At 49.6% G+C, this 138,790-nt stretch overlaps 2 protein-coding genes across 3 annotated transcripts; both read right to left on the reverse strand.

Moving 5' to 3' along the window:
• Window positions 1–10,232: 10,232 nt before the first annotated feature.
• Window positions 10,233–11,753, reverse strand: LOC116746708 (the record flags this gene model as incomplete). The annotated part of the gene is given in 1 exon segment (XM_032618306.1): window positions 10,233–11,753. A coding segment is annotated over 1 exon segment (1,521 nt), but the record flags the coding sequence as incomplete, so codon positions are not given.
• A 15,478-nt stretch (window positions 11,754–27,231) lies between these two features.
• On the reverse strand, window positions 27,232–111,811 carry MYOM2 (myomesin 2). 2 transcript variants are annotated; one of them, XM_032618617.1, is made up of 37 exons: window positions 111,674–111,811; window positions 102,334–102,452; window positions 101,124–101,282; window positions 97,359–97,521; window positions 97,091–97,248; window positions 95,858–95,950; window positions 89,036–89,124; window positions 88,900–88,950; window positions 87,986–88,150; window positions 85,006–85,167; window positions 82,620–82,761; window positions 81,336–81,535; window positions 80,462–80,515; window positions 71,072–71,199; window positions 67,515–67,698; window positions 66,571–66,745; window positions 65,014–65,135; window positions 63,239–63,426; window positions 61,241–61,367; window positions 59,891–60,069; window positions 58,353–58,467; window positions 57,116–57,272; window positions 56,920–57,026; window positions 54,697–54,741; window positions 54,004–54,140; window positions 49,806–49,950; window positions 49,627–49,686; window positions 48,204–48,271; window positions 41,592–41,705; window positions 41,314–41,401; window positions 40,753–40,791; window positions 36,207–36,312; window positions 31,589–31,752; window positions 31,322–31,358; window positions 30,197–30,219; window positions 29,024–29,079; window positions 27,232–27,889 (listed from the first exon to the last, which is right to left on the reverse strand). In XM_032618617.1, exons 1-37 carry the CDS (start codon window positions 111,731–111,733, stop codon window positions 27,572–27,574), a joined length of 4,497 nt encoding a protein of 1,498 aa, XP_032474508.1. In that variant the 5' UTR covers window positions 111,734–111,811; the 3' UTR covers window positions 27,232–27,571. The 2 variants fall into 2 exon arrangements, with proteins under 2 accessions (XP_032474508.1, XP_032474510.1); XM_032618619.1 differs by lacking the exon at window positions 54,697–54,741.
• Window positions 111,812–138,790: the final 26,979 nt, after the last annotated feature.

Consider the following 138,790-nt stretch of genomic DNA (forward strand, 5'->3'; position numbering starts at 1 on the left):
TGGCAGGGAGGGGGCACCCCTCCCGCAGGTGGCTCAGCGGGGCTCGGCTCAGGGACACCGGCTTTTCCAGGTCGGCAGCACTGGTCCTTGGACTGTAAACTCCACCACCGAGCGCACCTAGGAAATAGGGACTGCGGACTGGCCTGATCTCAGGGTCCCCTCCCCACCAGGGCGGAGGTCAGAACAGCTTCCTAGACCCTGGACGGCATGAGCTGGCAGGTATCGGAACAATTCGGGGCCGGGAGAAGTCCTGAGTGGGCTGTGCTGGGTGCACACGGGATAATGTACTCACATATTCATACAGCACCGGCTTGTAAACCCTCGGGGAAGCAGCCGTTCCTGCACAGATACACACTTTTCGTTCTTTGGGTGTGTTTCATCAGAGGCCTCAAAGTCAGATAAATTACACCTGACCTTGGGAATGTATGCACTGCGCGTGGGTCTCGCTGAGCTGCATGCTTTTTGGAAGCTTGGGGGTTTTTCCTTTTCTTTTCTTTTCTGATACTTGACCTCTCACACAGAGGGCAGGCATCCTCTCACTCAGTGCCCGGTAGCATCACCAGCTGTGAAGCCCCGGGGAGAACCCTCCAGGACCACTGCCCAGCCACCTGCCTGTCACCTGCGATTTTGCACGGAAGCCCCTGGTGGACGACTTACTCAGGCTGAGTGCCAGGCCTCCTGATGCCACCTGAAAAGATGCTTTTCAAGAACCAAGAAGAAATGAACGCATGTTTATAAACAGATAAAAAGAACTGCTTGGCGCACCAAGGGAGCTGGGAAAACCGGAGCTTTCACTGTTATTTTATGTTTCTGTTGCCATTTCACTCAGGACATACTTTTGGGCACTTAGCACATGTTTCAGGGGAATCACAGCCTGATGGTTTTATTCTTTTTTAATTTAATTAAACATATATGAAAACTTTTAAGATTGAAGCTATTTTCCCTTTTGTTACCTTTCCCAGTACATCAAAGAACTCGGCACCCAGAGAATCACTTCAGTGTTTTCTGAAGTCTTACTCAGGTTTCCTCATTGTCTTTGGACACTACTGAACTCAGAGATAAATTATTTCCATATTCAATCGTCTGGTAAGTTCTCACCTCCGCATGAATTTCTGTGTGTTAATTTTTTAATCTTAATACTCCCTTTTAATTTTCTCTTTGACTTAACTTCCCCTCACTTTGTGTCACTGTGCTGTACATATTGAGAATTATTTCTAAACACTTTTGAAATGAGGGGCAGGATGGGTTGACTGACCAGATGAATGGATGAATAGACAGAAGGTAGATAAATAGGGTAGATGGATACAGAGGTGATAGACACCTAGACAGATGATAGATAAGTACATACATACATAGATGATAGATAGGATAATTTAAGATGTTATTAATCCTCTACACCCACGTGGAAGAACAGAAATAAAATTCTTAGCACTGATGACGTGGTTTGAGAGGTAAGGAAAGGAGCACAAAAGAGGAAACTGGAATAAAAATGAGCAAGGATTTATTTTCATTTTACCACTTTCCAGTATTTTTTTTTTACGATGAGCACTTATTACTTTCAATAGTTTAAAAAAGCAGAACATTAGACATATACATACTCTATAAAAATAAATGCTACATAGATAAAATATTAGAAATATAAAACAAATATAGGGTTGAAATGTAATATATCTTTGGGTTGAAATGTAATATATCTTTAAATTCTACATGTAAAATGCCACAAAGGCTGCACCAATTTACATCCCCACCAACAGTGCACAAGTGTTCCCTTTTCTCCACACCTTCACCAGCACTTGTTGATAATCTAATTTCTGATCTATTCTAAATTACCTCAGAAGACACCTTCACTATATACTCACTCATGTATATGTATATATATATTTCCCGCCCCCCCCCCCCCCCCCGCTTTGGCCATGCCACCAGGTATGTGGGATCTTAGTTCCCTGACCAGGGTTCAAACCTGTGCCTCTTGCAGTGGAAGCGTGGAGTCCTAACCACTGGACCACCTGGGAAGTCGCTACTCACTTTATATTTGGAAGATAGAAGCACAAATGGATTATCTAAGATTGGAGACAGAGCAAACAGAGACCTACACTGATGTTTAATTCACTCTCCACAAAAGAGTTGAGAGACATGTATTTTCCAGCGAATTTATAGCAGAATATTAACAGTGTAATCATGGACTGTTTTCATTAAATGATTTTATTTGTGTTTGCTTAGTAGATAAGATTTATTGTAAATTAAATAAGGCCCATGAGATTTTTAAAATTAAATATATTAATCATTTAGAAATAGACATGTTTATGTATTTGGTGGGTACTTTTCTTTTTAAATAATGAAAAATAATGAAATCCAGAGGAAAATTTTGATCCACACAACAAAACATTAACCTAAAAATGGTACACACGCACATATATACGCACACATACACACACATACACACACATATACACACACATATATACACACACAAACACACACTTCTCATTTGCTTATTTTTTCCTAATTTCTCCACTTTCCCCTACTTTGACACAAATTTCATGGATAAAATTTATTTTTAAATATTATTTTAATTTTAATAATATTAATGATACTAAATGCTATTTTAAAGATTTTTTTTTTTTTTTTACAGCAGCTAAACAACCTGTCAACACCATACTTTAAGGAACAGGAATTATACTGCGTTGCAAAGGGCAACACAGGAGAAAGAGGCATTTGACTTTTAAAGGATGATTTTCCTGAAGTTCTGAGGCCAGAGGCCACGTCCAGACATGCTGGCTGAGATGACCTTGAACTTGGGAGTATTTATAGCCTGTTGAGTTACATAAGCCACACAAGCCTGCACTTCATCAGGCAAGAGCGCTGACGGGCACATTCCTTCAGGAGAACAAGCACGACAGCTGGTGTGTGTGGATCGTCTGTTGCTTAAGTTCCTGCTAAAACTGTCAGCCACACCCTCACCCTCTCCGCCGCCGCCGGCAGAAAGTTGGCACAAATTGTTCCATAGACAGCAGTCTCTTCATTATCCTTTAGAGCAGCCCAGGACGGTGGCTGCTCTAAAAATAAAGCTTTTCCCCTCCTCGTTCTGAAATATGCAACGACAACACTGGATAAAAATGGCTAACGTTTTCAAAAAGACAGAAATCATGCTCCCTTTCAAAAGGATGGATGTCTGCTCCATCCTTTTTCCATGTCTGACTTGGAAAATTGGATTAAGAAGATGTCAGCTCACTGCTAAGTCTCAATTTCTTAGAAATGCAGGTAGCAGAGCTCAGGGAGAGGAAGTTAAATCACTGTTAAATCTGAAGTTGACAAAGTTTGAATATTCGCACGTGGTGACGTCTCTGTGAACCAAAGACTGAGGGGAGAAGCCATCAGTTTCAAGATCACGAGGCCCCGTATCTGCTCTGTTCACAGGGCAAGTTGTTTTTCAATCTCATAATAACCCTGCAAAGAGTTACTGTCTTGATTTTACAAATGGAGAGAGGACTCCAGAGAGAACAGAGGTGATTTTCTTCAAGACCCTGGCACCTCGATGAGGCAACGATGGTCATTTTTATTATCAACACATATTGTGATGAAAACAAACAAGGGATTAGTGATTCCCACTGAACTCTAAACATCTGGCACTTGAAACAGTAAACAGCAGATGAGAGCAGCAATTAGTCAACTGGGATCACGTTCCCTCCACCAGCCAACAAGATGTTGACAAGGTGAAGACAGACCACAGTGTTTTAGAAGGTTCTAGAAACAGTCCACCCCAACTGGAGACAAATAGCTCCTGCACACCGAGTAGAACAATTGAGGAGAGCCACCTCCTTACAGCATCACTACATAACCTTTCCTACCATCCCCCAAAGATGAGATACAGGAGAGTTCGATGGTCGGGGACCCCTTCCAAAGGGCGTCAGCACATCATTATTAATAATCATTGCTTTATGTTAAAAAGGAAGTAAATAAAAGAGCATTTCCTGAATTTTCAACCTGTGCCAAAATTTCTCCTTTTTCAGCTACACTTGCCACCTCTCCGGTGTTCCATCCACCTCCTACCTGACAAACCTCTCGTCGCTCAGGGGCTGCGTCCCTCGTAGACGCCCGAGGAGGCTCCCTGCCACCTGCACCTACGCTCCTAGGGCGCTGATTTTGCAGCCGGCTTTGCACACCTTACCTGCCTCCCCTGCTGGATAGAAAGGCTCTGCTGTCCTGAATAAATGACAAGAACTTCAAACCACAACAAAGGACCACGGATAAGGTAGAATGCACCGTAGCACTGATGCTCTAAAAGCTACAGCCCACTGTAGGACACAGGTGTGCCTGGGCTGGAGGAAGGCTAGAGGCTGTGAGCCCAGGAGGTGAAGGTGAAGTGGCCTCTATTCTCCCTGCTCCCTGAGTACCACTGGGAGGAGAGGCAGCGGGAAGGGATGGGAGATCCAGGGTCCTGGGAGCTTGGCAAGTGTCTTGTTCCTGCAACTTGCGATGTGGCCAGCAGCCTGTGAGCTCAAGAGGTCCCCTTTCCCTGGACTTGGGGGGCTGGCAGTGGGCACTGCACTGGACTTGTTCTACAACATTCTGTACACACCCCTGGGGAAATCCGTGCACTCTGAGGAAGTAGGACCTCCAGGGGCGTCGGCCAGTTTGGGCACAAGTACCCACAAGACCTTGAAGCTGCTGTGTTTGTGGACCTACACACTGGACATTCCTCGGCTTGTGACCAGCGTCGTCAGTGGCCATGCGTGGTGGACATGCTGACCTCTGTGTTCAGCCTGTACTTTATGGTTTGAGTTTATGTTTCTCTTCAGAAAAGTGTTTCCCCTGTTGGTACCTGCTTGCCCAATTTAGCCTTTGCTAATTGGGTCTCCACCATTTAGTGTTAAAGAAATAGGATAAATCGGCTTGTTAGAAAGAAGATTATAAACAGGAGAGAGATAATTATAAGGTATCCATTGTTAGCTGACAAGGTTAACTGTTCCTAATGGTTTTTCATCGAGTTTTAATTACACACAATCGGAAGGTGGTCTGCCTGGTGGTGGGTGAAGTAACCACAGGGAAAGATTCTGCAAGCCCCTTAAAATCAGGAACAGAAAACTTCAAGAAGCCAAATTTACGTGGCAAAGCCACGCATCAGATGTTTGAAAGGAGAGGTGGTGGGTCCAGGAAGAGGGAGCCTGCCTGGGGCCACCTGGAGGCCTGTGGCTGCAGGACGGGGCTGCATCCTGGGGAGACAGACTCGGAATTCCCTCAGGACACTCCCAAGGCGTCATCATCCTGCATCTTCCAGCTTGAGGGCACATTCCCAGGGGCCAAGGTACCACATAGTCTCACAGTTTTTCAGTGAGTTGTAGATTCAGCAAACAAAACCTTTTTTTATTTACTCACTGTTCTCAAAGGGTTTACAAATGTTTATTAAATTGAAATCTCACAAACTTGAACAGGTGAGCAGTTCCATGGAACTGGAAATTAAATTGTTGAAATTGACAGGTAACGAAGCTCCTGCCTGAGTATTCTTCTCATTGGAGATACAGAGCGTGTCAAGGGGAGATGACGAGCTAGCTGAGACTCAAAGCTCTGCTGGGCTAGTGAGGGTTTCCTGTCTCTGAATAGATGTGGTGCATTTCATGTCCTCCTTCATCCTTCTGCCTCTGAGAGGATGTGAGGTGGCAGCTACGTCTTCATCGTGCTTCCACAATCCTGCTTGTGGACCTGCTGGTTCGTAAATCAGAGAAACTGAGTGTGAGTCTGTTAGACCCAAACGGTCTACGAGGGATTCCAACTCGCCCAAGAACCGCCAAGAGTCGAGAGCCGCTGCAACACGCAAGAGGTTTATTAGGAGCCGATGCACCGGGGTTCCCTGAACCTCACGCAGGAGGCCGATGGGGAACCCCTAAAAGCGGAATCACATACTTTTTATAGGTTTATTTACTCATAGGGCGGGTATATTCTCACAATGATTGGGTAAATGTGGTGACTTTTGAATTCATTGGCTTAGGAACTTTTGTCCCACCTTCTGGCCGTTATAGTTGTCTGTTCATTGTGGCGGTTAGGGCGTATACCTGTTACGGGCAACTGGAAAATTACCCGCTGTCTGGCAAGTCCCCGTCAACTGAAAAACTCCAAGAATTGGTTTCGATAGGGAGAAGGAGTGGCGCACGATAGGGAGAAGAATTGGTTTCGATAGGGAGAAGGAGTGGCGCACGATAGGGAGAAGAATTGGTTTACGGGAACAAGTGAGGGGGTGGAAAGTCCCTAAAGGCCCCACATTCCCCCCCTTTTTTTTTTGTAACTAATTTCAATCATGGAATTTCAGTTTCTTTTTGCGAGTTTTGGTATTGTTGCCTTAGCATTAAAACTTGTACCGTACTAATGCGTTCTCTAATAAAGGCTATCAGGCGATTCAGAATGCATGGTCCAAAAGTTAAGAGCAACAATAAAATAATGAGGGGCCCTAACAAGGTGGAAACTAAAGTAGTAAGCCAGGGAGATTTATCAAACCACGATTGAAACCATCCTTTTTGATTTTTCCTTTCCTGTTGTCTTTTGTCCAGGCGCTCCCTAAGTTTGTCCATAGTTTTGGTAATAGCCCCAGAATGATCAATATAAAAACAGCATTTTTCTTTTAGTGCAGCACATAGTTCGCCCTCCTTAAGGAACAGCAGATCTAATCCCCTCCTGTTTTGCATTACCACCTCTGAAAGCGAGGTGAGGGATTCTTTTAACTGAGTTATGGAACTTTCTAACGCCCGGAGGTCAACATCTACAGCTTGTCTTAAGGCATCATAATAGTGGGGTTGTTGAATGAGGGCTGTTGCACCTGTTCTTACCCCGGCTGCCATTCCTAGTCCTAGGAGTACAGCCAGGGTGAGTGTTATGGGTTTCCTCTTAAACCTTCTTCTGCCCTCATATTCATCTAGAAAGGATGAATCTGAATGATAAATGAGTCTGGGGACTAGCTGAACTAACACACAAAAATCGGTTGAAGCTTTAAGGACCTCTAAAGAAATGCAGGGGGTCAATCCTGTGTTACATGCCCACCATCCATCCGGAGGAGGGAGGAGATACCCTGAGCCCTGTGGGAGGCTTAAATTGGCACAAAGATGTCGGTGGGACGAGGGGGGCGTTCCTACACATGTACCGTTTCCTAATACTGAGGCCAGGGTCAATTTACTATTTTCCTCTTGTTTCCATCGACATTGATCTGGAGTGTTAACATTATTATAATTAGAATTATATCCTATAGCATCATAATAAGGGGGAGGAGCAGCATAGCAAAGCCAACATGATTTGGTAGCCTTCGGGTTTGTGGCATTTAAAACCTCAAAAGCCGCCTGGACCAATGAGAGCATTCGGTCCCGGGGGGTCTTGGGCTTGATTGTCATTTCTTTTGGCTCAAAAGTTTGGTTTTTTATCTCTGGTAACGCTGTGGGAGGGGCCAAAGGTAGCAAAGAGTGCCCTATCTCAGGGTTGGGGCCTATAGGAACTGGAGTAGGGGTTTCAATTTTTAGTTTGATGGTCATTAGTAATCCATCATCATATCCTTCTTTATAAAACCTGATTCCCCATGAATGGCCATTTATCCAGTTTTTTATCTTTTTTTCCTGGTTCACTAAAAGAAATCTTAAGGGGATGGCACCATTTAGTACATTCAGGCCTATAAGTTAAGGGGTTGGTTGGGTGTGTATAATTGGCTGTCACCTTAATAAAGTCCCAGCCAGAGGTGGGCTTCCAATAGGTGTCTCCTGTGGTTTCATATCCCCAGCTTTTGCAATAAAAGTTTTCAGTTCCTCCATATTTATAATTAAGGGACCTGTGGCGATGGAACCCGGGGCATATGTAGAAAGCAGGAGCTCTGAGCCCAGTCCTCCGAATCCCGTTTTTGCAACCCTTTCCGGAGGAATCAGCTCTAGTTGATAAAATTTTTGGAACATTATGTTGATCATAATAGTCTTCTAAATCCCAACCGGGAGCCCCTATGGCCAGTTTACAAACATCAGGAAAAAGGTTTGGCCACCAGGTCCAAGGAGCAGCAGTATGGCTAATAGACCATATTACATCTCCAGTTTGGGAAATTACCTGCCAGGTTAAATGTTGGGGCAGGTGAGGACTAAAATTACTCACAGTCAGTAGGGGTAACAAAGTTAAAGTTATGAATCTGATGATCGCAGAAGCTTGAGCTTGAGCGGGTTGCTGGTCTTTTGGGCTCGCCATTCCGATGTTGCAGATGCTGGTGCGGCCTTCACGTGTGAAGCGTGGATCCACGCAGCGATGCCGTCTACCTTTATAGCCGTGGGGGTGGTGAGCAGGACGATGTATGGTCCTTTCCACCGAGGCTCTAGAGTCTGGGTTCGGTGCCGACGGACGTACACGGAATCTCCGACTTGGAAGGGATGAGCCTCTGCTGGTGTTCCTGGTCGGTAAGCCTCTGCCAGCTGGGACCACACCTCCTTTTGGACCAACTGGAGTCCCAACAGCCTAGCATATAAGTCAGTGTTATTCTGGCAGTCAGGACTTAATTTCTCCCTTAGCGTAAAAAGAGGAGGTGGGGCCCCGTATAGTATTTCAAATGGAGTAAGATAATAGCGGGAGGGGGTATTTCTAGCCCGGAACAGGGCTAAGGGAAGGAGCACCGTCCAATCTGTACCGCCAGTCTCTATGGACAATTTAGTTAGGGTCTCTTTTAGAGTTCTATTCATTCTCTCTACCTGTCCTGAACTCTGGGGTCTATAGGCACAATGTAATTTCCAATCAGTCCCCAGGTATTTGGCCACACCCTGACTTACCTGGGCGACGAAGGCGGGACCATTATCTGATCCTATTACCTTTGGTGCCCCGAACCGGGGGAAAATTTCTTCTAAGATCTTTTTGGCCACCACAGTAGCTGTCTCCTTCTTCGTCGGGAAAGCTTCTACCCATCCTGAGAAGGTATCTATAAAAACTAGAAGATACCTGTTACCGTACCTTCCAGGGCGTATTTCAGTGAAGTCGACCTCCCAATAGGCTCCTGGGCGGTCTCCTCTGAGCCTTTTTCCGACCTCAAGTTTTCCTTTATGGGAGTTTACCTGTTGGCATGGAATGCACTCTCGTGCAATCTGCTCAGCTAATTTAGTTAGTCCAGGGGTATCATAACCTGTCTTGTGTAGTAGGGACATCATCTTTTTGGTTCCCAAGTGTGTCCATCTGTGAATCTGTTGTAGCATGGATTTTGCTTGTTGAGGAGATAATGTTCCTTTAGTTATGGCTGGGGTACTTGTTCCCCTATCATTTGGTTTCCCAGGACTCTCATCTGATAGTTCTAGTATGATTTCCCATAGAGCCACTTCTCGTGCCACCCTATCTGCCATGTTGTTGCCTCTTGTCACCGGGGTATTGTCCTTCTGGTGTCCGGGGCAATGAATGATGCTGACTTTAGTGGGGAGCATGAGGGCAGCTAGCAGTGCCACTATTTCTTCTTTGTTTTTAATTTCTTTGCCCGCCGAGGTGAGCAACCCTCTTTGTTGGTAAATGGCCCCATGGACCTGGGCGGTAGCAAATGCGTATCTACTGTCCGTATAGATGTTTACCTTTTTGTTTTCTGCTAGTTCCAATGCTCTAGTCATGGCGATTAGTTCAGCCCGTTGGGCCGATGTCCCTTGCGGTAATGTGGCTGCCCAGATGACCTCTTTCCCGTCTACCACGGCTGCTCCCGCCCGACGCTTACCTTCCTCTAGGAAACTGCTTCTGTCAGTAAACCAGGTAACGTCGGCGTTGGGGAGGGGCTGATCCATCAAGTCTGGTCTGCTACGGTGTGCTGCAGCCAGTACTTCCTGACAATCATGGATGACGGTAGTGCTTTCCAGGTCAGGGTCGGGTAGCAAGGTGGCCGGGTTGAGTCCTGTGGCTGAGGTAAACTTAACACGATCTGAGTTTAACAGCAGGGCTTGGTAATGAGTCATCCTGGCATTTGTTAGCCATCTGTCGGGTGGCTGGCGAATTACACTTTCTAATGCATGGGGGGCTGTTATCGTTAGGTTCTGCCCCAAAGTCAGTTTGTCAGCATCTTTGACCAAAGCGGCCACCGCGGCGATTATTTTTAAACAGGCGGGCCATCCTGCTGCCACAGGATCCAATTTCTTTGATAGGTACGCAACCGGGCGATTCCAGGGGCCCAGTTTCTGAGTTAGTACTCCCTTTGCAATACCTTTATTCTCGGCCACGTACAGATGAAAAGGCTTAGTGATCCTTCCCCCGTTCCTTTTTTTAGGGCATTCTCTTGCCCAATGACCTTTTTCTTTACAGTAGGCACATTGGTCCTTGTCTAATGGCCGCCTTCTATCCGTTGTTCGCCCTTCCTGTCTATTTCTGTCTCTACTGTTTCCTCCTCTGACTACAGTGGCCAGTATCTTACTCAAATGTCTTTCTTGCCTCTTATCTCATCTTACCTCACGAGCCTCTTGTTCCTTCTGCTTTCTTTCTTCTCTTTCTTCTTCTGTCTCCCTCTTATTATATACCTTATCTGCCTCTTTTACTAAGTCCTGAAGGGAGAAACCTTGTAGGCCATCCAGCCTTTGTAACTTCTTTCTAATATCAGGGGCCGCCTGGTCAATAAAGGCCATTGCTATGGTGGCCTTATGTTCCTCAGAGGTTGGATCATAAGGAGTGAATCGTCTAAAAGCCTCCATTAAGCGTTCTAGGAACACGGTTGGTGATTCCTGGGGCCCCTGAGTTACCTCTCTTACCTTAGCCAAATTCGTGGGGCGCCTGGCCGCTCCATGGAGACCCGCCACCAGAGCCTGGCGATACATTTTCAGGTGCTCCTTACCTTCCAGGGTATTAAAGTCCCAATTCGGCCTGACGAGTGGAAAACCGGCATCAATCTCATTAGGCAACTGGGTAGGTTGTCCATTGGCGCCTAACACATTCTTTCTAGCCTCCAGGAGAACCCGTTGCCTCTCCTCAGTTGTGAGGAGAGTCTGGAGGAGCTGTTGACAATCATCCCAGGTGGGTTGGTGGGAGAAGACAAGAGACTCTATTAGAGCAGTAAGAGCCTGTGGGTTTTCAGAGAAAGTAGGGTTATGCATCTTCCAATTATAAAGATCTGCAGAGGAAAAGGGCCAGTATTGAAGGGGCCTATTCCCGTGGTTATCGGGGGGGCCATATTCTCTAAGGGGTAAAGCAGTAGGATCCGGGGAAACAGCCCTCCGGCTTCTGGTGCCCGCCGAGGGACCCCCCCTTTCCGCCATAACAGGTGGCCCTACTGGTGCGGAGGGTTGTGAAGCTGGGGGTCCTAGGGGCGACATGGGATTTAGGGCCGGAGGATAAGGAGGTGGGGAATCTAGAAGAAGCAAATCAGACTGCAGGTCAGGATATATCGCCTTTGGCGGGTCCGGGGCAGCAGATGACTTTTCCGTGTCTGGGGTTTTCTTCAGGGCCAATATCTCCGATTGTGCTGGAGCGCATGCAGACGTGCCTGTTGAGGAAACAAAGGGCCGGACCCACGGAGGCGGGGAGAGAACTAGATCTTCCCAGACCAAGATATATGGTATCTGGTCTGGGTGTCCGTGGGGTCCTGTGTTAAAGACCCTAGACTTGACTAGCCCAACCTTATCTAACAAAAAAGATCCTTCGGGTGGCCACCCTGTCTGAAATGTAGGCCACTCAGAGGTACACAGCGTTTGCCATTTTCCTTTCCTTACTTCTACCGAAAGGTTGTGGGCCCTAGCCCTAACTTCGGTCCAGTGGCTTAGGGTAAGAGAAAGAAGAGTCGTCATAGTTTGTCCCATTGTCGTCCGTCAAAAGAAAGATAATAGTACAGAAAAACAATAAAATTTCAAAAGACACACATTGATATTGCCGCCGCGAACTTAAACCCGAAGCCAACTCAAATTCAGATGGCAGCTTATATAACCTGCCAGAACCAGCCGCCGCGAACTTAAACCCGAAACCAACTCAAATTCAGATGGCAGCTTATATAACCTGCCAGAACCAGATGAAGGGGAGACAAAATTTGTTTCTCCTTCCAGATGGACCACCAGGGCGTCCCCCGGGGCCCGTGGACACCAGCTTTCGGCACGTCTGCCTAGCCAGGAGTCCAATACAGATTCCACAGCAAGCCGGTTCGCACGGCTTTTTCCTAATGGCGGCTAGCAACAAACAAACGACAAACAAACAGACAATTGGGCTCGAGCCTACCTGATACCTCCGACTCCCGATGTTCTTGTGACCCGGGGGCGAGAGGGGATCCCGGACGAGCCCCCAAATGTTAGACCCAAACGGTCTACGAGGGATTCCAACTCGCCCAAGAACCGCCAAGAGTCGAGAGCCGCTGCAACACGCAAGAGGTTTATTAGGAGCCGATGCACCGGGGTTCCCTGAACCTCACGCAGGAGGCCGATGGGGAACCCCTAAAAGCGGAATCACATACTTTTTATAGGTTTATTTACTCATAGGGCGGGTATATTCTCACAATGATTGGGTAAATGTGGTGACTTTTGAATTCATTGGCTTAGGAACTTTTGTCCCACCTTCTGGCCGTTATAGTTGTCTGTTCATTGTGGCGGTTAGGGCGTATACCTGTTACGGGCAACTGGAAAATTACCCGCTGTCTGGCAAGTCCCCGTCAACTGAAAAACTCCAAGAATTGGTTTCGATAGGGAGAAGGAGTGGCGCACGATAGGGAGAAGAATTGGTTTCGATAGGGAGAAGGAGTGGCGCACGATAGGGAGAAGAATTGGTTTACGGGAACAAGTGAGGGGGTGGAAAGTCCCTAAAGGCCCCACAAGTCCATCCCCTTTCCTGGGCAGCCTCCATTTCACATGATTATTCAAGTTACCATCAGGTTCCTGGTTCCCACACGGCACTGGACCACCACTTGGGAGCACCCATCTCTCCGTCCCACAGGTGAGGTCTCCAAGGTCCCCAGCACATAGCTCACGTGCTGCCCACATTGGACTCAAGACCTCAGACCCCAAAGCCTCTGCACTGCGTCCCTGCCTTCACGGAGGACGGAACCTCAACAACGAAAACACGAACGTGGGAAATGCTCACTTATACCATCTCACTCAAACACTTTGGGGCCGCTTTCCTGTTTTGATGTGAAGAACAGCGTCTTTCGAAAGAAGAAAAAGAAGATAAAACTTATTTTATCCTTTGTTTCTCAGTGAGTGGCACCTCCACTGACGATGATAAAATCATTAAGTGATCAAGTTTTCTCATTTAGTCAAAAAACCATATCCAAACAAGGGGCAATACGTAGGTTATGGTATTTGGTTGAAGTAATCAGAGGAAATACCGCAAAGGCTGTATTTTTCCGTCCATGGAATGGGGAGATTCTAAGCGGCTTTCTTGTGCCTGTAGATATGGTGTTTTGTTGCTGGTGGTGGTTGTATTTTGCTTTCTTTCTGTTAACCCAGGTGATTCAACCCCGGCAAAGGCACCTGCAGCACCCGCCTTGGGCCCAAGACCCTGCTCATCACCTTCACATGATTTTACTATAAGAAAAGGCGAGATTCATCTGCTCTTTTTTCCCTTGATGGACAAAAAAAAAAAAGGTAAGGTTTTATTTTCAACTTAGTTACAGCAGGGAACAGCATTACCTCACCTGTTTCTTTTCCCCTGGTAAAAACTACAAGAAAACAAACCTTTTTTTTCTTTAACCCTTAGGGCAAATCTGTGTCCAGGTTAGTAATAGCTGTCTGGGGGAGATCCCCTTCCTACAATCGAAAAGGGAAACGTGATTCACTATTTCTCTTATGCGACAAATCGATGTTAAGAATAACATACCAGGGAACATATTTTATTTACATTAGTTTAAGAAATCTGTCCCAGATCAGCTCAAATGCCTGCAATGATCCATTTCCATGAGGCAGCGGCAGACAGTTTTACTCCGAGGGCAGGGGTCTGACTTCACAGCCCTCATACACCTGCCGCCCATGAGTGCCTGTTTATAATCAGGAGCCCAAGGCCAAAGAAGGGGTCACTGACCCTCATCTAGCTAAGAAGTGGGGTCCAAACTAAAGCGGATACCTGCCCTCATTCCCGGAGAATGGCTGTTTTCGGTAGGTTCCACCTCCTTGATTTATTTGATTGTTTTGTGGTCTGTACACGATTCATATCTTTTAAGCCAAGTTAAGAGGGAATTTCCGCTGCAAATAAACACAAGCTGAATTGAGGGTGATGGAGAATCGGGCTAAGGGGACCAGGGACCCCGTCCGCCCCTCCCAGCCCAGCAAGGACCAGCCAGCGGCTGCTTGCCTTTCTGGAAACCTGTCCAGAGAATGCGTGCTGTGTGTCTGTAGCTGAAACGTGAGGCAGAATAGCAAAGAACAGCAAAGAGGTCTGTCTCCTGAGGCTCCAGAGTAAGTGGTAAACTCACAAGTTAAAGACGCCTTGTGAGTCTGAGTTGAGGGCAGATGGCACATCGATGGAGCAGCAGAGACACAACGATGCTCAATGCTGATAGCAGAACAACTAATTAATCCCGGAGGACGATGCTCTCCAGCTCCCCCAGGGAGTACAATTTAGCTCCAAGCTGCCGTTTTCCATTACTCCGCAGTATCACTGAGAAACATTAAGGTACATTTTCTGTTTGTTACACCAGACGTTATACAAGTAATTTTCTCAATGTTGCCATACGTGTTAAGATTGAGTCTGGTTCGTGTAACCACACTGATCACGTAGAAGCTTTGGACCAGCAGACCTGGTTGATCTGTCAGACTGTTTATCATTTGATTTTTATTTCTTGTCCTCACAAACTATAACGACTTCATCAAACTTAAAATATATTTATTCCTTCAAAGAAGAGTCCCAATTTAACCATTATTACCAAAAAATTGTGTAAACAAATAAACAACAAAATTGAGGTAAATTTTGGAAAAGAGGGCAGAAGAAAAATAAACGCTATCAAGAGAAGAGCTCCTATTCAGCGTGTCTGTCTTAAAGATCATGTGAACTTGATCTGGGTGGAAAGGTCAACACTGAGGTTCTAGCGCCTAATTCTTCTTCTTTTTCCAGGTACAACTGACGAAAAGTATACATATGAAAGATGTACAACGTGATGATTTGATACTACATATGCAGGGTGAAATCATCACCACAGTCAAGCTAATTAACACATCCATCCCCCATGCAGTTACCTCTTTTTTCCTTTCTTTCTTTGTAATTCTTGAGGTTCAAATGGTTGTTTATGTATAAAGAAATCAATGTCTGTGTTACCACACTGATAGGCCTCAAGGGAACCCTTAGCTGCAATTTTGGAAAAAAACCCCATTTTCTTGACTAGATTCAATTGAGACCACATCATTGTAAAAATGATGCTGATTGGCTGAACACAGAAATAGAAAAAGTCAATTCTCAAAAAATTATTTGTAACAGTGTATAGAAGGAAGTGGGAGTGAAACCTCAGGAAAATAGATCAGAAAACGTAATAAGCCACAGATCCGGAAAGAACGGTGTCCGCCACACCACCAGCTGGGAGCCAATAGGGAGTGAAGTAATGGGCACAGATAGAATCGACATGAATTCTAAGATTCTGGAAGGGCTGGGGTGGCCCTCTAACTGGGGATCTTTTTCAGGTGGGAATTCCAGCAACATTATGTAGATGCCCCTGCGAGGAAGTATGACCCAGCCAAAGCCGTTCAGGTGAGGGGCCAAAAGAGTGGGCTTGCGGGAGGGGTCCCTGTGGGGCTTACATCTTCCAGAATGAGAAAAGCGCGGAGGCTCCGACAGGTTCCCAGCAGCTATGGGCCCAGATAGAATTGAATAAGAATAAGAATGTGGGATGAAACAGAATGTTCAGGAAAGGGAACACAAACAGTATTAGAGGGATGAGAATATGCGCTTCCTTCCGGGGATCAAGAATCCATTAACATGGGAAATAAGGTACACGACCAGCGCTGTACCATCAGACTCAACACACCTCATAGAAAATACGAGCAAACACTGGTTCCAGGAAGAGGTGATGGTATAAAGTGGCTTCCAGCTCTTAGAAGAATCGAAAAACGGCTCCATGGACAAGGCATGATGTGAGGGCTCCTCTGATAAATGGAAGAAGGGAGAAATAGAGGAGAGGGGCATTTGGGAGACAGAGCAGCTGGAGGGAGCTCCAGCAGAGAAGAGGGTTAGGACCGACGAAGGGCAGACGCTCTTCTCCAGAACAGAGGTGGAGTGTCAGGGCAGCCCTGACAGACGGGCAGGGCTCCTCTAGACCACGTGTGTGCAGAACGACACAGTGTGTTATATCAAATGAAAGGCAGGCTGAGGATCTGCAGAAACAGGGAGTCATGTAAAGAGATTTGAACAGTTGCTTTCTTTCTTTTGTTGGGTATGATTCCATTTTTTTAAATTGAAGTCTAGTTGATGTACAATAGTATATAAATTACAGGTGTAGAGCATAGTGAATCACAGTTTTTAAAGATTATACTCCATTTATAGCTATAAAATATTTGCTATACTCCCTGTGCTGTACAGTATAACTGTGTAGCTTACTTTATACATAGTAGTTTGGACCTCTTACTTCCCTTCCCCTGTCGTGCCCCTCCCCCTTCACTCCCCCCACCCCCACTGGTAACCACTAGTTTGTTCTCTACATCTGTGAATCTGTTTCCTTTTTGTTATAGTCACTAGTTTGTTGCATTTTTTTTAGATTCCACATATAAGTGAGATCAGACAATATTTGTCTTTCTCTGTCTGGCTTATTTAACGTGGCATAATGCCCTCCAGGCCCATCAACGTTGCCGCAAATGGCAACATTTCCTTCTTGTTTATGGCCGAGTAGAACAGAAACTTTCTTTATCAATGCTTTGCTTCCGGTGATTAATTGTGCAACAGGAGGTTTTGGGAGGAGTCGGAGGATGAGGGCCCAGGGAGGAAGCCAGGGAGAGTCTTGGTCAGAGGGATGAAAGGCTTGAACTGTAAGGGCACAAAAAGATGGGAAAAGGGAGTGTCAATTATAAATGATGAGATGTTCACATTGCTCCTGCTCTCTCACCTGCCCCTCAGCCAAGGCCACTCTCCATTCCGGAATCCGTCACAGCCTCAAGGAAGAGAAGAGCCTCTCAAGGATGGTCTACATCAACATTCAAGTAAATACCAAGATGTAGGCTGACTATCAAGTGAAATCATTTAGTTACAGAACATGACATTTGGTAAGTTAAGAGATCATCTCTCTGGGGTATCCCCGGTGGCACAGTGGTTAAGAATCCGCCTGCCAATGCAGGGGACATGGGTTCGAGCCCTGGTCCGGGAAGATCCCACATGCCGCGGAGCAACAAAGCCCGTGCACCACAACTACTGAGCCCGCATGCCACAACTACTGAAGCCCACATGCCTAGAGCCCGTGCTCCACAACAAGAGAAACCACCGCAGTGAGAAGCCCGCGCGCCACAACGAAGAGTGGCCCCCGCTCGCCGCAACTTGAGAAAGCCCGTGCACAGCAACAAACACCCAACGCAGCCAAAAATAAATAAATAAAATTTAAAAAAAAAGAAAAGAAATCATCTCTCTGCAGAAACTCCCACTCATCTTTAAGTAGTGTCCCAGACAGAAAGCTCGTAGCAGACAGCACTACGAGAAATCACGTCTGTGGCCTAGAACATAATCTAAGATGGACTGGACGGCCAGAAACGCTGCGACCCACATGAAGGGATCCGCATGTGTGAGAGCCCATGTCCCCTGCGTTACCCTTTAAGGCTGGGACTTAATTAAAACACGTCCTCACCTGCCATCTTTATACTCACACTCCCTAAGAGTGCCCTTCCGAGAAACATGGCAGACAAGGGTAATGCAGAAAAACTCCTCCTACAGATACCCAGAAGTGCTGTTACTACAATTTTTTTTCATATGTAAAGGACTGTGAAGCCCCTGGTGGCAGGAGCAGAGGGCCTGGAAACGTGGCCTAGGCCGGGGTCCCCAGGCCTCAGATGGCGGCTAAGACGCACTGCCAGCTGAACACGGGAACTTCAGGCCTAAGGAGTGAATTCTTGCTGGAAAAATGCAACGTTCGCCGCCTCCATTGCTTCATGCAAAGCCGTAATGAGCAGCGATCACATGAACTGACCGCTGCGCGGTGGGGGGCGCGGGGCTGGGTGGTCCCAGCGCTCCCGGGGTGAGGGGCGAATGAGCGGGTGACGAGCGAGCACATGGCTGGAGCCCGACAGATCATTTTCTCAAAAGACCATAAGGCAGGTAGCAGTGGCGTAGGAGTGGGAAATACTTAAGCATCCCTTTACTTAGGTAGCCTAGTTGATAAACAGGAGCACTTGCTTTTTTTTTCTTCTTTTAATCTTTAGAAGGGAAAACAAGGAGACATATTGCCCGGGCGTTTTCTTCCAGTGGTCAAAAGAACTGGGGCATCTAAAGTCACTCTAACCACCAGATGACAGCCTTGAGCGGGGTCTTGAAGGGGTGGGGGCCCCAAGGCCCCGGCCACCAGGTATAGCAAGCACCACGCCCACCCACCGGCTGGAGCAAGCGCCGCCCACTTGTAGGAAAGGCCCCACCCACCTTCTGGAGAAGCCCCACCCACCGGCTGGAGCAGGCTCCCCCACAGCAGCCCTTCCTTTCCCAGCATGGGCCGCCCTGGGGCTCCCGCCTCCGTTCACCCAGAGCGCTGAGCTGTCTGGGGCCTGAATGCTCAGAAGCTTTGTCCCTGGATTCCAGGTCCCTTCTAGCCCCTTTGCTGTCCCCAGGGTCCTGACTCCCTGCCTGGTTAATGAACGCCCTGCTGAACTTAAGGCGTCCTCCATCCCTTCAGAGCCGGCTTCCTGCAGGTGGCAGGTGGTCTCAAAGGCGACCTGCTTCTCTGTTTCTCACCTGGTGGTCTCCGGGAGTCAGCCATCCTTTACCACGTTGTGATCTGGTTCTTTAAACGCTCTCCGTGGTTCAACTAGGACATGGGAACAAAGCCAAAAGCATGGACATCCTGGACGAAGGAGCCGTCCCTGAAACCAGAGAACTTGCTGGAGCCCAGATTCCACCACGCCTCCGGCAGCACTGCAGGTGTGTTTGCCCAGCCCACCTGTGCCTGCACTGCATCCGCCCTCCGCGCGCCCACTGGCTGGCAGCTGAGGTCTTGAACTGACTCCTCGTCAAAACGACAGACAGAGAAGCTGCTGTCCTAAAATTCAGATCTGAGAAGTACTTTAGGCAACTTTTGAACTGCCTGAAAAATCCCAAGAACCTGTTGAAAAGGAGTCTTCTGGAGAGTCCCGCATACGAGACGAAAGCTGAGCGTCATGCTGGCGGGGCCCGAAGTGTGCTGGGGAGCTGGTGATGCAGTGACACCCCTGTGGTACGTGGATGGAGCTCAGCTGGAGAACTGCTGGCCCCACGTTTACAGATTAGGAAACTGAGGCACAGAAAGATAAAGAAGATTTGCCCAAGGTTGCTGTGCAGCTGGGTTCCGACAGAGCCAGGACTAAATACTGAGCTCTCCCTGCGATGCTGTGTTCACCGCTTTTCTACGGCAATGTATTAAAAACAACGAAAGAAACGACGTTTGCATTACCGGAGAAGCGGAGGAACATCTTTAATAAAATAAAAGCAGATACATTAGTGTGGCTGGGGAGTGAGAGCTGGAGTAGGGAGCGGAGTGATGAACAGGAAGCAGAGGAGCAGACATGGTGTGGCCTTGGCGTCATAAAGCTGCTTTGAGTGGGGACTGTTTATCTTCATTTTCGTTTTTAATATACCCCTTTTATATGCCCCCTTTGTTTAAAATATACCATCATAATTCTATGCAAAAATGAGGTTTAAATGGATTTTCAACTATCTTAAGCCAGAAAAAAATAAAAAAAGAGATTGTTATGTGTAATCTTTTGTTCCATTTCTTATTTAACTATACGTCCAAGGGGCAATAAAAATTAAAAGGGATCCCTCAAACTAACCATGCTTGTTCACCATGAGACAAAAGGTGATAGGGATTGCTAATGCCCCCTGGCAGCCTCCTCTCCCAAAGATGCATTGTGAAAAAGTCCTTTGAAAAATCGAGAAGCAGGGCAACCATTGAGAAAGTACTCAAGGACAAACAAGGGCACCTGGGAGATCACAGCTCCCCGAAGATCCAGAAACTCCTCTGGTTCAGATCCCACCCCCTCACCCGATAGCTCCGCAGCATCATTTGCTTCCCATCATCTTGGGAAAAATTCCAATGCTGTAATTTACTGCTTTGAAAAATGAGGGCGCCTGCTGCGTTTGACGTGCCTCTTTGAAACACGGAATATTTAAAATTCATACCCCAAACTTAATGTATAGATAGATCACATCTTTTTATGACTTCACTGATGTAATGAGAGCCTTGTAATATCTCACAAGGTATGTTTCATTCCTTCTAATGTGTCTCACGTGAAGATTAAGAGGCTGTATTATTGCCTTCACAATGCCCTGCTATTTCCTGGACACAGTAATTGACCGGACCTGTCCATGTCACTGGGATAAGCATAATGCCTTTAATAATTTTCCATTCACTAAGCGATGTGTTTGCATCAAAAAGATGGATCTGGTTTGCCCGTGCAGGCAGGCGTTCGGTACCTGTTCTCCGAGTGCCATCTAGAGGTTTCAGGGCCCCGAGCACAGGAACTGACTGGGAGAGCTTTCTCCACGTTCATTAATTTAGCACTGAGAGCTTGTTCCCGAGGCTGAGAACTAGTATCTCTAAGAGCTGGGTTGTCTCATCACTTCACTCCAAGCGGGCACTGTGGGAATGCAGCCGAGAGAATGCCGGCAGAAAGGGGCTGAACCTGGGTCTGGGGCAGATTCGCACTGAGGACAAAGAAACCCTTTGAAGCCGCCAGTACTCATCTGAGCTTAAAACCCAGCGCCGCGGAGAAGCGGGCCTTGGAAAGGCTGTTATATTGAGTTCTTTTTCCAGCAAACAAGATGCACATCAAAGGTGATGCGAGGAAAGCAAAGGCTTTTATGAAAACCCTGCCGGTCGTGCATCCTTTCAGCCCACCTGCCTTCTGAGTGACCGGCCACCATCCTGTCCCCCTGCCCGCGGGCGGCCGTGCTGCGTCTCTGAGCTGCAGCCCGAGGGGTCACAGGTCACGGGAGCTCCCGTGCCATCGGCTGCCACTGCCCGGAGGGACCACGGTCGCCAGGCTGGTGTGTGAGGCTGATCCTGCCGTGTGTTTGCGTGTGACGTGGCACCAAGTGGAGAGAAGTGTGAGGCCAGGCGTGGCGCACTGCTTCACACCAGAGCCACAGTGTGACCTGCAGTGGCCTGCGAACGTCCGTGATGGAGAGGTAAGCGTGACCCATGTCGCTATGGAACTATTGCCACGAACTACCCACAATCCCCTCTTCTACTGCTGAGGCAGCAAACCCACCATTTTGAAGGAAAGGAGGTACGAGCCCAGCATCCCCAAGCAACGCCTTAGTTTGAAACGAACGCTTAGGGATCGTGGGGACAGAGAGGCAGACACCCTCCTGCGGCTCCGCAGCTGCACGCAAGCAGCCGTGAGGGCGGGGACGGGCCCCGACTCGTGGGAAACTTCCCTGAAGAGAAATGGTGAAGAGCGGCCTCAGATTTGACATAAAATCACAGAAAAGATGGTTGAGAAAAAGCAACAAAGTGTGGATGAGGAAAAAGAGGAAAAAAAGCCAAGAGGAAAGTAATCTGGCTTAAATACTAAACGTTACTATTAAATAGTCACACAGTGATGGTCGTAATGAGAGCAAGCACGTTTGCAGCACTTGCTGTGCACCGGGCACCGGCCCCAGCGCCTTCTCTGTGCTCGTCACGTGACCACCAAGCTTCATCCGGAGCCTGGGGGTCAGGTTCACCACTGTCCCCGCTTTACAGCAGACGGAGGAGGACCTGAGTCGGTGACTGTGCCCAGCGCCCAGAGCGAGGGTGGCAGAGGCAGTGTCCTCAGAGCTCAGGCGTCTGGGCCCTCTGGCCCCTCGGTGCAGAGGCGCTGGGAGCTTAAACAGGGACATGGTGGGGGGATGGGGAAGGGAGGGCGGAAGAGTTGGGGCGGGGAAAGAGGGATGCTTATCTCTAAAGAATAAACTAACCGGCGGCAAATCTGACCTGAACTCCCCGGGCTGTGGTTGCCACTGGGAGACGCCTGACGCCTGGAGTGACGCTCTGGCGCCCACAGAGACTGGGAGACGGGGCCCTGTCCTCCTGATGGTCGCATCACAGAGGGGCTCCAGGGCCCAGGCTGTGAAACCGGCAGAGGGGAAGGCTTCCCTGCATCTCTGAGGGAGTCACAGGTTCAAGTCGAGTCGGCGGGGTGGGGGTGGGGGGGAAGCCTGCCTAAGGTCACCAAACGGAGGGCAGCCGTAGGGCCGTCTGGGTCAGAGTCTGGAAATTTCCAGACGGTTTAAAGAGAAGACGCTTTGGAACTGGTGGGCCGTCGGCTGGCCACGGTGGACGGGATCAGTCCAGCGGTGAGACCACAAAGTGGCTTCATGAAATTACTGTGACTTCTGCCATCTTCCCACTGGTTTCTCATAACTGTCCAACAATCACATGATAGCCAGTAAGTCAGTTAAAAAATAACCAAAACACAGAACACAAAGTGGGACCTTCCTCTCTTGACACTGCCTGACCATCTGCTGAGGACCTCCTTTCCCAACATCCAGCTTGGAAAGGTGAGCTGAGGTCAGGCCCCGCCAGGCCTAGGCTCCCCCGTTCCTGAAGAAAATAAGGAGAACCGCGCTGGTCTGACCTCCATAGACGGCCCCCCTTACCTCTCCCCCCTGAGAATGCGAAGGCATCCCAACTTCCCAGTGTCCTTGATCACATTCCTAATGCAGCTCTCACCCTTGCTGGGAGCCCACCTTAACAGAACCCCAACTTCTCTCAAGCACTAGCCCAGAACCCCAAACGTGAGAAACAACTTTCTGTGAAGTAGAAACAAAGCCTTCACTCTCCGGTTACCGACTTTTTCCCCCCGTCGACAGACACACAAACGGACCTTCACTTAGTTAAAAAATTGTTTGAATCCATTTTTTAAAAAACACTTTCATAAGTATCCAACCACTAACGAGACACTCTCAGATATGTCACAAATGTACGTCTGCTCATTTGTTTCATGCCATCGTTAATGCGAGTGTACTTTTTATGAAATTTCTCAATCTATTTATGGTTTTTAATTTTCTAAGTCATTGACGTTCGCATGTGGATTCCCACTGCACTTCTGGGTGAAAACGTTTCATGGGAAAAAAACCACACGTTGTACTGAAAGCAGCACGTTTGTCACGGGCTGAATGAGGCAGACGTATGAAATACAAGCCCTAGTAATGGCGTCATTCACACTGTCCACCATAGGGGTAACTATCCAGCACGGCCTCCTTTTCTGAAAACGGAAATGCAGGTGGGATCAGCATAAGGAATGGGCTTCATTTTCATGTTTATTGACTAAAGAAAGTGGCAGATCCTTTTAGGAAGGGCGCTGGTGTCCAGGATTCACCTGACAGAAGGTGAGGGGGACGGAATCCTATGCATTCAGGACCCGCCCTGGTCCTGGGCGCTCTGACTGCAGGAAGCTCTGCTTTGGCCCAAAAGCCCTTCCAAAGCTTGAAAAGCGAGCCACGCAGCTTCCTTCTGGCCAGGCCCGAGGGCAGAGAGGTGAACGTGAATGAGGTAACTTCAAAATTATTGCTTAAAAATAGGATATGGGCAATCTCAATGCCCAGTTTGAGAAGATGCAAAATCTCTGTATTTCCCACGTGAGTTGAACAAGATAACACAGACGTTTCCCCTGGGTGTATTGAAATATGACTGACGTATAACATTGCATGAGTTTCAGATGTAGGATGATTTGACACGTGTGTCTGCTGTAAAACGGTGACCCCGCCATAGCCTCAAATCACATAGTTACTCTTTCTTTTTCGTGGTGAGGACATTTGAGATTTGATCTATTAGCAACTTTCCAGTATGCAATGGAGTATGATTAACTATAGTTGCCATGCCGTGCGTTAGACCCCCAGAACTTACTCATCTTGTAACTGGAGGCTTGTGCCCTTTGACCAACATCTCCCCATTCACCCCCCAGCCCCTGGTAACCACCATCCTGCTCTCTGTTGCTGAGTTCAGCTTCTTTAAATTTCATGTGGGAGATCATTGAGTGTGTGTCTTTATCTGCCTGGCTCTTTCATTGAGCATAACGCCCTAGACATCCATCCATGTCGTTGCAAATGGCAACATGTTATTCTCTTTTATGGCTGAGCAGTATTCCACTGTGTGTGTGTGTGTGTGTGTGTGTGTGTGTGTGTGTGTGTGTGTGTGTGTTCACAAATATGCATCACATCTTCCTTCTCCACTCACCCTTGGTGGGCACCCAGGTTGTTGCCATGTCTTGTCTATTGTGAATAACGCTGCAGGGAGCATGGAGGTGCAGGTATCTCTTCAAGACAGTGATTTCACTCCCTTTGAACATACACCCAGAAGCAGTGACATATTCTTTGGGCGATAAGCAGCTAGTAGGAATGTTTAAGCTACAAAACAATGTTTCGGTCTGTGGTCCCCTTAGTAGGTCCTGTCTCAGCTCTGGAAGCTGACGTCTGGTAACATCATCAGTTTGGTAAAGCGTCATTTTTACAAATGCCGAGTCACACTTCAATCCTTTACGTTCCCACCTGCTCAACCTGTTCTCCTCCCAGATGAAGTCTTCTTCCATGGTTGATTCATATGCATTTATACCTAACAATTCTCATGAGGTGGCCAGAGAACTAGACATTTTTAACTGATGGTTGATTTCTTTAAAAGCCCCCATTCCACCCTCACCTACCACATTTCATAATCATGAATCTGAAATTCACTCTTTCTATAACTGAGCTATCGGAATGCATATCACACTCGCTCGTAAAAGGCATCATTTCCCTCCATTTTTGTAGATACAAGAAAACAAGACTTAAAATAATCCAAGTGTGTGGGGGGGTGGTGGGACGAACTGGGAGATTGGGATTGACATGTATACACCAATATGTATAAAATAGGTAACTAATAAGAAGCTGGTGTATAAAAAAATGTACACCATTTATGATAGGATTGCAAAAAAAAAGAAAAGGTACATGGGAGGGTATTTTCATCTGTCTGTATCTGATTGTGTTTTATGTTTTTATTAAACCTTTACTCTACCTTAAAAAAAAAAAAAGAGTACCTTATGCTATGATAATTAAATATTATGTTTTCCAAAAAAAAAGAATCCAAATGACTTGCCCGTAGTAAAAAGCCGGCCGCTCACTGAGCTGGAACTCGGTGCTGGACCTGGGCTCCAAGCACTGCGTTTCTGCAAGGAGTCGTCCTTACCAAGGCCTGAGGTCGTGAAACAGAGGCAGATGTGTCCCATCACGAGCTCTCATACCGAGGCAGGAGTGAACATGAAGCCACATGTGAACCTGACACCTGCGGTATTAGGGGACAAAGGTCACCGCAAACTTCAAATGACCAGGAGGAAAGTCCTCACAAGATTCCAGCCTGCGGATGCTGAGAGGTCGGAGGTACGGGTGACACCCAGACAAAACCCCCAGAAAGGGGACTCCCCACACCAGGTGCCAAACACAGAACATGGTATTCAAGCTGAATTTGGACAATTTGGGAATAAGAAAAAATAAGGACAGTAAAATATTACAATCCACTGAATAAAACAGGAACCCGTAGGTCCAATCTGAGGATGATAGATAAATACAGACATTCACATAGACATAAACACAACACATAAACCCACGCCTGATGGGGAGGGGACCCTTGCTCAGAGCCGGATGCTGAGTAAGAAGCCTGGAGGGTGCAGCTGTCGGAAGCATCACCCTCCTCAACCATCGGAACGAAGATGGATTCAGACGAGACTTATCAGTGGGCGCTAAAATCCGGGTGGGGAAGCGCCGAGGAGCGGGGTGTTTACATGGTCCTAAAGGGCCCCCGCAGATGGTGGCCTGTGAGCCGCACGGGGACACAGAGCGGCTGCCCCGGGTCGCACGATGGAATTCAACTTCCAGTGAAGGACGGTGGGATACTGTGCTTCTGGACGTGCCCCCCGGGAGGCCACCGCACCCTGTGGTAGCGGGCTGGCTGATTTTGTGTGTCACCTGGGCAGGGCTGAGGGATACCCAGAGAGCTGGGAAAACTGTTTCTGGGCCTGTCTGTGAGGTCGTGTGTCTGGACGAGATCAGCGTCTGAACCTGCAGACTGAGTGAAGGCCATCCTCAGTGTGTGTGGCCTCATCCAATCCACTGAGAGCCCGGACAGAACAAAGAAGCCGGGAAAGGGAATTCGATGTCGGTCTGCGCCCGCCCTCGACTTCGGGGCGCCTTTTTCTCAGGTTCTGAACTCAGACCAGGAACCCCATCCACCCCAGATTCTCAGGGCTTGGGACCCAGAGGGAATTTTACCACGGCTAAACAGAAATGACTACTTAAACTAAAAAATAAGCAAGTTCTTTCTAACTCAATAAAGGTCAAATATAGAGAAATCTGCCTGGGTCTACCCTTGCCAACGATGTTCTCGGAAACACTGGTGGGCTTTGCAGTAATAAGAAACTCAGCTAAAGATCACCCGTACAACAGGAGAGGTCAAAATGATTTTAAAAATTCGTATCGAGACTCACAGAAGCCTGCTCAGCTGGCTGGCATTATGAGGGACGTACTTACATTTCAGGATTTCTTTGATTACCTTAGAAAAATATAATCCAATGTCATAGAGCTTGGATTGGCCTTAATGACACAGAGAGAGAATATTCTGGACTCTCAAAGCTTTCTCTGTTACGGAGCAGTATGTTTAATACAAAACTAAAATACGGAGATAGGATTTTTACGCCAGAGGAATTTCAGCCTCTTTCCAAAAAAGGGAAAAAGTTCAAAGAAAGGATATGTTCATCCCACACATTTTTAAATCTTCACCAAGAGATCTTCTGTAAACAGCCAAGTTTCACTTTTCCCCCCATGACCACTACTGTGGTTGTTTCAAATGAGTTTTCTTCCCTTCGAAATGCCTTAATGAACACACTCAAAAAGGATGCGGCCCTCTATGTATTGTGTTTTCCTGACAGTGATTTTACATCCAGTGGACATTTCTAAGCCCGCATGAGATGTAACCTTCCCAGTCCAGTAGCCTCGGGCCCAAGTCCTGACGGGGAAGCTGCTGAGGGTAGTGGGCTGTGCTGGGAGTCTGGTCCCCGCCCCAGGCTCCCGGCTTGGGGTGCATCACCTGCTTGCTGTGAAGCTGCACCTTGACCCGTAATTAAACAAGCCAGAGGGGAGCAGGCAGATGTGCCGGGGACGCGATGGTACAGGAGAGACACCGCAAGTTGCCTTTTAAAGTTTTATTCACCTGAAGCAAGAGAGAGCTGAGAGTATGGAGGCACACACGCTATCCCACCAGCATTTCAGAGCCCCTAGGCCTGAGGGCACTAGAGGGCACGACCCCAGCACAACGTCAGCTCACCTCCAACCCACCCCGTCCAGCGCCTGCAGACACAGTGGTGCAGCCTCCCGGAAAACATCCACGTTTCAGCTTAGAAGGACAGAAACCCCTAATCGCCAAACATGAAGACTAAAACCGTAACGCACGATTGACTATCAAGCCACGCTGGACGCCGCGGGCCCTTGTCACCTGCTGGGAACAAGCACCCGTGCCGTCTGTCTCCTGGGCCGCCCCTCACTGGGTGGGCGAGGACGCGGACGCGGGGATGAGCTTGGGCTTGGCCTGCTGGGGCAGCACCACCTCAGGGATCTTCTCCCCATGCTTGTATACGCTGACCGTCACGTCGATCTTCTCGCCCCCGTACTTGTTCTTGACATGGATGCTGTACTTGCCCGAGTCCTCGGAGGTCACGCCCTTGATGGTCATGCTGACATACTTGGCCTGCTCCACCTTGACCAAGAAGTGGTCGCTCAGCTCGATGTCCCTGTCGTTCTTGAACCACATCACGTCCGGGTCCGGGTTCCCGAACACCGTGCAGGTCAGGTTCAAGGTCTTGGGGGGAAGGTGGGCAGAGAAGGGAGAGTTAGAAAAAGAAAAGCCTGGCGGCCTCCGAGCAGCCTGGGCCCTCCACCCACTCAGCTATTGATCTGCCCTTCAGGACATTTATTTAGTCAACACGCTCTTTATGTATGTAGGCACCACACTAGACACCAGGGATCCAAAAAGAGCAGGAAGTTCACAGCTTCCTGGGGCAGCTGGAGAGAAAACTCAAAGGTAACCTTTTCTATTTATTCCCAAATCTAATCCATGTGTAAGTTGAATAAAGAATTTGAAGGCAATCAAGCTCTGGGTTTTTCAGTAGATATTTTTAGCCTGGTTCTAAATTTCCTTTATATTCAGACACATGGGTTCCCTTTACCAGTTCTTCTGGCAAATCCAGAAACTGCGTTGTCTTATGATAAACTGCATTGTGGACACTTAGCAAAGCATGCTTTCGGTCCAGGATAAAGTAAAAACTAGTGCTAAATCCTCAATCCATGACCTGCAGGTACAGCTCGCCAGGTTTCCCTCAGCTGCTAACGAAAAGGGCTCTACATTTTCGTGTTTTGGCCTAATAAAAATTCTCTCAAGTAGCTATGTCCCCATGACACTGAGATGGAATCACTCAAGCACCCAGAGAAGTACCAATTAGATATCAGTAATTCCAGTGACAGGTGACCGACGGTAACTCCAATAAATGGTTTCCCTTATACACCCCAAATGACCTTGACAACTGGAGCGGAGATTGCTCTTTTTATTTCACACTTGACAAGGCGGCTCCCGCCTTCACACGAGGCGGGTGGGTCGCGTGGGCGAGGGTGTGGGTGGGGCCCACCTGCCCCTTCATTCACGCCCTCGGCCGGCCCCCGGGGACCCGTGGCGTCAGAGCCAGGTGGACACCGGGGCTGGAAACACCGGGTGTCACAAACACACCATGTAATGTATCTCCCCATGGTGGGAAAGGTGCTCTGTGTGCATTCGGAGGGTTACACTATTCCCTCCTTTGAGGACACAAGTTTCCCAGAGGCAGCCTGGGCCCAGCAGGACCCAGGACGCCCCCCTCCACACCGGCTGCTGGCACTGGGCCTGCCGTGGGGACCCCCCACTTCGGCCGCCCTCCCTGGGCACCCCGTTGCCTGCCCTCACCTTTCCCTCCATTATGGTCACCACGTCGGGTAAGCCGCCGAGCACCTTGCCGCGATCTACAAGAGCAAAGCGACTCTGCTGAGAAAACCGTCCACGGGGACGATCCTGGGGGTCGGGCCCTGGGCTGAGCACCGAGGCGCACAACAGGAGCTGGGAGGAGAGCGCTGGCCCGGGAGAGGACACGGGGCAAGGCACACCGTAGCGGGGACCCGTGCTAAGGTGCAGGGTGGGAGCAGGGGGTAAGTGACTCCGAGCACGGGGGTCGTGAAACGGTCGAGAGGAAACGCGGCCGTGAGCCAGGCATGAGGAGGAAAGTCTCACCAGGGGCTCAACACAGGGCAAGCCCCGTCCTTCTGTAATTTAGTCGGGAACTGGGGGCCTGGCCTCTAGAGAGGGGATTTTGCAGGGGGATGTATTGCAGGTATATTTTCATTTTCTGTCTACTGTGATGCTCTGACATCGTAAGTCCCGCCTGGCTGGGCAGAGACAACCCCCCCCCCAGCCAAGGGCCCAGCCAGGAGCCCGCCTGGAACCTATGCCGACAGCCCGGCCAGGCCCGGCCTCCTCCGCCTGCCCCGCCCCCGGGGAGGTGGCCCACCTCTGCCCGAAACACCCGGGCCGGGTGCCCGGAGGCTCGGGGCAGCCCTGTCGCCCAAAGCCCGGCAAAATCACTAAAAGCAGCCAATCGTACGTGTTCCCTCCGCCCCGCCTGCCTTTCCTCTGGAAACCCCAGTAAAGGCAGTGGCCTCAGTCTTCCCTCCGTCCTGTCCTCTGCCCGCTGACCCCCTGGCCATCCTCCCACGTGCCCGGAGTGGCCCTGCCTCTAGGACCCGAGAGCCCAACAAACCGTCCTTCCTGGGCCTGTCCTGAGCCTCCTCCGGCGGCCGCTCCTGACTGACCAGCTCGTGAAAGGACACAGAACAGGTGGTGGAAGGTGAAGGCAGAAAGGAGGCCGGGGGGGGAGGGGGTGGCAGAGCTGGAAGGTGGGCTGTGGGGAAGCTGGGGATGAGCAGCTGAGAGCAGCAGGGGCTGTGGACAGTCCTGAGGGTTTCCAAGCGGGCAACAGGGTTTGCTGTCTATTATTTAATGCATAAAATGAACACCCTTAAGTACAGACCCTCTGCCCCACCCAAAATAATGTTTTGTGCTTGTTATAATCTAACATGTACTTACTTTTCTCTGCAAAAGCAGCTGCCCTGAAAATTAAAGGGGGGCAGAGAACAGAGAATAAAAGAGTCATGAGCAAATGCTATCAACCAAAAGCATCACACATTTCAGAGGTTTCTTAGAGATGAAAGCAAAATGAACAAGGAAACGTGTTTGCTTCTCCTAGAAGAACACATTCGGGTCACAGGGTCTGAGGACCCGTATGGATGTACTTTTCCTGCCATTTCCCACTGCCCTGTCTTCCAGCTGATAAAACTCACAGAAAAGTTTCTTTTTTCACCAGATTACATTGGAGATTTTTAGATATTTTTGAAAATGTTGGTATTTGATTTACCTAAATCGTCCATTCATCCATTCAACAAATATTTACTGAATAACTTAGTATGAGACAAAGACTGTTCTCCGTGTCGGATGCTCTAAACTTTACACACATGTTTAGAAATCCCCAGTTATTCTTTAAAAAGTTGCTCTAAACACTGGGATATTGTTCAGCTAAAAAGAAATGAGAATTTTCTGTACCTTCCTCTCAATTTTGCTGTGAACCTAAAACTGCCCTAGAAATATAAAGTCTTAAAAAAGAACCTAAATATATAACATTAAAAAATTGCTCTGTGTGATGTGTTGCTATAATTATACCTATTTCAGAAATTCAGCATTTAAATTCATTTAAATTAACCCAGGGTTGGGCTTCCCTGGTGGTGCAGTGGTTGAGAGTCAGCCTGCCGATGCAGGGGACGCGGGTTTGTGCCCCGGTCCGGGAGGATCCCACATGCTGCGGAGCGGCTGGGCCCGTGAGCCATGGCCGCTGTGCCTGCGCATCCGGAGCCTGTGCTCCGCAACGGGAGAGGCCACAACAGTGAGAGGCCCGCGTACCGCAAAAAACAAACAAACAAAAAAAACCCCAGGGTTATTATAACTCTAAAATTAATTGATAGATGCATTTACAGTTTAGAAGAATGCCTTCTTCTAAACACGGAATGGCTTAAATTGTTATTTTTAATCCCAGTTCCTAGGAAGATCACATTCCTTGGGTCAGCTAGGCGTCCACAGATGTTCCCACACTCAGCCAAGATGACACCACGTCATCTGGACCCCAGACGGAAACATAATAGCCAAGCATGCAAATCTTACTTGAGCTGCTGGAATTCGGCAAACGCTTCATCAAAAGCTGCAAGGAAATATTTTGTACATTAGTAACCGTTTGAACGTGCTCGGCTTTTACTCATTCCCTTAGCTGCTCTGCTCGTGACTTGTTTGCTTAATGACACAGCCAAATGAATAAAGTAATGTTCTCTGAATGAAAGTGGTAAAATCAGATAGCTTCCCTCTCAGCATCCTTGATCACTAAGCTAATCCCTAAGTACAAAATTACCAGGTGCTAAAGAATAATGATCTTACCTTGACCGGACAGGTCAAGTGACCGTTGATGGGTATCTTGGCCGTCAAAAATCTCGAAGGTGTATTTCCCTTTATCCTTCTCGGTGGGCTCGCAGATCTTCAGCCAGGCCATCTCCTCACTCCCACCAACTCTCATGTGCTCACCTGATGCAATCTTAGCATCCCTTTGAAAAAGTCACGGGGACATACTCAATTTAGAATCCCATATTATATGTACAATACCTGTGGGGCAATATTACACATCTTTCAGGGAGAGCCTCCTCTAACTGGCTGGAGCTGGTGTCATCATAGATTTTTCTGGATATTATACATTTACTAACTACATCAGCAGCTCAGCTCTGAAAACCTTCTGAAATTAAATCTGATACTTAGTTTTTAAAGATACTTTCTGGTTTAACATATGTTTATTGGTAATAGGTAATAGACTCAAATACTCTAGACTGTATGGCATTTTTCTGCTCAAAAAGTTAAAAATAGAGTCACCATGTGATCCAGTGGACGCACACCCAAAAGAATTGACGGCAGGGGCTCGAACAAATATTCGTACACTCATGTTCATAACAGCACGACTCACAGTAGCCAAAAGGTAGAAACAACCCAAGTGTCCATCGACAGATGATGGATAAACCAACTGTGGTCCATCCATATAATAGAATATTATTCAGCCTTAAAAAGGGAGGAAATTCTGACACCTGCTACAACACGGATGGGCCTGGAGGACATTATGCTGAGTGAAAGAATCCAGTCACAGAAGGAGAATGACCGCGGCATGGGCTCAGCCAGGACGAGGGGTGAACGCTGCACTAGAGGGGGAGTCCACCAAACGCCAAACCACACGCAACCCGCTGGGCGCCCTTCTCAGAGCCCTAACCCCACCTGGGCTCTAGCGCAGAAGCCCACGGCCCCCTGGGCCGGCATGTGCACCGCCTGGCGCGTGACCCTGAGCTCAGCTCCAGAAAGGAGCCACCCGCCTTCCATCCTAAGCCCTGACCTGAGTTCTGACCCTGCCTCTGTCACAGCCCCGACGCCTTGCTGGACTGGGCACAAATGCTGTTCCCAGACACCATGTGAAGCCACCCGCCAGCAGAGGGCCGGCAGCAGACCCACCCCCGCCCACCTGGCTCCCCCTCCCAGCTCAGAGCCCCCAGCCTGGCTCCACCCCTGGGGTGAATTCCAGAACCCTCTCTGATCAGCAGTCCCACCCTCACCCTACACCCGCTAAGGCTGGCTTCTGCTGAATTAGCCAACTTATAAGAAGGCAAACAAGTCCTGGTAGCAAAGCACAGCTGCTGGCTGCACTGAATTTGTTATCACTGTTACCCCCTAGACAGTGACTTTGGCTCGAAGGACTGTTTGTTATTGTTTTGGGACTTAAATGGGCCAAGTTGGATAAAACCTCTTCCTTGGTTTTATTATTGGATCACAAAACATGCCCAAATCCCTTCACTCCCAACTAAATTTAAAACATCTTACGTTAAGGTAAGAAAGAGGAGGATGGAAGAAAGCCTAGGTGTGTCTGCTCGTTTGTGCGAAAGAAACCCAGGAGATGGGTCCCTGCAGGGTGTGGGGAGGGGCTGGAGGAGAGGGTGGGGAGGGGTGGTGGACGCACCTGCGCGGCAGCCCCGCATCTCCCCTCCTGCAGGGAGCTCCAGGCTTCACTGAGATTTCAGGGGCCTCTGCATGTGAAATTTCCTGGTTGAATTAAAATCCAAAGCGTTTTCTTCTATAAAGAGGCCACGCGGCATCTTCAGTGGCTATGATGCTTCTAAGTCTTCAGCGGTCCATACTTAGCAATTGGAGGTCTAGCCTTTTCTCGATGACAGAGTAATTTCACCTTCGAGCAAGAGAACAAAATCCTTTTGCGAAGGGATCTGCTGAGTTCCCCTTCGTGTGCTTCTAACTCGTTTGAGATAGGTTTCAGCATTTCTTCTAAGTGGCCCTCGATGTCTTACTCAGCATTTCGTCAAAGAACAATCGGCCTTGCTGACGCCCACATTTCCCCAAATCCTCACCATTCTCTACTGATTTCTCGCCACCCACTGGCACAGAATGTTCAGGTCCACAGCTTGAGTCTCCCTTGGGCGTCCCTGACTCTGTTAGGTGGGCCATTTAGCATCCAGCAGCACATTGTATTTCTTTCTTTTTTAAAAAATAAATTCCATTATTTATTTTTGGCTGTGTTGGGTCCTCGTTGCTGCACGCGGGCTTTCTCTAGCTGCAGTGAGCGGGGGCTACTCTTCGTTGTGGTGCACAGGCTTCTCCTTGTGGTGGCTTCTCTTGTTGTGGAGCACGGGTTCTAGGCACGTGGGCTTCAGTAGTTGTGGCACGCGGGCTTCAGTAGTTGTGGCATACAGGCTCAGTAGTTGTGGCTCCTGGGCTCTAGAGCGCAGGCTCAGTAGCTGTGGCGCACGGGCTCAGCTGCTCCATGGCATGTGGGATCTTCCCGGACCAGGGCTCGAACCTGTGTCCCCTGCATTGGCAGGCGGATTCTTAACCGCTGTGCTACCAGGGAGTTCCCGCAGATTGTTATTTCAACAAATGTGTTATATTATTCTCTATTTTTCCAAGTATTGCCTCACAAGAACTTACTTAATAGTCAAATAGTGAAAAGTAACCAAGGTTATATTTCGGTGATAGAATATAACTATAAAATAAAGTTTAACATAGCATTGAATACTATGTAATAGTCAAGTAGTAAAAAATAACTAAAGGTTATATTTTAGTTATTAAAGAACTGAAGAAATACTTGTGTTGATTCTGCTTGGAGAAGAGAAGGCATGGCAACAACCACGCTCAGGAGTCCGTGGAAATCTGCAACACGACCGCGAGCTCTGTTGGTCTCTAGGGATGGTTTCTTCTGATACAACTTTTTTGATGAGGCAGACGTGTGATCCGAGCCCTTATCTCTCAGTCTGTCTGTCGGCCTGCAGTCAGTCCCCTCCTTTCAGCTGGATGGCCCTCAGCACCGTAGTGGCCAGAATCAGACCAACTAGTGTTCGATCCCTGCTCTTTCACTTACTAGTTGTGTGACTTTGAACAAATGATTTATCTTCCGCTTGCAAAACCTCAGTTTTCACATCTATAAAATGTGAGTATTAACACCAAGCTCATGGGGCTTTTGTGAGGGTTAAATGAAATCATGGGTGTGAAGTGTATAACACACGGTAACACAACATACATGTACCCGCGTGCCCGGGGACGTGTTCCCGCGGGATGTGGCATGTATTTAAACTCTGCACGCCCGGCACCCAGCACAGAGCGAGCCGTGCCCTGGGAGGCAAAGCTGGAGAAGCAGTAGCCTCCTGCAGGGGACAGACGCGTTTACCAGGGAAGATAAGACCCTTATCACAGCTGCACACAACTTACTGAAAGATGATAGGCTGTAAATAACAAAGAAGCCCAGAGAAGGAAGTGATTCATTCTCCATTTCCAGGAGAAGGTCTGATTCAGCTAGAAATAGACATTTACTCATTGGTTTTAAAAAATATATCCTTATCAACAATTACATCACAAAACTACACCAGAGTTTCAATCTTCAAAGCTCCTGTTATTGGAATCCTCTAGAAAAAGCCACTTCCCCACAAACCCCTTAGTATGGGACCTGCAGTGACTGCACCCGATACAGATTTCCATACTAACGACCAAAAACAGAGATGCAGGATTCCAAACACAGATGCGCTAAGATGTCAGCACATCTTCTTAGTTTATGCTTCTGATCATAACTAACAGCTAAGACAAAAGCATAGCACGTCAAAATGTAAATAGGGAAAAGATATCCCAAGGCATTTATCCATTCAGCACTTCGGTTTACTCACGAATAGATTGACCTCAATAATGCTTTTACAAGTAAAGTAGTCATAAGCATGAAGTTTGCCTTTTGAAATGTTAATTAGGGAAAATAACATCTAAAGGCACGATGTGGACGCTCTGAGGTCCCAGTCCACGGAGGAGCAGATGACTTTGGTATATGGACATCACTGAAAACTTGGCCTGCAAGTGTTGCCCATGTCCTCAGGTTAGAGACAGACACCACGGTCCCCGTTCCATCCGCCCCCTCTGACGGGGTGCATTAGAGATAACCCTGGGGGGATGGTCGGAAGGGCAGACCCCCGGGGGCTGGGGGCAGGCACTCGTCCACACGCTGTGACCATAATGAGAGTCTCCAGTGTTTTAGTAGCGAACATGCCCACCTGGACAGGTAACCAGCAGCAGACATGAAATACAGAGAAAACCTGCTGTTTGTATAGGGTTTCATCCCTCTCGCTTTCTTCTTTTACGTACAATTAAGTTTGTTTTGGTCCTTTTCTCTTTAATCAATCTAGTGAGAAACCAACAGACTGGAAATCTGGAGCACCTTTTCCAAATATTATTTTTCTATTAGCTCTGCTGGATTCCAGACAAAATGTGTGTCACCAGTAATTATCTTTCTCCTTCTCCACCCCCCACCCCCTGCCCCCCCAGTTTCTGTGATGGTCCCGCCCCGAGCCCAAGGCTGTCATCATCTCTCAAAACTACAGAGTCTTGAGCAGACTTGGCTATGAACACGTGTCCCAGCCGTGAGCCCTGGGCACCGCCCCATGGATGGCATGGCCACAGTCCACGGCACATGGACACTTACTTGTGGTACCAGTTCACTTTCATTTCTTCGGTGAAATATTTCATGAAACACTGAAGTCTTATTTCTTCTGCGGTGCAGAGTATCTTCAGTGGAGAAGCAGAGGCTCCTGCAGAAAATAAAACATACTCAGCTCTGAGGAAAGCAGTCTGTGCTATGTGAGGATGGACAAGCCCTGTGGCCAGGTTACATCCTGCTGTAAATGCATCCTCACGCATATATTCTAACATCCGTCAGCCACAAATCCTTACAATTTGCCCAGGCCATGTTCATTCATTAAATAAGCTTTTGCCACACCAAAATTATCTGAAAATCTCTTTGACGACAGCATCAAGGAACTCAAATGGCCCCAAGAAAATATTCCCTAAGGCACTTCTCACATCCCTGACCACTTCCATCCAGTCATTACCACAGGAATCAACTTATAAATTAGACCACACACAAGCTTCCCACATAGATGAGATTCCAAACTGACGGGGTCTGCCCTGTCTGCAAGATTGCACCCACCTTCTTGCATCTCCCCACTCCTTCTTCCTGGCATTTGCTAAAATAACCTTTCCCCTGAAGGGAATGGAGCCTCTAGGCACTCAATCCCTTATAGAACTTTCTGGAAAATCCATGTAAATGATGCAGGGATGGGAATCCCCTCATGGAGCTCCGTGGCTGGAGCCTGTCTAGCTGAATGCCCCACCTCCGTGGCCTCTGGCGTCCTCTTTCTCTCTACTCCTGCCCAGAGAGAAAGGCAGAAAATGATTTTTCCAAACCCATTCCTCCGCTTTGCTTCTCCCTACATGGGGGAGGGCAGTGGGCTGACCAGATGCAGACGGTAACAAGCTGCACATCCCTGAGCACAAAAATACGGAAATGTTGCAGTCTTAAAGAGGCCAAATAGCTTCAAGTCGAGGGTCATTTTTCAGACTACACTCGCAGTCGATAAATGATCACGAGCCCACAAGGTTTTCCAATCAAGTGGGGAGGAGGGAAAGGTACCATCCATGAAACAGACAGACAGAAGGAGAGCAGTTCTCAGCTCAAATGCAAGGATGGTGTCTGGCACTTTCCCTAAATACTGAGAATCAAGCCCTGCACACAGAATTAAACGCTACCCCACAGAACCAGATGGGTTTCATTTCAGCTAGAAAATCAACAGATAATTAACTTCGCCCACCACAGGGAGGAAAGGATGGCAGGATGCATGTTCCAAGTAATCAGATTACAGGAGCCTGATTTCCAAGAATGATGCTGACCAGGGCAACGTGACCTAGGAAGCTGTATCCCTATTTTCTGATTTTATATCCGCTGCTTCCTTACTGAGCCTTGATTTTGAAGGCTTAAGGGGCATTTGTATCTTATCAGACAAAATTTAACCAGATAGGTATTTAATCTACACAGTCGCCACACCAAAAGTAAGTTCTGCCATTGGTGTTTTCTGTTTCACAACTGATTCTTAAAGTTATTTGATTAGACATTTCAGAGTTCTATAAATATTAAAAATGAAGGTATACAGTTTAAGCTTGGCCCCTTTTAGGCAAAATACACCTTAGACATTTTTGTAAAATTGAAGGATTGCCAACGTTAAAGAGCTGGGTGGGTAATGTCTTAGAATACACATCTCGTGATGGGGGGGAGTTCCGAAGTGCCATAGAAGGAAGGCTGGACTCCTAATCTAGGGACACGAGAATACTCTGCTAGTGGTTAACTGAGTGACCCAGGACAAATCACACAACTTCTCGGTAACCAGAGTCCTCATCTAGATAATGTGGGTCTCTTCCAAGGTTCTGCAAAAATACAAAGAGTCCCTCAGCACGTCTTGTCAGATACAGTTAATGGAGATGCCGAAAACCTAACCAAGGACTTTGAGTCTCCAATTGTGCCTTCTCCATCTCAAAAGTCAGCATGGAAATGAAGAGAAATGTCAAAGGCATGCACACACATACACATAAAGCATCATCCATGCAGAGAACTGTAACTTTGGCATCGACTTTTATAACGGGTTTGTTTGCAGCCAGAGAATTACAGAACTTTACATCTGGATGAGAACTTGGATGTCACCTTGTCCAAATTCCTTATTATAAGGATGAAGAGGTTGAGGAACCCTAACTCTCTCTATAACAGCAGGTTTGCTTCGCAGCCAAGCACAGCCTTTAACCTTCGGGACACGAAGAACAAACAGTTCTGTTCTGTGGGCTGCTAGCTGACCCGGCAGGAAAGCCTCCTACACTCTGCCACCCACAAGTCACTGCAGGATCCTCTCTGTGGGATCAGGGTCGGGAAGGAGGAAGCCCGGGAGGCTGACGTGAGGATCCCATATTTATCCAAAGCCTCTAGTTGGCCCTGAAATTCGAACAAAATTTGGGGGGGGTCCCCAAGAAGAGCCACTGATTGCTTCCCAACATGCAAACCCCAGAGGCTGTTTGGTCTTAGAAGCTCCGGGAACACTATCTCCCCACACCCCGCCCCCACAAGCTGTGAAGGGAAATTTGGTTTAAAAGCCAAGAAAACGAATAGGGAAATGTTTCTGTGCTCCAGGAAACAGGATCACTGTTTTGACAGCTCTCTACTTGAAAATTCAGAAGTACTCCTTACATCAGCCCAGTATTACACCTGGTGGAGCTATAGAATTTGACCCAAAATGCCTCTCCCGGGTGGAGCTGGACCCTCGTTCAACAGGCAGAGGCCACCAGGCACCCAACACGCATGGCGAGACCGTGACTCACGTCACAGCGTCCAAGTGACTGTCAGCAGAGCACGGGGGACGCGTACCCATCTTCACTCCGGCTGTTTCAGGAGCGGCGCGCTCAGTGCTGTCTGCTATCGGTTAGACCAACTCGGGGCTGCATTAGGTCTAAAAAGCCACTGATTGCAGGTGACAAGAGCCAACTTGGAACCCGCGCAGGAATCATGGCGTCTTCGAGGATTAAGAATATTCCTGGGCGGCGGGGGGCAGGTGGAGGAGAAGTGAGGGTGTGTGTACGTGTGAGCATGTCTGAGTATGTGCCTGGGCTTCAGCACCTCCAAGGGCTCTCAGAAGACACAGAAGAGGCAGAGGCACAGCTTCCCTGAGGTCAGAGGTCAGAGGACAGAGGACGGAGGTGACCGAGGTCCCTGATGGATGCAGCAAGGGGACGTGGGAACCACAGACGTCACACCCGGACCGACACCCCAGGCGGCCACGACACCTCAGGGCTGCGGGGAAAGCCCACTGCAGCCTGAGCGGGACGGCTGGGAAGACGGGGCAGCTCTGGGATAATGGGCCACGTGCGTGGGCTGCTGCGGAGAAGCCCCCGCTTGCTACTAACACATCCACCTCGTAGATCGAGTAACGCTTGCTCTGCTCCTTTCCGGCTGCAACAGCACTGAACATGCAGCGTCCAGCAGACCCAGGGCCTGGCTCCTCGGGAGGACAGAGGCTGAAACGTGATGCCGTGTGTCCCGTGCCTTCTCTCTGCCCACCACACTCACTCTCAGTAAGACGCACGTGGTCCTTCCAGGCTCGGGCATCTGGGACCCAAGATCACGAGAATACAATAGGAAACTACCTTCTGTGTCGCTCTGTGCCCTTCACTGGTCCCTTCACTTTTTCAAGACACCACGACCATGCGCACCACCAATGTTACAGGTCACGTGACGCTTTAATGCAAGGTCATCCCATGGAGCATAAGCGTGAAGCCGCCTTTCAAGCGGCTTAATGTACCTTCGCAAAGTGGCGTGTACACCATGGAGCGGCATTCGGCCCATTAATAGTATCAGCAGTAAAACTCATTCAAAATGTGGTCACCTACGCGACAAGCAAAAGCAAAGAGCGACAGTCTACCTTACGGGGACGTTTCGAGAGAGTGATGAAAAAATAAACGTTAGAAGTTTTCCAGAAGAATGACCAAAAACCCTTACGGGGCAGCAGCTGAGCTCAGACCTGGGAGAGATGTGAGCTTCTGGTCCTGACTCTAGCTGCCAGAGCCCCGTGGTTAAGCCACCTAACTGCTCCGGGCCTTAGGTGCCTGATCTGATGACATCAATTAGGTCACCTCTAGAAAGCCCACAGCCATAAAGTTTTATAATCAGCAGAAAGCCCTCTACAAATATAAGCTATTATTATCAAATTAATAACCAACATCTTTGTTCTCACAGTTTCCATGGAAGGGTAAATAGAGAGGAAGAATTTATCTGCAAAGCTAAGAAGTGGTTTAGTATGTATTAAACCAGACACAAAACCAGAGGCTTCAAAATTCATCATCGCTATTCAGCATTTGTAACGCAGACGCTGAGAGCAATTATGGACAAAGCATCACAAAGTGGCTAATTAGGGAGTCCAAACTGAGTTTGTTTTGTCTCTCTTCATATTTTTTTTAAGAAAAACATATTCTGCATATAATGCCGAAAACTCCTTTAAAAAGCATCACCGAGGTGGTCAGATAACTGTTCTGCCGTTGAATCTGGGGCCTGTTCACAGGAGATGCACTGTGGTTCCATTAGCTGTGGAAAATGCCCTTCTCGGGAAATAGCAATTTTAGCACCAAAATGACTTGAAAGTTAGAAGGCATTTACTTACCACAGACTCTACTCATGGCCAAAATCATATCCTCGTACACTGAAAGGAAGAAGGAAACGTATCATTACGATGTCTAATTTTATCAGCAGCATTTTCATGTTTAATTAAATTGGTACGGGAAATCAGGATGTTCATTTGAAAAATGAAACATTAAAATGGCGATAGTTATCCATAAAAGGCTCATGTGTGGCGATAAATCCTTCTAATCTATTCACTTTTTAAACAAGGAACATTTTGCTCGACATAAATCCGACCATACATTTAATTGAACCTCTTCATCACTGTTTCGATCACTTTAATACATTTGTCACAAGATAGAACTTGGCTCCTGAAGGTGAACTAAGACAGCATTTCATTGAAGCCCAGAGTAATATCATACCTTGTTCTAAAACACTCAAACAGCTTTGAATGCAACTCAAGTACAAATCTATTTTCTCTTCCTGTGTCCCCGCTTAAGAAACAATATGTACTAAGGATACAGATGCTGTGCCTTTATCACACAGTTCATCCTGCTGGCGAAGTGGATTTCCTTTTAGTAGAAGGAAGAAGGTTTTATTCTACCTTTGCCAGCTATCTCAAGGACAGACACATCTTGACCTCTCTCGTCTTTCAAGGTTGCCTTATATTCACCATGGTCCTTCTTTGACAACTGCAAATAAAACACATCCCATATGTACATAAAACTGACGCCATGATACAAAATGTAATACAGGCTGATACATTCTCTTTGCAAACCATGTTAATTTAGGAGGCAAACTGGGAGATAAATGCAGAATTCACAGGTTGTTTGAGAGAACTTTCTTATCTTGTTTCTATCTCTTTTCTTTAACACAATGTACCTTTGGTAGTAACAGCTCACAGACCCCCTTCTCCAGATCAGGCAACTTTTCCATTTCATACAGAGCATCATCCTTTAGCCATTTGAAAACGGTTTCCTTCTTGGTGTTCGCAACCTACAAGACAGGAATCTTACGTTGAGTATGTGAATCGCTGTGGCTCATGAGAAAAAAGTCTACTCTGATTGGAAATCACAGACCTAAAAAAAACCAATTTTTATTATGGACAGTCTCAGACAAATGCACATGGGAAAGCTGTCGGTTCTAATAATAGCAAATACATTTCTAAATTTCAGCTTCTCAAATAATTAAGCCCTGACAGTTCCATTCGGAAGAACAAATGATTCCTCTTTGTGCTAACCCATGAAATTAGATGGTGCAAGGTTTTTTGGTTCATGTGAGATGTCAATAATAAAGACAAGATGTAAGCAGTGTATTTTAAATTCATAAATAATATAAAATATCATTACTGGTCTATAAAACTGTTGAGTGACTGCTTTTTTGGCAACATGACATTGTGGACACACAGACGCAGGGGAAAGAAAGTTTAACACAAAACGAGCCCACTGGGCACGAGGACTTTCCTGCTACTAAAATCCCTCGAAATTCAATCTCTGTCATAAGCCTGAACTCGAAACTCAGCTTTGCAGAATTCCAAAGATGAGTAAGCGTCTCAAGTCGCATGCTCTGACCTACACGTCCCACGAAGAAGAATTATTCTGGCTCTGTTGGAGCGGAACGTACTGATCACATCGAATTGTGTGACACGGACCATTCTGCATTCACATCCCATACAGACTCAACAACAGAGATGTCAGCGACAAAAAACAAATTAAAAACATTGAGAGCACGTGATTAGTTCCGAGAGTGTAGCAGTGCAACGTATTTTAGACTTCCCGTAGCAGCTACGTCAGCTGCTGTCGTTGGTGACAGCCCTGGGGGACAATCCCCAGACGGCAGGGCTCCGCACTGGCACACGGGGCACAGCAGCATGCCCGATATGGAGAATAATTCCATAAATGTTTCAGAGTAAGTGCAGGGCTGTCTCCCGCTGGTCTGGGAACTAGGCTCTTCCTCCTGAAGCCAGGACCACGTGGTGACAGTCAGGATGGAGCGAAGCTAAACAATCCCAGCAGACGATGTCCTTTGTCCTAACACCTCAAAATCTCCCTTGTGTCCGTTTCCACGCCAAGCCAATCCCCGACTCTCCCCCACCTTAATTCAGCACTGCTGCCTCTTACTCTCATTTTCCAAGATACTTACACTGTCGGTCCTTGGGTGCTAAATAAAAACCTTTCCAATGACCTTCAGCCTCTGTTCTCTAAAACCTATATCCTCAGTTACTTTATTTGTCCTGTAGCTCGGGGTGCGGGTGGCGGGGAGGAGGGGGGGTGTCTTCTGTCTCCAAATAACTCATTTGTCGCTTCTCTGAACTCTCTGCAATGTCTCTACCACTTTTTCTTTTTCTTTTCTTCCCTCCTTCCTTCCTTCCTCCCTCCCTCCCTCCCTCCCTCTCTTTCTTTTCGGCTGCATTGGGTCTTCGTTGCTGCGCGAGGGCTTTCTCTAGTTGCGGCGAGCGGGGGCTACTCTTCGTTGCAGTGCGTGGGCTTTTCATTGTGGTGGCTTCTCTTGTTGCGGAGCACGGGCTCTAGGCACGCACGCTCAGTAGTTGTGGTTCACGGGCTCAGTAGTTGTGGCACGCAGGCTTCAGTAGTTGTGGCGCACAGGCTTAGTTGCCCCGCGGCATGTAGGATCTTCTCGGACCAGGGCTCAAACCTGTGTCCCCTGCGTTGGCAGGCAGATTCCTAATCGCTGCACCACCAGGGAAGTCCTCTACCACTTTTTCAATACGCGCACCTCACATGCATGTAAGTATCTAGGAAAAGGTCACAACAGTATCACTCCTGAGACCCGGGGCCCTGCCCGACTCTCACGGTGTCTGAGTGTGCCCTCCCCAAAGTTTTACTGGAGGTGTGTGAGAAATCTCTCTCCCAGATTTCCTTCCGTTCATGACTGAGGTTTCTCTTGCCTTAAACTTTTCTTTTAAAAGATGGTTTTCTGTAAAGTTATAATATGAATACGTCCACACATTGATTTTTCTCCATGTGTTTTGTTATGTAAGTAAATAGAACAATAACCACCTGCCAAAGTATTATTAGGCAGAAACCTATGTGGAAGAAGGGTTCACGGAACCCCAGGAGTGGTGGGACATGAGTGTGCAGGCTAGGTGGGTTAAATTGCAAAAGGCTCACCTCTCAAGCAATAGTTATTCAGTTTCTCCAATGTCTGTGTTCAAAGACATATGACTCACTTTGATCAGGGAACTTAAAATATTATCAAATATTCACAGGAGGGCCTACACCGTGTCAGAGCACATGGGGAGCCTATTTGTCCCACCGCCCTTGTGAGCATGTACTCAGGACACCCTTGTCAGAAAAAAGGCCAACTGACCACAACATAGCCGCTGCCTTAGCTGACATTTACCACCGTGTATGTTTAAGGTGTACAATGTACACAACTTGATACACGTATACGTTGCAAAAATGGTTCCCACAATGAGGTTAACACATCCTTCACCTCACATGGTTACCACTGTGCGTGTGTGAGCGGTGAGAACACGCAAGGTCACTCTCTCAGCAACCTTCAAGTATATAATACAGTGTTATTAGCGCCAGTCACCACGCTGGGCATTAGACCCCAGAACTTACTCATTTCATAACTGGTAGCTTGTACCCTTTCACCAACATCTCCCCCACCCCTTAGCAACCACCGCTTGTTTCTATGAGTTTGGCTGTTTTTAGATTCCACCTATAAGTGAAATCATGTCGTGTCTGTCTTTCTCTGCCTGACTTACTTCACTGAGCTTATTTCCCTCAAGATCCATCCATATTGTTACAAATGGCAGAATGTCCATCTTTTTTATGAGTGAATAATATTCCTCTCTCTGTGTGTGTGTGTGTGTGTGTGTGTGTGTGTGTGTGTGTGTGTCACATCTTCTTTAGCCATTCATTCGTCAGCAGACCCTTGGTTGTGTCTTCGTCTTGGCCATTGTGAGCAATGCTGCTACGAACACATGGTGCAGGTGTCTCTCCACAACAGTGACATCACTTCCTTGAGATGGACTCCCAGAGCTGGGATCGCTGGATCGTATGGTAGCTCTATTTTTTTTTTTTTTTTTTTTTTTTTGCGGTACGCGGGCCTCTCACTGTTGTGGCCTCTCCCGTTGCGGAGCACAGGCTCTGGATGTGCAGGCTCAGCAGCCATGGCTCATGGGCCCAGCCGCTCCGCGGCATGTGGGATCTTCCCGGACCGGGGCACGAACCCGTGTCCCCTGCATCGGCAGGCGGACTCTCAACCACTGCGCCACCAGGGAAGCCCTGGTAGCTCTATTTTTAATCTTTTGAGAACCTCCGTACCGTTTTCCCACAGTGGCTGCACTGATTTACATTCCCACCAACAGTGCATGAGGGCTCCCTTTCCTCCACAGTTTTGCCAACATTTGTCATTTCTTGTCTTTTTGATGATGGCCATTCTGACAGGTGGCCTTCACCCTTGATTTGCCTTCTGTTTTCCTGCTCAGCGTCTAAACATGATTGAATGTCCCCATCCAGCCAGCAGGGAGAGAAGGACTTGACCCCCACGTCCATGACCCGCTGGGACTCCCAGGGTGTGATGGGCTCAGCTCAGTCTCCACCCATCTTCCATCCCATCAGCCAGCGCCGTTCAGACTCCCAGCCCCCGGCCACCAGCCCACCCGGACAGGCGGCAGGCCCCGCGTCAGCCCTCGCCTCACTCAGGGCGCCGCCGTGCGGTCTTCACTCCTTGAACTCCTCACCTTCCTCATTCCATGAAGCCACTTCTTGTTTCTCCTCTTACTTCTCTGAGGACTTCCCCTCGGTAATTCCCTTAAAAACCCTTCTCTCCTGTTCTACTCTGACAACATGATATTTTCCAAAATTCTCCAAGTTTCCGTTATCTTTCTGTCTCCAAAGGCTGACCTTCAGCAAACCTGACCCACGGGCGTCGTGCTCACCGCCACGCGTGTCCTGCTACCTCATAAGCCTCCACAGCAGAGCTTCAGCTTGCTGTGAGGGTCGGGCTCACGGTGCGCTGGTTATACCATATCGCCTGTGCTACAGGCGTAACCGACGAAGTACTTGCAAAACTGAATTTATCCTCAAAATCCTCAGACTTGGTCCCGCCCCTGCAGTGCCGGTTAGTATCACAGCACCACCTGGTCTCCAAGACAGAGACCTAAGATCGTCCAAGACACTGTCCTCGCTCACATCCAATTACTCACCGACTCCTGCTGGAACCATAACTCCCCAACAGTCTTCCAGTGTATCTCCCACTCTGTGCACGTGACCACTATGCTCGTCTGAGTTCCCATCTCTCATTGAGTCTCTTGGGCAGCCTCCCCTCCGGCCTTAAGAAACAGCCAGAGTCATCACGTTCCTGAAAACCCCAAAGGCAGGCTCCCCGCCGTCTGCAGACCAGAGTCCACCTCTGCCCTGCTGGATGCCCTCTGGTCCAGCCCCCAGCTGTCTTACCAACCTTATGTATTTCTTATTGTGGTAAAATACAGATGACATAAAATTTACCATCTTCACCATTTTTAAGTGTACATTTCTGTGGCATTACGCACATTCGCGTTGCTGTGTAACCATCACCACCGACCATCTCCAGAACTTTCTCGTCTTCCCAACCTGATACTCTGTCCCCATTAAACACTGACTCCCTACCCCCATCCTTCAGCCCCTGGCCCCCTCCATCCTACTCTCTATGAGTTTGACTGCTCTAGGGACCTCACGTAAGTGGAATCATACAGGGTCTGTCCTTTCGGGTCTGCCTTATTTCACCCAAGGATCATCCGTGTTGAAGCAGGTAACAGGATTTCCTTCCTTTTTAAAAGGCAGAATGACAGTCCGCGAATTTACCACATTTGTTTATCCATCCATCGATGGGCACTTGGGCCACCTCCATGCTGGGTTATTGTGAATCGCGCGGCCACCATCATGGTGCACACGTATCTATCTGAGGCTGGATCGTATCGTAATTCCACCCATTACTTCTGAGGAGCTGCCATACTGCTCTCCACAGCGGCCGACTCATAATTCACCCTCTAATGCTGCGGCTCCTAGTTTCCCACGTGGCTGTTTCACAGTTCAGCCTGTGGGAGCAGTTTCCACCCTCGTCGACCTGTATCCTTCTCAGTCATCCCCCCGCACTCAGCTCAGGACCACCCTCGCCGACCTGTATCCTTCCCAGTCATCCCCCCGCACTCAGCTCAGGACCACCCTCGCCGACCTGTATCCTTCCCAGTCATCCCCCCGCACTCAGCTCAGGACCACCCTCGCCGGCCTGTATCCTTCCCAGTCATCCCCCCGCACTCAGCTCAGGACCACCCTCGCCGACCTGTATCCTTCTCAGTCATCCCCCCGCACTCAGCTCAGGACCACCCTCGCCGGCCTGTATCCTTCTCAGTCATCCCCCCGCACTCAGCTCAGGACCACCCTCGCCGACCTGTATCCTTCTCAGTCATCCCCCGCACTCAGCTCAGGACCACCCTCGCCGACCTGTATCCTTCTCAGTCATCCCCCGCACTCAGCTCAGGACCACCCTCGCCGGCCTGTATCCTTCCCAGTCATCCCCCCGCACTCAGCTCAGGACCACCCTCGCCGGCCTGTATCCTTCCCAGTCATCCCCCCGCACTCAGCTCAGGACCACCCTCGCCGACCTGTATCCTTCCCAGTCATCCCCCCGCACTCAGCTCAGGACCACCCTCGCCGGCCTGTATCCTTCCCAGTCATCCCCCCGCACTCAGCTCAGGACCACCCTCGCCGACCTGTATCCTTCTCAGTCATCCCCCGCACTCAGCTCAGGACCACCCTCGCCGGCCTGTATCCTTCCCAGTCATCCCCCCGCACTCAGCTCAGGACCACCCTCGCCGGCCTGTATCCTTCCCAGTCATCCCCCCGCACTCAGCTCAGGACCACCCTCGCCGGCCTGTATCCTTCCCAGTCATCCCCCCGCACTCAGCTCAGGATTCACCGCTTTGTTGACTTGTCTGCTTGTTTTCCTCTCTTGTCTGTGAGTAGCTTGGGAACAGAAATGATGCACGACCGAGCTTTCCCCACAGCCTCTTCTTCTACAGAGACAGCCGTGTAGCAGGGGCTCGTTAACTTAAAGTCTGTTCCCCAAAATGCAGGTTTTTATAGTTAGTAGTGATTCAGGCTTACTTTATTACTGAATTGCTCAAACAAAAACTTAAAAGCATCTTATCCCCCAAACATGCCTTTTATTTCCTAAAGAAATCATATGAGCAGCATAGAAATTACCAGATACATTTCACCATAGCATTCTTTCCCATATGTTCACTTACTGAAATCTTAAATAAATATTTTATAAACTACCTCCTTGAATCTTCGTTCCGTTGCCCCTGTAATCTGTTGACAGAGACCACAGACGAGACTGAAAGTCTGAGTACCACCCCGCCCCTAATCCAACCCCCTGTGCTTCACCACCAGTGCGATCTGAATGTAGCTGCTCCCTGACTGTCTCCACTGTCACGAGAATGGGAGTCTCACTCTCTCCTGGCTAGAACCGACTCCTCACCTTACAGACCAGCCGGACTTCACAATCTTCTGTAACATCCCAGTGCAGATACTCAGCGAAATGAGGGCCTGGCAGGGAAAAGGGAAAAAAGTTTAAATAAAGGAAAAACATGTATACATATACACACACACATACAAATGCATTTTGGGCGGAAGAAAGTAGCTGTTCAGTCTGAAACCAAGATAATTTAATAAAATTAATTTTCAGGGCTCCGCAGTCAGGGTGTGCAATACTGATACTGAAATCTCTATTTCTAGCTGGGTGATGCTGTCTGATCTCTCCTTCTCGGTGATGTCTAATAGCTATTGCTCTTTAGCAGGAAGAATAATGAAATATTATACTTTTTTCTCAAGACGTGTGTTTAACAACATCCAACAGCATGGTATAAAAAAACGTTAAAATAGGAGAACTAATTGAGGTAAGATGAAGAAAAAGCCGTTTGACCTAGCAAGTATGTCAACAAATGATATTTATATAGCATTTGAAATCAAAGATTAATTTATATATCTTTCAAAAATATCATTTTTACTTAATATAAATGCAGAAGTCATATGCTAATAATACATTCAACACAAAAATACAAAGCAGTTTTAGAAAGTATTTATTGATTTCTTCCATATAAATACATCCTACAAAGTTGTAGGAATCACATTGTAGAAAAAAGATCATATTGTAGAAATGAGTAAAATAAATATTTTTGACTACTAAAAATAACTTAAAACAATAAAAATAATGTCTTCATTTTATATTTTAAAAGCTGTATTCTAACTTCTTTTCAAAAACTATAGAAATCCCATATAAAAAATCTTTTTCAAATAAACCCTTGGGTTGTAGTTCAGTTTCTAAAATGTATCCATTTTCCTTTGTATCTAGTTAATATGCATTTTTATTTTTTACTTATTTATTTATTTTTAATATGCATTTTTAAAACGATATATTTTAAAAGTATTGTTTGTAATTAAAGTGAAAACATCTAAAAGTTGAAAAGTTCACACACTTTTAAGTAAAATAACAAGCTCCTGGCTATTGGAACTGGGTCTACTGCCCTCTCTCCGTTTCTCCTAATAATCCCCCCAACTCACCCACCCCCATTCTTTATTCCTTTTTGTCACAATCACTGGACTCCATCTGGATGTGTAATGGAGGCACCCTTTCCTTATCACTGCAGGAAAATACCAACACTCAACAATAGATTCCAGGGCTTTTCAAGGTAGAGGCAAGAGAAAATACCGATGAAATAATGGGAAAGGTCAAAGAACAGAAGAAAATCCAAACTTCTACAGCTAAGAAGTGGTCTGACTTCTCGATCATTTAAAATCGAAGCTAGAGTCATTGGGCATTAAGTAGGATCTGCTCCAAGCAAATGCTCAAATCCTAAACCTTTGTCTTGTGCTAGGGGTGGGGAAGCCAGCCAACCACCTACCTTGTTTCCTGAGAAATTCCTTTCTTTGAAATTCAGCCTCTTCTAGGACAGCCTTGAATGCTAAATCCAATATTTGAGGGGAAACAAATAGAAATGAAATACATTTGCTTCTCTCTGGTTGAAAGAATTTGCTTTGAATTTTCCTTTACAGACACACGAAGACCTTCCACACAGCATACCGTCTCCGATGAGAACCAGAGAAGACTGACTTTTTGCTTTTCCGTCATGAATCTGCACAGTGTAGGTGCCTTCGTTTTCAAAGGAAAACTGATCCATCACCATCTCGATGAGGCCAGTTGACTTGTCACACTTGATTCTGTGTGTCTGGGAGCACAGAAGGAAGGGGAGAATTCCACCATGAAATTCCTCCCTCCAGTTTTCTCGCTGGCACCTAACGGTTGCATCAACTATTGTATCTTAAGGGATCATGGTGCCCCAAAAACACACAAAAAGAAATTTCAGCCACTGAACCTCTCGGTGAACCAAAGAGCAAACGAGGGACCTCTTGGTGAACCAAAGATCAAACGAGGGACATTCGGCGATGAAGCCCTAGGTCTGCGTGCGGAGTGACCTGCACACGAAGAACCCAGCAGAAACTCTGCACACTCCTCGGGAATGTGCACCTGACGTGAGATAACTCAGCACACGGGGGAAAGAGAACGGGGCGCCCTTGGCCATGTCCGATCACAAAACCACAGGCAACAACCAACCATCTCCACAGCCGCGAGGGCTTCAGTCTCGGGGACTCTGGGGACACGGGCGCCACGACTGGTCGCCCCCACTCAACACCGCCACCAGCACCAGGGTTGAAGGTGCCCAGGCTCTGCATCCCCCATCCGGGCAGCCTCCAATGGGGACCCTTTCCCGGTGCCGCCCGTCCAGAGCTCACGCCTCCCTCAGACTCTGCTCTCATCGCTTGTGATGAGCTACAGAGACTGACGTGTCATTGCGAATGGACCATGTCTTGTTATTCCACCCTTGGATACGACATCTGCAATCAAGCAGGGGTCAGGGAGGCAGAAGGAGCACATCCAAAGAATGACTCATCTTCGATGCAGCCATCATTCAGGGCAAGGACAGCACAGGGACCGGGGCTCCCCTCAGGAACACGACTCACACCACCACAGAAGGGCTGCTTCCTCTGGCCTTGACCTCCCCAACGCTACGCCCAGAATGAACAAAAGCATGACAACCTTTGCTGGTGACCTTTCCTGCAGGCATTCCTGCTTCCTTCCAGAGGAGCCCAGCTGGGATTTATGCAAAGGCTTTCCAGCCTGAGTAATGAGCCGTCCCAGGAAGGTGGGGCTGTGGGGTGAGATGAGCGAGTCATCGCCAGTAACCTGTGGTCAGCAGCCAACAAACAGGACGAGAGGGAGGAAAGGCCACTCCTTGCCCCGAGAGCCTGCACTCCTTCTACAGCCCTTACCTTGCTTGATGAGACTATCACAAAGAACTCCTGTCTGCGGGTAACTAACAGAAAATGTGTGAGATCGGCCTTTTTCTGACACATCGTGTGTATTTATTTTCACAATGCTCTTCTTTCTCTTTCAGGTGACATTTATATTTTGGATTCCAAATGCCAGTGTCACAAGAGAGCTGAGAAGATGGATATTAGCAAAATAGCACCTTTGTTCGACATCCCTAAGCCCGTTTCCCTCAGCGTCGGGCATCATTTCTAAACCCTCCTGCCTGACATTGGAAGCCGCACCTCTGCTGTCTGACCCCTTCCGCTTAATCCAAGTGTATTTCCAAGATGCCCTGTGGCCACTCCCCTGGTCAGCCCACCCTCCTCGCCCCCCGGCCCCCCACCTTGCTAGCTCTCGCGTGTGCAAGCTGCAGGGCCCACCTGTTCCGGGGCCCATTTTCTGCGTTCCTCCTCCGAAGGAGAACCCAGGAATCCACTGCTCTTGAAATCTCCCCTAACTACTCCAGCCTCTCCACACCCCCACCTTCTCTGAATCGGTGCTCGCTGTACTGTTTTAACACGCTCTCCATTCTGTATTTTTTCTATATCATTCTCTGATTGAAGCTGTATTTCTTCAACTCTGGGATAAGCTCCAGGAGGGCAAGTTTACGTCTCATTTTTCTAGGCTACGGCGGACAATCAAAAACCATCTGCAGACTATAAGCTGCCGTCCACAGGGAAAGGAAGATGCGCGTCTGAGGTCCCAAGGGTTAACGTGATGCCTGAGGTTCTGTTTGATCAAATATGACTTTCAGGTTTTAAGTGAATAAAGCCCACCCCTGCCCACAGGCCCTGACTTCCAGGAAACATAAAAAAATCACCTGGAAATCGGAAACTCCAATATTGTTTCAAGTAAGTAAAGCATACACTGTGTACTTGTACAACATCGCTTAGATTTTTTTCTCGATGGGAACTTGGTGTATATAAAGTGAGAGAGAGAGAGCAATGAACGAGAAGGCGTGAGCTCAGGAGATTACATTTTGAGAGAGAGAGGCCATTTCAGGAGGCGGTGCCGATTACAGGAAGCCACGGCAGCAGGACACTGCTCCCTCCCCGGAGACTCCGGTAGTTCTCGGGGGCTGGGCAAAGAACAGCAGTCTGAGGGCTGCAACAGGTGTACCTCGCCGGGGTCCTTGAGTTTCTTTGCAGTTCTGAGTATTTGCTTTTGAATACGGGGAGCAAATTTCAAGTTGATCAGACAACGGTGCTGCTCTGGGTCTGTAAGACGCTCGCCCCCATCAAACATCTGTGAGTAGAGGCCTCTAGGAACCTGCTCTAATCAGGTCTGAGAAGTGAGAAGGAACCACGCTCACCAGCCGGATTCTTAACAATCCAGAGCCTTCTCCATTTTCTCAGCTTCTGCACCGCAGGCTCTGGGCAGGTTTGAGCAAAGAATCAGGCTTTTGGCGATCGCCGTTATGCAGCGAGATGATGGTCAATGATTTTAAGGGGGCCATAAATACAGGCTATTACGTGACTTTCACAAAATAGCATCAATCCCCACGTGGAAAAGTCACCTGTGGATTGCTAATTAAGGAAGGAAATAGTACAGCCGTATTCCAAACGATGAGCCAGGTAGCAAAGACATCCGTATTTAAAGCAAGCTCTCCACAGCAGGTAGGGCTGTTAATCAAAAGATGTTCTACAAATAAAGTGCAATTACACTAAATTCCATTGCATTCCGTAGCATGATCTCTGCTCAAAGAAAATTGTCTCCGATTACCTCGATCATGCGATGCTCTTCCATACACCGTATCCATACTGTGGGCTTTTTCTGCAGCCAGGAGGAAACTGCATGCTTTCTACTTACTAGCCAGCTCCCCAATTTGTACGGTTCTCCAAGGATGCCATCATTCTCATGGGGAAGATGGACTGGATAAGAAAACTCACGTAACCTTTCTCCATACACGATTTCTGCCCGAGGGAGGTTCGTCTAACTAAGCTTTACTAAAAACCTGTCAGACACAGAGGCCAGACTAGGGATGAGGTGCCCAGCTCAGAGGGAGAGTGAGCGGGCCGCGCACCTGGCGTGAGCAACCCCTACATCTCAACCATCCCGTTAATATCCGTGCAGCAGACACGCCGCTGAGGCACTGAGGACTCAGTGGGATAGCTAAATAGACACGATGCATTGGGTATCAAGGGAAAAGAGAGCGGAGGGGGTAAAGATGGTGGGATGTGAGAGACCCCAAGGGCACCGCTGAACAACAAAGAAAGGCTCCATCAAACAGGTCGTCTTTTAACTGGGTTCCCAGTTGCGCTGTAATAATTAGACAAGAGGACATATATGGAGACACAATGTGCCACAGGCAAAAAAGGAATCCTCGTAATATCTGTCAGCTTCATTCTACACAATTAAAAGTAGAAGAAGGGCAAAGTGTCTGTATCATAGCATCCTACACATTTTTCTCTGTTCAGATTTGCCAGGCCAAGGGGGCAGCCTAAAAGCTCAGGGAAGGTGCAGAAACTAATTTCCCAGCCGACGCCTTCCATGGGCAGCTCTCAGTGGGAGGGGGGGCCTAGGGAGGCATTGCTCACATCAGGGCAAAAATATACCCCTTCAAAACTGTCATCAAGAGTGAATAAACTGATCCATTGAGGATAACCGCCACCCCACATAACCTGAACCTTTTCATAACACCGCGTCTCTAAACGTAGTTGGTCATTTTTTAATTCCAACAGGCTTGGATTTAAAGGCCTCCTGATCTCTCATCTAACCGAGACCAAATCTCTGTACATTGCAAGAATCAACCATCTCTCATTCTCATTCATGTTGTCAGCCTTCTACGCCCCAACTTCTACAGCTCGAAAAGGGATGAAGACAGACCCAGAATACTGACTTTCAGGAACTGACCTTCCCAAGTAATACCTGGCCATCTCCAAAGCCAGAGGCCACGCACACGTGAACTCACCTCGCTGTCACTGACTTCTCTGTCATTAATGATAAAGCGGTAGCTGGCGTCTGGTGATAAGTGCTCAGCCTGCAGCCAGAAGCGGACCTGGCCCTTATCAAAAATCTCATAAGCTAATTCTGACTTCAGAGGAATCGCTGCAGGAAGAAAAGAGATCACAATCAATAATGCGTGAATCCTTGTGAGAAGGAATAGCTGTGTACTACAGGAAAATATCAATCCTCATTATTAAATTTTTGGAGGCTGTGAAACCCCGGAGTATTGAACTGGATTATGAAAACCAAAACAAAGAAATGAGACTCTAGTTAGCCTGGCGCTGCATTCAAAGCCTCCATGCCCCGTGAAGCCTTGCACATGCACGGTCTGCTTTCCTGGTGGGCCCGGTGACCACAGATGGATATATTCTTTCTGAATTCAATGTAATCCAATAACTGAAGATCCCATTTGATACAATTCTCACTTGGATTAAACAGCCACACTCAACCCGAAATCCAAAACACTACATGCAATGAAAATTGCTACACGTTACAATATGAGCTAATACTTGTTTTGAGCGAATTGTTGACAAGTGTGTAAAAGCTGGCGCACAAAACGAGGCCATCCTCTCCCCAGAGCGTCCCTTCCAGAGCTGCACGCGGTAACGAACATGCCTTCCCAGAGCACAATCCTGCTCTGAGCTCCAGGCTCACTTACTGGGATTTTTTATCTCATTGCTCAGCGTCACCAAACGTTCCAGCTCTAAAATTAAGAACAATACAATCACTGGTTTTGACCTGTACGTTCAGAAGCTGGCTTAAAAGCAAAGCAGAGATTTGACGTCACATCACCAAGTTTAATTTGAGGCTGTGAAAGAAATTAGAACTGGGAGTTAAAAGGAGACATGGGATAACTGTAACTTTGAATACTCCCTCCAGTGAATGACTGCCTGCAACTAAGATCCTCACCATTTGAAGAACCCACTTACTAACGGGACCCGTTAGGACGGGTTAGGACAGAGGTCCCTGGGAGTGGGGGGCACTGGGGGGGCAGGTGTATTCCTCGAAGAGAGGAAGACCTACAGAGGGGGTATGTAAAGGGACCCATTTCCAGATCCTCTAATTCCATATGAACTCTTTCCTGAAATTGGTCGTTAAAAGCGTCCTGCTTCAGTACCTCTCTCACCCACCCAGAATTTCACTGTGGTGTATTATCATGAATTTAAATAATAAATAATAATGATACATTAAAAAGTAAAAATGCACTGCTCCTGAGACTCCCAAGAGCAAGTTAAGAAAAATTGAAGGTTCTAAACCACTTCTTTCCTTTTCCCTCCTTCCCTCCCCCTTCCTTCCCTCCTTCCTTCCTTTCTTCTTAAAATTAGCATTTAGAAATGAGACCATGGTCACCAAGATCTGTATGCACCTGTTTATTTGAAATGAACAATGAAGCAGACTTTCTGTGACCAGAAGTAACTCCACCTAGACGGCTGATTTGAGGGTGAGGGCTGACACCCCCATTAGGTCTCACAGTGGGAACTTCCATACATCAAATGAGCTAAAGGTGCAGCATCAAGGTTTTGCCTGAAATGTACCTGAGGTCCATATACAGCATAAAATGTGCTGGAAATGCTCATCCTTTGCAACGATTTAAAATTAAGGTGAAAACGTCATCTGCAAACTTTCAAATGGAGCAGAGGAGTACAGCACTTGTCAGAAGTCTTTAAGGATGTTTTGCTAGTAAAGAGCTGGGTGAAGGCCACTGAGTGAGGGTCAGAAAGGGCAGCTTAAAATGAAGGTGAGCAGATTCCGGTCCCTTCCCGCCCTGTCTGTGAGCAGTGAGCTTGCCAGGGAACCCAGGAAGCAGAGATGGTGCAGCCCCTCTGCTGTTCTACTGCTGGTCCCGTTAAATGCACATGGGCTCACCCCAAAGCCCCCAACGTCTGCATGGGACCTGCGGACGCCTGCGGCCATCAGACCCTGTCCCCTCCCCACCCATCCTAGGCGTCCCCCCTTGTATCCCTCTCCTGGGACCACACCCTTCACTGCAGCCAAGCAAGATGCCAGCTGATAAGGAAAGGATTAGACTATCAAACTTAAGGCATTTTAACTGAGGGCCCTCAGAGACTCAGAAGCTTTTAAAGGCCCAACATGGAGTTTTGAGGGTTCTGTCCAACGCTACACAGTTCCGTCCACATCACTGACAAATCATCGTACAAACTTGTAAAACTGGCTCTGACCGGCACGGGGTGGTAGATAAGGGTTGGACACAAACATCAACCCAGGCAGTGGAAGAATCTTCCTCCCAAGGCCAGTTCATTGTCTGGGGGACTCAGACCCGGGCACCTGCCTAAGAGAAACGGCTGCTTTTCCCCGGGTCAGAGTAAACCGACTTCCTTCACTTCATTCTGCTGTTTTCTGTTTACAAGAGAGCGAGTGATTTTAACTATGGAAATTAAATATTATTTCACACACATAAAAAAATATATACATATAAATGTGTGTGTATATATATACATGTATGTGTTTTCTTTCATCATCCGATTATTCGATTATTCCATGTTGGGAGAAAAGGGAGGATTCTTGCATCTGTGAGCCTCTCATTAATTTTACAGACTTATTTGCTAATATGCTACTTGCCAAACTAATGAAATGTAACTAAAACTCACCTCTAAAAGTACAAGTGGAAGGCTATAAAAGCAATATATACAGCAAGAAATAAAATACTCCCGGACCAGTGATTTCTTTAGTGGCTAGAGTACAAACTCAAGAGTTTGTGTAATTTCCAAAGTAATTTTTGGCTTTAAAAAGGATTCCCCACCCCCAGCCTCCTGCAAACACACACCCCTTTTCTAAGCAAATCAGTCTTTTCTCTGTTAGGGTCAATCTTTGAAAATGTTATAAAACCCCAAAAGGGAAGCCTATGTCCTACAGGTGTTACCTTTCTCATCCAAGACAAAGCTGGAGGACACACCATCCGTGTCACTGACGGACACAGAGTAAGTCCCTAAGTCCACTTTATCCAGATTCTTAAAGTACAGCTTCGAGCTGAAAGGGAAGGAAAGCCGGTATGTTAATTACTGTGTTTGCAGGCGTTCCTAAGAGGTGGTGATTGCCAACTCCAGAGTGGAACTTACTGGTCCCCCACGGTCTCGACCTTGAACCTCTCGTCACCTGCAATGTCCTCGTAGGATTTGCACCACGTGAAGTGAGAGGCGTCCGTCATCTCCTGGCAGTCAAAGCTCAGGTAGATGTCACCTTTTTCATCCACGCCCGCGCTGATCTCCTTGGTGCCTGCAGAGCAAGAACGCCAGGGAGCATCTTAGGAACACAGTATCCTTCTGAGTCTTTTTTTTGGAGGAGGGATGGCCCAGGCGGAGGGCTTGTTTTACATCGAATCATCAGGTTTTGCCTAGGGTCTACCCAGGACATCGGGCAGATGTGAAAGAGCGAGCCCTCTGGGCAGCTGATGGAAAGCAGAGAAGTTCAGGTTTGGGTTTTAAGTCATCACGTGTCTGTCCACTTCCTTTTCTGCATCCAGCACCACTGGAGAAAACCCTCTGGGCTGCCAATCCCGGCCATAACGATCCTTTTGCCCTTTGGGATCTGACCCTTCGCCACTCCTGGGGGCCCAGGCAGCGTGGTTAGGGCACTTGTTTCCCACACACCCGGGCTCTACTTTCTCCACTTTTTCCTTCGGGGGATTGTTTGTTTGTTTGTTTGTTCCTTTTTGACCAAGTGGACACCTGGCCCAACACAGGCCAGTCAGCATCTGTCCCTTAGGAATCAGAACTGGAGGAGACACGCCGGCCTGGGCCAGGTGCACACAGATGCGTCCCTTGCCAGGAGGACAGAGGAGCACAGAGCCGGGTGGCAGGGTATCCATGGAGCCAATCTCCAGGGAGGGGAGAAATCCAGGGAAAACATGGTTTCCGGAGATCCTTCTCCCCACGTATCCCGTGAGCTCACCCCCCTCCCCTCGGAAGCAGTTCCCCGCCAAGGTCCCCTCAGCTGGGCTCTTACTACTTTTAACCAAAAAGATTGCCAGCGGCTTTATAATTTCTGATCAAAACTCAGCAGTAACATAAAAGACCATCGTCATCCCTGCACGTTCTACTGCGGAAATGAAGACCCCGCCACCCTTGCAGAATGACCTCACGTGCCCCTTGCTGCCCAGGATGCTGGGGGCGGGGGGCGTGCAGTGGGTCTTTGAAGACATGCTGTACTGCGTCTGTCAATCCAACTCCTTCTATAAATGTGACGGGTACCGTCCATGCATCCGCCGTCCATTCACACACACACACACGCGTCCCTCCTCCCAGATCACCCTGCTGTGAGGTTTGCCCTGCTAAGAGCCGAGCAGATGAGGCTCACCTGGCCTGGCCTCCACAAGTACCGGCTCCGACGTGTCTGAGGGCTTCCCCACCCCACTCGCATTTACTGCCCGGACACGGAAGATGTAGGTTTTTCCTTGGTGCAGGTGGCAGACCTTGAAAGAAGGAGGAAACATCACGTGTGAACAGACAGATGAAAATGACTTCATTCTTCATCACTTTTTATTACAGACGTGTTTTCTTTTTACAAATAGCCTATTCTTCCAGTCGGAATAGCCGTACAGAGGAAGTGCAGAAGGGAAAAGGAGACGGGCTCATGACCTCACTTGGTCATGACCTCACCTGGGGAGAATAAACAGGGTTGCTACTGTTCTGATATATCCTCTTCTTTGTTCTTTGCATATTTTAAAGCAGAATTGAAATCATATCATCTAGTTTATAATCTGGTGTTGATATTTAACATAATTCTACGGGAGTAAATATCATTTCACATGTGATTTTTTAGTTTGTGCAAAATATCCTATCATTGGGGCAATATCAAAATTAAACCCATCTTGGGCTTCCCTGGTGGCACAGTGGTTGAGAGTCCGCCTGCCAATGCAGGGGATACGGGTTCGTGCCCTGGTCTGGGAGGATCCCACATGCCACGGAGCAGCTGGGCCCGTGAGCCATGGCCGCTGGGCCTGTGCGTCCGGAGCCTGTGCTCCGCAACGAGAGAGGCCACAATAGTGAGAGGCCCGCGTACCACACACAAAAAAATTAAACCCACATCTTATACATCTACGGATGATGTATATTGTAATCTGCATTGATAACCAAAAATAAAATGTATATTAGCTAATTTCTAACGAATTCATTTAGCTGGATTCTGAGCAGTTTTTGTTCGTTCAGAAGACGACACTGATCTTGTTTCATGTTGTCCAACTGCCCTCCAGAGGCTGCTGCCCGTTTACCTGTCACTCAGGTGCGGCCTTTCTTTAAGGAAGCACGTTGCGTCTCTGTCTAAATCACACCCCAGAGCCCACAGCCCAAAGAATAAAGCCTCTGACGAGGGCAGCTGGGTCCCCAGGTCTAAGCCACTGTTACCACTAACCTGACCCCAGTGACTGGTGAATTGCAGGTGCTAAAAACAGAAGTATTTGGAGAAAGAGGGGACAGAGAAATTACACATCATAATTCTGTCAAATGTGTTTACACTGTGTGTACGTGTGTATGTGTGTTTATCAGAGAGACGTGCATCAGCGATCACGTGAACTGAGTGAAGTAAACATGGGCTTGGTGCGGAAAGACATAATTCTAGCATCGCTGTGGAAGGCACATCAACACAGTCCATGACCGTGAAGTGTCAGCACCATTGGGGGTTGTCAGACGGCAGGAAGCAGAGGAAACCCATCCAGATGGTCCCCACACGCAGTCGCTCCCCGTGTCCACGGAGGGGCGGGTACCTCCTTGAACCCCGCTGGCTGGCAGCAGGGGTACCAGTTTATGTGCACAGCTCCCTGGGGGCTTTGAGCTAGACCCCCGACAGGGATGAAACACGTTCCCCAGAAGACAATGCCTGAGAAGGTGTACCGTCACCTTTAGGTAGCGATGTGCCGTGGTGGCCTCGTTGACGGTGATCCACTCTTCGGAATCCTCTTCGTTAAGGTCCACGAAATACCCAGAGATGGGGCTGCTGCCAGAATACACCGGGGCCTTCCAGAGAAGCACCAGGGATGTGTCCCGGACCTCACAGAACGTCAGGTCGTAGGCAGGACCTGAAAAGTCAGGTGAGCCTGTGGACTAATTCACGAGTCCACACGCTAGCCCGGGACCAGCAGGTATGTCTCACAGAGAGAAAGGTGTGCAGGAGAGGATCCTGAGGTACCCACCCACCTGCTGGGCTGGAAACCCGGGAATCACAGGACTCACCCAGGGAGTCTGACCACCCGGGGAACCAAGCTCTCACCAGCTCCACCAGCCTAGTACCCCAGGCCCGCCTGTGACAGTAACCAAGCCCAGGTCCAGGGGAGCCTTGAGCAGTAAAGGCAGGAGGGGTCCCACCCTAACCAATCACTCTAAGCCCCCAAAAGCCCCTGGGAACTTCTACAGCTTCTCCTTCCACTGACTCTTCCAGGGGAAAAAATTAATTTCATTAAAACAAGTATCCCCCACCCCCAAAAAATAAAGAAGAAAAGGAAAAGCCATATCATCTGGCCACAGAATTGAACAATCGTCTCAGTGTTTAGAGCTTTTCAGCTTCAGCTTCAGGTGCGTTGTTTTGTCTCACTTTGTGTTGTTCAAACCGTGAGCGTATTATCCATGGCATTAGGGGTCCTGATGGACCGGATACAGAGAAATCGATGCCCAGTCCCCGCAAGTTTGTGAAAACAGTTTGAAAATGTGGAGCCCTGAGTAAATGCAGAGATTTTGTCAATGTTCACTTTAGAACCAGAGGCCCCAAGCTCCCATGTGCTCTGGGAGGAGGAGACCTGAGTGAATACACAGTCAGTAAGGTCCTGCTGTCCCTACTCTGGCCCAGCTGGAGCCTCTCCTGCTGCGAGCTGGCCTCCCTCCGCCCCTTTGGGAGAAGTCCACCTGGCACAGGCCTGCCCTGGACCAGCCTCCGGCCACAGCATCCTCGACTCGGGGGAGCAGCTGGGGGTGGGTGGCCCCACAGCCTCACACGTCAGTGCTAATGATTCCGTGCCTGTCACTGCCCTACCTGTGTGTCCATGGCCCAGACCACAGGGCGGGGCCACCTAAGGCACAGCTCTGCCCCGGGCCTGGCATGTGGTAGTGGTGCCAGGATCTGTGCAGAGTGACTGAAGCCTGCTGGCTGCAGAGGCTGGGAAGGCCTGGGCTGGCGCCACAGAAGACCCCCTCTCCGGCCAGCCCTGCGTGTGCACGCGAGGTACCCAGGGGTGAGTCCTGGAGAGACCGTCTTACCCGGTTCCGGCGCCGTCCAGGCCTCGCACTTGAAGAGCTCGCTGGGGTCCGACGGCTGCCCGATCCCCACGAGGTTGGTGGCGGCAATTCTGAACTCGTAGAGTGAGCCTTCTGCCAAGCCCTCCACCTATTCAGAGGATGTTTAAATTATAGATGAACCCACAGATGTAGAAAACAAGCTCATGGTTACCAAAGGGGAAAGCAGGGGAGGGATAAATTAGGAGGTTGGGATTCACAGGTACACCCTCCTGTATATAAAATCGATAAACAACAAGGACCTACTGTACAGCACAGGGAACCACACTCAGTATTTTGTAACAACCTATAAGGGAAAAGAATCTGAAGAATACATATATACACATATGTGAATGTATAACTGAATCACTGCTGTACACCTGAAACTAACACAACATTGTAAATCAGCCATACTTCAATTTTTCTTAATTAATTAATTAACAGGTGAAACAAAAGCTGCGTTATGACCCACGATCCATCGGGGGAAAGGGGGTATTCCTGGTTGATTTATAGATGGAATGTGAGGGTGAGGGACCTTGTCAGTAAGTCGAGTACGTGTCTGTGGAAGGTTATTGATCCACCTGCATGTTGCAGTCACCACCTTCACCCCGACACAGTTTGCCTCATTCACTCCATAAACCCTCCCCCCGGGGATGACGTGATGACCCAGGCAGGAAGACAGACTCAGAGACAAAAGCCACAAGGAGCCAGTGGAAGAACGGTGGGCGGGATCTGACCTCGGGCCCAGGCTCTCCACCCTCCACCCTCCATCCCCGGCGGCACCGCACGTGGGGTGTCAAGGGCCCGGGACGGGAAGCATCCTCGCCGGGGGCGGTGGGGAGTGACCTGTCTCCTCCCCGCACACTGGCTGGAGGCCCCTGAGGGTCCACTCTGCCTGGTCGGTGCCACAAGATGGAGGGAAGGCCCTGGACCAGACCATCAGCCCTGCCTGGTAGCCCGGCCACTGGATCAAACACAGCATCTGGATGACATTGTCTCTGAACACAACAGCTCCCAAAGCAAGCACGAGTCACGTGGAGCCGCTTTACCCGCCGGAAGGCAGATCTGGCCTCGTGGAATGCCGGCATTCAAAACGTACGTGGGCATTTCCTTCGGAGTTTGGGACCTGACAGCCAATAGTAAGGTGTCCGGGGACAAGCGTGAACAAAACACCAGGGTCTTCGCACCGAGCCTGAATTTTGGCAATACGCGTCATACACAATAAAACGCATGAGAAATACGTATTGCATAAATATAGGTATTGGCACAGAATCTTGTACAAGATAGGGATTAGACCTCCTCTCCGCCTCCCGCAAAAAACCCCTCGCTTTACCGCGTGACTCCTGTGAATGAACAGGTGGGCGTGCTGCCCGGTAACCGCGTGAGCTACCGTCACCGACCCGCGTGACCCGTTAAGTAAACACCTTCTCCCTCATCTCTCTCACGAGAAGCCCCGTGTGGTGGCTCACGGGGAGGAGTTGGGGCTCAGGGAGGTGAGAGCTGTTGCCCGCGGGCTGTCGAGGGCTCGCCTGGCGACTTGGTTCTGCTCTTTCTTACTCCAAGTCCATGTGGCTCGCGCTCCCTGCACCCGGATGGAACGTGTAGTTGGGCAAGAGGCTCACTGGGAAGCCTGAGCACACGCCTTCCTTGGGAAACGGGGACAAACAAGCAGAGGAGCCTCGATCGTCCCCGTCTCCTGCGCATCCTGCCCCGAGGCTGAGAGCTCCAGCCACCGGGCCGGAGGCCGGAAGCCGCTCACAGCAACACCTGCACCTGCAAACGACCCACCTGCCGGCTCGCCTCCTCTGCTTCACTTCTCAAAAGAAGATGCTCCGTGGCCCTAAGTTCTCATGGTGAATTGTTTCATTCGTTTTTGTTTCTGTGTCAAATTGCCTAATGGCACTGAACTCTGAGACACAGAACGGGGACCCTGCCCCACATGAGAAACTGCCTGTAAAAGGGAACGAGCCCATGAGCACCCACCGTCAGGATCCTCTCTTGGAGAGGCGAGGCGTTGACCTCATGCCAGTTCTTGTGGTGAGCCTCTCTCTTGTCTATGTAGTAACCGAGGATGGGTGAGCCACCGCTGTACTTAGGCCTCTTCCAGCCCAGGGTCATGGAGTGGCCGTCACAGTTCAGAAGGGTGATCCCGTAAGGATGGGACGGGACGGCTGCAGGAAACACATCGGGAAAGTCACCCGGATCTTAGTGCAATAATCATTAACCTACTGCGGCCGGCTCCAGCGTCTCAGAGGGACGGGCAGCAACGGGAGATGGCCCTGGGTGCCTGTCCCCTCTGTCCTGTCCAGGTCTCCCTGCTCACCATCTTCGCTTGTCTTTGTCTCTTCTTTTAAAGAGAGTAAGTTTTTAAAAAGCTTCTTTCGTATATATTTATTGCAATTTCTAAATACATCTTCCGATACACACATCCATACATACATCCTCCAATATTTCAATAATGCAAAGGCCAAGAAGGACACTTGAGACAAAAGACTCTCCCCCTCCTCTAAGGAAAATCTTGAGAGAGCAGCTTTCTCCTCACGCCCATGAAGAATGACAACCTCACCTTCCACAGCCAGTGATGACCGATAGGCTGAGGCCAGTGAGTCTTAACTTCCCCCATAGTTATAGAAACTTCAGATTAATTCAAATGAGTACGAATTCAAGTTTCCCTTTTGAACACCCTGCTCGGAAATGGACCATCTTTTCCTAACAGGTTGAAGAGGATGTGTCTCTGCTTCCCCCCTCCCCAACTCCGAGCAACCTACGTCCAATCAACCTCTGTTACCCGAGATACAGGTACCCGGGAATGAGCTGGTCTTATTGCATAATTGATTGGCTTTCCTTTAGTAGGAATGACTTGAAGAGGCTAGTGGTAATGTTTGAAAGTCCCTCCTGGGAAAAACTGATAGATTATAATGAGCTTAAAATAAGAGTTAATCTTTTACTATATTGCCCACCTCAGTATCATCAGATTTGACATTCCTTGGAAATTCCAGTAACGTTATTTTATCTATTGTTAGACGAGAAATCATAATTTCTGAAGATACTTTTAGATTTAGTTGAAGACAAAAATAAAGAGCAAAACATTTCTCTCAGAAGTGAAAAGATAATACTACGATTCAAATTGTGTCTAAGAGGCGATCGTGGTTCTAAATCTTCCTGAATACTTTTAAGTCATGGGGTCCATTTTATACGAAACAACCAGACCAATGTTACACAACACAGAGCGGCACAGATCAAGCTTCCTAGGGCCCATCACTGCAAGTTCAGCCCCGAAGTGTTCTGTGTGGTCAGAATAATAATTTTGAAAGATCACTATTTATGAACAAAGCCACAGAGTTACATAAACATTTGAAATCCTCTGGAATGACGTTAAGTTCCTTGAGCTAAGAATAGCTGAAAAGGTCATCGACGTTCTGTTTTGAACACACCGATTTTGAAAAGAGACGGTCACACCCTACAGCATACATTGTAATGGGGGCACGTGCGCTTGGAGACCAGTGTGACCTCTGATAATATTTTCTATTTTCAATTTGCATTTTACTAGCATATTATCCTTTCTCCCTCTCACACTGGCATTTCCAAGCCAGTTGATGAGAGGTTTCCACAGAACTGCATGTTCTCTGTTCAACAATTTACATCCACTTTTCCCCTCCGGTAATATTCTAAACGGCATCATAAAGGTTTGTTCATGCAGAAATGAAAACGTAGTGGAGAACCGAAAGCTGGCACAGAGTCGCCCACGAATTACTTACTGAGGGCGGCCTGGACTTTGATGACGTCAGACTCCTGAGAATTCTCACTCGTCCCAACAGCATTAACGGCTTTAACTCGGAAGATGTACTGCTCGCCAGTGGTTAGGCCGTGCACCACAAACCTGACAAAAACACGAATCGGGGGCGTGAATACAAGGCTCAACGCTTTTTCTTCCTACAATAGACACAGAGAGCATCTTGAACACGCCACGAACATCTGTCACTGGGACTGAAGAGAAGTTTACTTCTTCAAGTGCCTCATGGATGCCTATTAATTCCAATCAACACGCCACGTCCACACGTAAGCCAGCAACAGCCAACGACTCTGGGGCTGAAGGGAGCTGGACTCGGGGGGTGGCGGGGGCACCAGCTGCTGCCCGCGGGCCCCGGGGGGCGCGAGAAGCAAAGCCCTGGAAATCCTGAGTGACCTCACTCAGTGCCAAGGCTCCCCCTTCATTTCCAAGCCCTCTGGTTTTGTCTGCATCGAAGCTCTATTCTAAAGTAGGGTTCCTCTCCTTTCCTAAAAGAACCCACGTCCGTAAAACTTAGGGAGAAGGAGTGACACCACACTGGATAAGATTTGGCTTGGAGACCGGCTTGGACACCTAACAGATCTTATGTCCTCAGTCAAGTTACCTAACCCCGGAAAGACTTTGTTTTCCCATCTGTGAAAGAGGATCATAGTACCTACTTCTCAGCACAGCCACCTCGCACATGGTAAGTACTCAGTAAACGTGAGCAATAGTTATTTATCTCCGAGTCTGCAAACATGTATCAGGCATTCACGAAATTCCTGCACTAGAATATTTGAGGTGTTTTGTTCTGGGAGCTCTTCCTGCACTTGCTGGCGTGGACTGTGCATAGCATCTAACTTTAGCGTCAATTGTGTCTCTTCTTTTCCAGCCACAGCTTTTCCCAATTTATTGGTTTTTAAAGAGTGAAGAGGGAGGGGTGTCAGAGACGTAATGGATAACCTGTCCGCAGTGGAGGATCTGACAGCTATTTTCCTAAGCCGTCCTGCGGGAACCCTAACACATCCAGGCCTTCCCTGCAGGCCGTGAGACGGGAGCAAGTCCGTGTCGGCAGGAAAGATGCTCGGCCCCACTGCAGGCAGAGCTGCCGTCGCCCCTGCCCAGGAGCCTCTCTCCACCCCCTCCCCGGCTTTGTGCAATTGGTGGCCAGAGGGAGGGCCTGTCAGCTTTGTGAACAAAGCAATTTTAAAAGTTCAAAACATCAATACAGAGAAATAAAACACCCTTCCCGTTAACTCTCCTGTTCAGGGTAAGCCTTAAACGCTGAGTACGTCAGAGGAGATGCTCTGGGGCTTTTCTTCATCGACAGACAAAGCACTTCAGCCACGGGGTAGAACTAGCTCCCCAGCCTCCAGCTCTGCAGCCCCCATGTGTGGGTGAGGAACCCGGCCCGTGATATGGACGTCACAGGTGTTCCTGCCGTGGCACCTGCACCCGAAGGCCCCGTGGGTCCCGGGGGGGTGTGCTTCTCACGTTTTCTCGGGGGCAAGGATGTCGGGTGGAGGGGGACCCGAGCAGGCAGCACCTGTTGTAGTCGATGGGCTTGTGGTTACAGGGCTCCCAGACAGTGGACCCGGCCATGCAGCAGTCCACGTAGTAGCCGAGCAGGTCCTCCTTGTGCTTCGGCTGGTCCCACTGCACCACCACTGACGTCCTTGTGTTCCGGGAGGTAACGACGTGGCCGGGGGCTGAGGGGACCACTGTGCAGGGGGGACAGGGACACAGGCTCAGCGGCACGGGAGTCTGGGGGCACGCCAGAGACCCACAGGCCCTCCCGTCCGCAGAGCTTGGGGCTTTAGATGAGATTTGGACAAGGAAGACGGTGCAGGTCAAGGGGGCACCCAGGAGGTTCCGGGCAGTCCCTGTGCTCTCTGTCTCCAAGTCGCTCCCTTCCAAAGAAAGAGATTCCCATCACAGAATCTCCTGCCCCTGCCGCCCCTACAGACCCATCCACAAAGCTCCCCCAGTGATGCACGCGCTTTGCTACCCGGGAAGGAACTATGTTGGGATATAAAATTAGCCATTTAAAAAAAAATAGGACACAATTCTATCAGATTCAAGGGACTGCAAGGGACTCAGAATCAAACCATGGATTTCTCCCCTTGCACAATTCAGAATTTCTCTAATCTGATCTGACATCTTCTGAGAGGGAACTTCAAGACATATGGGCAAGAAACCCTGATGCATTTAGGGTTGGGTTTTTTGGTTTTTTTTTTAAAGTGGCCATTGCCTAAAAATATTGCTAATCCATTGATTGGTTTCATAAAAAGAAGATGGAACTTTGGAGAAATGTTGACCAAAACAAGGCAGAGAGATCTTCATCTCTTGTAAAATGGAATTTTAAGGCAATCTGAATTTTAAATCACGTGCGACACTAACGTCTTTATCAACGCAGGTGATGGTTGTCCAACACGGGTGACGTTGTTCAGGGCCCATCCTACAGTTTGGTCACTTGCGCTAACAACTCACCGATGGTGTCCTGGGCCTGAATGGGGGCGGTGATTTCCGACGGGTCACTCAGGCCATGCTTATTTGCTGACAACACTCGGAACACGTATGGTTTCCCCTCGGCAAGATCGAAGACAGCGTATCGGGGGGACCTCACGGCCGTCTGTGCGTTCTCCCGCTGCCAGCTTCCGCTCCCGACCACGGACTGCAAAGACAGGGGCCTCGATGGAGCCATGCTCCCCAGACCCGCATGGGGGGGAGGGGATGCTCCGCTCTGGTCCTCAATTACACCGCGGGGGACCCACAGCCCACGGCACCTCCGGGGCCATCAATACCTCTGTTCTGAATTTTAGGAAAAGGAAGCCAATTTGGAGAAGGAGGTGAGAAACTACCCAAGGTTGGAAATGCTACCAGAGAACATTTTTACATGAAAGCCAATAACCTATGGAAATCTTCAGGGAATCAATACATAGGTCGTAGTTTTAGTAAAGACAGGATGAACTCTAAACAATTAGAGATAACTGAGGAGCAGACGTGTAAAATTCCATCATAACTGCTCGCATTCCAGTTTAAACCTTTTGCTCTTTCTCAGCTATTATAGTAATAACAAAGGGACAGCAACCTAAATGACCAGCAGTAGGGTAGGTACATTATGATACAAAATGACACATACACATTAAATGTAGCCATTTAAATTATTGTATAAAGATCTTTACTCAGAGGAGAGGAATTGTATCATTTTGTTAAATGTAATACAGGATGCCAGTTGTATGTATGATATATCAAGATATAAAAACCGATGGAGAAAAAGACTAAATATGTCCCACATGTTAATAATGACTATTTGGCGTGATCAAATTACTGGTGATTTTCATTTTGTTCTATATAACATATACGTGTTTTCCAAATTTTCTACGCTGCGTGTTTAAGTTTTATCATTGGCGATTACTTTTAAAACTGGGATTACATGTCTAATTTAGTTTTTTCCTATAGAGATAAGCCCCCTTTGTGAAAGGAACCCTGAGGTAGTAAAAGTTGGGTGTACACTGACCCCACTAAGGCCGTCAGAAAGGACTGGGAAAGCATTTCGAACAACCCAGGCTTCTAGAAATTAGATTCCTGTTGAGAGAAGTCTTCTCTCATTTTAGCAAAAGTGAAGTGGCTTTCTTGGACTGACGCAGGCGTCCACAGTCAGAGGCCCCCTTGGGCCCGAGTATGTTCGCCATCTGGAGAGCAGGGGGAGGGGCAGCAGGGGAGCCCTGGGCACACTCAGCTGGGCCGATGGGAGAAAAGGACCCTGGGGCTGAAGGAGGCGAGACAGGGAGGGAGTGGGGAAAACACTGCTCGCGTCTTACAGCCAAGCTTCTAGAAAAGCTATTGCCCATCTTCTAAGCAGGGGTGGAGGAAGTTCTTGGGGTTCTGCACCCCAAGAACCGCAGGGCACCACTGCCTTCACCGCAGCCAAACTCTCAGCACATGAGCCCAACGTGGATAGGACAGGCCGTGCACCTTGGGCTGTGGCCACACGTGGGCTTTCCAAGCAGAGCTCACTCGGGGGAAGACGCGTGCTTCACACTGTGCTCAGATGCCAAGCTATTAACCGGAGTGCCGCCGTTCCTAGCATCTTGTGCCTCGTCCTGACATAAAGTGGAAATACAGGACTAGACAGAGGACGCTGACTCACAACCATTCCTGTGGTTCCTTTTAGGCCTGATAGGAACTAAGGCCCCCAAAGACCACCTTGGATGGGTTGGGGCAGGACCGTCCTCCATGAGCAACAGAGAGAGGTGGGTGCCTCGCCCGGCCAGCTCACTGGGGAGTAGCCCAGTCCAGCTCCCTCCCGGGCTCCCTGCTGCCCCTCCCTCTTGGGGTCCCTGGACACCACGGCTCCCCTAAGGCTGTCCTGGAAGCTTCCTCTCCCTGATCACACACCCTGTATTGCTGCTCACCACCCGTGGCAATGGGTAGGGAATGCAAGGGTGCCCTCGGTGAGGCAGGCCTCTTCTTTTTTTTTGCGGTACGCGGGCCTCTCCCTGTTGTGGCCTCTCCCGTTGCAGAACACAGGCTCCGGACGCGCAGGCCCAGCGGCCATGGCTCACGGGCCCAGCTGCTCCGCGGCATGTGGGATCTTCCCAGACCGGGGCACGAACCCGCGTCCCCTGCATCGGCAGGTGGACTCTCAACCACTGCGCCACCAGGGAAGCCCGAGGCAGGCCTCTTTTTAAAAGTGGGTTTGCTAGTGGGGGGTGAAATAGGGGAAGGGGAGTCAGAGGTACAGACCCCCAGTCCTGTAGTAAATAAGTCGAGGGATACAATGTACAGCAGAAGAAAGATGGTCAATAATACTGTAATTACCTTGTATGGGGATAGATGGTGACCAAACTTGTGGTGACCACCTCATAATGTATGCAAATGTCAAATCACTACATACTACACCCAAAACCAACATAATACTGTACATCAACCACGTTTCAATAAAAAATAATTTAAAATTTTAAAAGATTTTTAAATGTGTTTGCTGAAACTTGGTCTTTCCGGCACTGGGTAGGTGAGTAGGAAAATGTCTCTAAAGAGGGCCTGAGAAAGCGCTTTCCTCCTGGGAGGGCTGACCACTAGATTTTCATGATGCAAAACAACAAGCTAGCACCCAGCAGCAAGAAGTTAACACTTGACTCTGCCCACAGGTAAGCCTTGCAGGTAAGTAGAGAAAGCTGAGGGTCATTATACCGTCTGGAGCCTGAAAACCGTTCATTTCCATTCTGCCCTCCTTCACCTTGTTGTATCACACATTACTGCTGTATGAGACATATATGCTCACATTAAGAGTTACAGACTTTATGTGTATATTACACGTATTGGATTGCCTAGTACATTGTAATATAAATTTAGTATCGCAAGACCACAGTTACAGGATTCGTATGGTTATCTAGGTTTTTCAACAACGGTCCACAGCCCAATCACAGGCCAGCGGTCTGAATGACTGTGTCACACCTGCATTTTTAGTGCAATTGGACCGACCAAAGCAGGAGAGAGAACACGTGGCACGGAGTAAGGATACTGTGTTTGAAATTTAGTTGGTGATGTACATTCAGTGTGTGTGTGTGTCTGCAACCCACAAACTATTTCTTCCTACGCGTCCATATCTAAAAAGTCTGCAAACCAATGATTCTGTGTAACCCTTCGCCATCTGAAGTGTGAATTCCTCAACACGACCGCCACCAAGTGGCCACTCGGCTTATGAGCAAACTGAGAGCAGGGGCTGCTGTCCCCCTGCCCACATCCGGAATCCTCAGAACTTGGGAGCCTAGAATGTTCCAGCAGGAAGAAAGCTGGCGGCTGCCTCAGTGCGAGGCCCTCGTGTACAGCGGGGAGCCGGGAGCCTGACTGGCCCCCGCGGGACAAGCTCCTCGGATGCCACGCCCCTCGCAGAACCCCTCAGGCATTCACAGCTCCGCCAGTGTCTGCAGCTTCACGTTAAATAACTGACCTGAGAGCTGCCCATCCTTAAAACACACGACACAGCACCACGGGAAAGCCTACAGAGATCTGCTGCTTCAGGAAACCCACCCGGGGTGTACCTTCTCAATGAAATACATCAGCGGCTCCTTGCCACGGGGGGCAGGTGGGTCCCAGCTGAGGACGATGTATGTCCTGCTGATTTCTGAGGCGTGGACGTTGGTGGGAGGTCCTGGAACCTGAACATCACCTGGAAGAGGAATCAACACCGTGAGTGCTGACAGAAGCCAGGTCAGCCCGCTTGCCGCAGCCCATCTTGGGAGCACGACCCTCGGCTACTTTACAGGCATTAAAGGCCTCACGTATCTGTCGGCTTTTGCTTCATTTCTATTCTGGGAAAGCAAGCAAACTGCAAGGACTATTTTTCCAGAGCCAAAGTATAATGAACTGGTAAAGATCGTCCAATTACTTCTGTTTCCAATATAAGCCAGTTCATAAGAAAGGAATCTAACCCAGAATTCATCCAGAATTTCAGTTGGAAGTGGGAGAGGAATTTACCCAGAAGAAACAGGGCATTTAACCAGAAATGCAGCTCTGACTGTATGGGGAATTTGTGCAGAGAAGGTACCAGCAATGGTGTCCTGCAGCAGGGAAGCCTTCCAAGATGGGAGTCGTACTTTCTCTAAGGGCCCTCTCTGGTTGTTTTCCTCCCATTATGCCCTCAAAGCATGGAAACAATATATCGACTTCCAAAGCACATGGCTTCCCTTCCTGGGTAGATCTGTTCCACATCCACAAGCATCGCATCTATGTCTATATACTTAAAATTCCAGCGTGATACCAATTAGCAAGTAACTATAATAGAACAGTCCCATCGAAGAAGCCCACTGCGTCTCTTCTGACACACGTCTCTTTTTAATAAAATGCTAGGTGGGGCTTCCCTGGTGGCGCAGTGGTTGAGAGTCCACCTGCCGGTGCAAGGGACGCGGGTTCGCACCCCGGTCCGGGAAGATCCCGCATGCCACGGAGCGGCTGGGCCCGTGAGCCATGGCTGCTGAGCCTGCGCGTCCGCAGCCTGTGCTCCGCAATGGGAGAGGCCACAACGGTGAGAGGCCCGCGTACCGCAAAAACAAAAAAAATGCTAGGTGTCAGGCGTGTTATGTTTGGATGTGAGAACTTTTCATGAGGGGTGGAGGTATTCCAGACGCACAGTCCCAGTCATTCTGACACAAAATATTATGAGCTTCCAATTAGATTAGCACGAGATTAAGATGGCTCAAAACGTCCCCAGGACACCTGGGAGCCCTGCTGAAGATCCAATGGTTCCCTCTGGACTGCACTGCCGTGGAGGAATTTAACAGCCGCGTGGAAACGGCCCAAACAAGCCTGGGTTTCATTTCATAAGAGTCCTGTTACCGCGCTCATCACATTTTACAGGCAACAGGGGCGCAGAGGCACAGCCGTGGGCTTACCCAGGAGCATCTGGCAAATGGGCTGGGTTTCAAACAAGGAGCGAGAGAATGTCCGGAAAGGTGCCAAGTGTGCCGGGCAGAGCAGGGCCCCGGCACACCCTACACGCCTTCTCTGGATCCACCTGCCGTGTCCACACCTAAAGAGACCCAGGGAGAGGCCCTAAAGAGAGAAGACACAGATCGCCCACCCTTGATGGTGCAGCCAAGCTTCCAAACTGAGTGGTGGTGCACCTCAGAGGTACCAGATGACGCAGCAACAAACCAAGGGGGCAGAGGGGAAATGACGCACGTGATAAAGCAGTGTGAGTGTGGGGACACACCAGTGCAGAATCGCCTTTCCTGCACGTTCAGCTCCGAATGCCTCGCTGTGTTTAGACCTGGCACGTAACTTCGAGACCCAGAGGAAAATGGAATAAGGAGCACTTTATCTGAGGCCAAGACAAGAAGGAAGAATCCAGCTTTTGTCGGCAGGGACTCCCCGATCCGGGAGGATGCTTGGGTTATGCGGACTCTCCGCCCCACCCGGGGCCGTGCACTAATGAGCCTTGGAGATCTGCAGATGACCCCAGCCCCGGACAGAACAAGAGGACATGCAAACTGGCCCCGGGAGCCAAGGGGAGGACCAAGGAAGTAAACTGATGTCTGTTACCGACACTCCAACCGCTGAGAGGATCCTCAGAGAGAGAAAACGCAAATGGAGGCAAAACAAAAAGAGCGGCCACGGCCACGTGCCTCACGGGGTGTGCTGACCACAGCGCCGCTTGGTGGCGGGTCCTGCGCTTGCCTCTGCCTCCGGGTCACGAGCCTCCAGGTCTGGAGCCCTGTGCTAACGAGCCACGTCAACACCGGATGAAGGTGGACATATGAGATGGAAACGCAGCTCAGAAACGAGCTCAGGAAAACGCAGTGCTTTCCCAAGATCACACAGCTAGTGGGCGGCTCTGCAGGGGTCCAAGCCTAGGCCTTCGAATCCCAAACCCAGCTTTTCGTTCTATTGACCACAGCCTCCAGAACCTGCCCCAGAGACTCGCCTCTACGTCAGTGAAACGTAAAGTTTGTTCGGAGTTGTTAGAACGCCCAAGAGGACAGAATTCACGAGAATGAACAACTGTAAATGAGTTTGCGGCATTCGGAGCAAAGGATGAATTCAATGCGTTAGCTACAAATGACCTTTTCCAAACAGCGCAGTAAATGCTTGGATATATAATAGTAGAACAAAAACCATCTCATCATATCTGCGAGAGCCTATTCTGGCCTTTCCAAGGATGAGGTGTCTACTTTTCCATGGAGCAACTCAAGAGAGATAGGAAGATTTGGATGATATTAAAAGGAGAGCATGGATATTAATTTAAATGTTTGTAGGAAGACACCAACCAAGAGTAAAATGATTAGAAAAGATCAAAAGAGGGACCTTCAAGATGGCAGAGGAGTAAGACGTGGAGATCACCTTCCTCCCCACAGATACATCAGAAATACATCTGCACGTGGAACAACTCCTACAGAACACCTACTGAACGCTGGCAGAAGACCTCAGACCTCCCAAAAGGCAAGAAACCCCCCACGTACCTGGGTAGGGCAAAAAAAAAAAGAATAAACAGAGACAAAAGAATAGGGACGGGACCTGCACCAGTGGGAGGGAGCTGTGAAGGAGGAAAGGTTTCCACACACTAGGAGGCCCTTGGCGGGCAGACTGAGGGTGGCACAGGTGGGGAGCTTCGGAGAGGAGACCACAGCAACAGGGGTGCGGAGGGCAAAGCAGGGGGATTCCTGCACAGCGGATCGGTGCCGACCGGCACTCACCAGCCCGAGAGGCTTGTCTGCTCACCCGCCGGGGCGGGCTGGGCTGGGAGCTGAGGCCCGGGCTTCGGTCAGAGCGCAGGGAGAGGACTGGGGTTGGTGGCGTGAACACAGGCTGAAGCAGCCAGTGCACCACAGCTAGCCGGGAGGGAGTCCGGGGAAAAGTCTGGACCTGCCGAAGAGGCAAGAGACCATTGTTGCAGGGTGCGTGAGGAGAGGGGATTCAGAGCACAGCCTAAACGAGCTGCAGAGACAGGCGCGAGCCGTGGCTAACAGCGCGGACCCCAGGGACAGGCATGGGACGCTAAGGCTGCTGCTGCCGCCACCAAGAAGCCTGTGTGTGAGCACAGGGCACTCTCCACACCTCCCCTCCTGGGAGCCTGTGCGGCCCGCCACTGCCAGGGTCCTGGGATCCAGGGACAACTCCCCCGGGAGAACGCACGGTGCGCCTCAGGCTGGTGCAACGTTATGCCGGCCTCTGCCGCCGCAGGCCCGCCCCGCACTCTGTGCCCCTCCCTACCCCCGGCCTGAGTGACCCAGAGCCCCCGAATCAGCAGCTCCTTTAACCCCGTCCTGTGTGAGCGAAGCACAGACGGCCTCAGGCGACCTACACGCAGAGGCGGGGCCAAATCCAAAGCTGAACCCCGGGAGCTGTGCGAACAAAGACGGGAAAGGGAAATCTCTCCCAGCAGCCTCAGGAGCAGCGGATTAAAGCTCCACAATCCACTTGATGTACCTGCATCTGTGTAATACCTGAATCGACAGTGAATCATCCCAAACTGAGGTGGTAGACTTTGGGAGCAACTGTAGACTTGGGGTTTGCTTTTTGCATCTAATTTGTTTCTGGTTTTATGCTTATCTTAGTTTACTATTTAGAGCTTATTGTCATTGGTAGATTTGTTTATTGATTTAGTTGCTCTCTTCCTTTTTTTTGATTTATATATACATTTTTTCCCTTTTTTTCTCTTTTTGTGAGTGTGTGTTTCTTTGTGTGATTTTGTCTGTATAGCATTGCTTTTACCATTTGTCCTAGGGTTCTATCTGTCCGTTTGTGTGTGTGTGTGTGTGTGTGTGTGTGTGTCTTTTTTTAGTATAGTTTTTCATGACCGTTATCATTGGTGGATTTGTTTTTTGGTTTAGTTGCTGTCTTCTTTGTTTTTTTAATTACTTTTTTATTTTTAATAATTTTTTTAATTTTAATAACTTTATTTCATTTTGTTTCTTTTCTTCCCTCCCTCCCTCCCTCCCTCCCTCCTTTCTTTCCTTCCTTCCTTCCTTCCTTCTTTCTCTCTTTCTCTCTTTCTCTCTTTCTTTCTTTCCTACAGGGTCTTGGTGCTCTGGCCTGGTGTCAGGCCTGAGCCTCTGAGGTGAGAGAGCTGAGTTTAGGACATTGGACCAGCAGAGACCTCCTGGCCCCAAGTAATAGCAATCAGCAAGAGCTCTCCCAGACATCTCTGCCTCAACACTAAGACCCAGCTCCACCCAATGGCCAGCAAACTCCAGGGCTGGACGCCCCATGCCAAACAACTAGTAAGACAGGAACACAACCCCACTCATTAGCGGAGAGGCTGCCTAAAATCATACTAACTTCAAAGACACCCCAAAACACACCACTGGACGAGGCCCTGTCCACCAGAAAGACAAGATCCAGCCTTATCCACCAGAACACAGGCACCAGTCCCCTCCACCAGGAAGCCTACACAAGCCACTGAACCAACCTCACCCACCGGGGACAGACACCAAAAACAACGGGAACTACGAACCTGCAGCCTACGAAAAGGAGACCCCAAACACAGTAAGTTAAACAAAATGAGAAGACAGAGAAACACACAGCAGATGAAGGAGCAAGGTAAAAACCCACCAGACCTAACAAATGAAGAGGAAATAGGCAGTCTACCTGAAAAAGAATTCAGAATAATGATAGTAAAGATGATCCAAAATCTTGGAAATAGAATGGAGAAAATACAAGAAATGTTTAACAAGGTCCTAGAAGAACTAAAGAGCAAACAAACGATGATGAACAACACAATGAATGAAATTAAAAATTCTCTAGAAGGAATCAATAGCAGAATAACTGAGGCAGAAGAATGGATAAGTGACCTGGAAGATAAAATAGTGGAAATAACTACTGCAGAGCAGAATAAAGAAAAAGGAATGAAAAGAATTGAGGACAGTCTTAGAGATCTCTGGGACAACATTAAACGCACCAATATTCGAATTATAGAGGTCCCAGAAGAAGAGAAGAAGAAAGGGTCTGAGAATATATTTGAAGAGATTATAGTTGAAAACTTCCCTAACATGGGAAAGGAAATAGTCAAGTCCAGGAAGCACAGAGAGTCCCATACAGGATAAATCCAAGGATAAACACACCAAGACACATATTAATCAAACTATCAAAAATTAAATACAAAGAAAAAATATGAAAGCAGGAAGGAAGAGCAACAAATAACATACAAGGGGGGCTTCCCTGGTGGTGCAGTGGTTGAGAATCTGCCTGCCAATGCAGGGGACACGGAATCAAAATCAAAAACACTGATTTCTCTTGCATTCCTATACACTAATGATGAAAACTCTGAAAGAGAAATTAAGGAAATGCTCCCATTTACCATTGCAACAAAAAGAATAAAACACCTAGGAATAAACCTACCTAAGGAGACAAAAGACCTGTATGCAGAAAACTAGATGACACTGATGAAAGAAATTAAAGATGATACAAACAGATGGACAGATACACCATGTTCTTGGATTGGAAGAATCAACATTGTGAAAATGACTACACTACCCATGCAATCTACAGATTCAGTGCAATCCTTATCAAACTACCCCTGGCATTTTTCACAGAATTAGAAAAAAATTTTCACAATTTGTATGGAAACACAAAAGAGCCCGAATAGCCAAAGCAACCTTGAGAACGAAAAACGGAGCTGGAGGATTCAGGCTCCCTGACTTCAGACTATACTACAAACTATAGTAATCAAGACAGTATGGTACAGACACAAAAACAGAAACATAGATCAATGGAACAGGATAGAAACCCCAGAGATAAACCCATGCACATATGGTCACCTTATCTTTGACAAAGGAGGCAAGAAATACACAATGGAGAAAAGACAGCCTCTTCAATAAGTGGTGCTGGGAAAACTGGACAGCCTCATGTAAAAGAATGAAATTAGAACACTTCCTAACACCATACACAAAAATAAACTCAAAATGTATTAAAGACCTAAATGTAAGTCCAGACACTATAAAACTCTTAGAGGAAAACATAGGCAGGACACTCTATGACATAAATCACAGCAAGATCCTTTTTGACCCACCTCCTAGAGAAGTGGATATAAAAACAAAAATAAACAAATGGGAGCTAATGAAACTTAAAAGCTTTTGCACCGCAAAGGAAACCATAAACAAGACAAAAAGACAACCCTCAGAATGTGAGAAAATATTTGCAAACGAAGCAATTGACAAAGGATTAATCTCCAAAATATAGAAGCAGCTCATGCAGCTCGATATCAGAAAAACAAACAACCCAATCCAAAAATGGGCCAAAAAGCTAAATAGACATTTCTCCAAAGAAGACGTACAGATTGCCAACAAACACATGAAAGGATGCTCAACATCACTAATCGTTAGAGAACTGCAAATAAAAACTTCAGTGAGGTATTACCTCACACCAGTCAGAATGGCCATCATCAAAAAATCTACAAACAGGGCTTCCCTGGTGGCGCAGTGGTTGGGAGTCCGCCTGCCAATGCAGGGGATGCGGGTTCGTGCCCTGGTCCGGGAGGATCCCACGTGCCGCGGAGCAGCTGGGCTCGTGAGCCATGGCCGCTGGGCCTGTGCGCCTGGAGCCTGTGCTCCACGACAGGAGAGGCCACAGCAGTGAGAGGCCCACATACAGAAAAAAAAAAAAAAAAATCTACAAACAATAAATGCTGGAGAGGATGTGGAGAAAAGGGAATCCTCTTGCACCATTGGTGGGAATGTAAATTGATACAGACTCTATGGAGAACAGTATGGAGGTTCCTTAAAAAACTACAAATAGAACTACCATATGACCCTGCAATCCCATTACTGGGCATATACCCTGAGAAAACCATAATTCAAAAAGAGTCATGTACCACAATGTTCATTGCAGGACTGTTTACAATAGCCAGGACATGGATGCAACCTAAGTGTCCATCGACAGATGAATGGATAAAGAAGACGTGGCACATATATACAATGGAATATTACTCAGCCATAAAAAGAAAAAAATTGAGTTATTTGTAGTGAGGTGGATGGACCTAAAGTCTATCATACAGAGTGAAGTAAGTCAGAAAGAGAAAGACAAATACCGTATGCTAACACATGTATATGGAATCTAAAATAAACATGGTTCTGAAGAATCTAGGGCAGGACAGGAATAAAGACGCAGACGTAGAGAATGGACTCGAGGACACAGGAAAGGGGAAGGGTAAGCTGGGAAGAAGTGAGAGAGTGACATTGACATATATATACACTACCAAATGTAAAATAGATAGCTAGTGGGAAGCAGCCGCATAGCAGAGGGAGATCAGCTCGGTGCTTTGTGACCACCTACAGGGGTGGGATAAGGAGGGTGGGAAGGAGACGCAAGAGGGAGGGGATATGGGGATATATGTACAGGTATAGCTGATTCACCTTGTTATAAAGCAGAAACTAACACAACAATGCAAAGCAATTATACTCCAATAAAGATGTTAAAAAAAAAAAAAAAAAGAAGCCATTGCTAGGAGGGAAAAACAAGTATCGTATATTAATGCATATATGTTGAACCTAGAAAAATGGTACAGATGAACCGGTTTTGCAGGGCAGAAATTGAGACACAGATGTAGAGAACAAACGTATGGACACAGATGTAGAGAACAAACGTATGGACACCAAGGGGGGAAAGTGGCGGGGGGGTTGGTATGATGAATTAGGAGATTGGGATTGACATATATACACTAATATGTATAACATGGATAACTAATAAGAACCTGCTGTATAAAAAAATAAAATTCAAAAATTCCCCCCAAAATACGTATTTTATACAGGCTGGTCTCCTGCAGCAAACATCTCTTCCAATATAACTGGGCCATTTTTTACTCACTCAAACATCTGTGTTATCAGCTGTTTAGGAGGTCATAACATTCACCTTTCCTAAATTGTTTTCTTTTGTTACTTACTTGTTGGGCATCTTTCCCAGTTTCTGAGTTTTTCTGGAAGCAGAGGTTTTAACTAAGACTTTATTTTATTTCTTAAATTTTTATTGGAGTACTGTTGCTTTACAATGTTGTGTTAGTTTCTACTGTACAGCAAAGTGAATCAGCTATAAGTATACATATATCCCCCCTTTTTTGGATTTCCTTCCCATTTAGGTCACCACAGAGCACTGAGTAGAGTTCCCTGTACTCTACAGTAGGTTCTCACTAGTTATCTATTTAATACATAGTATCAATAGTGTATATATGTCAGTCCCAATTTCCCAATTCATCCCACCCCCCCTTCCCCCTTGGTATCCATACGTTTGTTCTCTACGTCTGTGTTTCTATTTCTGCTTTGTAAATAAGATCTTCTATACCAGTTTTTTCAGATTCCACATATATGCATTAATATACGATATTTCTTTTTCTCTTTCTGACTTACTAATTTTTAAGTTTTCATTCACTGTCCTCTGTGAACTGTAGTGACAATTCCAATTAAAATCTTTGGATTCCTGGTTAATGATGCTAGATTCTACTTCTCAGTAAATTTATATTCCTAGATATCTAAGGACTATTAAGAAGTGTGCACAAAATCCAATGGAAAAAAGGAAATGCAAACTTTCAAACCACAGGGACATTATTTGATAGGAAAACTAGTCCCTTTTAGTCAAAATGTTAGAAATAAAATTTTTGCTTAAAAAAATAATAAAACAAAATACTGTTCAGTCGTGGAGTCTGGGAGAAAGGACCCCAGCCTCGGCCAGGACTCAAGTCTCAGGTTGGGTCTGGTTACTCCTCTGTAGGTCCCTGAGGATGCCTGAGAGACCCCACATGAAGCCATGAAGCCAGGACTCCACTGACCTCCACTCTCACTTTCATTCCCGCCCTCTGCCCTGCTGACTTTTTAAATTCCATAGACCTTAATCTTGACCCACAGTTTTTATTTTTACACGTGAAGAGTGTACCCACCACTCTCTAATTACAACCCTAAATCCCTAGGGTATAAGCAGCTGAAAGGAAATGGTAACGAGTTCCTTACCTTCAAGGTCCTCCTGATAGATTACGATTTCTTTATCTCCCTCCCAGTGGACTGCTGCGGAGAGAAAGGTCAGTGCTGAATTTGACGTCCAGAAAGCGCTGGATTCCCAGAATCACTTTTTTTTTTTTTTTTTTTTTGCAATACACGGGCCTCTCACTGCTGTGGCCTCTCCCGTTGCGGAGCACAGGCTCTGGACGCACAGGCTCAGCGGCCATGGCTCACGGGCGCAGCCGCTCCGCGGCATGTGGGATCTTCCCGGACCGGAGCACGAACCCGCGTCCCCTGCATTGGCAGGCGGACTCTCAACCACTGCGCCACCAGGGAAACCCCCAGAATCACCTTTGCATTACGATGACAGCATTCGCACTACTCTGAGGTCCTCAGAGTTGCTGTTTTGGAAGTGGTCTCAAAGAGATCCAGGGCTTCTTGGCTCTTTGTAATGGATTCAAAAGGCCACGCAGGGGGCTTTAAGTGACCCACTTAAAACCATAATTAAGGGCCCAATCCCGTTAAGGAATCTGGGTCATGTGAAATTAAAATTCAGAAAGGGAGGGGCTTGGCTTCAACGCCTTCTGAGTCTCATCATGTGTTGAAATTACAACATCAGTGGACTAAGAAAAGTCTAATTCTGAACCAATTTAACTGGATTTCAGTGAAGAGCCTTTGGAAGATGAAGCACCTTTGTTTCAAGGTGTAAATGTCAGCCTGGCATCCCCACCCCTAACGTGACCTTGACGGCCACCGGGAGCCCATGAGGCACAGCTGTGCTGTGCTCAGCTCTGAAGATGTTCTCGAGGCTCAGATACAAGATGGGGGGAAAAGAGAAAGAACAAATCACACAAAACTGCTGGAACTTGAAGTCTGCGCGCCCTACCTTGTAACGGTTTGAGGTCAAGGGGGTCGAGGGCAGCCACAGCCTCAGAGACTCTGGAAGGCCGGCTGATCCCTGCATTGTTGACAGCCCGCACGCGGAAGATGTAGGACCTTCCTTCAAAAAGTCCGGTTACGGGGTATTTACAGATCTTCACGGGGCGGTCATTGCACTGAACCCAACTGTCAGCTCCCACTTCACATCTTCAAATAAAAAATAAGAGTAGAGAATAACAACTATATCAGTCTAGTAAGTATACAGAGCTGTATACATACATTACGCACATATATTATATATATATATCACAGTTATAACAGGAGAACATCTCCCACTGGTAAAATGAATGCTGTCGAAATATTGATTTACACAAATAGTAGTATAAATAAACTTTAAAAGACAGAGCTGTCTAGGAAATGTAGTATATACACATATACATCCCTGAGTCACAGCTGAAGCTCCATTCCCCCCTTCAAAAACATCTAGGCAAAATCTCCTCCAAAGGTTATTTCAGATCTATCCCTGACAGTTCTCTTTCAATTTACACCACAGAATCTCTGGGTGCCCCTAAGCTCCCTGGCTTGTCTGCTGCCTAGGCCCAGGAAATCAACGGTCCTTCACCCGGTGTCCCAAAGACGCATCTTTCTCCACCGGGTCACAAAGTGAGTCCTCGCTGCGAGGCTGGCTCACCATCTGCTCCAATCGCGTTAAGATGTTTCTTTCTAGAACGCTTCTCATGAGGAATCTGGAAGTCTTTAGGAAATATTAAGTCCTGACCAGAAATCTGAAAGTGTAGAAAAGACTGACCTCCATTTTTCCCAGGTTGAGCAATGTCAATACAGAAACTGCACGTCAAATTCCTGCTGGCATCCTCAGGCCGACGCCACCATGCCCAGGCCCTCGTCCTCGGAGGGAGGAACGGGGCTGAGCACAGACCTGCCGGCCGGAGCCCCATCCCAGCCCCAGGCTGGACCCTCAGCGGAGCCTGCAGGCCGGGCTCAGAGCAAGCCTGGAGAGGCAGGGTGGGATTTGATACTGGTGCCAGTTAGGCAAACTGAGCCTCAGCCAGCACACAACGGAATCGCGTGTGGGTACACAAGGCCCCGCCTGGCAGGTGATACTTTCCAATTACCCAGCCAGGAGTGACTAATAACCAAATAGTGAAGTTACCTATATCCCATCAAGAACGGCGTCACAAACTTGAGATTAGAGAAATACCTACACACCTCGTCCTGGGTAATACTCTTTTGAGGAACGTTTCCATCCCCAGAGGAATCAGTGGACACTCACCGATCAACAAAATAGCCGATGACCGGGCTCTCCTTGGTCGTGTTGGGTGGCTTCCAAGTTACGATGACATAATCCCGGTTTACATCGTGGCACTGCAGGTCCATGGGCGCGCCAGGGGCCCCCGTGACCAGGGGGTCAGCGTCTGGGGTGGGAGAGGAGAGGGGAGTCACATGATCAGGGTCCTGGGTGCGGGGGGGACAGCTGAGGCCAGCTGACAACTTCTTCAAACTCGGTGAGCTATCTGCTTGCTCTCCTCCCCCGCCTAGTCCTCATGCCCTTGATGGACTGGTGACGAGAGACAAACATGTACCGATGAGTCTTTAAACTCGAAACACTCTGTCCTCTATGACACACTCAGTCTGTGATTTTCCGTAAACGAATCCAAGTTGAACTTCACCTTCTGCGGATGGCATGTCATCACATAATGTCATGTCGTCCAAAACCGACCGATGTAATGATAATAACAATGAGGCCTTTTGAACACCTGAGAGATAGTACCTTAGACACTTGTGTGTTTCAGAGTCCTCCGAAGGTCTGAGGACTTAGATTTTTTTTTCCTGCAAGTCGAGAGCACACTTTGGGTCCGTACCCATGCATCCCTTCCACAGCCAATTATGGTCACAGTGCAATTACGTTTGTTCTCAACTGTTAATTACGGCGGCACTGAAGGCCAACAGAGCTATTTAGAAAGTTAATACACGGCACATTTAATTTCCTCATGTAAAATGTGTATTTATTCAGGACCTAGGGCAGCTGGACCTTAGCAGTATAAGCACCGTACACTGCCCTGTTCCCACCTCCTCAGCATATTAAAAGCTAAGGATTTCTTCACACCAAGTCAAATATTGTCTCTCATATTCAAAGTCCTCAGAAAGTTGTCAGAACACTTAAACTCCCCATACGTGCATTGTTTTCTTCCTGCTGGCTGAGCAAGCAAGGCAATGTCAGCTACTGCATTTACTGTGCTTTCACGCGGCAAAACACCTTGCTAGAAGGCAGGCACGGAGAATGGAAGGCACATTTTAACGCCAACCGAATAAAAATGGTAAAACTTCGTGGACGTGTCTAAAACCCCAGCCTTGCAGGTTTATGCTGTCTGGTGGTGGGTGGGGGTGCTTGTTGGCACTTTTTTCTTTTAAGTTAAAATATTCCCGGATGATACAGCCTTTCCATCATGCATGGATCTAACTGAAATGGTTTGGAAAAAATAATATACTGACAGTGTTATTCCAGGCACATATAACCTGGAGCCCGAGATGGGCATACAGGTGCAGGAGACACGGAGAACAGGGCAGGTAAGGCAGGGGTGGGGAATGGAGGGCAGAGTGGCCAGGGCCGCGGGGAGAGGAAGAGGGGCGTCCCAGTCAGGAAAGCAGCCGCCGGACACCCAGAAGAGACTGGTGTCCCGGGGAGGGGCCGGCCGAGCCTCAGCCAGGAGGGGCCTCTATGCCCGAGGCTGTGCACAAGCTAGGGCCGGTGCAGGGTAAGGGCTTGGCTGGGGGGCACTCGCTGCCCCGCACACAGGGCTGGGGCTTCGCAGGGGGCCAGCTCCTGCTTCCCAGAGAAGTGCCCAGGCCTCTGCGCTCTACACCTTCATTGGAGAAAGAGAGAATATTTTCTTCCAAAACTGCTGTAAGAACTTTAGATTATATATACATATGTGAATATGTATGTGTATGTGTACACATATACATACACATATATACACCTGTATGTATGTATACATATATATAATATTATATATAATTTTATACATCCCTTACATAAAAGTATGTATATGTGACATACACATCTACACACGTATGAATATATACACCTACAAGCCTATATATGATAGGCATTTATAGATAATACATAAATATCTATGTTATACGTATATGTAAAGATAAATACACGTATATACATATAACATCGACCACTGTGCCTGGGATATCACGAGCTTTGTTTTCCTTTCCATGAGTGGGATGGACAGGCTCTCATGGGCTGCTGGGAGGATGAAACATGACAACATGCGTGTCTCCTGGTGTAAACGCCCCGGAGGTGTGGCCCCCGTGGTTACTGTCTTAAACACACATGTGACTGAAGTCAGTGGTCATGACAGTGTCAATCCTTCCTGCCACGGCCCTGGCCCTGTCACAAGGCCTAATTCTTCCAGAATCAGCAGTTCAGGGCTGTTCACTCCAAGGAGTCATCCTACGAATTCCAGCAATTTCTCAGCCACAGGGACACAGAGCTCCGCCTCTGCTCCATCCCCAGTGACACCTGCTTATGTCACGGATGCAATCGGGACGCGCCCAGGAAACACCTCCCGGTGGTCAGGCCATCTCCGGGGAGCAGCCTTGGGCTGCATCTGGGCCCCGTCCCACCCCACCCGTAGCCTGCGCACCTCGGACAAACAGGAAAGCGCTGTGGTCGCTGACCCCTCCCCTGGACACGATCCTCAGAGTGTAGAGACCCTCGTCGTCCTTGTTGAGGTGGCTGAAGGACAGCAAGGCCTGGCCGTCCCCAAAGAACATCTTTATCCACTTGGACTCCTTCAGCAGCACGTCTGGAAGACGGTCAAGGGAGACGGGCTTCAGGGACATGCGGGGACCCGGGGCACACGCGGAGGACAGAGGTGCCCACCAGCCTGACCCGGAGCACAAACACACACGTGGGGCTGGGGGGACCGGGACACGCGGGACAGGAGAGAGGTCAGCACGCGGAGTGTGAAAGGCGGGACTCGTCTGCAAAGGGCCCTGCTGCGGCTTCGAAACGCACTTCACCCAGACGCTGACACCAGGAAGTCCCCCACCAGCGTTTCTTAGAAATTAATAACACAGTGCCAACAAACCAGTCAAAAGGCAACGAAACCAAAGAGGCAAATTTCGGGAGAAGAAAGGGAAGTGACGAAAAATACTCAACATTGGATATCAAGGAGACACAAAATAAAATCATGAGAAATTATTGTTCACCTACTGATTTGCCAACATCCATAACTGGAAAGTGCAGAGAGGACAGCCTGTCAGGTGCAGCCTTGAGCCTGCCTGTTCCATTCGAATCGGCCAAGACTATGAAACTGCGGGTCCCCAGAATCCCGGGCACTTCCTAGTCACGGGAACACCTTCTAAGATCCATGCCAACATCCTCTGGGAATGTTAGGAGAACGCTCCTCGAATCCATTTCATTTCCAGAAAGGGTAACTTAGAATCTTAGAACTTAACTCTTAAATTAGAATTGCAAAGGGTAAATTTATCTCCTTTGCCACCACAAAGAGGCTCTCTCCCTTCCTCTCTCCCTCCCGGACCATGAAGATCAGACACAACTATCCTATTCCAACCGAAGAGCACAAGCCCAGTGCCCTCGGATCCCAGCAGCGGACTCCCGGGGGTTGCAAGGTCACAGGCATCTCCTCTGCACCTGGGACGCGTACCTGTTCCTCTCCTCTGCGCTTGGGCCCAGGGGTCCCCCTCCCCCTCCGCCAGCTCAGAGCTCTTCTCATCTGTCAACGGCCTATTTTTTCTTTCCATAAAGCTCTCCATCATCACCGCAAACCTGCTTTCTTGGCTAACTTTAACAGTGCGCCGGGCCAGTGCCACGCGTTTGGCAAATTATCACAGCCTGTTCTGGGACAGTCCTTATACTTTACAGAGGCTCTGCTTTACCATTTTGTGTATTTTCCCCAACTGGATTATAAACACCTTATGGGCAGGAATGGCGTGTGACTCTGTGCTATTCTGCATTGGGTTAGGCCCTGAATAAACACAGGCGGATGTTCTGTGACTGAATCCATAGGGAGCAAGCTCCCTCAGAAGCAGCAGCCAGAGATGAAGCTCCCTTCCACAGTCTACCCACACACACCACACACACACACACACACGCCACACACACACCACATACACACACACACACACACCACACACAGCTGACAACTATAGTTGTCACCACACACACCACACACACACCACACACACTACACACACACACCACACACACACGTCACACATACACACACACCACTACACACACGTCACACATACACACACACCACACACACACTACACACACACCACATACAAACACACACACTACACACACACCACACACACTACACACACACCACACACAATACACACACACCACATACACACTACACACACACACCACACACACCACACACACACACACGCCACACATACACACACACCACACACACACACTACACACACACGTCACACATACACACACACCACTACACACACGTCACACACACACACCAGACACACACACACGCCACACATACACACACACACACACCACACACACAAAGACACACACACCACACACACCACACACACTACACACACACTACACACACACGCCACACATACACACACACACGCCACACACACACACCACACACACACCACACACACGCCACACATACACACACACACGCCACACACACACGTCACACATACACACACCACTACACACACGTCACACACACACACACTACACACACACGTCACACACACGTCACACATACACACACACCACTACACACACGTCACACATACACACACACCACACACACTACACACACACCACATACACACACACCACACACACACCACATACACACCACATACAAACACACACCACACACACCACACACACGTCACACATACACACACACCACATACACACTACACACACACACCACACACACACCATACACACCACACACACTACACACACACACACCACACACACACAAAGACACACACATCACACACACCACACACACACACACCACACAGCTGCACAGGGCAACTGTGTGGTGGCGGAAGCAGTGGAGCAGGGCCCCGGGAATGGGGGGGTCCCAGCCCTGCCACTTCCCGGAGGTCGGGGGTAGGGCGAGGAAGTTCCTTGTCTCAGCTGCCCACTTATGAGGGGGTTGACAACACTTCCCTCCCAAAGACCTGATGAAAATCAAGTGAGTTATCACACTCACAACAGAGTCGGGACGCAACAAGTGCTAATAAGCGGTAGCTGCCGTTCCAGCAGAGGAAAAACATAGAGACACAGACAGCCCGCTCATTCCTCCCAATCACACGGAGACCCCCTTTATGGAGCTATAAACCCCCATGGCTCATCTACCTCCAGGCCTCCCTGCTAACCCCATTCCCAGGGAAGTTCAAGGTCAATGCGTGTCCAATCTGCCCCAGGCTCGCCTGCTTTGCTGCCCGCAGCTGTCATGGAGGTGGAGAAAGCGCCAGGTCAACACTAAGGCTCAAAACTCACCATGACCCCAGTGAGGCCGGGGTCTGAGCCCAAGCACGGCGGGTGTGGGGGCAGAGCGTGCAGGAGGCCGCGACACTCACCGTCCCGGTACCACTCGGCCCGCGGCTGCACCCGCTTCAGGTCCGGCGTCACCAGCAGCGTGCACTTGAGAGCCAGCGTCTCGCCTTCCCTCCGGAAGGTGACGCCGAATTTCTCCAGAAACTGGACGTCGAAGTGCATGTGCGGGATCACGGAGGGCAAGGGCACTGCACGGGGCAGAGGGCGCGGTCACACAGCGGGCCGGCTGGGCAAAGCGGGCCCCTCACCACCGCCTGTGCTCGCATCCTCACGGGCTGCGCTGTGGCCCGAGCGCCTGTGTCCCCCCCGTTCTCAGGTCGAAGCCCCGCCCCACGGTGTGAAGATACTGGGGGTCGCCATCGGGTGATTAGGCTGGATGAGGTCGTGGAGGTGGGGCCCGGGATGGGGTCCGTGCCCTTGTAAGGAGAGGACGAGACCACAGCCCTTTCTCTCAGCTCTTCATGAGGACACGGCGTCCCACACCTGCTAGCTGGGACGCGGTGTCCCCTCCCTGGTGGGCGTCTCGCCCTTGGACCTCCAGCCTCCAGAACTGAGGGAAGTAACTGTGTGATGTTCAAGACCCAGGTGTGCTGTTTGTTATGTGCCCGAGCTGACTCAGCCACTCCTGAAGAATCAGAAAACCAGCGTGGAGTGGAATCTGGTCATTTGTGCCAAAGGAGGATGGAAGGCGGAGTGAGCAGGGGGTGCGTGCTCTGAGCCACGTGCAAAGCGTAAAGGGTTTAAATCCTGCATTGGCCCCAAGATGTGTGAGCCCCTGAATCCATGGCAGCGACGGTCAGCACACCGGCACCAGCCAGGAGAAAGGGCCTTTTGCAATACAGCTTGAAAAGAGATCTGATGCTTAGAAAATATTTTTCAATGATATGCTATGTCACTACACATTTTTCTGCATAAAGAAGGAACATAATCAACTTACCTGTGATCGGGAGCCCCACAGAATGCAACGGCTCCTCGTCACCTCGGAATCCTGCAAGACAACTGGCGATCACGGCGGAGAAAGAGGACAGAAGGTGGGGAGACAGTGCCCCATCCCCGCAAGACGGCAGACTCACTTCTCACCACCACCGCCGCATTGGTGGACACCTGTCCGTGCACGTTTGTCGCCACCGCCGAGTAGGTCGCAGTATCGTCAAAGTCCGCCCTTGCAGGGAAAAAAGCAAGACAGCGTCCTGAATGTGCTGTCGGGGGCCGGCCTGGTCTCTGAGAGTCAGTGACCCGAACTCGAGCACAGCCTTCCTCGGCAGCAGCTCGTGTGACCTGGACCCCCGGTTCGTGAGTGATTTGTTTGAGAGCAGTGCCAGCTCTGCCCTCGGAGCGAGGTATTAACTACAGACACGGGCGACGTCTGATCCCGTACGATGCCTTGGCTTTGGCTTTGCGGGGGAAGACAGTGTACTAGCACTTCTGGAAATGCTGAACTGTACTCTCAGAGAGAAGCTTGTATTCCCTCTGGTTCTGTTTGTCTTCCTGCAGCATCCGTGGTTTTATCTTGTCAATGGGCAGCTCCAATCGCCTCAACCTCCAGGAGAATCAACCCCACCTCCCTCCCCACCAGGGGTTCCCTGCGCAGAACCCCCCAAAGCAATGGGATCGCCCAGACAGGAAGCACCCACTCGTGGGCATAACGAAGGTGCCTGGACTGGACCCACCTGAGGCCTCCGGGCCCGGAGCGTCGTGAGGGACGCGTGTCCATCCCCGGGAAGGACAATGGCCCAGGGACCGCGGAGCCCAGTTTCTCAGGGGTGGGGCTCCTCAGCTCCCCACGTCCATCCCACGGAAGCCAAAGCTTAGCTTCTGGCTGTGAACTGTCTTCCCACCAGCTTCCCCCCAAAACTTGACATGAGGACTCTTACTCAACTGACTCTCTGCTAGTTACTTTCCGTTGGCTACTCTGTATAAAAGTCTCAAGTGCCCAGCAAGACAGTACTATTACCCTATTCACTTGGAGAGAAAGTAGAGCCTTTAAGAAGTTGGGTAAACAAGGTCCACAAAACTCTGAACTCTGCAGCTTTCTGGGCCTTCTGCCATCTCTCCAGGCATGGGCATCACAGGCATAGTGACAAAAACACAGAAAAAGTTTACTCAGACTTCACGTTTAGATGCTTTAAGCATCCAGTGACCCAGAGACAAACCCGTTCTTTGGAAGCCCTTCGTCATCTTATTGTATTTTCTATTCCACCTGGAGCTGAACATAGTTTCTTTGACCAAAATATACAGTGTCTCCAAGAAACGAGAGAGAACATTTCAGGGACCCACGCTGCCTGGGAAGAACCCCGTCCCTGCCCCGACGAGGTTCTAATCCAGTTCCACTGCGCCCGGCGATGCCACCCGGCCTCCTGTCACGGCCGCTGCTCAAGGGAGAGAGAGCCGCTACCGCAGATGTTCAAACCAGTGCATTACGGTCAGGCCAACCTCAAGGCCCCTCAACAAAACTGCAGCTCTAGCCTGAACGCATCACATTCGTTTGCCTTGCCGTACCATTTCCACATACACTGTGGGTACAGCGTATCGCCAGGGGCAGAGTAAGAGTGACGGTACAACACGTAAAAATCCCGTAACCATAACACGGACGCTTTCCCCATCACTGGCCATTAATGTTCTCTGCTGATCTCCACACACACTGAGCATGCGCGTACACACACACACACACACACACACACACACACACACCCCAAACAGGCCACAGCAGCTACCTCTGGGAACACGGCTAGGGCTGGGGGTCGAGGGACGAGTGGAGAATTTCTTCTCTTCCATAACCTTAGGCTTCGCTTGGATTTTTTTTAACCTTGCCCTTGGGTTATTTCTTCTAAACAATGAAACCACTGTGTTTTCATAAACGCATTCTTCAAACAGGAAGTATTCTTCTGGGATTAGCCCTACAACTTGCTCTACAAAGATCCCTCCCCACTAGGGGGACTCACCCTCCCTGCAGACCGGAGGGTTGGGCCGCCCACGGGCATGGGCTGGGGAGTCGGGAGCCAGAACAATGCAGGGGAGAGGCAAAGGCTCCTGTACAGACTGCCGCACCAAATCCCCCGACCTGGAGGCTGGGATGGAACCTGACTGTGACACAGACTCAGAAGTAGGAGCCGTAAGGCAAAAACAGACAACCCACCCAGAGCCGACAGACGGGGCAGCCCAGCACAGGAAGTGGCCCTCCCCCTGCTGGACCTGAACCAAGGCTGTCCCCGGGCCCAGCTGGTCAGCGTCGCTACCCACTGCTGAGTGAGGAGGTTACTGGTGCCTGAAGGACATCGAGTGCTCGAGAAGACCGTGCACAGACGTCACTCAGAGTGTGTCCATCCGTCACCATAAACCTGTTTCCGTCTTCTTCAATACCTCCCTCAAAGGCCTTTCTGGATGTTACTTAGTCTCGGTAGTCTCCAGTGTCCCACAGTTTTCAAACCAAATCTCCCAAACGTGCTACCAATTTCTTCTTCAATATGAATTTCAGCAGTTTTTTAAAACAACAGTAGCAACACGCCCTGGACACACCACGCACTGGCCATTCACTGAAGCCCAGACACAGCTCCGTGCCGCACGCGACGGCCCTCAGGCAGAGCTGCTCACGCCTTCCCTGCTTAACTGAATTACACTCTGAGATTTCAAGGTCAAACTTAATGTTCCCATTTGCGACCACTAATCGCTGTGAATCAGGACTTTTCTTCAATATTGTGCAAATCAGAATAAAAGCCGGGGCAAAATTATGTTTACTCAGACTATTACAGGACTGCAGTCGTCAGCCGCAAGTTCTGATTTCAGGTCTGTGCCCTCATCAGGCCAGCCTGATAAGTCTCATCTACTGACTTCCGTTGCGGAGCACAGGCTCTGGACGCGCAGGCTCAGCGGCCATGGCTCACGGGCCCAGCCGCTCCGCGGCATGTGGGATCTTCCCGGACCGGGGCACGAACCCGTGTCCCCTGCATCGGCAGGCGGACTCTCAACCACTGCGCCACCAGGGAAGCCCTACTGACTCTTTAACAAATAAATAGTATGTATTTAAAACTTCTCAAATACGTTTATTGAATACCTACACTTTACTTGGGGGACACTGACGATTAAAATAAAACAATGCATTTGAAAACACTCTGCAACTGTATAGTACTGTATGAACTGTGTATATTATTAATTGAAATGTATAGCTGAATTCTTGGACTGAAGTTCAAAAGAGGTTCCCTTTCCCTCCCCGGAGAAGGTCCTCTCCTTTGCCTTTACATTCCAATGAAACAGCACGGATTTCTAAGCGTTTTGAGAACCGCAGTGAATCGCTCTCCATCATTTCTTAGCTGAGGACAGCTGGAGGAACCCAAGAAGGAGGCTTGTGACGCAAAGAAGGGGCAGAAGAAGCCCCAGGCACCAAGCCCACCTGGACAGCAGCATCTCCCGCCGGAGTCTGAGCTGCTCTTCAGTTGACTCACAGAATTAGGACCCCAGAGGCAGACGTACCTAACACTCTAGCGCTGATAGCTGGTCAGGTAACTAGTTAGCACTTGGTACTTAGCAGGAGGGACCAGGCTGGGGAAAACGTGCCTTGGAGGCAGGATCTTGGTGCACCACACACGTGCACACCTGTTCACGTGCACCTATGCAGAAGAGAGGTTCCACGGGGTCGTCTGATTTGTAAAGAAGCCCATGCCCCCTAAAAACCTCCAGACCCACTGATTTACTGCTACAGAGCCCAGGCAGGGCGCACCCGGCTGAGGGAGGATGCAGGCGAGAGTTAGAACTTCCGGTTATGCTAACTTTTGTCTCGTTCTTTTTGCACATCCCTTTTGTAAATGTTTTACATTCTATAAAATACAGTAGAACATATACGGATTATAAATAAACACACGTGCATGTACTGGGGGAGGGTTCATATATATTTGTTGGCTGCCCTTGCAGTGGGTGGGCTGCAGGAAGCATGGCGCCTGGGGACACCGGACAGAGGACACAGCAAGGGACCAGGCAGGCAGGACTTTGCCCAACTTAAAATTCTGCTCACAGGTCACTTGGAGACCCACATGCCTGACCCACAGCCCAGGGGCCCCCAATCTTCCTCTCCTGCCCGAGGCCATGCTAGGAGAAGCACTTTGCCAGCCCACAGAGTCTATTTCGAGCCTCTACTTCATGCTGTCAGAAATTGCAAGTGAGTGATTAAGGGGCAAACGGGTTTATTTTCTGTTTGGACCTCATCCCAGAATAGGCAGAGGTGGTATCCTTTGGTCTCAATTTTTACAAACTTCCATGGGGCACGTTTGCAGCCCAAAGTCTCCATCTGAAGTGCTCCCAAAACCACTCCAGGGGAGAAACTAATAACACTTCATCTATTTTCAAGAGGGGCAGGCAAACGTTTAAGTGGCACATGAACTTCTCTTGTGTAGTCAGGCCCCATGTACTCAAACTCTTAAGCGGTGTTAACATGGGATTTACAACTTAATTCAAAGTAGAATTTGAATATCAAAGTCTAAAAATAAAGTGCAAGAAGAGATTAGCCCTGGAGTCGCCCTGCGAGGAGTGGGGAGTGCAGAGAGGTGAGGTTAGAATAAAACACAAGAGAGGATGTTCTAAGCACCTTTATAAAAACACGAGAGCAGCATGAAAATTCTTTGAAGAAATAGAACTCACCCTATGAGTCCCAAGAGAAAATCTTATGAGCGTATAAAATCGTTATCAATTACAGCTTAAATTCGAACAGTACCAAAGGGAACTAAGCTCTCTTTTTGGCACTTCAAGAATTCGGCGACAGTGGCCAAAGAATATTCATAGGAATAAATGTCACTCTTGTAACAGAAAGAGCTCATTCCCCAGCCAGTGGAGCAAAGGAGCCAACACTAAGCTCACCACTTAGCCAGCCACAGGTCAGATGATGGTAACTCAGCAGTTTGGAATGAACAGCTGAGGTCAGCTGTAATTTGCGGGCTTCCCCCTGGCTCTTTTTTCTGAAGACTCTCTACATTTCATCTGTTAAGAATGTCCCAATGTGGGTAAGAATACTGAGAGAAAAGTTAGTCTCAAAAATTTCCTTGTCCCAAATTCCTTAACTCTTGGCAAGCTGAGGCAAACTCCAAGTAATATATCTGAGGATACCTGGATATATTGGGGCCTCACTGATTTAGTTCCCATGGTTCAAAGCTTCTCTTATTCCCAGTACAAATTTAAAAGTTGCCAACATAGTGTGAACAGGACTTTTTCATACTTGAGAAAGGGAATTCGTTTCTCTTTTCAAAACGATGACTAAAATTCAGCTTGCAAACGAACCAGTTGCTAGGGCACCCCAGGTTAGAAAAGAGTCACCCCACACACACACCAAATAAAAATACTCTTCAAAAGAAGGAAAGTTTCTCTTTCTAGATAGTATGGCTTACTGCCTGTGGAAATTTCTGGAAATTTTGGAAATTGAAGGAAAGTGGGATGCCTAGACCCCGCCCACTCTCAGCCTTCCGCACCCCAGCTGACGCAGGAGCCCCCAACCCTGGGGCTGATTCCGACCCCTCTTTTTCACTGACACCCACATCCAATCCATCAGCAGATCCTACTGCTCTAACTTCAAAATCGGTCCCCGCCCACCTCACTGGTTCCACCTCATCCACGGCGGTCCAAGCCCCACCATCGTTCTTGAATTTCGGCCAAGCCGCCCAAGTCTGCCCTACTATCCGTTCGCAGTCAGTGACCCTCTGGAAACAGATCTTTCACTTCCCCTTTGCCCCCAGTAACAGCCTTGTGACGGTTACAGGGTCCGGGGTGATCTTCACGGCGCTGGTGACATCTCTACCCTTCTGTCCTATGACTCCCACCAACTGCTGCAGCCCTGGGGTCCTGAAGCTCCTTCTCGGAGCCTCCGCCCCACGCATGTGTCCCCTCCTCCATCCCCTTAGATGTCTTCTCCTCTAAGGTCTGCCTGGCCCCCCTTTAACACCACACCCGCCCCAGCACCAGGCCATATGCCCCGACCCCTGCACCCAGCATCGTCACCCTGATCTACTGTGTGATTCCCTTTTTATTACACTTAAGGCTTGCCGCCATGTTCTGGACCTCCAAGTCAGGAATCGAGGTTTTGGTCGCTTTAACACAAGTTCCTAGACTGTGGGGCACATAGTAGGTTCTCAATAAACAGTGCCAGTGGGGCCCATGGGGCCAGGGCCTCCAGCTTTTCTAAACAGCCTCAAATTTACCTAGAGAAACAAGGCTATGACTCGACACAAATCTTAATCTTAACTGTAACCTGTTAGCCTCTGTCTTAATTAATCTGCATAATGTTACGATCTTTTTGTAAAAAATAAAAGCTGTGTGTACAGAAAAGCAGAGAGCAAATGAACAGCGGAATCTCACTTCTGTGAAAGAAAAATCAAAACGTGCTTGTACGGTTCTACACGTGTGTTGTGTAAGGGAAACGGCAGTGCTGTAAGTACACCAAAATACCGACCCTGGAGGTTGGAAATATGGATGAACTTTACCTTCTCTTAGTTATCTGTATTTACTGCATGTTTTCAATTTGCTACGAGAATAAAATAAAGGTCATATTTCCCTGAAGAGTTGCGCTTAGGAACCGTTGCCCAAACCTGCAGGAGATGCAGCCCGGCTGCTGAGCAGGCTGTGAGGGTGTCTGTGTGTTTCCCCGCGGCCCTCACACCTGGCACTGCCGTCCTTCCTTAGGCCATTTTCTCCTTTCGTTCCCAGCACAGGAGCCCCGCAGAACCAACCACTGAATCCACATCCCTCTGGCCTGACCCCAAGGAAACAAAGGGAAGCCTCTACCACCCATATTTAACTCAGAAACACCAGGAACGTCACGTGGAAGTCAGATGTGGTGTGAGCTGCCCGCCGCTTCTGTGTTTGGGAGGCTGCTCACCTGGGCAGGTGCTGGGGCGCGGCCGTGCCCGCCAAGCCCTTACCTGTTGATCTCCAGCGTGTGCACCCCGTACTTGCTCTCAATCCTGTACTTTCCCGGCTCCCCTGCCTGGCAGACCAAGCTGCCGTCTTTATACCTGAAAGAGGGAAACACCTGTCTGAGCATAAAGGCCGACTGGCTGTTTTGCACGTGTCCCCACCTTCCTGTTTCCCATCCCCCGCCGCCCCTCGTGGGCGGGCGGGCGCGTGCGCGCACACACACACACACACACACACACGCAGCACATTTTCGCTCTGCTTCTGCCTGATTCACCACTCGGATCGCAGGGCGGGAGCAGCTACGGGAAAGGTTCAGAGCCCACTCTTGGCTGTTTAAGGGGAGGTGGCTCTTGCAGAACTCAGACTACCTGGGCAACCCTCAACCTGCATGGGACAGAGCGTGGGCCAAAGGTCCCCTGGAACTTGTCAGGAACTCTGGATACATCACTCCAAGGACAAAACGTAACCAGTGCTGGTTAGGCCCTGGTCCAGCCTCTGGAGGGAGGCCGCAGTGTAGCCGGAGTGCACGTGGAGAGACCCAACTGCTCTGCACCCTGCCTGGAGGAGGCTGGCCTCGGTGTCCCCCCAGGACAGCAGGGCCACGGCTCCCCCTAGGGCAAGGGTGGGCGGCTCTCAGCCTCCCTGGCCCGCCTCGTGAGCAGCCAGAGGGCGGAGGCACTACTTTTCTGCTCTACTGCTGAGAGCCCTAACCCAGGACGCATGTGAAAGCACAATGTTGTGGCCAACGACAGACCCTGGGGACTCGGTACCAGCAAGTGGGAAAATAAATGAATATACAAGTGAGTTTTAGCAACATACGTTGAAACTAAAAGTGTCGTTGGTGGGGCTTATTTAATTTTCAGTGTCACAAGGCTCAAGGAACCCTCTCACTGTGGTTCCAGAGCCTTGGAGTTTAGGGTCTCCACTTACATGAGTAAAAGCAGAGCTGCAGGTAAACACAGGTCATTTCCGGGAACCTGGTTTTCAATAAAAGTCCTCTGGAAAATCATTTGGCTCAATTGCACTAAAATGAAAACGCCTGCCTAGGATTTCCAGGGGCCTCTCCGTGTTTTCACGCACGCATTTCCTGGTGAGTTTCAAGAGCATTGGTCCCCGGAGTAGGTGCCGCGCGCTCCCTGCAGGTGGATCTTCTCCACCCGCTCAGGTGACTCAACGGCTGCAGATCCTTCAGAGGAAGAGCAGTGGGGCCTCCGCCCCTGGGAGGCGCCCCCACTCACCACTGCACCACGGGGGTTGGGAAGCCCTGCACGGTGAAGCACAGCTTGACAGACATCTGTTCCCAGATGGTGTGTGACCGGAGCTGCACCAGGATCTCAGGGGCTCTGCTCAGCCGCTCCTCACGTGAGTGCCTCTCCCAGGCCAGCCTGTCGTCCACCTGCCCCGGGAAGCAGCACGTCAGGGTGCCAGGGGCGCGAGGCTCCCGCCACCAGGCCCGTGGGCATCGTGCTGACAGCACAGCTGCACCCGGCACCCGCCCACCCCTACCGTGTGCTGCAGGGCGTATCTGTCCACGTGCTGCAGGGCGTATCTGTCCAGCTTGTCCCGGGCATGGGTGCGGGCCAGGTGCACGTCCTCCTCCAGCTGGGCCAGCTCGCTGAGGAAACGCTCCCGCTTGGCCTCCCCATAGGAAGCCACCAGTGACTGGTACCTGCAGAAGCCAAGACGCCACAGTATTCTCGGGACACGTGCAAAGGGCATGTGGTCACTGAGGGCCTGGGACCAGACACGCGGTCCCCGGGGACTTCTTAAGTGGGCTCGAGGAGAGGGCGGGAGAGAAGCTACTTCTGCTTCTTTTGCAAGCTCTCCTCTGTGCGGCGACACACAGGACCCACTCGTTTTCCTTAGAGGCTGCCGTCTCTGAGTGAATTTAAGACTGAAGTGAAGCCTTCTGAACTAATAGATTCAAATTAAGAAATAAGTCTGTATTCTAAAAAAGTAAAAGGATATAGCCAGCAGCTTCTTAACCTGTCGGGGCAGAGAAACGAGGGGCACCTCCTTTCCGGCCCGAGGGCCACCTCTGTGGGCTCCACAGGTTACATCCTGGCACTGCCCGGCCCAGCGGTGCGTCCAGCCACCCTGTCACCCCTCCCCGGCCCCATCCCCTCCTTCACCACCGCGTTCCCGAGGCCCCGGCAGAGCCAGAGGCTTGCTGTTCCCTGGGCTGCCCGGGAAGGGAAAACGACAGCATCAAGTGTGCAGCCGGGGAGGCGGGGACCAGGTGGACGCGGCTCATAAAGGTGGGGTGTCAGACTGGAGGACTTTCTGCTCTGTGTGGCCCAGCGGCGTGGGGAAAGCCGTCCTAGAACCCGGGCAGCTCCCCCCCATCCCCAGCCTCTCCAGCAGCCCTGACTACCAGTCGGCGCTTCTCCAGACACAGCGCAAATCGCAGGCCTGGTGTCAGGTGTCCGGGAAGTTGGAGATTGAACACAGAGTTTCAGGAAACTCTGCAGCTTCTTCAGGCAGAGCCGTGGAGACAGGAACTATAATAAAAGCTAAAGCCCGAGCCAGTGTTCATTCAGCCTCACCTTCACTTCCGACCAGCCCAGCCCAGCCCACACCTGCCTGCGTCCCCTCCCCGGACACATACCCACAATCTCCTCGCTGCTTAGAGGTCATCTCCTCGCCCCTCCGGCCTTTCCCCACACCCTCTGCTCATGGTGATTCTCCACGGAGGAGAACAAGCGTCTAGGCTTTTAGGCACGGGTGCACACACATCACGTCACCCTAATCCCAACTGCCCGGCTCCCCTTCACTCATGGAGCCACATGCACAGAAATGATTTTGTAGGTCCCGGTGGGAGAAACAGCGAGCGCCTTGCTAAGAGGGCTCACAGGAACCAAGCTTTCCTGTCTGCAGTGAATCCCACTAAATGACGGCATAAGCAAAGGCAAATCTCTATTTGTGCCGCAAACTGTCCTGATAGGCTTAAAGGATCAGAAGCCCCACCTGGACCTCGTTTAGAATGTCTATGTGAATGGCACTTGTCAATAGCACCGCCAGTCCCGAAGGTTTTATAATAAATATTAGAACTAGAATTGCTCCCCCTGGCCGGCCCAGCCCCAAATACTGTGATCTGGGACATTGAGAAGGCACCCCTGCTAGTCTGTGATGGGGTGACTGTGACACTGCCCCCTTAGGCAGAATGACGTCACTCATCGTGCATTTGCCCTAAAGACAAGCCCCTCGGACAGCTGCATAACGCAGGGAGGCCCACTTCTCCCAGGACAGAAGTAGAGGCATCAAAGGGACATTTCCAATCCCCTGTATCTTCCAGGAGGACATTTCCAGACCCTTCAGGGCACGCCGATGCCTCATAGGTATTTATTTTACGTGAAGACACAGCTTAGCTCAAACTGATGAACCCATAACTTCATCTCTCTCCAAGGACCGATTTGTCCTGTAGGTTAAACTCATATCTGCCACAGGAGGTAAGGAATAAATACGTACTTTCAGGAAGGCCAGCAAGAGTAGTGAATTATCCTAATAAGGACTGGAATTCATCGAACTCCTCAAATCACCCTACACCGGGCTCCCTCGAATGGCAGGGACAGAGCAGGGGTTGCTATAAAATCTCCATTAACTCCGGCCCAGCTCACCAAAACCTCCCATTACTTAGATTTACTTTTAAAGGAGGAAAGACCTAATTTCAATAAGACCTTTCACATGGGAGATATGCACATGGGTTGTGAGAATAAAATACCGTGAGGGTCCTAAAATGCAGAATCCCAAAGCATGGGTGCTGGGCTCCGTGGAGAGCGGACACAGCCCTGACCTATATCCACTGTGCTTGCCCAGAGGGACTGACATTTACCCTGGGCTCCAGGGACACAGTAACATTATAATCAGTCATTAAGAATCAAAATACATTCTTGAGTCAGATTTGCTATTGCAAGAGTAGCTTCGTGTGTTTTAGGAAGATTTCCAACAGCCAGGATTGTCACAAAAGTCATTTCGGCTGAGCCACATCCATCATCGTAACCCACTCCCTGACTGTTCAGACTAATACAAGCTTCCTTTCCCCCATTTATTTCACCCCAGGAAACTGAGGAGTAGGAACTTTATGGGATAAGATCACACCAAGGTATAACTGATTAAAATAAAATTATAAAGCTCTGGTCTTCTCACTCCCTGTGCCAAAACCTTAAGCATAGTAGAACCCTTTCTGAAATAATCCAACACATAAAAATCCAATTTCTTAATGTACACATTCTGAAGTGATTCTTTTACAAAAGAAGTCTTCACTTGACAATAAAATAAATTTTCAGGGCAAAATTCCCATAAGGCATCTAAAAGATGATTCAAATTTTTTAAAAAATAAAGGTTAATCTTTTCAGCTATACAATATTTTTACTAAACAGATTCCTTAGTCATAGTGCAACTTTCAGACTGAAACACATTGAGCCAAATCTCATTTTCCTTCCGGTTTTGAGCGTTTTAGCGATACAGAGAAAACTTTCTAGAAATAAGTAGGAGGAGAAGGTGAGGGGGAAAAAATAGAGCAGATACGAAATGAAGCATACATGAGATGCTCAAGTACTCTGCTCTGAAAAGATCCAAGTCAGTTGACCACCTGTTTCTCTGTGATCTGGAAATAATTTTAAGACCGATGTTCTTAGTAACCCACCCCATTCCTGTGACATATTCCCCATGAGCTGTGTCTGTAGAAATGTGAAGCATGAGGGTCTACAGAACCCGCTCCCTTCAGCTCTGTGTCCACACGGACGCGTGGCTGGAATCCTGGCCTCTCTTTGGAAGATTCCCCACTCAAGTCTCAAGCCTCACAGCTGTTCCTTAGTAGCCGAAGAGGCTGGTGGTGGAAATTCGAAAACTCCAACTCAGCCCTTTAGGTCTTGAGGCCTCCGAATGTGACCAGCATGCTTTCTGGAGAAAGGGAGTGAGTCTGGGGGCAGAGGACAGAGGCCTGAGGCCAATCCAGCTGCAACGTGTGGACAGTGGCCGTGGGTCCTCTGGACCGCAGGGTTCTCTTCTGTACGAGGATGCAGAAAATCCATCCCCAGTCGTTTCCTTGTCGGGATGAATCAAGATGATGACGGTGGAGAATAAGAATCGACTGAAAACGGTCGTGCGTGGCTTTCACTGCAGCAAGTGTTCCCTTCCCAGTTTGCACACGTCCCCTTTCAGCTATGCCCCCCGCCTCATCCTCTGACCGCAGAGCCCCTGCCCAGGCCCCAGGGCAGCGCGCGGCCCCCGGGGCTGGCCCAGCGGCAGGCAGAGAGGGCAGGGCGTTACCTGTGCTTCCTTTCCTGCTCGTCCTCTTCCAGCGCGGAGCTCACCCTCCTGGCACACAACCTGCAGGTGGTCCCCCCCGGTGCCGTCTGGCTGGACTCTCTCTGCGAGGACGACTCCTGAGTGACAGATTTCTGGGAAGACGTCTGGGTGGAAGCGCGCCTTGGCGAACATGGGAAAAATCACATGTGATGGAGAAGTGTAAAAATGCATCGTCACAGACAACATCACTCCCTTTCCACGCCCCCAAACTATCCTCGAAATGCAGGTCACCCACACCTGCACATGCGGACACACACACACACCCCTAAGTGTGGCCTCCAGCCCGACTTCACAGGCCCATCCCCCACAGGGACGTGCCCCCAGACTCAGCTGCACGACACCCCTGCCCCTCCCTCAGGTCAGCCAGTGCCTTCCAGGCCCTGAGGCTGCTGGGAGGGGCACAGAATGTTTGGCTTTGTTTGTTACCAGGATGGCAGCTAAGCACAAAGGACCACAAGCGGTTCTAAATACAGGGGCTGGGGACGGGGACCTGAGGCCGGAGCCCGTGCCCGGCGTCCACCTCCTAAATTAACACCGGAGAAACGTGGGCGGCCAGAGCATGTGCCGCTGGCCCCTGCAGACGCAGAACCTCAGAAACTCACAGATGAGCCTGCGGCTTGACACCAGCCTCTCAGGCAGTGAACAAAAAGTCTACCTTCGGCAACATTATTATTAACGTAGCAAAATTATCATTGAGATGGGCTTCCATCCCATCTTCACTCGGCCCCCATTAACTTCTGTCCCACCGACATGCTTTCCCATGGGTTTCCTTCTCATCGCCCTCGCTGTTTGGTGACCTTTTAGATTCTAGCTCTGGAAGGCACGTGAAGAAGAGTGAAGTCAAGGAGCAATTACTGAAGGTCCACGACTCATGAGCTAAACCAGGGGCTAAGAGCCAGTCTAGCAGGACCTGCCGGGATCTACTAGGATCTGCCAGGACCTGCCACGATGCCATGCAGTGCCCCACATAAAGTTTGCTGTGCAGCCGGGTCAGCCACGTTCCCGGTCTGGCTCTGGACACGGGCATCGGGGAGCACGGCCCTCCCTACCTCCCCGGCTAAACCAGTTCACCTCCAGTCTTCAGGGGACTGGATAAAGCTTCTTGCCTTGAAATTCAGACAAAGCTTGTCATCAAGGCTCGGCCTGCCCCCATCAGTGAATTACAACTTACTTTTTCGCTGTGTACTCATCCACAAGGTACCTTGTTTGAATATTACGGTATGACTGGTCCAAGTGTTTGTGTCTCTTTTGGTAGAAGGGCACAGCAACAAGCGACATCTTTGTGGACACCTAGGAAAAAGAGTAACAAACAGAGCAGAGGTCCTGGAATTTCTCAAGTAATCAGGCTCCTGCAATTCACACTAACCTTTTAGGTTGTTCCAAAGAGGAAAATCAACTCCAATTAGCAAAACCCTTGTGGGGGAAGAGAATGTAAGAAAGAGTCTATAAGAGGAAATAATCCTGGACGCCTATTAAGTTCCCTGGGACCTGACTTCATTTCTTGTTTGCTTCCATAAAAATTAGAAGATTGAGCCGCACGTTTCATTTAATTGTAAACCCACCCAATGTCTATAAACTGCCTAGTTTGTTCAAGGCAACCGTGAAAAGCAATGTGAGCGATAAGGATAAAAATAATTAAAGCACAGGTCACAGAAGTAAACAAACAGAATACAAGAGAGGAGGAGATAAGAGCAAAGGAGACACAAAACGTGCTGGGAAGTAACGGGGTGGGGGGGGCGCACGTGGCCCAGGGCCACGGCAGTCAGAGGCCCTGAAGCAGGTGACATTTGAGAAGAGCCCAATGGACTGGGGAGGTGATGGGCGGAGGTGGGGTGGGCAGACGGCATCCCAGGGGCAAAGTGGGAAGCAGGAAAACCCTGGGGCTCAGGATCTCGGGAAAAGCAGACAGGAAACGTCGCCCCGGAAAGCACGCAGCCACATGGAGGTTTCGGCATCCACGCAGGAGGTGAAGACTCTCCTGCTCTGAAGGGGGGTTTGAGAACAGAAAGGTCTCCAGGAAGCCTTCCAGACCCAGTCCCCTAAAATCCCATCTCACTGGCTACTTGTCGGCTTGCTTGGTTGGGAGGGGCAGGCCTGGGGGCTGAGCCCAGCTCCAAAGTCTGGGGGATGCGGGGAAGTGAGCGCTCTTTGGCTAAATTCTCCCCAAACAAGAAGTCTTCGAGACCCACGCTGCAGCAAGGATGTGGGGATTTGAAGCAGTGCAGGTATTAGACGGCCGTTTGCTGCACGTGTTCACCCAAATAAGTAAAATGCCAACTTACCGGGCTGTTTGACTCTCTCTAAAAAGGGACGCAGACAGTGTCCCTAAATCCCTGTGATTTTTTTTTTTTTTGCGGTACGTGAGCCTCTCACTGTTGTGGCCTCTCCCGTTGTGGAGCACAGGCTCTGGACGCGCAGGCTCAGCGGCCATGGCTCACGGGCCCAGCCGCTCCGCGGCATGGGGGATCTTCCCGGACCGGGGCACAAACCCGTGTCCCCTGCATCAGCAGGCGGACTCTCAACCACTGCGCCATCAGGGGAGCCCGCCCTGTGATTATTAACCTCCCAAATAAAGGGGCACAAGAACTCCTCCAAACCCGAGCTCCATTTTTGTCCTCTGTGTTGAAATTGGAATAATCTGCCCCGATTTAAAGAAGGATCCTTAGGAGGCCTCACAGCACAGCCCCAGGGGACACGGGGGTGGAAACGGGCAGAAAATGCCAGGTCCTGTCCTGAGACGGGCCCTCACCCTCATTCCTCATTGCAGCGCACATCTTAAGCAAATGTTAGAAAACCTTACAAGCATAGAATTTGCTCGAAGTCTATGTCTCAGGATCCGTTCCCTTTAGACTGTGATTTCCTAGAGTCACAGAATTATAGAGCTTGGAAAGATCCTTGGGGATTATCCAAACCCCTATTCTATGGGGGAGGACGAGTGGGGCAGGGGACCCGACAGCCAGAGTGGAGAAGTGATTTCCCTAAAAACATACAAAAAGTGCCTGCCCATCCAGAGGCCACCAGACTTCTCTTTTGGGGTCTTCTATACTTTTCCACACTAACTCATCTCAAAATTCCCTCCTGAAACCAACTACCACGTCTCCATTGAGGGTCCAGCGTGTGTCTTGCATACATTTGACTATAAATATATAATAGAATGCTATACCTAAAAGAACCCAATAAAAACATACCCCCTCCATTCCACCCCCGGTTTGAAAGAGGTGCCGTAACGTTGAGGTCAAGAGCACAGGTTTTGACACCTGACAGGCCTAGGATTGACTTCCGACTCCAGCACTACCGTGAAGTGACCTTGGGCTGACCTATCATTTCTCTATCTTGGACGTTCTACTGAATCTGCACGGTGCTGGCGCCGTGCTTGGTAGGGAGGAACAAACGACTGGGAGCCGCCCCTAGCACACTATTGTTTGCTGTTGTTAAGCTGAATTCTGCAGGTGTCTGAAAACATGCACTTATCACTTTAACACTCGCACAATATCCTCGACTGCATCTCTGGGATTTTCCAATGAGTTACTCAGGGTGAATCTTCAAGGGAAGCTTCCGCCCATAAGGTACGCACTCCGTTGCTGGGGACAGGTCACTGGATTGATGTGTTGGGGCACACGGGTCACCACTTGGAGCCAGTTTCATCTAGATGCCTTCTCCCATCACCCCTACACTCATGGAGGAAAAGTCAGCTACAGTAGAAAAACCCAGAACAGCCCCTGCACCTGCTGCTGCACCAGTGGTCCTGTCCCGTCACAATATTTACTTACATCTGTGTGGAGTCACCCTTCAGATCCGGGTGTGTTTCTTGGCAGAGGGAAGAATCCAAAAATGGCCTAGGTGACCGGAGAGGATAAGCTATCTCGACATGTTTAGAGTGTGGCAGCTAGCACCCTCAGAGCTCCCCCTTGGTGGGACCCTGCTCCTGCCCGGAGCCAGCGCCCTGCGGGCTCCGAGTGCAGTCAGCACCCGGCGCGTCCTGGGCTGACGTGACGCCAGTGTGGCCGCTGAGTCCTCACGCCTCCTGCCGGGAGCAGGCGCTTTGTGGCGATCAGGGACAGGGCCGGAGTCGAGTGCACGTGGTTCCCGCGCTCTCGCTCTGACCGTGGACTTGCTGGAGGTACGACCCCCAGGACACCATGGGACCGCGGCGGCACCCAAGGCTCAGCCCACGTGATTCTCTGCTAGCTGAGTGGACGTGACGCTGACCCACCCGCACTTGGCGCACCTGCACTGCCCCGCGCCGGCCAAGCCTGGACCGGGGGGCCATTGCATTTCAAGGACACAGACATCTTAGGGACGCCTGCTCCGGGGAAGGCAGCAAACTCCCACCTTCTGTGCATGGGGCCCCCTGCCCGCACTCACTGACTGTATGAGCCTTAAGCCCAGCCCAGGTGCACAGGAAGGGCCACCACATAGCCCAAGCCCACGCCAGGCCACCCATTTGGGCTCTGCTCAGTGGACCTCAAATTCCAGAACCTGGGGACTTCCCTGGTGGCACAGTGGTTAAAAGTCCGCCTGCCAATGCAGGGGACACGGGTTTGAGCACTGGTCCGGGAAGATCCCACATGCCGCGGAGCAACTAAGCCCGTGAGCCACAACTACTGAGGCTGGGTGCCACAACTACTGAAGCCTGTGCGCCTGGAGTCCGTGCTCCACAACAAGAGAAGCCACCGCAACGAGAAGCCCGTGCACTGCAACAAAGAGTAGCCCCCGCTCACTGCAACTAGAGAAAGCCTGCGTGCAGCAAGGAAGACCCAATGCAACCAAAAATAAACAAATAAAAATTTTTTTAAAATTCCAGAATGTGCCCGGGTGTCCCTGTCTCCACTGGGGACCTGCAGACAGGGGGGAGGACGCCTCGTGGAAGCGAGTTCCCTGCAGGCTCAGCATGGGCTCCGACCCCCCCTCAGCCTGGGGCCGTGAGGGGCGTGGCCAGCTGTGCTAGGGGGACCCCACTGAGAGGAGGGTGTGGTGGGCGGTGTACACAGAGCTCTCTCCACTTTCTCCTCTTTAGGGAAACGACCCCCAGCTGACGCCTCAAAACACAGCGAAGACAGCGGCCCCCAGCACAGTTCTGGGGGGTGAGTCCGCATGGAGGGGGCATCGGGGGCGGGATTCCAGCACTGACCCTGCCGCCCACCCAGCTCTCGGGTCTCAGTTTGTTTTGCTGAGAACAGAGGGGCCAGAGGAGGAGGCAGGAACATTCCTTCAAGCGCCAGCAGCGCCCGGATCTGTGGCCAAGTTTAAAACCACCGGAGGCAACACCGCTCCGCCCACTGACCGCCCTCAAATACCACAGAAGCAGAGTCGACCTTGATGAAACACACAGGTTCTGGTGTTTTCAGCAATCATGAGTGAATTTACACAACTTGAGATGCGTCACCTTATTCTGTCCTGGTTCGAATCTCGACCTTTCCTATGAGGAAACCGCTTCAGGTGATGAAACTAACCCTCAGGTCACTGGTTCCCGGTGACGAAGCCAAATTTCCAACCCTGCATCTGACTCGGCACCGGGCTGCTTCCCACCCATCATCGCTCCTGACACGTTTGGGAATCATGACACTGAAATGAAACGCGAGCCTGTCCTCTAGCACTGGGGGCCGTGCGTCCGTGACAGGCTCCATCCTGATCCCTTCCTGCGAGGACTATTTGGAACCGATCTCTCATGTCACCAAGAAGAGTTTTAATCTGTGAAAACGTTTCAATGAAAACACATTTACTTCCATTTAATAAAAGAAATTGTTGTTTGTGCAGCTAAAGTTGTTGAAGTCCATGAACACACCAAGTTAAAGCTCTTCTGGAGAAACAGAAAGGGCACAGTTGGTCCACAGCCCCAAGGAACTATGCCCTCAGTTCCCAAGACGGGTTCCATTCACATCGGGGACTACTTTCCCCACGGTTTTTCCAAACTACTCGGCTCCAAAAGTAAATATAACTGAGCACAGCATAACTCTCAAAATCCTCACCATCCGACGTGGCCTGACGTCTAATGTCTGTCAGCCAGCTTCTCAAGTGTCCCCCAAAGAGCCTCTCAGCCCCAGGACTGAATGTCTTAGCAGGTCGCTCAGCTACCTCTCTCCCTGAAACTCCAGGGTTCTTCCAGGGAGCCTGATCCATCCGGGCCCAACGCTTAAGCAGGATCAAATTAGATGGAGAGACAAGATAATGTGCTGCTTCCTGGACAGACGCTTTCCAGCAACCCAGCGAATTACCGCATTTTTCATAAATTGCGAGAATTAAAAACAAATCAACGGTTACACAAATATTTCATCCCATAAACTTTACCCACAGGTTCTCCTTGTTTTCATGAAGCACAGGCACATGGGTGAAGGTCCCTAATTCAGAGTTAGCGTCATGCAAATTCGCTGCACATAGAACCCAGACTTAGTCCAGTAAATAGCTACTCTAAATGATCTTTGCTGCGTGTGCTCTTCGACGCCTGTCTTACTTCTACTCAGTGAGGAAGGACCTGAGACCAGGAGGTGGAGAGAGCTAAGCATTTCCAAGCACTGAGACCCCACGTTCCTGCCTCGCTGCCTCTCCCGGGCCTTTTGGGTGCAGGCATCCAACTCCACTGCCTTTTTCTGGGGCAGCGTTTCAAGAGCATGACCGGAGGAAGCGCAGGCTCTCTTAGGGGAACCGAGCCTGAAAATCCTGCAGGATCATAACGCATGAAAAAGCACAAAGGAGAAAAGCATTATTGTGAGGTGAGAACTTAGTGACAAGAAGTACTGTTTTTGTCCCCTCCCCTAGATGCTACAGTCCAGGTCTGAGCTGAATAGCCCTGCTTTCTTTCTGTTTCTCCTAAGAAAATATCCAATTTTATTTCACACCATTTCAAACCTGCCCTCTCCTGACAGAGGCTCTCATTTCTGTGACTCGTGAAAATTGCAGACATCCATCAACCAACTCAGGGACCCAAAGGAGATGCTGCAAAAACCAGGGCTAAAGTGCGAGGGCTGGGAAGGGGCTCAGAACCTCCTAACAACACAGAAAGTATTCAGATCCAGTCAGAGAAACACAGACCTTGGCTCTAATTACTGGCTGACTTTCTGCATGGAGCGGAGTTCGTTGGTTCCCATGGCTTCACCCTGACACCCTCCGCTTAGGAAATCTGAGTGCAGCCAGCTTCTGCACGCTATCCTTCCTTCCTCCAAAGCCTCACGTCAGAAAAGGAAAGAAGCGGAGGAAACTCACCCAGAGAGAAAGGAAGGTGGCGAAGAGGAGAGAGCGTCTGCCTCACGGGCTCACCGGGCTGCAGGCTCCAGCTGAGGGAAGCAAAGCACGTCTCCCTCCAAATGTCCAGCCTCCCTCCCATTTATGGCTGAGGAGATGCTATTTATAGACCCTTGGGAAGCCTGGCCCCTCGCTGGTACCTGCATCATAAATCATCAGCCTGCTCTTAGGAGGGAAAAAGTTTCATTCGAGGCGGAAAAATCGAAAAGTGAAAAGCATCCTTCCCGACTCACAAAGTGCATGTGACCGAGCAAAAGGGGGCAGGGCCCTGACATCCCCCGCCTGCTCTCCCCAGACTCCGCTGCACCCCGAACATAAATTTGCAGACTTATCTTTAATGCTTTGGGGCTAAAGTTTCCCTGGTACCTAAACGGACACTCGCAGATGAGTCTCTAACACAGACTTGATTGCAATAAGCATTCCACCGTTTTGACACCAACCCCCAAGAGTGCTGTTAGCCGTGGATGGAGGGAAGGTGGCCTCTGGAGGGGTGTGTGTGTGTGTTTGGTTGGGTTTTTTAAAATTTATTTCAGAGATGACTCAAGCTCTGACTTGGTTTCATCCTGGGGTTAATTTAGCCAGAACTTCTACCTAACAGAGGACCCATGCCTAGTCGGCAAGTTACGTCTTATTTATAGTTATTTCCACCGGCGTGTGTGGCATCTAACCCGCCCAGATGACTGCAGGGTGCAGCATGTGTCCAAGTATAAATAACACACGACTGGCATGATTGATCAGGGCTGTCACAGGGAGCCTATCGCCGAGAGGCGGGCCGAGTCGGAATGCCCCGCCTCAGAGGCCAGAGCTGACTGCAGCCGTGTCCCAGGCTCGGCTGCAGTGGGGCTGTTTCCTCGCTGGCACAATGTGTGTGAGAACAACCGGCTTCTGCAAAAATTAGTGAGAATAATATATAGGAAGTGCCTGGGAGTCCAAAAAACTCCCTGTTCCCACATCTGGTTTATCAGGAACGTAGCCAAGGACCAGCAGCACAGGTCAATGGATGAGCGAGATAAATACCACAAAGGCACACAAGACAGGGAAGCAACCCCAGTGCCCATCGACAGACGGATGGATAGAGAGGACGTGGTACATACATACGATGGAATACTACTCAGCCATAAAAAAGAATGAAATCATGCCATTTGCAGCAACATGGATGCACCTAGAGATTATCGTACTAAGTCAGACAGAGACAAATACCATATGATATCGCTTATATGTGGAATCTAAAAAAATAGTACAAATGAATCCATATATAAAACAGAAACAGACTCAAAGACATAGAAAACAAACTTATGGTTACCAAAGGGGAAAGGGGGGGAGGGATAAATTAGGAGTTTGGGATTAACATATACACACTATTGTATATAAAATAGGTAACAAACAAGGACCTACTGTACAGCACAGGGAACTGTATTCAATATCTTGTAATAACCTATTGAGAAAGTGGAAAATAATCTGGAAAAGAAATATATATCGATATATATGCATAACTGAGTCACTCTGCTGTACACTTGAAACTAACACAATCTTGTAAATCAACTACACTTCATTAAGAACACAAGATATCACCAAGGCACAGAGTAAAAGCTGTTTACTTCACCATCTGAGCATCCTTGCGTCCTCTCCATCCAGCCATTCACTCTCCTCCCTAAACACTGCCATCTATGTTCTGAATGTGGGCTGAACCTGCAAGCAGACAGGAGCCGAAGAGACGAAACCCGGAGGATGTGGTCAGAGGTGCGAGTTACAGCCACCCTGCCCGGCTTCCCAACCACAGGGATCCCTTTTTTTTTTACTGAAGCCACTTGGCATTGGGTTTCCGTCACGTGCAACCTAAAGAATCCTGACTAATGCAAAGAAAAGCTTCAGTGATCTTACTTCTATAAATTTAGCTAAAATTTGCAATAAGATAGAGGGAAAAAATGATATCAAGGAGAAATGGCAGAGGACATAAAAAAGGAGACTGAAAGCTAAAACATGGCGTCAGAAACGTTCTGAATCATGGAAACCTCGGCGTCACATGGATTACGGGGCCAAGTTAAGTCCTAAGGATTTCATGAAATTATAGCACAGGGCCAAAATAGATACTCAATGCAGAAAAATCTGTTAGAATACTTGAAAAAAGTAAAATTATTCTAAGATATTTTGTTAACTTCCATATATTCTGTCTCAGAAAGCACCAAAAGAAATGGTCTAACGCAGTTTAGAAAACGTCTATCCAACTGGCCGGATATTCGTGACTATTTCACGTTGCAAAGATTGAAGGCCCGTCAAAAAGAAGCTTCCAGGCTTTGGCGAGAACACGAAGCAGAGCATCAATCACGGTGGAAACGGCGCTGCTGGCTGCCTGGAACGTGTGCTGGCCTTTATCTCCTCATGTCTACAGTGGGTCCCCCACTAACAGATGGCTGCCAGGAGGGGCGCCCGGAGAACTGGGCCCCCTTAGCCCCAAATACGCCAGCTCTTTCTCCCGACTGCTCATCTCTCTGTTGTTGAGGGTTTCACTTCTCACCAAAGAGAACTGATCCTAACATTCTTGCTGCAGTGGCCCATCCTGAGCCTCTAAGCTGGACACATGCACTGCCCAGCTCACCAGCCCTGCTCAGCCATCTTCCCAGCAGATGCCACCTGACAGGCCCCACAGGGGAAGGGGGCAATGCCCATCACAACTCCCCCATGAATTTCACTCCCTTCAGACTGCTGGCCTGCCTGCATGGGGGCTTAAGCCTGTCCCCCCAACCCTGCCCCTGCACCCTGTGCCCCTGGACCCTGCCCCCTGGACCCTGCCCCCCCGACCCTGCCCCTGGACCCTGCCACCACTGGACCCTGCCCCCCTGGACCCTGCCCCCTGGACCCTGCCCCCCGGACCCTGCCCCCCCTGGACCCTGCCCCCCAGACCCTGCCCCCCTGACCCTGCCCCTGGACCCTGCCCTCCCGACCCTGCCCCTGGACCCTGCCCCCCCGGACCCTGCCCCCACGACCCTGCCCCCCGGACCCTGCCCCCACGACCTTGCCCCCCCGGACCCTGCCCCATGACCCTGCCCCCCCTGGACCCTGCCCCTGGACCCTGCTCCCCCGGACCCTGCCCCCTGGACCCTGCCCCCCTGGACCCTGCCCCCCCTGGACCCTGCCCCCCCGACCCTGCCCCGGACCCTGCCCCCCCTGGACCCTGCCCCCCCGGACCCTGTGCCCCTGGAGCACAACCATCCTGTGAGGCAGCTGCTCCACTGAGGCAGGCACGTCCTAGAGGAGCTCAGTAAATGACTCACCCAAGAGAAACCACAGAGCAGGATTTTAAACACCAGCTTCCTTTCTGGCCTACTGTCCATGTTCTCAGCTGCTCCAAAGGGCAATCAGAATGTTCTCAGCCCTCTCAAACAATCCCACATTTCAGGCAATGAAGCAGCACCTCGAATGGTAAGCAAACCCTGCATATGAGAAACAAGAACCATAGACCCGGACAACTCCATTAGGCCATCAGCCCCATCACTGGCCCTCCCTTTCAAGCCCTGGAAATGTGAGTACCACAAAGGAGGTACACTTGGAGAAATGTGCTTTGTCCTTCTCTCTCTCTTCAGAATGTCTTTCTTCCTAGACATGTGTGTCTGTGTGTTCCATATTTGGATTATACGGGAGAATGGTTTAAACCTCAAGAAAAGCACATGTCTAGATGAGAACTTTCTGAAAATGTTCGTTGTACGAGTGTGACCTTGTTCAGGAGATGAAACCACCCCCTTTTTAAAATATCTGTGTTCAAGAAAAAAGACTACAAAATGGAGAATTTCATCAGAGAACTGGAGTTTATTTTTTTAATAACATAGATGTTTTTGGTAAGGTATCCTTTACTCTTTTTTTTTTAATTAATTTATTTCTTTTATTTATTTATTTTTGGCTGTGGTGGGTCTTCGTTGCTGCGCACGGGCTTTCTCTAGCTGTGGCGAGCGGGGGCTACTCTTCGTTGTGGTGCGTGGGCTTCTCATTGCAGTGGCTTCTCTTGCTGCGGAGCACGGGCTCTAGGCACACGGGTTTTTGTAGCTGTGGCTCGCGAGCTCTAGACGCAGGCTCAGTAGTTGTGGCACACGGGCTTCGTCGCTCTGCGGCATGTGGGAACTTCCCGGACCAGGGCTCAAACCCGTGTTCCCTGCATTGGCAGGCGGATTCTTAACCACTGCGCCACCAGGGAAGCCCTACTCTTCTTTTTTTTTTTTTTTTTTTAAACAGCGGTTTTTAGAGCAGTTTTAGGTTCACAGCAAAATGGAGTGGAAAGTATGGCGGTTTCCATCTACTCTGGTCCCCCCACATACACACCCGCCCCCATGACCAACACTCCACAACAGGGGTGCCTTTGTCACAATTATCACTCCAAGTCCTCTTACATTAGGGGTCCCTCTTGGTGTTGTACTTTCTATGGGTTTTGGCAAATGTATGACATTTATTCACAATACAGTATCATATAGAGTAGATTCATCGACTAAAAATCCTCTGTGCTGTCTATTCATCCCTCCCCCCAACCCCTGGCAACCACTGATCTTTATACTGTCTCTACAGTTTTGCCTTTTCCAGAATGTCACACAGTTTGTGGACTTTTCAGGTTGGCTTCTTTCACTCAGTGATATGACTTTTCATGGCTTGAAGGTTTATTTCTTCTCAGTGCTGAATAATATTCCATTGTCTGGATATACCACAGTTTATTTTATCCACTCACCTACTGAAGGACATCTTGGTTGCTTCCAAGTCTTAACAATTATGAGTAAAGTTGCCATAAACTTCCCTGTGCAAACGTTTATGTGAACATGAATTTTAATTCGTGAAACTTGTTTTCATGAGTTTTCCAACTCATCCAGCACCATCGCTGGATCATAGGGTAAGGGTATGTTTAGTTTTGTGAGAAGCTGCCCAGCTGTCTTCCAAAGTGGCTGTATTCCCGCCTCTGCATCCCCGCCAGCAGTGACGTGGGTTCCCGTTGCTCCGCACCCTCGCCAGCATTTGATGTTGTCAGTGATCTGGATTTTGGCCCTTCTAATAGGTGTGTAGTGGCGTCTCCTTGTTTTAATTTGCACTTCCCTGATGACATGTGATGCGGAGCATCCTCTCATATGCTACTTGCCATCTTTGTATCTTCTTTGGTGAAGTGTCTGTTCAAGTCTTTTGCCCAGTTTTTAATCAGGTTTTTCATTTTCTTTTGTTGATTTTTAATAGCCCTTTGTATATTTTGGATGAGTCCTTTATCAGATATGTCTTTGGCAAATCCTGCTCCCAGGCTGTGACTTGTCTGTTCATTGTCTTGACAGTGTTCTGCACAGAGCAGACATTTTTAATTTTCACCAAGTCCCACTGATCAATTATTTCTTTCATGAATCGTGTCTTTGGTGTTGTACCTAAAAAGTCATCGCCATGCTCAAAGTCATCTAGACTTTTCTCTTAGAATTTATTGTTTAAAAAGAATAAAACGAAAATTCTAGAACTGAAAAATCCAACTACAGAAATTAAGAACTTAATAAACATTTTTAACAACACTCCCTTTCTCTCCTCCGCTCCTAAGGCCAATATGCCCCCCTGTGCTGTGGACCCCATCCCTCTCATGTGGAATAATCTCCAGAGCTCATAGAGGGTCAGGAACACTTTGTGAGCCCGTCAGCCAGAAAGGAAAAGCTCACTGTTCACGGGACATGTGAAGAGGTCCTCAACAGGGCACTGACTAAGCAACACATCAAATTACCCTAAGGTAAGGCTGCTCTCACATCTCTATAAGCTCAAGAAGGAGGGAATGCTAAATAAAAACACAGACGGTATCAAGAAGATCCAAGTGAAACTTTTAGAAAGTTCCATGTCTGAGGTTTTTCAGGTGCTGATGGGATTGACGGCACATTACTTCAGAAAAAAATATCGCTGAATACTGAGGATGCGACGATAGAACATATACAAGATAAAATACACAGAGAAAAAAGATGGGAAAAAATAAAAAGAGCCTCAGAGAGCTGCAGGACATCTTGAGGCAGGTGATTACGCACATGGAATTCGGGTCCCCAAGGGATCGGGCTGGACAGAAGAAAATATTTGAAGAAATAACTTGCAAAATGTTCCTAAAACTGCTAAAACTATAAACCCACAGACACAAGAAGCTCAACAAACATCGACTTCAAGAAACATGGATGAAACTATGCAAGTCATATCGGTATCCAAGTGATTAAAGTCAGTGACTAAGAGGAAAGCTTAAAAGCAAAAAGAGGAACAAGACATTTTCTGCAGAGGAATGAAGCTAGGAAGGAGTTTTCACGGAAACAATGCAAAGGACAGTATTCAGCCAAAAGAAGGAAAAAACCTTTCAGAAACGAAGGCGACCCCCGCCCATGCACACACACAGCCAGGGTGCTGTGAGTGGGAACCCCAGGAGACACCCCTGCCTCATACCCAGGGTGTCGGCCGAGGTCTGGGGGGCACCTGGTCTCACCCTCCTGTCTGCTCAGGGTGCCCACGCTGTCCACGCCCCGCAGCCGCATCACTACCCGAACGTCCTTCCAGCGTCCTCCGGCCGTGGGAACAGGGCCCCCAGCCCCACACGCGCTCCAGCTGCAGCCTCGCCCTCCTGGCCTGGCTCCCAACCTGCACATGCTCGCATTCCCCGTTTATCCCTTTTCCATTCGTCCTTTGGCCTCTTCCAATCCACCTTCTGTTCCCATCACATCACTCACCAAAATAGCTCTGTCACCCATGACCCCGTGTCACCACCTCCAAGGGACGTGTCTGCTCTCAGGTTCCTCAACCTCCGGCCACCGTCTGACCCCTACGGCCACCTCCCTCCCAAGACATGCGATCCCACCGTGAGATGTCAAAGCTGCCCCAGGGCACTGCTCACGGCCCCTTCTCTTCCCAACTGGGCCCCCTCCCCTTACCCTTCGGAGGCTCCACCTGGAAGCAGGTGCCTCCCCGGGCGGGGGGCGCCCACAGTCTGTGTCCAGCTGCCCTCCCTCCCCCATCGGAAGCGTAGATGGAACCTTACACTCAACAAGGCGAAGACTGAACTCGGGCCCCCTCCTGCTGCCCCGTCTCCGTGTCCAGCGGTCCCCACCCCACGAGCAGCACGAGGCAGGGAGCACGGGCGCCTCCCCCAGGCCCTTCTGATCCTGCACAGTCTTCCTCCTGACACCCTCAGTCCCGCCACCTCGGACCCCCTCCAGGGCCATCGCCCCAGGCCGTTGGGACCGGCTCCCGCTGAACGGCGGCGACAGCCTCTCTCCGCGCCCGTCCTGGCTCCTCTGACGCGTACTCTCCAGACCACGCCCAAATAAATGTCTCAAAAGGCAAATCGGAGCAGTCACCCCACGCCCCCTCAGAGCCCTTATGTCTTAATCTAAAGACCAGCACCTTGACGTCTGAGCCCCGCCCACAGGGTCCTGGCTGGAAGGCTCCAGGTTGGTTGCACGGCCTCCCTCTTTCCGCTCAGGTAACCCCTGTTCAGACCTCATCTCGAGCACCCATTTTTCAGGCGCCTTTTCCAAGCCCAGTCTGAGTGGGGTTCCTCCGTTACGTCCTCCCCAGGGCCCTCGCTGCGACTGGTACCCGCGCACGCGCACTGACTCGGGCGCCGTCGGGCTCGCCCTCTCACCGGCAGAGTTCTGAGCACCGGGTGCTCTGCTGGCCGTGAAAATACAGGGGCTCAGCTCCAAACACACTCAAAAAACACTCTCAACAAAGAAGAGCTTCCTGTTGAATACACCAAACTAGTTAATGTGCCTCCTTCACTGTGAGCAAGGAACTGTGTGGTGACCCGACCAGTGTGCTCGTCCCAACATCAAAGCAACCGGGTGGCCTGGAGCATTTCTCAGCGTCTCTGTAATGGAGCCCGAAGTTTTTCCATCTTTTGTAAATCAAAACTAATCCTAGGAAACCTGGCCCCAGCTCTCGGCCTTGTACCTTGCAGGTATCATGTGTGCATTCTCTTCCGTGTCTACTCCGTCGCACTCCTCACCGAGATGGGGGTGCCGGGAGCCCCCAGGGCCATGGGTGACGTGCAGCCCAGCTCACCCGGGGTCAGATGTCTCCCAACTCGTGAGGTTCATCTGGACCAGACAGAGGATAAAAATTGGCTTAGCAGAGGAGAGACCCAAAGAGGCTACGAAAACCCATGTGGGAGAGGAAAGGCTGACGTTGAAGTGGCTTATAGTTGTCAAGGCAACCACAGATGTCTACGTCTTGGCAACGTTCAGTATTACAATGCGATCCTTAATGCAATATTCACGGCTGTGTTTTAAAACTCCGAGAACTACCACCTGACTGTTAGAACTGTACCCTGTAGGCCTTTCTTCTGAACCAACTGTCCCCAACGGCCAAGGACTGGTGCAGAGACAGGAGCTGGTTTAGATCTGGACTCTCACTTTGACCAGATCGTGCCTGGCCCATCGTACAAGCTCAACGGTATATTTTTACTAAATGAGAAAGCATGGCCTTTATCCTGTAGACGCTATTTACGGGTTCCTGTGTACAGCTATGGCCCTCGATTAATGGGAAGTTTATCTCTACCCTGTCATTAAATAATCATAGCAAGGGCAGAGGAGGTAAGACGTGGCCAGAGGGCCCTGAGCTGTTGTCAAGGGCACTGGCTCCGGGCCTGGTTTTCCTGTTTGTTAATCTGTTGCTGAAGCTGCGTGCCTTGGGCAGACTCTCTCCACCCTCCCAGGCCTTGGCTTCCCCACTGGGAAAGTGAGACTTAAATTAGATGATCCTTGTCTAAGCCCAGATACGCTATGATTTCAGTCCTGAACGATCACGCCAGGAGAAGAGAGCCTCACCCACTCCAACACGGTCGCCAGCAGCCTGGCCCAGAATAGGGTCCGGGAAACAGGAACCAGAGCACAGGACAGTCCTGCCAAGAGGATTCTGACAGCGCTTAATGGCTTAAAGATCACCAACAACACAACAAGCCAGGTGCTTGTAAACTAGAGGCTGTCGTAAAACAAAGGCGGGTGGAAAGTGCAGGCGTGAGTTCAGCTGGCAGGGACCACCTGTCCTGTGCACAGCAGGAGACAGACCGCGTGCCCCTGGGCTCCGGGGGGCTGCACGCGGTGAGGACAGAGACAGGCCCAAGGCCAGCCCACGGAGGACGCTCAGAACCAGACAGAACATCCCGTCCGGCCCTCACTTCACCCTATAAACTCAGAAACTGAGGCCCAAAAAGGTTAAAAAAAGTTGGCAGGGTCACATGCCTTGCATGGGTTTGAACTAAAATTCAAATAGCTTTATTTTCAGGCCCTCACGATTTAGCCTCCAGGGAGGAGTTGGTTCCTACAGTGGGTGTGTGAGGCCAGGTCAAGGTCAAGGTGACGGCCACGACCAGTTCAGCAAGTGACTTGGGCCACGACCCACTCAGGGAAGCCACAGCCAGGGTGAGTTATGGGGTGATCCACACACAGGTCAAGTCTGCTGAGGGGCCAGGCCCACAGGACGCATCCAAACATGGGCTCTGAGGTCCAATTCTTTTTTTCTTTTTATTCAAGTATAATTGATGTACAACGTGACATGTTACAGGTCTACAATGTAGTAATTCACAATTTTTAAAGGTTACACTCCATTTATAGTTATTAGAAAATATAGGCTGTATTCCCTGTGCTGTACAGTCTATCCTTGCAGTTTATTTTATACCTAATAGCCTGTACCTCTTACTCCCCTCTCCGTATATTGCCCCTTCCCCCTTCCCTCTCCCCGCTGGTAACCACTAGTTTGTTGTCTACATCTGTGAGTCTGCTTCTTTTTTGCCATATTCACTAGTTTGTTTTTAGATTCCACATATAACTAACATTGTCCGGTATTTGTCTTTCTCTATCTGACTTATTTCACTTAGCATAATGCCCTCCTAGCCCACCCATGTTGCTGCAAATGACAAAATGTCATTTGTTTATATGGCTCAGAAGTATTCCATTGTATTTCTTTATCCATTCATCTGACGATGGACACTTAGGTTGCTTCCATATCATGGCAATTGTAAATAATGCTGCTATAAACATCTTTTCTAATTAGTATTTTCTTTTTTTTGGGATGTATACCCGGGAGTGAGATTGCTGGGTCATATGGTTGCTCTAGTTTAAGTTTTTAAAGGATCCTCCACACTGTTCTCCATAGTGTCTGCACCAATTTACATTGCCACCAGCAGTGCACGAGGGTTCCCTTTTGTCCACACCCTCGCCAACATGTGTTATTTGTGTGCTTTTTGACGATGGCCATTCTGACAGATGTGAGGTTATCTCTCACGGTGGTTTTGATTTGCATTTTAAGGTCCAGTTCTTCCTAAGCACGTGGAGGTCAGGAACAGGCTCTAGAATCCAGTGTGGCTCGGTTCTCACCTCCTTGTTCCTGAGAGCAGACACAGTCAGGGCTGAGAACCAGGGTGACATCTGGGCCCAGAGACCTGCTCTGACAATAACTAGGCGTTTGAACAAGACAAGGCCTGGAAAACCACAACGGTTTTCCCCAGGACGTTCAATTCTGTGTTTACTTGAAATCAAGAATATGTTTGTGTTGGCTCCCCAGGCTTCCTGGAAAACCCCAGATTCTCCCATTCACAGCCATGTGTCCACAATTCTGTTATAATGAAGGACCCTACAACTTATCACCCAGGCTGAAACCATATATGGAATCTAAGAGAAAAAAAAATGTCATGAAGAACCTAGGGGTAAGATGGGAATAAAGACATAGACCTAGTAGAGAATGGACTTGAGGATATGGGGAAGGGGAAGGGTAAGCTGGGACGAAGTGAGAGAGTGGCACGGACTTATATACACTACCAAACATAAAACAGATAGCTAGTGGGAAGCAGCCGCATAGCACAGGGAGATCAGCTCGGTGCTCTGTGACTACCTACAGGGGTGAGGTATGGAGGGTGGGAGGAAGACGCAAGAGGAAGGGGATATGGGGATATGTGTATATGTATAGCTGATTCACTTTGTTATACAGCAGAAACTAACACACCATTGTAAAGCAATGATACTCCAGTAAAGATGTTAAAAAATAAAAGAGAGCAATGACCATAAAAAACACTCTGAGACAACAGGCATGTACCTACTGTCACCTGGGGAGTCCGATTTCATGTGTCACCCGGACGGGGCTGAGGGATGCTGGGAGAGCTGGGAAAACGGTATTTCTGGGGGCGTCTGGGTGGGTGTGTCTGGAAGAGATCAGCATTTGAGGTAGTAACTGAGTAAGACCACCCTCCCCAGTGTGGGCGGCTTCATCCAGTCCTTTGAGGTCCTGAATAGAACACACGAGTGTAGGAAGGGACAACTCTCTCTCTCTTCTTGAGCTGGGACGTCCATCTCCTTCTGCCCTCAGACGTCGGGGCCCCTGGTTCTCGGAAATTGCACTTGGACCAAGTCCCACCACCGGCTGTCCTGGTCCCCGGCTTGCAGACGGCTGATGGGGGCGGGGAGCTTCTTGGGCTCTGTAACCCCACGGGCCACTTCCTATAATAAACCTCCCCTTGTGCCCATCTGTCCATCCGTCTGTCCTGTTGGCTGTCTCTCTGGAGGACCCTGACTACCACACCCTCACTACAACCAGCATAAGCTCAGCCCCACGAATGGGGAAGTTGTTACCTCACATCTTGGGGAAGCAGAACCGTTTGGGGGCCCAGATGTACTTCATAAAAAGTGAAACACTCGAGAGGTGCTCTCTCTGTGAGGATGACTTTTTTCCTCCAAAAGACTAGTATTTTTCCTTCAGGTCTGATTGAAAGCTGAGCTCACAGGGTTTTGCTGTTTTCCCCACGAGCGCTGCACTTTCTTTCTTTTATGCTCATGAGAGCTTTCACAGAATCATCTCACTTGATTTGAGCGTTATGTTGTCCTCCTTCTTTAAAAGATTCCTTTTCTCATCACAGACTATTTTACTTGGAGAAGACTCCGAGAAAAAAAATGTACAGCTGATGCCCCCAGTGGAAAATACCCTAAGTTCATGGAACGGTTATTTACATAAAATTCTAACTTCAGCCAATTAGGTATAAAACTGCAGACCTAGGGCCTGCAGCAGGACTAGGGCCTAAAAGTACTCAATTATTCATAAATTAAAAGATGACCTTCCGGGTTTCCCTGGTGGCGCAGTGGTTGAGAGTCCGCCTGCCGATGCAGGGGACGCGGGTTCGTGCCCTGGTCCGGGAAGATCCCACATGCCGCGGAACGGCTGGGCCCGTGCATGAGCCATGGCCTCTGAGCCTGCGCGTCCGGAGCCTGTGCTCCGCAACGGGAGAGGCCACAACAGTGAGAGGCCCGCGTACCGCAAAAAAAAAAAAAAAAAAGATAACCTTCCTGAGTTGAATTTGGCACTGATTTTAGAAATTTGAGCAAATTATTTTAAATAAGGCTATTATTATTCTTCCCCAGGAGAGGCAGAAACTGTGTCTCATTTTCTTTTTATTTTAAACAACTATTCCTGGGGCTGGCATAGAATAGACACATGATAAATACTCCTTATTTGATTGTTTGAAAGAAAATTAAATGAACTGACCTAAGAGATGTGGTCCAGTCAGGAGTAGAACCTGCTTTAATGCTGTGAAAAGTAAAGATACAAGTGCCAACTCTTGACTTTTTTGACGTACAAATGAAATGATGTTAAAGTATCAAAGATTAACAATATATAAACATTGATTATTATTATTACCCCATTCTAGTTTTGTAATTCAGCGTTACATTTTATTATGAATTGTCTGCAGGTTATCAAGTAGTCCTTTAGCTCAAAGTTTCTTGAACGTTTTAGTCAAACTTTTTGGACCCCTATGTGCCCTTAAAAATATCCCAAACAGCTTTTACTTATGTGGGTTATATATCTACCTACATGTACCACACTAGAAATTTTAATTCCCTTTAAGGTAACGAAACCTAACCCATTTTATGTTAACACAAATAACATATTTATGAAAAATAACTGTATTTTTGAAAACACAAAAATAGGTAGAGTGGCTCTCTTTTATGTTTTTACAAATCTCTCTGACGTTTGGTTTAAGAAAAGAAGAGACAGCTGAGGGTGTGTTTCTGCATTCAATTTGTTGCAGTCCAATTCTTGGCTGAAATGTGTGGGAAAGATCCAGTCTCACGTTGACAGACAGTTTAAGACTGCGTGGATCTTAGCAGCCTTTTCAGAAGTGAATAGTGTTTTCTTTTACTGCAAACACCATCTGGTAATTTCTTAAAGATTAGTTGCAATGTGGAATCCGAAACCATAGCAATGACCTTCACACGCCTGTTACGTTACATCCTTTGGCCTCTCTTGCAGCTTGGATGCGCCTTCTACCCATGGACGATTTGTAACATCCTGTGTTGGCCACTGGAAAATAAGACTTCACTGAATTTACACAGAATCTTCCAAATCCCATCATACGGTAGCAAAAACTCACACTGTCGATATAGCCACCGACCTCATCAGTATTATGAAAATGATTCTTGACACCCAGACTCTGTAAGCGGGCATCAGAAACTTCCTGGCCACTCGGGACCACATTCAGAAGTGCCGTTTTAGCCTCTGCTGAAGCTGCGAACCTTCCAGGCTTTGGAAATCGTGACAAAGTGACTATTCAACGTATGGCCACTAGAGGGCGCACAAAACTGGCAGAACCGTCAAAAAATGTATTCATACCAATTTCTTTAAGAAGAAATTCAAAAGTGTTTTATAAGAGAGAGGAAAAACACCATAAGAAAATTTAAATAATTATATTACCAATAATCTTTTGCAATTTTGAAAAACAGTTACATTAATCCTAACTTGGTTCCAGCTAGTCACGGTAGTTGTGTCAGAAACACATCAGTGTAAATGCTCCAAGCTGAGTAACGGCAGGTTAGTTATTTGTAGTAACTCTTATACTGAAAGTAAGCCTTTAAAAATCTGAGGGTGTGTGTGTGTGTGTGTGTGTGTGTGTGCGCACGCGTCTGTGTGTACACACTGGGACATTCAATTTTATGTGTTAACTTAGCCAGGCCGTGGCACCCAGATGTTTGTTCAAACACCCACGTAGCTGTTCCTGTGAAGGTATTTTTTGGATGGGATTAACATTTAAATCAGTGAACTCTGAGTGAAGCCGATTATCCTCCGTGATGTGAGTGGGTGGGCCTCGTCCAATCAGTTGAAGGCCTTGATAGAAAAAGACCAAGGTCCCCATAAACACGGGGTCCGCCAGCAGACCCCCTTCAGGCTCGAACTACAGCTCCCCCCTGGTCTCCAGCCTGCCGCCTGCCCTCCAGATGCTGGACGTGCCGGCCCCACAGCCGTGCAAGCCAGTTTCAGTCTCTCTCTAGCTCGGTTTTTACACTGATTTTATGTGTTACATCCTGTTGGTTCTGCTTCTCTGGAGAACCCTGCCAAGCACACACATGCACACACGCGCACACACACACAGGCCGACGAGGAATTCCACAAGGAACAGCAGCCTGAAGCGGAGGGAATAAGGAAGCCCCGTCCATGACGGCTGGTCACACGTAACTGTCATTTGACAGCCTCACGTTGAAGGCAGAAATCAAAATCCCACGTCCGGAATGAGGTGAGGAATCCGGTAGGTGACCCCCCAGGAGCTCCCCAGGGACCCCCTCAGGATGGGGACACGGTGGGTGCAATAGTACAGCCTCAGGTCAGGTCCCGTGTACCCTCAGGAGGACAGTAAGCCCTGACCTTGGCTAAAGGGAGTCCCACCCACCCACCCGACGCCCCGCAGACGTAAATGTAAATAACATCTGAAAAAGGGCATCTCATCTGTGGGGAAAATTATTCCTTCAAATACTTTTCCAAATACAATGACTAGTATCTTGTCAAAGATAAAGTAACGTCCGTGAAAACTACCGACGGAAACAGATCCACAGAGACTTCACTTATGGCCACCGTCGGGCAGACTGTAACAAAAACGCTACAGCCTCAGCCGTCAGAGAAACGCAGACCAAAACCACAGCAAGTTGGCCCTTCATCCCCTCCACGGCAGTGAGCAGGACAGAAGGGGACAGGCCGGGGGGCCCCGAGGAGGAATTTCAGTGATGCACCCACGTTGGCGAACAGTCTGGCCGCGCCTCAAAGCATCTGACACAGAGACGCTGGGTGAAACGATCACGTGTCCACACGACACTGGGATCCCAGCGTCCCCAGAAGCATTCCTCATAATATCCCAAAGAGTGGAAACAACTAACTGATTCATGGATAAAACAAAATGTGGTCTAATCACAAAGACCACATGTTGTGTGATCCCATTTTATGAAACGTTGAGAACAGGCAAATCCACAGAGGCTGAAAGTAGATTCGTGGTCGTCTGGGGCTGAGAGATTGAGGAAAAATGGTACAGGGTCCCTTCTGGGGTGATGCAGATGTCCTAAAACGGACTGTGATGGTTGCACAACCCTGTAACTATACTAAAACCCATTGCATTTTATACTGGAAATGGGTGAATTGTATGGTATGTGAATTATGTCTCAGCAAAGCTACAGTGGAGTGAAAAAATATGTGAAAATGTTGAAATAAGTAAGAGACAATCCTGAAGGTATGTAAGATAACAGGAAAACATATCAGATTTTAAAAACAACTAAATAGAGCTTTTAGAAATAAAAATTAAATGACCAAAATCAAAAACACAATGGATGGATTTTACTGCAGAGTTGGCACAAAAATATAAATATGTGGCATTTAAATCAGAATAAATTATCCAGAGGCAAAAATTGAGACGACAGATGCAGACAGTGGAATTTTTCCAGAATGGATGAAAAATACCAACCCTCAGACCCCAGACTACTAACATATCCCAAGAAGATTCAATGGTAGAAATCCACACCTAAACTGATCATAAGGAAACTGCAGAAAACCAGATACAAATTAAATCCTATCAGAAGGCAGAGGAAAAGAAGGGATTTCTTCAAAGTCATGACGTGTGGGAATGAGCTGACCTCTGACCAGCCACAAGGCCAAACGGCAACCACGGTGCACAGAGAGCACACAGCCACCAACTTAAAACTCCACAGCCAGAGACGTGATCTTTCAAGAATGAGGCAATGTCAATGGTTTTTTCAGACAAAGAGAAAGTAAGACATTTTGCCACCAGCAGAAAATACTAAAGGACGCAATTCAGGCAGAAGGAGCACAGCCGGAAGAAAAGTCTACAGGACAAAAATACATAAGGGACGGAGAAAGTAAGAAATGGTCCCAACTCTACATAAACGAACATCCATCAAATTCATGGAAATTTTTTTTAATTGGGATGAATTTTTAAGACTTTCATGACATCCTAATGGGGTATTTATGAGGAATGGCCCATACCACCGGAATTTACCTCATTGGCAGGACATATTTATTTTAGAAAAATTAGGGAAAACTGCTCGGGGCATGCATGACCCAGGGCTGTGTATTCCTTCAGGCCAAGTTCAGCGGCCTTTAAGCCAAAATGGCTTTTACATTTTTAAAGGGATGTTAAAACAAAACAAACAAAAACAAAGAAGGCTATGTCACAAAGACCTGTAGGTCCACCAAACTTAAAATACTTATTCTCTGGCCCTTTACAGACAAAGCTGGCTGACTGCTGGTCCAGATCATCTAAGTTATAGGATGGTGTTTTTTTCTTTCCTGTCGTAGATGCAAAAAGTTAATTAAAAGAGCAGTTTGTTGTCCTCAGGCGGAGAAAATGTGTAAAGTGTGCTGGGGGTAAGCGGTAGGAAGTCGACTTATGAATTAACCCCCCAGGCGCCCATGCTGACCTGCCACCTGAAAGGGGTGTCCCCAGACCCCTGTCGGGTAGGCAGCCAATCGGCATCACTATTCGCCTCACGCTTCTGGCCCTCGTGCCGGAAAGCACAGCTTTCAAATCTTAAGTGACACATAGAAAGTCTATCGTGCAGGACTTCCCTGGGCGCAGTGGTTAAGAATCCACCTGCCAGTGCAGGGGACACGGGTTCGATCCCCGGTCCAGGAAGATCCCACATGCTGCGGAGCAACTAAGCCTGTGCGCCACAACTACTGAGCCTGCGCTCTAGAGCCCGCGAGCCACAACTACTGGAGCCCACGTGCCACAGCTACTGAGCCCATGAGCCACAACTACTGAAGCCCGGGCGCCTAGAGCCCATGCTCCGCAACAAGAGAAGCCACCCCAGTGAGAAGCCCGCGCACCACAACGAAGAGTAGCCCCTGCTCGCCGCAACTAGAGAAAGCCTATGCGCAGCAACGAGGACCCAATGCAGCCAAAACAAACAAAAAAAAAGTCTGTCATGCAATCAAGCAAAGTCTAGAATCACAATGACCAAGGTGTGTGGATTCAGCGTGAGTGTGATGCTTTCACTCTTCCTAAGTCAAGTGTGGAGGATGAAGCCATGGGAACTGGGTGACTTACCTCCCAAAAGTTTTCTTCTCCAAATAAATGGGAAAACCAATGATGACTTAATGGCAGCCCAGAATCTGTATGTATGGATTTACATTTGAAAATACAAATGAAGCGTTTTAGAGGTAAACCCTTCTAAAAACATTTGAGGGTGTGACGGAAGAATGCAGTATAAACTCTACAGACAGTCTCTGCATAGCCAACCTGGGGGCGTCACCTTTCAAGTGACAAGTCAGCATTGGCTCCCGGGGTTTTAATTAGTGCCTCGACCCCTGCCACATACGCCAGCTCTCACCACACACTCCCTTTGCCTGAGAGAAACACTACATCCCAGGCACTAGCAGGGAAAGAAGGATCTAAAATATTTTCTTCTCTCCAACAATGTCAATGCAGTTCGTGTTTGTTGCACTCCTCTATCAAGCAACCTAATTTTCAACCACGTCAAATATTTACGTGAAGAACATTAGCTGGTGTGTTAGCTGGGAGTTTCGGGATAATTAGCTCAGAATGACCTATAACATTCGTAGTATTTACCCTGCTACTTCAGACAGTCCAGGACCCCATGCCCGCTGGAGGGCTCCGTGTCCCAGCGCTTACTTATTCTTGCAAACAAAGAAGAAACTGGGCTTGTGTGCTAGGTTTTCCCGCCAGCAAAATTCTGTGTTGAAATAGTTGACCCATACCAGCTGGTGTACCCAAGACACTACATAATTTTTTTTTTTTTTTTTTGCAAAAACATAACCGTGCTCCCGGAAAGGCGGTGACATTTCAAAATCCAGCCCTCTCTCTGGTGCAGGCTGCACAGGAACCCAGAGAGAGAAAATGGCCCTAAAGATGTAGTCCGGCCCCTCCTGGCACAGATTAGGAGGCTGACGTCCTCAGGAATGAACCCGGCTCACCCAGAGCCCGTGGTACCCACATCCGCTGCCCCGAAGGTCCCCATCACTTCTCTGGGTCAGCTTCCGGGAAACCCAAAGGGACGGTGTGCCAGCTTCCTTGGGCCAAGTTCCTCCGTGAGTCTTTATCCTATGACCGCCTGTCATTTGCCTTTTAAATTAAAGAATGGCCGCCACATGTAAACCTTTTCCCCCGAGAGAAGGATGCTCCAGAAATATACCTACGGGAATATTCGCTTACTTAACTTTCAACATGATTTGAAATTTTGAAGAGAAAGATGTTGGGTTAACACAGATGAACAAATCCAGTGCGTGAGGGGGCCAGGCCCTCTGTTGGGGATTAGCCATTTCAGACAAAATGTGCATTACTTCTGAAAAATCGTCTGCCAGGGCCAGAGAGGCCCGTGAAAGGAAGGGCCCAGGACACGGGGGTGTGTAATGAAGAGGACGTGGGCCTGACCGGCCCCCTGGAAACCACGTGGGCCCTTCCGAAGCCCACACCTGTCCGCCAGCCCCTGCTACTATGCACCCACTATGTGCGGACACTGTTCACATTTGTGGTCAAAACACCAGAGGTCACAGTAAGACAGGACCCAGAGAGTTCACACAAACATGCTGGCTGGTGGTCTGCACTGCGGGGAAGCAGCGCAGGGAAGGGGCCCGGAGCCCGGCCGGCTTGCGGGCTTGGAGAAGCAGCTGGAGAAGCATCTCGTCAGAAGGAGATACTGTCGGATAAATGAGACAGAGGCATCACTTCCTCAGTATTCCATGAACTGGTGGTTGCCAAATGGGAACACTTCCTCGAGTGTTCTGCTTAGGTTCCTAATTTTTTATATTATAAATCCTGGATATAATTTTTCTAGCCTCCTTAATAACTGTGGGCTGCTATGTGGGATTTTCCAAAAGGCCCCTATTGATAGCAGGAAGCACGTTTGTTCACTCCTGAGGGTGACTTTCACACACCGTGGTGGGCACACATGAAGGAGCCTGTCGTGTGTCGTGTTATTAACAGAAATGTGTGTCCCTGGAGGATTTAACTGGTCGTAGGGCGTGTGTCACCTTTGAAAATAGAGATGCATCTCTATTCTCTAATTAACAAGCATTTATTGTGTGGATGCACTTTAAGTAATGTTACGTGTACATAAAAGGGTTTTGAAAGTATCTTACATGCCCTGATCTATGTTATAGTAGCTGTAACGTCATTTAAAACATTTGGCCCTTTCCCCAATTCAACGTCCTGAGTATCCAGTTCACACTTGGCTCTAAAGTGTAATGTCTCCTGTTGTCCAGCAGATGGTGGTATTGGACGCAGCGCTGCCCATCACAGCCTGGGACGCGGGGCTTGGAGTTCTAGACAGACCCCCGGAGGCCCCAGAATCGTCCCATCCGGCGGAGGTGGCCCGAGCATTTTCCCCCTGCTTGTTCTGAGGCGAGAATCCAGGCTCACAAATGCAGGGGGTGCAGTGGACTCGAGGTGCGGTGAGCTCTGGCCAAAACTGGAGCGAACAGAACAAAACGCTTTCTCCCACTTAAAGTCAGGTGAGGTACCAAGGACATGCGGGTTTATAGAGAGACTGCACATGGAATTCGAAACGGAAAGGTATAAATTATCTCTCTAAATAGAACAGCAGCAGTGGGACCGGCTGCGCCGGGTGGGCACCGTCCACCGGCTTCTTCGCCCGGGTTCTCTCTCCACCTCCAGGGCTGCATCTGTCATGTCAAACGTATTTGCCTCTGTGATGGTTGGTTTCATGTGTCGACTCCACGGGGCCCAGGGCTGCCCTGATTTCTGAGTAATCATCATTTCTGGGTGTGTCTGGTGGCATTCCCCCATCCACTGTGGGCCCGAACAGAACCAAAAGACAAAGTGGGGCACAGGCACTCTCTCTGCCTTTCTGCTTGAGCCCAACATCTGTCCCGGGCACTCCTGGCTCCCAGGCCCTCAGACTCGGACTGGGGTCTACACAGCAGCCCTCCAGCTCTCAGGCCTCAAGCTGCCCCCTCGGCTACCCTGCACCTTCAGCTCCAAGACAGCTCATCACAGGGCTTCTCTGTCTCCAGCGTCACGTGAGCAAATACTTTACGACAAGTCTCTTTCTAGAAATAGATGTAGTTATGTATGTATACAGACACAGATGTTCATCTGTGTATCTATATTGATATCAGTATCTATCTATCTATCTCTGTACCTCCTACTGGTCCTGTTTCTCTGATGCAGCCTCCATGATCTCTAACTGGAAATCACAAACGATGCAAAGATCACTGGGCGCGTGGTACCAGACGTCTTATGGACAGGAGAGGAGGGTAGACAGGCGGGCACAGGAGGGCAGCAAGTGCAATGTTAAAGCCCCCTTCCCATTGCCCCAGAGGGCACGTGTGTGTGTGAGAGAGAGAAAGAAGCTCTGATATTGGTAATTCTGCCTATTTCAACTCGTATGTGAGGCTGCATCCCAGCAAACTGATTTCCTGACACGTGAGCCACAATGTGAGGCTTGAAAACACTGATCCGTAAGACAGCTGATTCCTGCTGGCATTTCTGTTGCTTAGAAGTTGCCCAGCTGTGTGGGGTGGGACTAAGTACTTGCTATTAGAACTGAAAAAAACAAAAACGAAACAGAAGTGGGAGGTGGGCAGGGGCATCGTGGCAGCTCCGCCTCCCACCCCCTCAGCTTCCCACTCTGTCTGCGCTCACTCGGGATGCACGTGGCCGCTACAGCATCACCCCCTCCTCCCTGCAGTGGTGCAGCCCTGAGACTGAGTCCAGCTTGTGCTTAAAGGAGGGATGCCTGACCCCTGCCCCCACCAGCCTGTGACTCAGATGCAGAGCTGAGTTCCCCCTGTCACAGGAAGGAAAGGGACACACACTTCTAAACCACTTAAGCTGCTGTTGGCTTGAGTCTCCGCTATTCGTGGCTAAACCTGCTTCAGCGCTGACACATCAGCCATGTGAAATGCACCGGGAACTCAAAAATGAAACCACGGACACGTCTCTGCCCTCCAGGGACTCACGGTTTAGTAGGATGGACTAAAAATAAAGTAAATAGTAAATGGATGGACTGACGTGGTGAATTGAGCATTGATCAGTTTTATCAACAGTTAAGTGTATGCAATCATTGGTTTTGATTAACAATTTGATTATAAACAACTAAGTAGTACAATTACAAGTTGTGACCAACACTGTGAAGGACAGAAAGAGATCCGGGGCTGAAACACACCAGGCAGCTGGGGGGTGGGGCTGGAAAAAGTGACATCCCGAGCAGGCACCACCCCCCCCACGACGAGCAGGAGGGTGGAGGCCCCCAGAGACGTCACAGGTCTGGGCTAAGGAGGATGAAGCAGTCGGGGTGGGGGTCAGAGGTGGCAGCCAGGGAGTCACAGCTAGAGGAGCGAACTTTGTCTCAGAGACAGTGCACCATCCTGGCTTTCATTTTCTGTCTACTGTGATGCTCTGACATCGTAAGTCCCGCCTGGCTGGGCAGAGACAACCCCCCGTCAGCCAAGGGCCCAGCCAGGAGCCCGCCTGGGACCTATGCCGACAGCCCGGCCAGGCCGGGCCTCCTCTGCCTGCCCCGCCCCCGGGGAGGTGGCCCTCCTCTGCCCGAAACACCCGGGCCGGGTGCCCGGCGGCTCGAGGCAGCCCTGTCGCCCAAAGCCCGGCAAAATCACTAAAAGGAGCCAATCGTACGTGTTCCCCCCGCCCCGCCTGCCTTTCCTCTGGAAACCCCAGTAAAGGCCGTGCCCTCAGTCTTCCCTCTGTCCTGTCCTCTGTCCCCTGACCATCCCCCCACGTGCCCGGCGTGGCCAGCTGTGCCCTCTTTCCAGGGGACTGTAACATGAGACCGACTTCTCCCTGCCATCACCCAGTCACCTTTATAAATGAAGACCTAGAACAGGGCAGAGAGGAGGAGAAAGTCAGCCCCCTCTCGATGTCTCAAATAATGAATTCAACATCGGTTCTGGTAGGCAGTGTTTGCTAGAACAGTCAGCCTGTTGGTGGCAGACAGAGAGGTGACAGGAGAGAGGGGGGAGGTGGGGAGTGCGTGAGAAGGCGGGGGCTGTGCTGACGGAGGAGGTGCCTGCAGAGGCCGGAGGGAAATGGGGAACCAGTGTGGACGCAGGGGCGTGGGTGCAGGTGCGTGCGTGCAGGGGCGTGGGTGTAGGGGCGTGGACGCAGGCGCGTGGGTGCAGGGACGTGGACGCAGGGGAGTGGACTCAGGGGCGTCGGCGCAGGGGCGTGGGCGCAGGGGAGTGGACGCAGGGGCGTGGACTCAGGGGCGTCGGCGCAGGGGCGTGGGCGCAGGCGCGTGGGTGCAGGAGCTCCAGCGAAGGTGGAGGGTGGTGTGGGGGTAGCTGTGGGCGAGGAGCAGGAGGAGACAGGAAGGGGTGACCCCGAGCAGGTCACCGAGTTAGCATTTCTGTGATCTGCGGGTGGCGGCTGAACAGAGAGAGGGCCCTGGGCTCCTGGCCAGGCCGGGGTCACCTGCCTAGGTCTCCGGGATGCCATCTCCCAGCCTCTGCCTCCTCTGAGCCCAGGGTTCACGGGGAAACGGAGGAGGGGGTCGGGAAGCAGTCAGGGCCCAAGGGTCTCTGGTCCCTAACACTGTCTCCCCTGACCTCAAGGCCATGGAAAGCTGGCTTTTTTTTCTGGAAGATGGAGCTCACTCCTCTCTCATCTCCCGGGGGCACAGGGGACCCTTCCTCCTCTGCGTCCCTGCTCCTGAGGGGACAGAAGCCCAGCAGTCCTGGACTCTCTGTGGTCACAGCCCTGGGCGTGGGCCTCGCTCACTCCCATCTGTGGTGGCCGCGCCCTCGTGTCAGCAACACCCCGAGGACGCACGTGCCCCACCCACAACAGCGAGCAGGTGAGAGGCGGGTTGGTCCAGGCCCCGTGAGCCCTGACACGCAGTCCTCCCGGCCTCGGCTTCGTGCGGGTGTCGAGGGCCCTCACCCCATCCTTCTCCTCTGACCCCACCAGCTCCCGAAGCCTCACCGGGCCCCCGGGAGGCACTGACCAGCCACACCTGGTCCTCCTGCCTCTTCCCTGGCCTCTGACACGCTCCCCAGAACCACAGCGAGCCCACGGCCAGCCCTGCTCGGCCACGTGCCATCCCTCACCTGTCAGGCTCAGCCCCCCAGAGTGCAGTGTCCCGGGGTCCATCCTCCACCTGGCTGGGTACCATGTTCTCCAGGAAGCCTTCCCTGATGCTCAGGACCCCCAGTCGTGCCGGCAGCGTAGACACAGCTGCGCTAGGCCTGCTCACAGCTGGGGTCCTCACAGCTGGCCACTCCGCCCCCCCAGCCCCCGGCTGCGTCTCGTTCTGTCTGTGGCTCCGGCACAACGGGAATTCCACCACTGTTGAGATAACAACTCCTACTTATGGTTGTGTATTATCGCCCCTCCCTAGAACACGAATCTCTGTTTGGGTTTAATGCATTTGAATTGTGCCAAATCAATGATCAGTAACCAGATGGGGCAGACCATCCATTCCTTGGGGCCAAGGGTTAGAGGATGACTTCCCTGACCCAGATATACATCCTCAGACCTTGACCTGAAAAGAACACAGCAAGCCCATCACAGAAAGCCCTTTAACTGCTAAGGAAAACTGTGAGGAATTAACAGATGCCTCGGCTCTTTTCTCCACTGCGGTCACCTTTCTCAGCAGCAGAGGCCCCTGCGAGGTTCCTCATTTGCTCCTGGATGCCGTCCCACTGGAACCCATAAAACAGTAGGAGATTCAGACCGGAGGCCGGCGGAGAGAAAGAGCCTTTGTCTGCCCGGAGCGGCCGATTCCCACAGTCGCTTTCACACACACACACACAAAGGAAGGCCGTGGATACTCCTCTGCTGTTTTCCTGTCCCTGGGTGTTTACAGAGCAGGACGGAAGGCAGGAAAGCGCCTGCCGTGCAAAACTCCGCCTGGGAAATCAGGGTGTCGGTTACAGAGTCTTTCCAAGGAAAAGGTAACGGGAGGCTGAACAGCAGAAAAAGTGGGCAAAGAAAACCCGGAAATCGCCCCGGCAATGTTCACACAGCGGGAGAGCTGAGGTTTGGGGCTCGTCCTGAGCCAGCTGCCCCAAAGGTCTGGTTATTTGCTAGAATCGTTTGTGACCTGCCTTAGAGGACTTTCCAGGACGCTGCACCCTGATGGGAGCCATAGCCCAGGCTTGAGGAGTCACCGCCGTCGTACTGCATCCGGGGACCCGGCTGCCCTCCCCGCTCATCCCGGGTCCCCATCCTGGGCCCGTTTCAGACCCAAAGCAAAGCTGATTCTAGAGCAGTAGATGTGCCCACATCCTTCTATAAGTTACCGCTTGAATCACAAAATCGCATCTGAAGAGTAAACACTCTCTAAACGCCAACAGCTGCTGGGCAGCTCTTGCGCTGGCTATGGGGGGGCTAAGCCTCGACCCCCCGTGTCCCAGGGCGCTGTCAAAGGAAAACAGCCTTTGTGACCTAACAGCCTTGATATCAGGTTACTCGTAGATTATTCTGGGGGCCTGTTGCCTGACTCAGCATGTGAAGTATACCTAAAGGGTTACACAATACTGAAACCACAGCCATGGGCATGATGGATGTTTCTGATATATTAAATTTTTCCTTAGATTGTATGTGCAAGCCCAATTGTACCATTACTGCTCAAGTTTTAGAGGGTTTCCGAATTATGCCAGGGGAGCAGAAGAAAATGTTTTCAGAGCGCATTAGAAGGATTAACGTCAAATCTGCAGAAAAAGGAGTGGGTTTGGATTTGAATCTCACTAGTGCCTGAGTATCTCCCCCAGCTGGGTTTACTCTATCTGCCTGAGGACTCTGGGCTCTGCACATCAACCACTCCATCCGAGCTGTGATACCAGGACCCTCGACCAAACTCCAGCAGGGCCGCTGGCCCGAGGCTGTGTCCTGGGGGGACCAGACCCCATGGAAACACCTGCCCCAAAAGCTCAGGGTCGCCGGGGGAATTCACCATCTGTCCCATCCACACCCGGCCGTAGCCCTGGCCTTTCAGAGCGTTTACTAAAAAGGGGTGACAGGGTGGGTCCTTCCTTTGTCCCTCTGAGATGCCCATGTACCCTTCCACAGCTCGGCAGCATCCTTCTCAGGGGCCCGAGCACCACGCCCTCGAGACGGAGCCTTCAGGAAGGACGGGCTGGCCTCCCAGGCCCGGGGGAGGGTGCGGCCCCAACTTGGCAACTGTCAGCTACAGACACGCGGCCGGCTGCGGAACAGGGCTGGGTGTCAGCAGCGCCTGCTGGTCCCCTCTCTCCCATCCCCGCTCCTGCAGCCTTCTGCTGGGGCGCCATCAGCCCTGCGTGCACCCCAGGGGCCCTCGGCTCTTCCCGCCATGGGTGGGGACTGAACAGAGCCTGTTGTCACTGCTTCAACTGAAGTCCAGCTGTGTTTGTCTTTGACGGGCTTCAAAGGTCAGGAAACTCACAGTCACACCCAAGCCTTGATCTGGAGGGAGGCACAGTGGCTCCCAAGACGTCCTGATGAGACTCGGGTGTGGTGAGTGAGACAGTGGCTTTGGAAGGATCGGGGCCAGAGACGCGGGAGCTTTGGGCTGGGACACTGTGGACACAGGCCCGTGACAGTGGAGCTGGAGGACGGCCGGGGAGGAGAGAGAGGGGAGAGTGAAACGTGAGCATGTGTTTGAGTTTGGGTTTGGTGGATTCTCCTACAGAAAAATCGGGGGCCTGCTCACTGAGCTAATGGCCCTACCTGCTCACGCGCCTTCTAAAGGCTGCTTGGACCCTGGATTTTCATAGGGAAACATAAAATGGCCAGGTTGGTGCCAGTCACTTCTGGAGCCACAGGGTTTTCACCTCCATCGGGGCAGCAGCCGGGCGCTCTGCTTCCTCCACATAAGCGCCTCTCCAAGATCCCGGGCCTGGCGGTGGGGCTCCTGGATGGGACACGCTGCCCTGCAGATCATCTTGCGCTCATCTGTGGTGCCCACGGCTCACAGGTGCCAGCCAAGTGCCCGCCATCCCAGCAGCTGACCGAGATTCTGGGGACGCAGGGGTCAAACGACCAGGCCCACCCATGTCTTCATAGAGCTTGGGGACCACAGACCACAGCAAACAGAAAAAGACCTGCTCTAACTGGATAGTAACAACAGAGACGTGATCTACATGGATAATAATAAAGACATAAGTGGATAACAATAAGAAAGACCTGATATAAATGGATAATAAGAAAGACGTGACACAATAGATATTAACAATAAAGACGTGATCTAATTGGATAACAATAATAAAGGCCTGGGCGTCCCTGGTGGCTCAGTGGTTAAGAATGTGCCTGCCAATGCAGGGGACACGGATTCGAGCCCTGGTCCAGGAAGATCCCACAATGCCGCAGAGCAACTAAGCCCGTGTGCCACAACTACTGGGCCTGCGCTCTAGAGCCCATGAGCCACAACTACTGAGCCCGTGTGCCACAACTACTGAAGCCCGCATGCCTAGAGCCCGTGTTGTGCAACAAGAGAGGCCACCGCAATGAGAAGCCCACGCACCACAGAGAAGAGTAGCCCCCACTCGCCGCAACTAGAGAAAGCCCGTGTGCGGCAACAAAGACCCAATGCAGCCAAAAATTAATGAATGAATTAATTAATTAAAAAATAATGATACCAAAGGCCTGATAAAACAGGATAGTAATAATAAAGACATGACACACTGGACGTTAACAATAAGGACACAACATAATGGATAATAAAAAAAGACATGGGCTTCCCTGGTGGTGCAGTGGTTGAGGGTCCGCCTGCCGATGCAGGGGACACGGGTTCGTGCCCCGGTCCGGGAAGATCCCACATGCCGCGGAGCGGCTGGGCCCGTGAGCCATGGCTGCTGGGCCTGTGCGTCCGGAGCCTGTGCTCCGCAGCGGGAGAGGCCACAACAGTGAGAGGCCCGCGTACCGCAAAAAAAAATAAAATAAAAAAAAGACACGACCTAACTAGATATTAACAAGAGCCATCAAGGAAACCAAAGCATGCTGAGTGGACAGTGGCTGGGTTGGAGGGTGGTGTCGGAAGGCTGTCTCCAGGGCAGGACTGAGAGAGACAGGTGGACATGGGGGGCCGGAGGCGTGGGGACAGAGGGCCCTGGCAGAGGGGACAACAGCAAATACTGTGGCACAGGCACAAGCATGGCTCAGGTGAGGACCAGCAAGACAGCCCGAGTGCCTGGAAAAGCACAAAGGTGGGGGAACAGTAGGGATGGCGTGCAGGAGTTGGCAGAAGCTGATCGTGGGGCCCTGTGGGCCAGGGCTGGAGTCTGGGGTCCACCGAGGTGTGTTAGCAAGCCACCAGGGGGTCTGTGTGGGAGAGCGACAGAGCCATCCCAGAAATGGTCATCCCCAGGGAGATGACAAAGGCCAGAGGGTGAGATTCGTGCCGCGTCCTCCCCATGGATTTAAAACCCTGTCGGTTCCACACAAAACCCTGCACACGTTATCCATAATCGCCAAAACTTGGAAGCAACCAAGGTGTCCTTCTGTAGGTGATGGATAAACTAACAGTGATACATCCAGACAATTGAGTATTTACTTAGGGCTAAAAAGAATTGAGCCTTCAAGCCATGAAAAGGCATGAAGGAGCCTTCAATGCATATACCTGAGTGAAAGAAGCCAATCTGAAAAGGCTACAGACTGTGATTCCAAATCTACGACATCCTGGAAAGGGCAAAACTGTGGAGAGAGTGAAAGACGAGTGGTTGCCAGGGGTTGAGGAAAGGAGGGATGAAGGGGTGGCGCACAGAGGGTTCTCAGGGCAGTGAAACGACTCTGCATGCCACTGTCATGGCGGACACCCATCATTATCCATTTGTCCAAACCCACAGAACGTCCAACTCCAAGAGTGAACCCCAGTGTGAACCAGGGACTTAGGGTGAGTATGGCATGTCATTGTAGGTCCGGCGATTGTAGCAAATGTCCCACCTGATGGGGATGCTGATGACGGGGACACTGTGGCGTGTGGGCAGGGGTGTAAGGGACTACTCAGTCGGCCAGAAGCGCAGCACACCTGCCACGAAGGGCCACTGCAGTCCTCAGGTGGAGCAGGTGTCTCCGCCCAGTGTGACTGGGCTGACACCGCAGTTCTCGGGGGCTGTCCGGGACACCCCTGCTGTAAGTGGGGTTCCTCTGTGCCTTCTTTATCCCGCGTGTGGTTTGTGACAAACACCATCTCTTTGGGGCAATCTGAATTTAACACCACCAGGTGGCGTCCGCCAGGACAGGTGCTGGGCAAGGGTGAGAAAGCAGTTATGTCAGCAGACAAGGAGCTCCACGACCCACAGTGGTGTTTGTTAAAAACGCAGGTCCCTGGCTCCGCCTCAGACATGTTCAATGGGACTCCCTCCTGTTGGGACCTAGGAATTCCTATTTTTAAGCAGTTCCCTAAGTGATTCTCCTGGACTCCGAGCTTGAGAAGCACTGATCCCGCTGGACACCGTGACAGACAAGCGCACACACCCGACCCGTTAGAATCGTATCTCACAAATACGGAAATGCGACATTACTGAGCCCAGTGGTCTGTCCTACAACCTAGCAAGAGACAGAACCGCAGTTCAAACGGATTGCGAGCGACCCCACAGCAGTGGTTTCCCTGCTGAGTTACAACCAGCCCCAGGGGAAGCTCTGTGGCATTCACATCACTCTTTAAAAAAGATTTATTTATTATTTATTTTTGGCTGCTTTGGGTCTTGGTTGTGGCACGCGGGATCTTTCGTGGCGATACGTGGGCTTCTCTCTAGTTGTGGCGTGCAGGCTCTAGAGCGCATGGGCTCTGTAGTGGCAGCACGCGGGCTCTCTAGTTGAGGTGTGGGCTCAGTAGTTGTGGCGCACGGGCTTAGCTGCCCTGCGGCACATGGGATCTTAGTTCCCCAGCCAGGGATCGAACCTGCGTCCACTGCATTGGAAGGCAGATTCCTTACCACTGGACCACCAGGGAAATCCCGAGTTCACATCACTGATGACCAGTTGTCAGTGGTTGGTACCCACCCTCTGAGACACACCAATATCGTGTTTACAGCATGAATTCTTTGGGATGAGGCTGGGTGCATTCAAATGCTTGATTTCCTTTGCTGAAATGTCTGGGGGCGTCTTCTAAGGTGCAGGAAATCAGTCAGGCAGTTACGGGGCATCCACCTGACTGCAGTGCCCAGGCCCCTCTGCAGTTAGTGACACGGGGTAGGGACACCACCTACCAGCCCGAATGGAAGTCTTCAACGTGGTGCTTTGTTTATGACCTCCAAAGAACTGTGCACAAGGAAATCTTCATAAAAATAGATTTAATTGAATTTGTCTGAAGAGGTTAGAAAACATCCTTCTTTCTCCCTGGGCGGGAATATTAGACTTCTGTGAATTCTCACCACATCCTTCGTCTGCCCCAACGTTCCTTAGAAGATTCGTCATCTGTCTGCGACGCCTGTGTGTCTTGTGCCGTTACATCTAATTGAAGAGATGCCAAAGGCCAAGAAAATCATTTTAACTGATTATCAAAATCCCAAGACTCAGCAGGAGAAAAACATGAAGCCACGGGTACGTTCAGCTTTAACTCTATTTCTGCAGAGGAAAACGCTATTGAAGAACGCTTCCTGGCAGCATCCCCTGCCATGAAAAAATAAACGTTTTCAAGAGGGAAAAGTAAATTTTCAAAGAATCCCTACAAGTTAACAGCAACACGGGAGTCCATCCTCGTGTTCAGTGCAAACAAGTGGGCGTGCACCGCGTTTTTACACACTTTCCGTTCCAGGAGGCTGAGTAAGGAGTGTCGTGTGATGGAATCGGCGCAGCTGCCGAGCGGCTCAAGAGTGGGGTGCGCAGAAGGACGCGTGCTCTCTCCTCCAGGGTTGAGGGATGCAGACTCCAAGGCACATCGAGGAGACGACCTCTGGCTTTCCTGCCCATCAGAGCCTCGCCCTGAATCACCGTCACAGAACCCTTCTGTCCAGGGCTTCAGGCCATCTCTCCACCGTGTGCGTCAGAACTGCTTGCCCGGTACGGGTGCTGAAGCCATGACCCACCTCTGCTGCCCTGGTCTGTCTCAGACCCTGCACGCCCCTCCCAAAGCGGCTGCTGTTGACGCTTCCGTGCGCGGCAGAGGGTCAGAGCAAAGAGCACCGGAGACCTTGTGTGCAACAGCCCACGTCTGCCACACTCGTCCAAACTCCGGCTCGAAAGT

The sequence above is a fragment of the Phocoena sinus genome, chromosome 21, assembly GCF_008692025.1.
Source record: "Phocoena sinus isolate mPhoSin1 chromosome 21, mPhoSin1.pri, whole genome shotgun sequence".
Lineage (NCBI taxonomy): Eukaryota > Metazoa > Chordata > Mammalia > Artiodactyla > Phocoenidae > Phocoena > Phocoena sinus.

Coding starts and splice junctions, on each gene's coding strand:
- MYOM2 (XM_032618617.1), bottom strand. CDS start 111,733: ATGGACAGTAGGCCAGAAAGGAAGCTGGTGTTTAAAATCCTGCTCTGT. Junction 88,151..88,899: donor TGTGGGGCTCCCGATCACAG/GTAAGTTGATTA, acceptor TGCCCCGTGCAG/TGCCCTTGCCCTCCGTGATC. Junction 80,516..81,335: donor TGACCTCAAACCGTTACAAG/GTAGGGCGCGCA, acceptor TTCTCTCCGCAG/CAGTCCACTGGGAGGGAGAT.